This window comes from Bos mutus, chromosome 7, assembly GCF_027580195.1.
Source record: "Bos mutus isolate GX-2022 chromosome 7, NWIPB_WYAK_1.1, whole genome shotgun sequence".
NCBI lineage: Eukaryota > Metazoa > Chordata > Mammalia > Artiodactyla > Bovidae > Bos > Bos mutus.
This window is the reverse complement of record NC_091623.1, coordinates 68,852,726-68,996,904: the sequence shown is the minus strand read 5'-3', so window position 1 is coordinate 68,996,904 and position 144,179 is coordinate 68,852,726. Positions and strand designations below refer to the sequence as shown.

The 144,179-nt window shown below is 41.7% G+C and overlaps 1 protein-coding gene across 3 annotated transcripts; it reads right to left on the bottom strand.

The window, feature by feature from the left end:
• Positions 1-26,968: 26,968 nt before the first annotated feature.
• ZNF608 (zinc finger protein 608) lies at positions 26,969-135,704 on the bottom strand. Of its 3 annotated transcripts, none has more exons than XM_005900886.3 (10): positions 135,437-135,704; positions 130,969-132,071; positions 87,087-87,342; positions 37,716-37,803; positions 34,767-37,209; positions 32,714-33,131; positions 31,970-32,142; positions 30,458-30,611; positions 28,524-28,605; positions 26,969-27,965 (listed from the first exon to the last, which is right to left on the bottom strand). In XM_005900886.3, the coding sequence occupies exons 2-10, from the start codon at positions 131,878-131,880 to the stop codon at positions 27,959-27,961; spliced, it is 4,533 nt and encodes a 1,510-aa protein (XP_005900948.2). In that variant the 5' UTR covers positions 131,881-132,071; positions 135,437-135,704; the 3' UTR covers positions 26,969-27,958. The 3 variants fall into 3 exon arrangements, with proteins under 3 accessions (XP_005900948.2, XP_070230166.1, XP_070230167.1); XM_070374065.1 differs by lacking the exon at positions 135,437-135,704 and adding an exon at positions 133,077-133,669; XM_070374066.1 differs by lacking the exon at positions 130,969-132,071.
• Between the last annotated feature and the right edge of the window lie 8,475 nt (positions 135,705-144,179).

The window sequence follows — 144,179 nt, the reverse complement described above, 5'->3', positions numbered from 1 at the left end:
TGTTATATACATAGATGAAAGAAAATAAACAGAAACAATTTTTTTAAAAAAATAGGAAGAATCCTTACATGATAATGATGAAGACTGTAGGAACATCCAACAATGTTTCTGTGCCAAGTGTAAAACAATTAGACCCAACATACACATCATGTAAAAAAAAAAGTCATAAAAGAGATTGGATGACAATAGATTTTAAAAAGCTAGGATACCAAGTTGTGTTGGGATAATTTCTTGAAAGATGTTTTTTCCCCCCTCTATTTTGTCTTTCGAGGTGCTGTTATGTTGTTACAATTAACAAAGAGTAAAGGGGGAAAAAGAGGTTAAAAACAGAGCCATAAGAGAAAGCTAGCAGTGCCTTTAAGATCAGGTGTTAAACGAGTAGCAAGTGGCCCTAAATAGCTTCTTTCCTGACAGAGCCCAGGGGGGACTCAGAGTGCTGTGCACATTCCCGGGAGGCTGCCAAAGCCACATAGCATAGGGTGAAAGATGAGTTTCAGGAGGATTTTGTCCTCCTGTGTTCCTGCATGATAGAGCAATAAGAAGAAGAGCAAGAAAGGGAAGAAAGAGGGTGCGTGTGACATTTCACTGAGCAGTAGCTCTAATATACAGATCATCAGACAATGCCCTCCACGTTCTATTCTCAAATGCTTATATAGTATATAGTTTCCTTCTTCTTCATCCCTGGGGAATGAGAACTAGGAAGTTTAATAACAGAATACCCCTGATTTAGTACCATACATTTAGAAATAGACCTATTTCATTTATTAAGTAAATCAGCAAAAACAAAATGTTTTCTAATCACAACTGAGACGACGATAAAGACCTGCTTAAACATCTTGTGTGGCATCACAGAATGTGTATTTAATTGTTGGCTACAGATAGGCAATATTTTATCTCTACATGTCTCAGAATAATCTTATTTACAGAATTATTCATAATTCTACAAAATGTACAGCAACTGAAAGAACGAAAAAAAAAAAGAGCACCACCATATAAAACGAGGCAAATTAAATTCTTACTTCACAAAGATTTAAATATTATTCAATAATTAAGGGGCTGCTTGGATTAAAACAGTTTTAAAGGGAAAGGCTGACTCAAAGGCAATTAGTACTGTTAAATAAAAGTTTTGCTTTTGGGGACTTTCATTATTTACAAGATCTTTTTATCATTAATTTAAATTAGACATTTAACTAGCTTGCTACCATGTATGTTGTATAAGACAGAAACTAACATTTTTCTCTGCACCTATTTTCACGTGGAACCTATTCCCATTGGTGGGTGGCTGTTCTGATCTGGCCCTGGGTGCTGGAGTTATTTTGGGGATATACAAACATCTTTAACCCTGTTCCTCCTGACTATTGTGAGGAAGATATACAGGAAGAATACAGAGTCTTGGCAGTATTTCACACTCTGTTCCAAGGAGAATGGAAAGGTTAAGAATGAAGAAAATTAAGCAGACAACCATGTGTGGCCAGAAGAAAGGCTTGCTTTTCTGCAGAGGCGGATTCTCCGACACAAATAAGAGAAAGGCCCATGAATGAGACCATGTCAACTTCCTCTGCCTGCATAGGAATGCCGGCCTTCTTCCCTTTCGGAAAAACAAGTCATCCGTGCACCCGAGTTCAAGGCTGCTTTGTCAAATGTTTCCGAAGCTCCAGTGACAGCACAGTGACACAGGTCCAAGGGAAAGGGCCAAGCTGGTTTTTCGGGGCCTAGTCTGAGGGAATTCCTAGGGTTCACTCCGCATGTTAATGAAGTCTGAACCTCACATTATCTCCTAGTCAATAAACCTCTGGAAACGTGTGGCTTGATTTGGGAAGGGGAGCACTTTTTCAGGAGTCTCAAGATGGTGTTCGGCTGGCTCTGGGGCTTATGGATACATCTTTAAATGTTCAAGGGAAGTGATCCTGGGTTTTGGCAGTGCCAGTACTCACAGTGGTTGAGACTCAAGTCAAATTGTTTCACAGATGAAGTCTAAGTCAGAAAGTTTGCTAAATTATACTTTAATCCATGGATTAGTACACTCGATTTCTTTTATGATTTTTTTTTCTCATAAATTATTTTGCTCTCCAGAAGTGATTCCAGTTAGGGAATACGTCATCAATTCCCAGGGTAGGCATTAGCTCATGGCAGATGGAAAGGCTCAAGAACCTGATATTTTATAAATGAACGAGGCTCCTATAATCCAGATCTGAACATTATTCGGTTTTTATATGGGCAAATAGGCCTCAAAGTTACTGAACATTAAACAATGAGTAATATGTTGCTATAGAAATTCCATATTAAAATCAGATGTGTATAAAAGTCATTTTGATTTTTTTTGGGGGGGTTATTGTTGCACGTGTTAAGTTTTTTAAAGTCTCTTCAAAAAAAAAAAAACTTTAAAAGACTCTTAGCTGGTTGGCAGACTTGTAGCCATCTCTGTCAATGGCAGAAGTTATTCATAGGGTGATAGGGTGTTATTCCAACAAGACTCTCCCCCCCCTCAAAGGAAGGTTCTCATGAAGTCAGGTATCTTTACAGATTGTTAGCGGTATTCTTTAGGATTTCAGAACAAAGATATCTCACTCCAGGTAATCTGACAACACAGTAGATGTTCTGTTAGTGTGTGTAGTGTTGCTGCTAAGTCGCTTCAGTCGTGTCCGATTCTGTGCCACCCCCATGGACTGCAGCCTACCAGGTTTCTCCATCCATGGGATTCTCCAGGCAAGACCACTGGAGTGGGTTGCCATTTCCTTCTCCAATGCAGGAAAGTGGAAAGTGAAAGTGAAGTCACTCAGTCATGTCTGACTCTAAGCGACCCCATGGACCGCAGCCTACCAGGCTCCTCCATCCATGGGATTTTCTGGGCAACAGTACTGGAGTGGGGTGCCATTGCCTTCTCCGTGTGTAGTGTTAGTCGCTCTTTATGATCCTATGGACTATAAACCCACCAGGCTCCTCCATCCATGAGATCTCCCAGGCAAGAATACTAGAGTGGGTTGCCATGATCCCTAAACAGCCAAATTCCCAGACTAGTTGATCTTTCCCAGCCCTGATTCTTGACACTGCACACAGATGGCCAACACAGCTCATCACTAATAGGCTCTTCTCTAGATAAAATATCTGAGCACTTCTGCTCCAATCAGTTGTATAGTTATCAAGAGCATTTGGTCGTCAACCAGCGGACACAAATTGCCTTTGTTATTATGATTATGTCATTTATTTACTATTTAAAATACACTGATAAAAGTGCCCAAAGAAAGAGATCTGTACTTTCTCGTTTTTTTTTTTAATGTCATCATTTATTTAAGTAAAACAAGAAGGAATGAGAATTTGAACAAGAGTGATGGCAAAAGTGAGAGGTGTATAGAAGAGAAACTGCAGAGTAGAAGTAACAAATTCCTAAACATTTAGAAGCAGTTAACGAGACTCCAAAGTTTCAGTGTGGGTGGTAGGTAGCACTTGAAAAAGACACAGGGGAATCTGAAAAAGAAGCTGGTATAGTGGGAGGAAAGGGATTTAGGTTTCTTATTTCTTAAAGTTAGGACAGACAAAGACATCCAGGTCATTTTGTGAAGGTCATTAGAAGGTAGTTAGAAATATAGGCGAGGGGTCATTAATAAAAGTACGGTTTGGAAGCGGTAATGTCGACAGTAGCAGTTAAAGTCCTGAGGATGGAATAAACCTGAAAGACAAAAGAGAAGAGTGACCTGAGCGGGGAATAAATCTACGTTTTCAGGCAAAAGGAGAGAAGGGCCACACAGGAGATAGAGGAATTCAAAAATCAAGGATAAGAATTGTAAGGGGACAGGGCTTAGACTCCAAGGGAGGAGAAAGTTGGGGATGTACGAGACTGTCAAGGGCAGATGCTTCAGAGAAATGCCATTTAACCCGTCAGTCACCAGGCTCCGCTCAAGGAAGCACTCTCAGCGGAAAGGTGAGGGCTACAACTGGGATTTTTACACCAGGTTTCAAAATGTGAAGGACTGAGTATCTGGTGAGGAAGAAGGGGCAAGGCAGTAGGAAGCTCAAGAAGTCTGAACAGAAGAGGGGGGAGAAGCATTATGTCTTAGGGCATAAGATGGTTGAGTGGCTGAGATTCTTTTAGCTGATGGTGTTTATGGGAAAAAGGATGGTCGCATTAAAGACAATAAAGCTGGCAATATAAACCTGAGGGGAAGGTCCCCAAGGAGGCAGGAGAGAGAAGAGCAAGAGAGCAATAAAGGGCAAATTTGGCAAAAAGGAAAACGACCTTCTTTCTTGAAGGTAGGAGTAAGGTAAGAGAGAGGGTGAAGAGAGGAGGAAAATGAAAAATGAAACTGAGGATTCACCACGGAAAGAAATTAATACTACAAAATATTTTTGGTTATTTTTTTTTTTCAACCTGGAGAAACATTATACAATCATGCTGGGCCATGCTAAGTCACAGTCAGCCCACCAGGCTCCTCTGTCCAGGGCATTCTCCAGGCAAGAATACTGGAGTGGGTTGCCATTCCCTTCTGCAAGGAATCTTTCAGACCCAGGGATCAAACCCCCCTCTCTTAAGTCTCCTGCACTGGCAGGTGAGTTCTTAACCACTTAGCGCCACCTGGGAAGTCCACAGACAATCTGGCAGAACCAAGAAAAGACTGAATTAACAATCTGAGCTTCTCTTCATGCTCTCGAGTCATGACTGGGTACAACAGACGGCCTCAAGGCCTGTGTCAGGGTCTCGGCATAAGTAAGGCATAGTCTTTTTGGGAATCCACTAAATAGTTCCTCCCTCTATAATGCTCACAGCACCAGCCTGAATCCTTCAGCACACAGATTTTTCTATAGTGATGGTTGGTATTTCTAACTGAAGCCCCATCACATTATTTGAGTATTTGCTTCTCAAAAGCAAAGCGTTGTGATGACAGGGATGACAAGTCCCAGCCCATCAGAAGGGTTCTCCACAGGCCTTCCTTACCTGTTCACAGCCTCTTAAAAATGTGCCAGATTGAAACATGAAGCAGTTGCACTGGCTTTTTCTTTCTAGAAACCTTGAACAGCTGAGGCATTTATAATTTAACGTGATAGGAATCGGTCTTTACTGGGTTATTTCAATCTTAGGCCAAAACATTTCAACTGCCTTGAGTAATCATATGAATGGAGAGACTCTCTCCATTTCTGTTGAACATGAACGCTTGTCCCCACTAATTTTAGTGTGGTGGGGTAAAATGCCTTGTATGATTTGAAGGGGGGTCTCCCAATGGCTCGCTGTCCCATGATACATCCATCATGTGGTTGCTCAAGGCCCAGATCCTCCCATTTCATTCTGCTGACAGGGCCATTGCAGTTTTACAAGTCACCTTTAGGTTGAAAATAATCCTGAGAGGAGATACCCACTAACACTTTATAAACGGATTGTATCAAATCTGTCCGCCTGTCTAGAACAATGAAGGACAGAAAGGCAAATGGTCTAGCCTTAGATAGGCCAGTGGGGAGTGCAGGCCTGGGAAGAAGCATCTCTAGATGGAGGAGCCTGGGTAGCCAGCCTGGTCTCCTGGAGCAGGCATAGGAGAATAACTCCACGGGACAAGTGGAGCAAAGCTTCCTTAACTTACCAAGGGACCCCCAAAGACTTGTAGCTCAGGCCCATTCAGAAGAAATAACTTAAGGTCACCTGGGTTGTAACCCACCACAGTGCTCCACAGGTGAAACTCCAATCTGGTGACACCCTACCCCCGATCCCTGCTAGCGTTCTGTTCTCTGTGTAAGTTCAGACAGGACCAAGTCATAAGATAAAGGGGATTAGAATACTAGGTGGACAATCAGACCAGATGATGCTTTAAAAACTCTTCTAATATCAAGATTCTGTGAGTCTATAAAACACTGCTCAAAGTGTGTTGTCTGAAGCTTAGAATTTCAAGGGTGTTTGATTAGGTACTCTCTTTCAACAAAGATTTCCATTTTTTAAATAATGAAATTATTCCAGCTCAGTTTTCAAATTTATTTCTTGATGGATTATGAGTACAGAAAAGTCAGAAAGTTTGTAAATACATTTCATTTAGCAGTTGAGGAATCTTGGCTACATCATATACCTCTTGATGTTATTTTGGGATAAGAAAGGGGATGGGAAAGAAAAATAATGTTTAGTGTGTAACTATTAGGCACTTTGCAATTCATCACCTTATGTAATTCTCTTTAATACACATACTTATTTTTTTGTTATTCCCACCTTATATATGAGAGAATTGATACTCATTGAGGTTAAATAACTTGCCCAGGAACATAAAATCAAATGCAACAGATTCGGGGTCTAAGCAGTGTTTCTGATACCAAATCTCATGTTCCTTCTACTATGCCTATAGCCTATCTCATGGTGGTGGTGGTGGTTTACTTGCTAAGTCATGTCTGACTCTTGTGACCCCATGGATTATAGCCTGCCAGGCTCCTCCGTCCATGGGATTCTCCAAGCAAGAATACTGGAGTGGGTAGCCATTTCCTTCTCCAGGGGATCTCCCCAACCCAGGGATCAAACTTGGGTGCCCTGCATTGCAGGCAGACTCTTTACTGATTGAGCTACATAGTAGCCCTGGCTATCTCATATTCTGAGTTAAATATCAACACTTCTTGATTGATTCCACCAAGTCATTCACTTTCAGTAGTGAAAGTCATGAGCTATATAACACAAGGACATTCTAGCCCTTAGTAAACAATCTTTTATCAAATAAGGAAATTTTTATGCCCATTCTATTCATACAAGAATTTCAACTAAAATGTGATAAATTCTTAAAGCATTTAAAATACCAAATATTGAAATACAGTACTGTTTGTTTTATAATATATGTTAAAGCAGATTTAAAAGCAAAAATACAATGGGTTTTTAAAAAAAAAAGAATTTGATACTCTAAAATATGACCAATAGGATTAATCTTACATATTCAAATAGGATCCTTAAAAAAATATTAACTCTACAATAGTTAGAACTCCTATTCATGTCACCACTGCAGATCTTTTTTCACTCTGGTGTTTAAATGTTTATGAAATTAGAAAGATGGTAACAATAACCCTGTGTACAAGACAGCAAAAGAGACACTGATGTATAGAACAGTCTTTTGGACTCTGTGGGAGAGGGAGAGGGTGGGAAGATTTGGGAGAATGGCATTGAAACATGTAAAATATCATGTATGAAACGAGATGCCAGTCCAGGTTCGATGCACGATACTGGATGCTTGGGGGCTAGTGCACTGGGACGACCCAGAGGGATGGTATGGGGAGGGAGGAGGGAGGAGGGTTCAGGATGGGGAACACATGTATACCTGTGGCGGATTCATTTTGATATTTGGCAAAACTAATACAATTATGTAAAGTTTAAAAATAAAATAAAATTAAAAAAAATAAATGTTTATGAAAGTAAAATAGATTCCCATGAAATTTGGTGGTAGACTTGCTAGCAATTATATGATCATATATTTTTAAAAAATCGTATTCTCTGATTCAGAGCAAACTAAGTAGGTTGGCTGTTACCCTTTTCTTAGAGTAAGAGAAATAAAAGTAGATGTTTACTCCTACATAATTTGAAACTATTTATAAGAAATCTATAGAAAAAAAAACAAAACTGAACTTCATGAAACTATTTGGCTATTTTTCTCTATGAGGTTTGAGTCCCACAAGCATGCTTCTCCAATTGTATGAGTCTTCCTGCAAAAAGAGGCTAATTATGAGTTATGCGAGGTTTTAATGGCTCCTCTGTAGGAACTGCTAAGAATAACCAGGCTCTGCCCTTCCTTTAGTTCTTGGATCACATCCTACTCTGGAACCTCACAGACCATCAGTGCCTCAGGCTGTGGTTGTGGCGTTCAGACCGGACCACCTATATGGAGCACACTGGTGGTGTCCAGCTCTACCCAGCCTTTTATAAATAGGCTCAATATGCTGAGTTTTTAGATTAAGAAAGTGATAACACTTTTGACCTGTCATTACCTCTTCCAAAAGTTAAGGAAGTGTACTGCTTTGCCTGCTAAACCACACCATCTATTAGCAACACATATTATTATAAGCTGGGTCCATGGACTATATAAACATCTACACCAGAGAAGGAGGGGAGCTTAGTTCCTAAAGCTGTTCATTTCTTTCAGTTATTAACCAACCTTTTCTTCAAAGATAGGTTCCAGATGAATCCCAGAGTTGGGAAAATCATGCCAAACACTTTAAAATTCTGAACACACTTCAAAGTAACTACAGCTGTCCTGTGATATTTTTTGACTTAGTATCTTAGGAAATTCTTTTCCATGGACATACATTTGATTTTATAACAGACATCAACAGGGAAATGGAATTTGCTTTGCAGAATTCACTTTATAGGCAAATTTACCAGCATGCACCTACTTCATAAACTGAGATATGAAATTTATTTAATGTTCATATCTCTCATCTCTATATCTGCTCACCTCTTTGGGGCTTCCTTCATGTAGAATCTGACGAGAAAACTGAGTAGAGGAGAATCTGATTAATTCAACAAATATGACAGGCTTGCAGGAGAGAGCTCAACGTAACATTTATAACCATCTCGAAGAGCCTTCCAGAAAGACTGAATCACTTAGTTGCCGCCCCATTCCTAACCCTTTCCACCTAAAAAAATTAAACTACCTAATTAAGAAAGTACTATTCTCATCGAGCCATTCTCATCCCTATCTTACAGATTAGGAGACAATGGCTTTGCGATGCTACTTGATTTTCACAAAATCACAAAGTTAACAGGTGTGGTGATAATCTTAAAAGAAAGGTTCTTTCATGTCTTTTAATCCCAAATTTCACTTTTTGTCCCCCCACTAAACTGTACGGTCTTATTTGCTCAGTCTAACAATAGTGATCATTTTTCTTTCTTGTGCTTCTATTTTCCTTCTTACGGAATTTCTTTTCTCACTTCTTCACCCAACTGAACAAAAAATAGTTTAATGAATTCAAAATCTTCAAAATTGAGCTATCTTTTCTGTAACTGTCTCTAAATTCTCTGGTTAGAAATAAGATGCTGACCTAGCATTATTTCAGGTCAGAGCAGTCTTTAAGCCAAATTGCAAAACTCAGACTGTATGCGTGGTGGGGAGAAGAGAGAGAAATAATGAGGGAACTAACCAGACATCCAGGTGGGATCTTTAGGGAGAGGACTCGGCACAACATCTCCTCATGAGGGGCAGGGAGGAGACCATGAGCAACAGAGTCATTTATTTGAGCTTCAGATTATTCACTTTCCTAACTAATCAATAATTGTTATAATTAAAATTGATAGCTGCAAATAACATGACAGAGGGCTGCTGCCAGAATACTGATTGTGTCTTTGGCTTGGAAAGATAGGCAGCAGCGTGGAACACTTATTTTCCAATTTGCTTTTAGCTGTGTGCAAATTGCTTTCGCTGTATCCAGCTGATTTAGACCTTGCCTGGAGGTGCACTAGATTAATTGGGAGCCTCACATTCATTGCTTACAGAATGGACTCTGTAATTGGCGAAATTTGTTAGTGCCAGTTATAAAATAACTATATAGTTCTGCTTTTAGCTGTCCTCTCCTTACTCTTTCCGTGAGAGGGGAGGGAAAACAATTAGAACCCCTCTGACGATAAGGATGGGCATTTTTACATAAGGACTAAAAGGCATGGATCTACAGTCAATATTTTATACAAGCAAACATTAATGTGAATATGATATTGATTTTTTCAAACCCTGAAAAAGCACTTGAGCATATGAAAGAATTTTTTTAATCTTTGTTGCTTCTGAACCTTAGATAAGAGAACCCACTTTGTTCAAACTATGAGCAGATTTTTCAAATTGCCTCTTTGTTCTCTCTCCTCACTTCACTAAGTTAAAAAGAACCAGCACTTTTTCTTACTCATTGCCAAATGGAAGAAATAAGAAAAATCCAGGCCACAGCTGGGTGCCCTCCAGGTTATCTTGTTTCCTCTCCTCTCCTCTCCAGGTCCCAGGGTACCAAAAGGGCATCTCCACCGCCCACTGCAAATATCAGAAAAAACGCAATGCACATGAAAGTCATTTTGGGCAGGAAGGCATTTTTTCCCTTCTTTTTTTCCAGAGCAAAACTTGGTAGGCCAAGAACAAAGTAGAAACTATAATACCTGCTAGAAAAACAAATATTTTTTTAGCCCTTAAAAATATTTTAGGTCACCCAGACTTAAACATGCAAAACAGTTCCTCCCATTTCTTAAATGACACTCAGTTTATTGCTATACATGCCAAATTGTGGGCTTCCCCGGTGCCTCAGTGGTAAAGAATCTGCCTGCCAATGCAGGAGATTGGGTCAGGAAGATCCCCTGGAGGAGGAAATGGCAACCTACTCCAGAATTCTTGCCTTGGAAATCCCAGGGACAGAGGAGGCTGGTGGGCTACAGTCCATGGGGGTCGAAAAGAGTTGAACATGACTGAGCAAACACACACGCATGCACACAAAATTGTACAAAGTCCATTCCCACACACACTCAAAAACCATGCATATCCACAAAGCAGAGATGTCAGCCAGGACTCTGTCACCCAGGTGACAAAATCCCGACTTAAACAGATTTATGTAAACAAGCAAAGAGTGGGGGAGGGGTGTTTATTGTTTCAGATAAATGAAGAAGTACAGAAGAAGGCTGCTTTAGATACTGCTAGATTCAGGGTCTCAAAAAGGCATCATGACTGTTTACCTCCATCCCAAGGCTCAATTTTATTTCCTGTTGGCTGCACTTCCAGGAGAGCCCTCATCACACGGAAGACCCTGTCAGAGTCAGATTTATATTCTATCTATTCAGCAACTACAGAAAAGAAAGGGCCTCTTACCCAGTAGTTCTGGCACATTCTCAGACCTAAATTTCACTGGCCCATTGTTGAGTCACCTGCTCACTCCTGAACCAGTCACAATGGCCTGGCGGGCTGCAGTCCATGGGGTCACAAAGAGTCGGAGCCGACTGAGTGACTAACACACACATACACACACACTACGGCCAAGAGGGCAGAATATGCTGATTAGCCACACCTGAGCCTTGGGCTCTGCAGAGTGAGGTCCCCCCAAAGGGAAACTGAGGTAAAGGGCCCAAAGCAGGGGAAATGGATGCCAGGCAGAAACAACAAATGACGGCAACACTCAAGAAACAAAGTGGTCGTGAACTATGAGTGTTTCTACGAATGCATCTTAAACTTCATTCATTTATATCTTTGGGATTTAATTAAAACTAAAGATCTTTTCCTTCAGAGAAAGGTCTGAGGTGATCATGTTAAGCAAAATGTTGCCTACTACTTCAGGAGGGTTCATGCACCCCTAGAGCTTAGCTGATCGCGTGGAAATGAGAACATCTTTCTGAGGTTAACAGGCACTTTCAGAAGTAGATGCATTTCATAGATAAGTACCATTTAAGGCTTTCTTTTCCCTTCCAAGTCTGTTGTTGTTTTTTCTTTCCAAGCAATTCTGTTTGTGCAGAATTCCCCTTATGCAGCTATTCGTTATCTTTGTTGTGGATAAACTCTGAAAATCCAAACTGTGCCAAATGACTATTTTGTCCAGATGATAGATTGTCAAGGACCAAGCTTTCATTCAGATGACGCACACAGTGGCCACAAGAGTGACGGCAGCCCTTCTTAATTTGGCACAAGAAAATGAGTGTTCCAAGCAAAGGCTGTGCAGGGAGTCTAATTTAAGGACTCAGCATGAAGACATGGACTGCCAAAAATAAAAATGTTCTTTCATCTTCTTTTATCATGTAGGACTATATGTGACTACCAAGGAGGAAACATTACACATAATCAGGCAACTTTTTTCATGATTATGATTAGAGAGAGAAGTTGTCTAAACATTAAAGTGACCGCTCAAAACAAAATAATTCACAAAGTTCACCTCAGAAACGTGAATTTGAATATTTAAACTAAAATAATTCTCACAGTTTAAAATATTAGTTAACTTCACATTGGGTGGGGGGGAAGGCACTTTGAGCAAAGAAAAAAAAGATTTTCCAAGCAAATGCAAAATTTGAAAAATGCAAGTTTACCTCTATTGACATAGAAATATGTACTAGAATATGAGATGGAAATATGACAAGATTGTTTACTCTAAGAGCTATTCTAGGACTTTGCTGGTAGTATAATGGATAATGGATAAGAATCTGCCTGCTGATGCAGGGGACACAGGTTCGATCCCTGGTCTGGGAAGATTCCACATGCTGCGGAGCAACGAAGCCCATGCTCTAGGGCCCACAAGCTGCAGCCACTGAGCCCGTGTGCCATGACTACTGAAGCCCATGCACCCTAGAGCCCGTGTTCCGCAACAAGAGAAGCCGCTGCAATGAGAAGCCTGCCCACTGCATGGAAGAGGAGCCCCAGCTCGCCGCAACTAGGGAAAGCCAGCACACAGCAACAAAGACCCAGCACAGCCAAAAATAAATAACAAGAAACTGCTTATGGGATATAATTTAAAAAAAAAAAAAGAACTATTCTAAATCTGCTTGTAGTTTCTGGATCCATCACTTACTGCCTGTCCCTAGATGCTAAGCAGGGAAAAAAAAAAAGCCTTTGTATTACTCTGGGCATTGACTAAACTTAACTTCTCATTAAATTCATTTCTTGCTAAATATGTAAATCACTGTATGTCCTCTGTCTCTGAGGGTCCTGAGCTACTTTTCCACAATGGCAGCCATAATGCAGATGAGCCCATGGTTTACTCCCACATGACCATCACAACTGAGTTTCCTAAAATGATGAAACTATGATTGCAAAATGAAATAAAACCTCTATTGGAAGAGCTTTATATCACAATTGACATGTTCTATTTTTAACTCAGAAATATGAAGCACCGTGGGAGGGTACTTGGCCTATCATTAATAAAGACATGTGTTTGTATCCTACTCCATTTGAGCATTTTCCTCATTAAATATATAAGAAGATGCACATGATGTTATGCTAAAATAAAATATTAGACCCAAATAACTAAGGACAAACGTTGTATAATAAATCTGAAAGCCGTTAACATCACTGTGAAAACTCTATAGCTAATAAATATTCTCCCTTAATGTGCTATATATTAAATTAACTAGAGATGAATCAAGTAGAGATAGTGAAGCGAAGGCAAGAGAAGTAGAAATAGACAGATACCATGGCACAAATTCTTGGTGAGAGAAATGACAGCTTACTTTTAAAGTGATTCATGTCCATCACTTCAAAAAAGTCATGGTTCACAATTTATATCAATTAAAAATACAGTGCCTTCCTCCTCTAGGCCACTTCCCCCCACTTCCCGTTCATCACAAGTGACCACTGTTAACAATGTGAGAGGCCTGCTTTCCAGATGTTCTGTCCAAATACAAACACACTGCTCAAATATGCACACATACGTACGCACAAATACACAACACACACGTATAGGAACATGTACTCGCTTATTCACGGAAGAGCTTGTACTCCTACAATCCTATATATAACATCCAGCAAATGAATTTAACAAATGTGCTGTGGCCATCATAGCCGGTGGATACACACAGACTTCATTCTTTTCAGGGTACCATGTTGCGGTTCTACCGTTACTAAGCCACAGTGATGGATGTTTAAGTAGTTTCCAGTTGTTTAAAACGATACAGTGAATACATTCACATAGTGTCTTTGTGCAACTGAGAATGGCTATAGGCTAAATTCCCCCAAAGGGAGTTATTATGTGCATTTTCAGTTTTGACAAACAGTGCCAAACTGGGCCCCGATATTTCTCACTACCAGTGAAGGAACTCTGACCCACACACTCACCAGCATTTAACCTTTGCTGTATTAATTGTAAAAAATAATCTGTCTCCCTGTAATGTGCTATATGACCATATTTCAATATTTCTATTAGTCATCTTGTTCCTTTTCTGTCAACTGGTTGCTTATATCTTGTTGCTTTTAAAAATACACTGAGTAAAAAAATGGGCCCTCTTATATATAAAACAGATAAGGACTTATTATACAGTACAGGGAACTCAATATTCTGTAATAACTTATATGGGGAAGAATCTGAAAAGAATGAGCATATATAGATGTGCAACTTTATCACTTTACTGCATACCTGAAACTAACATAATATTGTAAACCAACTATACTCCAATATAAAATAAAAACTGAATTAAAAAATAAAATTAAATCAAGACAATTGCTATAGAATCTTAAAAAAATTGGCCCTTTGCCTGAGGTATATATTGCAAATATTTCCCCAGTCTCTTTTTTGTTATTTGACTTTATTTCTGATGTTATTCCCCAAATGGAACTTAAAATTTTAAATGTAATCAAATTATCAATCTTTCCCTTTATGGCTTCTGAATTTGATGTTAAATACAGAAGCATCACTCCCACTCCAAAAATATAAATAAATTATCCATGTTTTCTTTTAGTACCATGATGCTTTCACTAAATGTTTGACCCTTCCGGAATTTATTTTGTTATAAAAAGTTATACTGGATTTCTGGCTATTTTTCCATACAGCCAACCTGCTATTTTGAGGTATATTTAAGGCAGTAACATAGAACATTTGCTGGTCAAACAATGTTTGACTACAAATAAAGATGAAATTACTTTTATGTTTTCATGTATTAATCTTACTTTTAAAAATATTAATAGAATACTAATTTCATGTTTTATGTTTCTTTAAGAAACTGTAATTTACAAATAAACAACATCCAATTGTACATTTTGTGTTATAGAAACATGAAAAAGAAATAATCTCCAAATTCTTTTCAGCAAGAGACTCCTTACATAATACTCCACAAAAACATTTTTAAATGACTTTTTCAGTAGAGCTAAAATTGCCATTTTAGGGTTATATACCAGTTGAAACTGCTGTACTTTTTGCTTTACTAAGAAACACTACAATATTTTCATCCAAGTGGTAAAAATATGAGTATTCTGCCCCAGCTCTAATCCAGATCACAGAAATGGTACAATTAAAGTGCATTACATCATCCCACCCAAAATTCATTCAAACAGGCAGAAGGAAATAACATGAAGAATGATTGAGTAGGACATCTTTGGGAGTTAAGTCAAGCTTATGGCAAAGACTGAATGATGAGTCAAACGCAGCCTCTAAACAGCCCTAAAGGTACTACTTTATCTCCTCCTACCTTGCAAACTTTTCCCATTCAGCCACCAACTAGAGCTTGACTGTATCTGTTCTCTAAGAGGATTCTTGTCCATTCTGTGCCCAGCACCTCCCTTTGCATCCTGGGGTGGCTGTCTCACCCTGCATGTTCTTGTCCCCCTTGTAACCAGGATGAGATGGAAATAGCTGGTAGATGAACAAGTAAAATTAATATCTATGATCTACCTCACCCAATAACCCGGTTCTCAGCATTTTCATACTATACATATATACAAAGAATCTCATGGCCTCTGCTTCTATAATGTTTCCTATCTCCTTCCCTTCTTAAAATCTTCCACGCATATGATGAAGTTGTAAGCACATGTAAACAGACAGCTCCTCCTAGTCCAGAGTAAAAACCAAGCACCTACAATAGCTTACAAGACTGCTACAGTAAACCTCCTCCCCACCCAAACACACACACAGCCACCTCTTGGACTTAATGGGATGAGCATTTGCCTTACTGAGAATATTCAGTTCTGTGGTAGAAGACAAGAAAACAAATGAGGTGGATGCAAATCGTTAGGTGCGTTAAGCATAGATAATTAAATTATTATCTAACATACCTGGGAGATATGTTAGATAAAGCAAGTGGAGCATATATGTGTGAACCTAGATAGAAAGGAATGTAAGAACCAAGTAAATAATACATATTCATGATACACTAAATATACCTAAGGCCCAGGAAGCACTGAATATTCACGGTATCCTAAATACACATGAGGACACAAAGCACTCAGTATCTGGGAGGTCCGACCTTAGCCACTTGTTGGTGATGCCTGTGCCCTCTGTCCTGGACATGCAGATAAAGCCCTTAAGTGCTCCTCAGGCTAACGCTACAGATCTCAGCCAGGATCTCCAACAGAGCGAGCTGTGCCAACTGCAGGCATCCTCACCCCTCACCTGTGGTCCTCATAACAGCACAGTGGGGGAGATGGATGTCGTACAGAAACAGGACAAAGGAACATTATGTAACATGGAATTCAGGAGATGTGGCCCTTCCTCTGCCTGTACCCCAGCCTGTGTACAATCCACTCCATTTTCTTCTACTTACTATATGCTTTGGTTTAAATTGCTCTCATAAACTGTGTGATTTGTGCATCTTCAATCTGTTAGCTTTCAAGAGAAAGCTAGGGGATAGCTTGGCTGACCATGCACTAGGGGGCTGCCACTGCAAAGCTGTATCCATACAACGTGGTTGACCACTGTGCTCCTCATCTGAGCACTAGCCACACCGTTCTCCTTCCTTTCCCTTAAATACCCCAAGCACATTCGGACCCCAGGACCATTGCATGTGCTCCTCCCACTGCCTGAAACACTATTCTACAGACAACATGACTAGGTCCCTCATTTCCTTTATGTGTCTCTTCCCTGAAACTCCTATATAAAATCACATCATTTTCTGGCAACAGTTCACCAACACCAACTGGGTCCTACAATTTGATTTTGACACTACCTGGAGTTAGGGCAAACACAACAGGTTAAGGGTGCAGTCCCACAAAACTGCCCCCACATCTGATGCCAGCTGTACGTGGGGTCCCTAAGCTACCTGCATTTCTGCCCAGTCAACTATGAATTTGGCAGTTCCCATGAAACTTTTCCCCAACAAGCAGGTTCAGTGATTTCCTGGAATGACTCACAGAACTTGGGAAAGCATTATACATATGATTACAGTTTTATCATAAAGGATAGAAGGAACAGTCAAATTGGAGAGATGCATAGAAAAAGATATGGGAGGAGACAGATGGTCCAGAGCTCCCATCTTTCTCCAGGCACACCATCTCCTCAGACAGAGATGTGTTAACTAACCAGGTAGCTCTCTGGACCCTGTGTTGAAGAGTTTCTATTTAAGTTAATTACATGAAAGTGTTAGTCGCTCAGTTGTATCCGACTCCTTGTGACCCCATGGGCTGTATCCCACCAAGCTCCTCTGTCCATGGGATTCTCCAGGCAAGAATACTGGAGTGGGTTGCTATTCCCTTCTTAAGGGGATCTTCCTAACCCTGGGACTGAACCCAGGTCTCCTGCATTGCAGGCAATTCTTTACTGCCTAAGCCATCTGGGAAGCCCTAAGTTTATGACATATTCATGACTTACCAAGTCCTATCAAATCATTGGCCATTGTGATTGAACACAATCTCTGGTCCTTCTTCCCTCTAAAGGTTCCAAACCTCTAACCATGTAGTTGGGTCCTCTGCTGACCAACCCCAATGCCAAAGCTAACTCAGGGCCTGCCAAGAGTCACTTCATTAATGTAAATTCAGGTGTAGTCAAAATGGGCTCTTTATGAATAACAAAACACATTCCTAGCACAGGAAATTCCAAGGGTTTTAGGAGTTCTGTGCCAGGAACCAGGGCAAAAACAAAAACGTCTATTTTTCTTATACCACAAAATTAGAAATATCTTCTTCCTAGGTACTCCCTGTTCTCGTTGCCGTATTTATCATTAACTAGCACCCAACATGTGGGATATATTTGTTTGTGTATTTGTAGATGGTCATGTCCTCCCACTAGAATGTAAACTCCACGAGGGCAGGATTTGCTTTTTTCCTATTGTTCTATCTCCAGCATCCGGAACAGTTTTTAGGCTAAAACAAGCACATGTGTGAGTGGATGTCCTGTCAGGATAGAATAGAGATGCCACCACCTCATCTCCTTCCTTGAGAGTGTGCTTTTCCACAGGAAAGCTGGGAAGGACAGTCCTGGGTTCAGTATGACTCTGCCCTGCCTCTCCCAAGTCTTGCCAGCCACATTTGGCTGTGAAAAGAACAGAAATCCATTGCACCTGGCCTAGGAATCTGCAGTGGGAACTGGAAAGCTGGGTTCATTAAATGATGATGAAAAGTGGGCCACTGAGGTCCCCGCTAGTCACAAGTCACATTCCGTAACAGGAGCAGGGAAGCCGCAAGGAGGTGGAGACAGTCAGTCTGTCAACAGAGGCAGGAGAACAGGACAGCTGCGCCCAGAGAAGCAGGGGGAAGAGATTATGTGACACCGGAGAGAGATTTAGGGGTTTTCTAGACATCATCACTATGACCTGCCAATTCCCTTCCTATCCTTGGGCATTATGAGAGTTGTCAGCTTTCAATAAACCCTCTTTGTAACTAAGCTGGTTTGAATGGTTCTTGGCCACAAATGTTCCTTGGCCACAGGGTGAAGATGGCACAGGTGTAGGGCTGGCCCAGAGAAGCCAAACCCAGGAGCCAGCTTAGCCATCTGTTCCCATTCCCGTCCCATTAGCAGGGCAAGTCATCCTAACTGCAGTGCCTTCCTGACCCTACCCAAGTCGGACCACATGGATCCTCTCCGGGGACCTGGACTTAGAATGGAGATGCCAGACAGGACTGCCAGCAAGGCAAGCCATGTGTTTGGAGAATCGCAGATAGCCAGTGGGCAGCAGGAGAAAGAATGAGACGGAGGGAAAGAAAGAGCAGAGGGAGAATCGTGATGAGAGACAGAGACACCAGGGGGACAGGGGTGGGTGGGGTGTGGGGAGGGGAAGGGACAGTGGGGGAGGGGAGAGAAAGGGAGAAGTTGCCCAGGTGCCTGAAGATGGTCCACGCCCCAGCGCCAGCCCCCATGACACTGTATATCCCTTCCACCCTTCCCCCATAAGACCTCTCTGCCCTACATTACATTTGCCTATTTTGCTTAAGTTACCTCGAACAGGTTTGTGCCACTTACAGCTTACAAATCCTCGACTAAGGCAAGGTGGCATTAGCAGGCAGGGGTACGCAGGTGAACCTGCCAAGCATGGAGGGAGCCTCAGGCCCTCGGAGCCCTCACGAGGAGTGGGACAGAGATACGTGGCCTTCTGGGAGAATGTCGCATTTATATTCAGCGCAAGTTCATCAGCTTCCATCACTAGACGACAAGAGGGAAGTCCCTTCAGCTGGCCCTGGGGATGCTGCTTGGTCGCCTACATGACTTGAGCCTGCCTCACCCACCAGAGTCAGTCACAGGAACCCGGCTGGGGCTCGAGACTATCACACGGGGATTTCAGAAGTTGCGTGAGGCCCCTCGAGATAGGTACCATTACAGGTAGCGGGGCTCTCCTAGGCTGCAGGGCACTTTCCACCTCTGACCCTAGCGCTCAATGACTGGACAACCAAGACTCCAGGTGAGGGGCGGAAATGAGTCACCTCAACTCACCAACTCTGGGCACATCTGGTTGTGTGGTCCGAGGGCCTCTGGGAGCTCCTGGCTGGGGACTTCTCACCCCAGCCTGGGGCAGCACGGACCAGGAGACAGTCTGGTCTCCAGCTGCTGCCATCCTTTATTATTTGTCCCTGTATCTCATCACCGAGGGTACAGTGGGGGTTTTGGGGTGGGTGGCAGACACACAGGTACCTGGGGACTTCTGAGGCTGAGCACAACACACTGGAAAGTTTACGAGCTTTGGTCACAGAGTCCCCAAGCAAACACTCATCTGTGCACCAGATCTTCGCAGTTGGCCAAAGGTCCGTAGGGTCCTCTGTGCCCAGCTCTGTAGACTCCTGGCTGATGCATAGAAGAAAGGGCCGTGCCACGCTGCTGAGGGGCTGTGAGCCCAGCGTCTGAGCTTTCAACTGCCTGGGAAACACCAGGCCCTTAGGAGGAACGCAGAAGATGTTTCCCAAACAAATTCTGCCTTCTATGCGGTTCACCCACTTTCAAAATTCCTTCTCTGGAAGGAATTTGGTCACTAGATCTGCAAGTGCAGCTCTAGCCCATCCCCCATCAAGTCAGGGTGTCCATCCTCCAAGGGTAAGCAGGTTAGCTCATGCACACTGGGGCCCACGGAGGGTTGGTGGCAGGTCAGAACACTGGGTCAATTCCTTTGTCTTCTTCCTCACCAAGTGTTCTACTCTCTGCAATAGGAGAGGTGGGTGGAGGCAAAGCGGACCACGCCTCGTGCAGTACGGGACCAGCTGGGACCACTGGGCTGCCTAGGAGTTACCACCTACCCCTGCCCTTCCAGAAGGCACAGGACTCTCTTCAGAAGCAGACAGGCTTCTTCTCAACCGAAATTCTTCAGTAACCCTAAGTCAAAGACGCCAAGCTCCGGACTGATTTCTCTTTCCCAAAGAACCTTCCTTTTTCTTGGAAGGGTTAAGAGTCACCCTGTGTCAGGGGGCTCTTGAGCTTTCCCTTGGAACACCAGTGCCTGAGGCATGCCCTTTCTAACCCACCAGCCCCCTTATCATACCTCTCCCCACCCCCACTGTGTCTCTGTTCCAGTATGAATGGTCCTGAGCTCCTCATTTCTCTCTGGAGTGCAGTCAGCTTGCCTGGGGACAAGGTAGGTTCCTGTCAATCCTTATAAGCTATAAATTCCAAGGAACTTGGGCAAGATAAAAGGACAACATAACTTCGTGTGTGTGTGTGTGTTTTAGGGGAGGCAGTGAAGACAGGCATCTATTTTTGCCACCAGTAAAGCCCTACTTGGCAGGTTTCTAAGTCCTTTTTCTTGTTTGGAATGCTTAGTGTAGCCCATAACCCGAGTTCCTCAATTCTGTCCAGCCACCAGACTCTCTAGGGGAGATTCAGTTACTCCCAAGGGTACCTCTGAGTTTTGCTTAAGTACAAACAATCACCTGCCTCATCCTGCCCACCCACACCATCCTGTATGCAGACCTACACCTTGGAAGAGCCGGAGAGGATGCCAGGAGAATTTATCAAGTGCCACTGGGCCTCAGGAAACGTTCATTCTCACATTTACCTCCTCCTTCTTTCCCCTCACGGAACTCCGGTTCTAAACCATGTCACCCCACTGTGCCCGTGCATGATCCCAGGGCCCGTTCTCACCCTTCTTAGCTTCAGAAGGTCTTGACAATCTCATGTTCTTGTCCATGATGATTTAGGAGAATGTGACCCAGTTCTGGCCAAGGAGACATGAGAGGATGTCTGTCAGAGGCATCCAAGAAAAGTTTCTTCCCTCCTAAGAGAGAGACAGACTCAGTCCTGTCCCCTGGACATTGTTGCCTCTGGATGGGGCTCCTCGAATTCTCATGGCCATCAGAGGAGGGACAAAACAAGACAAAGCAACGAGTGGTGCAGAGAAGCAGAACCAGCAGTATGGAGGGCTCTGCTTGGAGCTCACCCTGCTCTCTGCTTCATGTTATGGAAAAAAACACTTTTCCTTGTGGTTTAAAGGCTGTCTGAGCCACGGTTTCTATCACATGAAGCTGAAAACATCCAACTTCACCACCATCCTACTAGAGATGCCCTCCTCTCCATGACTGTGCTAAGAGGTCACCCCTGCTAGGCTAGGGACTGTACCTCTCTTTCACTGGCTAATGATCAGTCTAGAAATAGATCCTGCAAAATTTGAGATCTGACCTAGAAGCAGGGGGTGGGTAGTTGGACTACCTTCTCTGGAGAGTGATGGGGAGATGGGACCACCTTCTGTGTCCAACCTGTAGCCCTTTAATGACTGCATGGTGCCCAGGGTGCCCTTGGGCCCCTGACCCTGCCACCCTTATTAGGAAGAATTTTTGAATCAAACAGCATGACCAGCCCCCAACAAGGCCTGCTGAGGCCAAGAAGAAGTCTAAGCAATTTTTTTAAAGGCTTCCACAACATTAAAATAAAGTAATTCCAATAAAGGATTATAGAAATTATAGTTAAAATGTTTACATTCTGCAAATGTAAATATGTTTCACATATCCCCACTCCCTAATAAAATGTACTAGAAAAGGATCTGGTTATGGGAAGTGAGTTTAGAGTTGTGGTTTTAAGGTCTTCCTTTTCTAATCTTTTCAGAAGCCCTCTGGGACAGTAAGCACATCATTTGGAGCTGATTAAAGGTCTGAATTGGAGATCCTTTGTGAGACTCTATGACGGTCTCTTCCAGAATCAAAAAATCATCCACTTGCCCCAGCAACCAGTCAGCCAAGCACCCATTGCCGCCAAGCCCAACTCTTTCATTCTGAGCTTCTAGTTATCAGATGTAGGTGGTAGAGGATTCACGGTGGCAAGGGCCATCATGACAGCCAGAAAAAAGGTTAAGATTTTTGACAATTTCTGCCAGCTGTATGCTGAGGCCCCTCCAGGCTTCCAGGATCTGGGTCTGGGTTGCCTCCCTGGCTCCAGAAGACTCCACAAGCATTTGTCTCATAGCAAACTAGAGATAAAGGCTATGCTTCTCTCACTGGCCCCTCTGAAAGTAATACATAGGCTAGCTTTTGTTAAGGGATTGGTAAAGAATCCACCTGTAATGCAGAAGACCCCAGTTCAATTCCTGGGTCAGAAAGGTCTGCTGGAGAAGGGACAGGCTACCCACCCCAGTATTCTTGGGCTTCCTTTGTGGCTCAGTTGGTAAAGAATCTGCCTGCAGTGTGGGAGACCTGGGTTTGACCCCTGGGTTGGGAAGATCCCCTGGAGAAGGGAAAGGCTACCCACTCCAGAATTCTGGCCTGGAGAATTCCAGAGACTCTATAGTTCATGGGGTCAAAAGAATCGGACACGACTGAGTGACTTTTCACAGCTTTTGTTAATTACCTAGGGACTTTAGGATCCCTTTTCTGAAGCAGCATATAGTAGTCATAAAGCCAGACCATCACTTACACAGTGATTCTATCACAAGTTTTATGTCTGTGCCTAAGTTTCCTCAACTCTAAATGGGGATAGTAATTGGTTGTCATGAGCATTAAGTGAATTGTTTTATGTGATGTGTTTAGGAACAGTGTCTAAGGCACACTAAATCCTATGTAAATGCTAGCTGTTATTATTCACTGTGTTGATTTCTACCCAGGTGTAAAGGAAATGTGTTGGGTGGATGGCAGGGAGAACAATGACCTCCCAGAGAAGTCTACTTCCTAATCCTTACAACCTGTGACTATGTTGAGTTGCATGGCAAAGGGAAAACTAAGACTGAAAATGGAATTAAGGTTGCTAATCCACTGACCTTGAAATGAGGAGATTATCCTGGATTATCTGGGTGGACCCAATTTAATCAGGGATCCTTTTAAGAGGGAGGCAGGAGAGGAAGCAAAGCTGTGATGACACAAAGTTAAAAAAAAAAAACAAAAAACTCCACAAATCAAAAGAAAGATGAGTCAATAAATAATGATTTTGGTTTCTCAACTTTTCTGACTAAAGGAATAATGGTTGCTTTAAAATACTGAAGGTAAATAAAATAACTTCTAAATTTTCTAATAATGGGAAGCACAGTTCCATGTTAAGTTTCCTGGCTTGAAAATGAGGGGTTTCTGATACCCTTGAAAGATACAAGGTCACGATTCCGTCACTCAAGATCTCAGTTTCTCAGAGGGATGCCAAACTTACTTTATTTTGTGTGTTAACTTTGATCCATTTTTAGCAGCTGCCTGGAGAGCTGGGCTGAGAACTCGGTGGGATCTCACCCATGTGAAGCTGGGGCGTTGGAATGATTAGTCATTTCTGCTATGGACCCAGGTAAGGGGTCTGGCCCCACGTGTACCCGCTACTCACTGTTCCATGAGAATGACCGCAGGTGGGGCAGGCCACCATACACCTGACCAGAAACCTGGACTGTGAACTGGACCACACTCGCGGGCATCGTCTGTGTCTTGTGTTCACGATGGCCCTGGAGAGCTTTATTTCCTCTCAATTTCCAGGTATGTCATGTTTCCTTTCATTTTATTTTCAAATGTCTGAGTTAAAAAAAAAAATCTTCACTGAAATGTATAGTGCATCTGGAAAGCTCCCTAAGTGTATTTCTGTACATGAATCAAATGGTACTCCTTGTAGGAAGGAAATCTGAGTTCAATCCCAGCAACCTCTTAAGAATGACTCCTTTCTCCAGGTTTTCTAACTGGAATGTCTTCATTCCAGGGAAAAATAATATGTATTTTAGAGAGCTGGTGTGAGGATTTTTAACAACATACATAAAGTGCATTTTCCAATTTGAGGTGCTGTGAGTCAAATTCAGCCCTCAGACATGGGTTTTAGATTGAATTCATTTTTAGTCTATAAAATCTACTAATTATTAGGTTAAAACCTAGATCATCCAACTCTGTTTTTAGAAGATCGGGCCCATGTTGGTCAAGTGAGCACCCCCACTACACTTTCATGAGATTACCAGGCATCACAGCTGGCTTTTATATCTTCTAAAGAAACAGAAAACAAGAAGGCACAGTAGTCTATCTGTGGGAGAGGAGGTGGGCAGGAGATCTGAATTTCACATGACCAGCTGGCTGTCACAGCCTGGGGTGGGGTGGTTCGAAGTTGCTACTGACATCGGGAGGGTAGAGCCTAGCTCAACACCCTACAATGTGCACAGTTCCGCCCCTAACAAAGAACATGTCCGCCAACTGTCCAAAATGTCCATAGTGCCAAGGCTGGGAACCCCTGCTTTGGAGAGTGATTCCGTTAAGAAAAATAAGAAACTATGATGGAGGCACTGCTAATAGTGGGTTTCACTCTGTTTTCTCTCCTAAAGTTAACTGAAAGCAAACAACATTTATGACTCAAGCTTCTGCAGGAAGCAGGGAATGGATGACTGTGGTTAGTGACAAAAACAGTAATAAATGGCTTTGCCTGTCTTGTCTCTTTCAGAGTCAGGGAGGGAATGAAATGGACCAGTAATTATCATTTAAACTGCTGTTTTATCCTGTATCAATCAGAGCTATTCATTCTGGTTACTCTCAGACCCTTGGGCTGAAACCACACTAAATCAGGGTCACAGTCAGGGTGAATACATAAGGCCAGCCTTTTTACTCAGTAAGTGCTAATGACCTGGGCTGAACATCAATGGCAAGTTTCCATGAAAAAGCCATCTGAGATCCTAATCTAGGAACAAATGGTTCTATATGGAGCCTATTACCTTGTTTTTAATATTCTGCATTCGCTGGGACCACAGCTGTAAACAACTCTTCAGTCTCATTTCTCCATGAAGTTAATTTGCACTGTGTTAGCACTGCAGGCGTTTTGCATATGTTCAGCACAAGTTGATATGAGCAGGCCTGGAATGAATAATGTTTAGTAAAATCAATAAACCCTATTATTAGTCACTAAGGGGAATGATTTTATGTCTATAAAAGTAAAACAATTAGAACCGTATTAATGGCAGATTCATCATAGTAATATAATAGAGCCAAGTAGGCTTGTCTTTTGGGAATCTTTAATTTACCATTCAGTCCTGACTATGTACTCAGCCAGAGAAATGGCACACATAATATAAACAAGCCCTGGCCTTTGGCGATTCATGTTGTCATCAGCAGGGACAGCACTGTAACAGTAAGAGGAAGAAACAAAACTTCATTCAGTGACTAATGGAAACCAGTCATGAATAATGTTCCAGTAAGAGCCTGCGGGGAGAGTCTATTCAAGTTGCAATGTGCCTTTGGTCATATACATCTTTGTATTTATCAGGACCCCTCGGCACTCCTGTTTATCACAGTAGAAGAGTTAAGCACGGTCTGATGTCCATGTTTATATCCTATCTATTTAGGCACCTAACTAAAAGTATAATTAAAAGCCTATGTGATAAGCATATATCTACTCCTGTATAGCTCAGGTGAGATGAGCTTCCATATGATTTTTATTATTACTAAAGGCAGGAGAATCACCAGGAATCCACAGTGTTCCCCAGCCACTACCAGGAACATGATAATGCAGCTGGTGAAGATGTAAGTTGACCTTAGTTCTGGTTCTGTGTCGACAGTGAATTGTTCAGTCAGTTCTAGAACTGAGGCAACATGTAGGCAACCAAAAGTCACACTTCAAATGATATTCTGAACAGAGAAATCACACTTGTTTAACCAAAATAAGACAAATTACATTAGGTCTTCAAGGGTACATCAAGATGTGGTCTAAGAACTGAAAAAATTTGATAAATTTAAAGAATGAGGAAAAATAGGTGAAATCCTCTGAAGCATAGGGATGAAACACCATAAAAAATGTTGGATGATATTCATAGCAAAAACCATTTTCAGGTGACTTCCAAAAATAAAGCAAGTATTTTTGATTGCAAATATCTATACATATGCGACGCAAAAGCCCCTCAGTAGAACTAACCGAAATACAACAAGACAAAATCTGTCAGCTTAGGAAACCAAGGGATAGAACCATCATTAGCAATTACAGTAAAATCATTAAAACTTACAGCTGGGATGAAGCATCAACCAGTCCAAACACATGATACACACCCCCACTTTTAGGGCTTTGGCTTCGTGTTTGCATCTCACTGCAGCGCTTTCCCCCAGAGATGCACATGGCTGCTTCCTCATCTCCTTGAGAGAGATTTTCCCGATCACTCTATTCGTAAACACCCACAAATCCCTCATGCCCACTTCCAGACTTTGTTTTTCTCCAGGGCATTTATCAACCATCTAACATACTCTGCATATAACTTACATACTTTATTATGCTTACCCAGACCTACTAGAAAATGCAAACAGGAATTTTGTTCATGGCTGTAACCCAGCACCTGTACAGTGCCTGGGATAAGGTAGGTGCTCAGACAGAATTTGCTGAGAAGGAAGAGAGAAAGGGAAGGAGGGAAGCAAAGAAAGGAAAAAAGAGGAAGCAGTTAATTCTGTATATTCAGCATAATGAATGCCAGTAAAACATTCTAATGACAAGTCAATCAAATGGCTAGCTGACTAACTTTTCATACATTTTACCTACTGTTCACATATCCACAAGACTAACATCTTTGGAATTATCATTCCATACCACATAAACCTGAAATCTGTAGTGATACTACATTTCATGTTTAGAGTAAATACCCAATAAAGATACATATATGCACTGAATTAAATCCACTATTTGGCTGTTAAACTTGGGTATCATATAAGAAAAGTTAATATCTCTGTACTATATCTTAACACACTGGACCTTCATAGATATTAAGGAACTGTTCTTTGAAAATAAGAATTATTATCAGCCAGCTAGAAATAATATGAGACAGACAAGAAGCCATTATATATATATAAAAAAAAACCTTTTTAATTCTGATTGCCAAATTATTTAAGGCAGGTATAAAAAAGGAAAGCATTCAATATACATTTTACATAAAATAAACTAGATTACAGCATAAAACAAGTAACCAGGCAATGGCGTTAAAGTCTCTCTCTTCTAAAACTGGATAATTGTAAACATTAAAAAAACAAAAAAACAAAAAACTGCAGGACTATTCAAGTAATAGAACAATCACAGATGTCTCTGGTATGCAGGCTATTGGGTTATTTGCCATTCAAGATTATCAAAAATGACACCTCATTATTCACAGATGCTCATTATTTCCCCACTTTAATCTTTACATTATATACAACACAGTTCTTGTGGTACTGGCAACCCCATGCCTTCCAAAAGTATTTTCTCCACAATACACAAGTACGAACAGTGACTACAGGAACATTTTACACTGATGCATCTTAACAGGAGCCACCATATAGACATCTAAATTGTACCAAAGTGTCATCATCACAGTTAGCCTTTCTGAGGGGTTCATGGGAATTATATGAAGGATATGCAAGGTTCAGGCACACTGATACATAACATTATTTATTTACAATTGAAAAGCAAAAGCAAAAAAAAAAAGAAAGTAAGCAGCCTTCTGAGGCTAACACTTTCCAACTTGACAAATACATTTTTTATCTCCTTTACTGAGTGGTTTGCGACTTGGCAGCAGACCCTGTGTGTCTGAGCCTGGTTACTGATACAAAAAGTAAAGAATATATATATATATATATATGTATATATACATATATGTATACGTATATATATATAAAACAGAAGTTTAATTACAGCAACATTTGTTACTCTGTGATAAAATCTGTAATTTACAAAAATGAAATGACTGGTTTTTGCCTGCCATTAAGGCATTTCAAATTAACACCATGGAACTGATGTCTGTATAAGCGCTTCCCCATGTGATCCAGTCACATGACAACGTACATTTCCAATCTTGTTATTCTCTGCAAAAGAAAAGAAAACCTTAGCAAATGTTCCATCCGCATTTGACACTGAGAATAAGAAAACTGTAAGACCAACAGACTTATTTTAATTCTGTTCAATTCAAGGAATTCAATCCCAGAGAAAGTGAATGAACACAAGGGTAATGATATACAACATGAAAAATAAATTATTTTCCTTTTTAAAACAACTTGAGCAGTAACTGAAAATATCAAAGAACAAACATCACTTTAGCACTATGACAGTAAACTCCTTCAGTTGCAACTTCATTTTTAAACAAAATAAAACAAAGGGAGTTAGAGTGAATTGTTTTAACAAGCATTGAAGACAATTTAAGAACTGTTAAAGAAACAGATCAGTTAATTACTAATGTACATTACAGCTATAAAAATGAGGTTCACAGTATAGAAGCTGCATCTGAAATACGGTGACATAGTAAGTACATTCACTACAACAATATCAAACCCTTAGGAGCTAAGGTTTTGGTCTAAAAAGCCTACACTTGTTTCCTCCCACCCATTACGACGTCTCTATCTAGAAAGCTGATTCCAAATACATACCTTCTTTGTGCAGGAAACATTCCCGATGCAGATGCCTGTGCAGCCACCTGCTGAGAGGCAACGAGGGCAGCAGAGGTCAGGCCTAATGGGGGAAAAATGCAGGGTTTCTGTGACTTTCAGAAAGGTTAAGAGTAGATGCAGGTCCAATGGTGAAAGGTTGCGGACCAGGGAGTAGCAATCTGGCCTTTTTACACACACACACACACACACACACACACGAAATGTTTCATGTAGCAAGGACAGAATACAAACTGCTCAGTCTAACCAGAGTCCATCTCTTCACTGAATACTCTGTGGTTTTCTTAATAGCTATTCAAAGAGAATACAGCATTCCATCTCTCTGGCTCTGCATGGTGCTAAATGGTTTGCACGCATTTCTGAATAGGAAGCCCAGGAGAAATAATAGGTACCAGGTAACAACAGGAATCAAAAGTCACAGTGAATTATAGGAGCGCCACGCTATTTGCTTAGAATACAATACTTTCATAATAACTTTTATCACTTTAACGTTTTCCCCAGTGACTGAACACAATGCATCCCATAAGGTACATGGAATCACTGAATTGAACTTAGAAACAGTCTTAACTTTCACCCTGCAAGAGCAGGGGAGCAGTAAGAGAATATAATAGATCCAAATGGCATGAAGTTGCCTAATAGGAAATTCTTTTAAATTCTATAGAAAACAATCATGGAAAAAAGATAGAGGAAATAAAAGTAAACCCTGAGGAAATGACTCCTTCTATGTTCTCTATGGTTTCTTTAACACCACTATTTGACACCAAGTAACATGGAATGAATAAATTAAAATGACCCTTTCACATTTGGACAGCATTTCCTACTTTTGGAAATACCTTCAAATGTATTATCTCGTATTCAGACAGCAGAGTAAGAAGGAACCTGGCAAACAGATACTTGTCCACAGTTCAATCTGTGCCCTTTCAAAATTCCTACGTGGAAGCCTTAACCCCCAAAGTGACTGTATTTGGACCTATACAGGAAGTAATTAAGGTTAAATGAGGTCCTAGGGGTAAGGCGCTGATCTTGAAGGATTAGTGTCCCTTAAGAAGAGATAGTAACTCTCTTCCCCCCACCTCTTGGTCCCCCAAGAAGTCACAGGAATACATAAGCAAGATGGTGACCATCTACAAGCCAAGAGGAGAGCTCTCTCACCAGAAATCAACCATGCTGGCACCCTGGTATCAGACTATCAGCCTCCAGAACTATGAGGAAATACATTTCTGTCGTTTAAAGCCATAAAGACTATGGTATTCTGTTACTGCAGTCAAAGCTAAGACAGCAAGGTCCTAGCAAGTGCTCTACTGGTAAAGATATTGCCCCTCCCTGCCCAGGCCATGAGCTGACAGAGCTAGGACAATCTGCTAAAACACCACGAACTGTCTGTGGTTCCTCATGTCAGTGCTATGGCTTTTAAAAATATTTCTCCTCTTTACTCCACGTTTCAATAGCAAAGGGCTGGAAGTCTCAGGATTAGGTTATAAAGAGTGTTGACCCTGACCGCATGACTCCCTTTACTTCCTCGGGAAAAGGAGCAACTTGGAGGCCTGAAGAGATCAAGGGAAGTCATTTCACCAAAGCCTCCCACCATCCCTCCCTGTCTTCTACACTTTTCCTGAAGCAGCTATCTGATCTTCTGATTGTTATATTTGGTGCCCCAGACACTGCCCACCACCAATAACATCAATAAGTGACAATTATTAAGTGGTAGCCACTTCACGTCTCATCAAAACACACAGAGATGTGGGAATACCCTTAGCTGTGTCCCAAGGATATACCAGGAAAGAAGTGTTAAAATTCCACCCCAGAGCTAATTAACTCAAAGCTCAACCTTTTCATTTGAAGACAAGAAAGGCAGTTTTGGAAACTGTTTTTCAAAGCAGGATGAATAAAGGCACAAGGAGAATGGAGCTGCTGACCTTGGAAAGGGTCGTACTGCCCAGGGATGAGTGGGTACCCCATGCCCACGTGGGTGTGGTGGTGAGTATGCAGGTGCCGCTGGCCAAAGGGGGAGTGGCGGTCCCGCTCCCTCTCGGCTTCCCGCTCCCGCTCAGCTGAGGCCTTTTCCACAGGCTGCAAAAGAAAAGACAGAGATTCCCCCCTTAATCCTTTGAGAAACAATTTGGAGGGGCGTAGTAAACCTCCCTGGTCCCTTCAGCAGTGGGTACTCCTAATATTAAACAAGTAAATACACAGACTCTTAGAAATTCTTTATTAATGGTAAATCATTTCAAAAGACATGCATTTCAACTGGAATTAAGCCAACACTATAGTCCTGCTCTGAGCCAAAGCAATATCAACATTTTCCTCAAATGAGTGAAATAAGAGGACTTCTCTATTCCCATTCATAATTGCAGGTTTAGAATTGACCCAATTTCTTTCTAAAAACAAGTTTCACATAGGGATGAAGGAGAAGAAGGTGTTGCAGAGACTTCTTTAAGGTCAAGTTTTCTGATGACTATTCTATTTTAACTACATTTTCTGAGGAGAATGTATCTCACAATTTTAAACCTATCTTTATATTGAGCTCCATTGAGAACATACATCCTAATATTATAGATTACATCAATATCAAGCGCATGAAACCATTGCCCTGTGCCTCTGGAAGAATTCCAAAATCTTTCCATCTTTGAACACTCAGAGAAGTTCCAGTCCTCTAAAATCATAATTTGACTGAGGATCCTGTGTTTCTGAGACATTTTTTACTCATTTGAACTTAATCAGCCTTTCACTAAAGCTCTTTTTCTTACTTGAAAAAAAAACTTTATACTAGGAGTGCTCACAGTTAAAAGATGCATAAATCATTTTCTTTTAAGCTTCTTTTGAGTTTCAGGACACACGCAGATACACATCACAAAGCCTATATTTAATCTTTCCAACCTTCTTTTTTCTAGACCCAAACTACCACATCCTTTGTATTTTCTCTCTTCCCAACAGTCTCTGGGACTTTCTTTGCAGGGGGTGGGGAAGCAGAGCCATCTTTCACAAAGACATATGTCTGAATCACCTTAGCAGAGTTACAGGGATGTGTGGAGGAGTCAATGTCGAAGCACAATGGATGCAGTCAACACTCTTTAGCCAAGCGGCTCAGCAGCACATGAGTGCATCAGAAGTATTCTGCACCAAAGGTTGGTTCCTATGAATTTCAATGTCTGGCTGACTAGCATCCTCCTGGGTAAGCAAGGTAACAGATTTTCCAACAGAAGAGGCTGCTACTACCATACATGCTTTAACATTTTTTCCCCTCGTGTGTGAAAGCATCTTATTTTAAACATGCCATTCTTTCCTTATTAGGAAACAACACAAAACAAAACAGCATTCTTAAATCACAGCTGGGTTCCAAAGCCATTTATATTTCAAGACTGTTCTCTCGCTTGTCCCCTTTCCCCTTAAAACACAGTGCTTTTAAGTGACAACAAAAGGAAGCTTACAGCAGGAGACTTGCTGCGGTATTGGTTGGCATGCTGCTGGAGCAAATCCAGTGCTTTCGATTCAGTGGCTGTTTTCGTGTTGATGCTAGGGCTGGTATTGACTTTCTCTGCCTCTTCTCTCCCTGACATCTTCCCATAAACAGGATAATGAAATCCTGGAGAGAGATAGGCCCCTGCAGACACACAACAAATGCCACATCAAGTTACGAACGACATCTTTAAACAAAAACAACAAACCATTTGGGTTACATGAATTTGGGATAAGAGTCGGAGATCTTAAAATAGGGAATATTCCATTAAGAATGGGCTATATCGTCTTTAAACTGTATCGAGGTTCTCCGATTCTCTTCTCCCAGTTAACCCATCCTGATGATCAGAGGTTCTAAAAGAGAACAAGCTTATAGCCATTTCATCTGTTTACATGTGCAATTAAGACAAAAGAACAATAACTGTAATGATTATGACAGTAAGTGTTCAGAATGTATTCCTAGGCAATAAAATATCTGTCAGTCTCATAGCTACAGCAGACCATCAGATCCTATGGAAACTACAGCTAGTTTGACATTTCATCTAAAAACAAATCTGCCATTAATTCCATTTCACCTTAGGGACGTCTTTAAATAGCATTAAAAACAAGCCACACAATGTCACTCTTGAAGCCTCTAATTTATCCAGAGTTTTAAAACAGCTAGTACTTGAACACAGCCTCTTCCCTCCAATACAGTGAGAACCCATGACACGTACCAGGGTAACTGTGCATTAGGACGGGAGAAACAGCCCGGTATGCAGGGTGGCTGGGGTCATACATCTGCGGGTAAGGATAAGCATGCAAGTACTGTATGTAGGACTGATGCTGACTCATGGGCGAGGAGACAGCCACTCTGGTTCCCCGAGAGTCCTTCCAGTTCACGGGAGTCTTCCGATCATCGTTTTTCAGTTTGCCCTCATCCAAGGACTGAGAATCAGGACGTTTGGCCTCTTTGGGCTCCTCTTTGATGCTTGTTAATGATACAGGAAGGCTGGGCACACCACTCTCTTTGTTGGGGGTTTTTCTGGGACTATCCTCTTTTAATTTCTTTTCTCTATCAAGTTCTTCTGACTTTTGTGGATCCAAGTATTTGGGTTGGTATACATAATGATGCCATGTCCTTGTATCTGGATCCTGGTTTTGGAAAAAAGACTTATTAAAATAAAATTAACATTTTTAAGAAAAACTCATTCATCACCATGAAAGCACTATTACTATTACTTCTAATACTGAGGTAACATTTATTTATACGCTTACACTGTGAGCTTTACTGCCTCCTCTTACGAAGGAATGATGTCTAAGGCTGGCATGATTAATAATATCTTTTACAGAAGACAAAAGCAAAGCTCTTAAAGCTCAAGTAATATCAGGGTCACAATGCTGCCCAGTTTGTGGAGCTGGGCTTCAAAACTTAGCTTGGCTGGAATTCAGAGCTGGGGTATTAATGTTAATTCTTAACATTAAATAACACCCTCAGACATACTCAATCTAACTCTCGTTTTTCCCTTACTATCTTACATAGGTAAAAAGAATATAAAAAACTCAAGCTGATAATATTAAGTTTTACCTACTGTTTAAGTTTTAATATAGCTTAAGTAATTGTATCAATTAACATCATTTAGAGGGGGGAACTCTTGGTTTCCTAATACACTTTCTTCATCCACTGTAGCCAAGGCTGAATAGAAACCAGATCGGTTCATTAATCCAAACAAAATTAAAAATGAACACCACACATTATGGCTTTACTATAGTAAACAAAGGCATCCATAACATGCACCCCCCGCCCCTCCAATTGCACAGTTCTAATGCAGCCCTGTGGTGTCACAGCCTGATTCGACTCCAGAAGTGGAGAAACTGAGGGCCTTTAAAATGACCTTTGTGGCTCCCCTGCAACCCATCCCATTCACGCTACAAACCCACTGGGTGCTTAGGGGCAGAAAAGCATGAAGAAAGGATTCTGTTGCTCTGGTTCACTGTGGACCTCTATATGCCCCCTCTAAGTGAGGGCTGGGGTGCTGGGAAATACCAGAATTAATACTTCTGGGACTACAGTTGAGTCAGGATGTCTGAATCGTGACAGAAAATGCTAGCACATGTGTGGTTTCACGGTGACCGATTTTCAGGTGTCGGCACATTTCACCTCAAGCTGGCTGACCGCGGGGCTCTGGGATGACTGCCCGAGGCCCATCCCCCTAGCTCCTCACTCCTCACAAGCGAGAGGCACTGAACCCTGCTTTGAGGCCCTTCATGTAGCGCAAAAAACAGAAGTCTAGACGCCTCAAGACACTCCCAAGTTTCATCAAAAAGATAAGTAGGAAATGTGAATTTAAGGACCCTGTCTTAATATCCCCAGAAGATGCCAAAATAAATTTGGAAATGTAAAAGAACAAATTATTTGAGTTCTCAGACTCAGAATCTTGGAGTTAGAGGGACCTCAGCCACCACAGGGTAGAATTCCCTCACTCTGGACTCAGTAAGACAATAAGGGACTTCATCAGAGTCAGTCAGTGGCAGGGAACATGAATCTGCAAAGCATGTAGCCAAGATTCTTTTTACTACACAACATGACAAGGAAATAGTGAGCAATGTACATTTCAGAGGTACACAAGAAATCCTGAGAGAATCACTTAAAACACTTCAAGAGAAGAGAAATCCAGCCTAAGGAACCCTTGGTTGATTTCCTGTGAAGAACTCTAACCAGATCAAGACCAGCCATGTACAAGTCTCAGGCTGCTCTCTCCCTGTGGGGGCCACGCTCCCCAATCTTACTTGTTTAAATCTCGAGGTTGGGTCTACACCTGTCTGCTTCATAGAGTCCATGACAGATTTCATTTCTACAGCCTCCTTAATAAGCTGGTGGTTTTCCATCTGCTTAGCTTTGAAGCTGTCGGCCTGAAGCTGCTGCTGGTGACTGGAGAGAAGCTGCGATTTACCTGTCTCCTCAGTTTTATTAGGCACTGACGGCCCTAGTTTAGAATGGTTTTTGTTAGGCTCTGGAGTAGAGGGAGCTTTTGAGACTGTGGCCGATGGCATGTTTTTCTGTTTACTGTCCTCCTTGCCCAGCTCTTTCAAAGGGAGTTCGTTTTTCCTTTCACAGTCTCCTCTCCCAGTTTGGGCCATTTTCTGCTCTGCCAGCCTCTGGTCCTCATAGTACTTCTCATACTGCTGTCTATAGGCAGGGCTGGTGGCCATCAGAGACTTCTGGTCCATATAGAGCCCGTAGGCATACTGGCCGTAAAACAGTGACTGAGCCAGGGCCGGGTGTCTCTGGGTGATCACCGACTGGTGCTGAGGCTGTAAGGATGCAGGGTTATGGTCCACTTTCTTAGCCTCGAGCTGCTCTGCTTTGTCTTTCTTATCCGCCTCTTCCTCAGACTCCTTCTTGATCTTCATTCCCTGTGTGCTCCCGCCATTCCCAGCTACAGAGGCGCCCATTTGCCCAGGGTGCATGTAACTGGGAGAATAATAAGGATCGTAGCCATGGTAATAGGGAGAGTGGGACTCTTTCATCTGAGATGACTGTGCTGTCGTTGAAGAATGTCCTTTCACAGAGCCATCCTTACTAGAGAGTATATCTGATGGGGAACTGGTCTTCGACCTCACGCCCTCTGACCTGCTGTCAGAACCACCGTCATCAGCAGCATCGGAGATGTCTGAGTAGGCGGGGCTGCTCGTCTTGGCTGCAGAACTCTCGGCCCCGTTCTGGGTCAGCACGTGCAGCGGGGCCATGGGCGCCTGTCCATTCACCAAAGTGCTGCACTCCATCCTTGAGGCACTCCCGATGGAAGGGCTGGGAGCGTTGTCTGTAAAAGTGTAAACCTTATCAGCCTCGGCTTTGATACTAGCCATCCGACTCTCTTGAGACTCGGACAGTCCATTTGCCAGCCCTTCATTCTTGCTGAGATGGTCCTTTAAAAAATGTCCGGATAAATCTTTCCCAGTCCCCTTGGCATCCTCGAGTTTGCCCAGCTTTGCATCCATTTTCGGGCTCCCCGTCTCTTTCCCTTCTTTGTCCTTCAGCTTTCGCTTCTCCTTTTTCTTTTTGTCCTTGAGTGACACGAGGGCTGGGTTCACGGTGATGGGCTCCCCCATAATTGTGGGCTTTGGCTGAATGGGTTTTAACGGAGGACTCTTTGGTGTGGCCTGAACAACTGTGGTCAGTCCGGGTATGGTCCCCGTAGTGGTGCTTGGAAAGGCTGCAGTGGGAATAGCGATTAGCTGCGGGGGTGTGGGAGCCGGGGCAGGAGCAATGGGCCGGGCAGTTTTAAGTTTAGAGAGGTTTTTGTCCATTTTGCAATTGTTGGCTTTTTTGCCCTTTTCTTTCTCTCCCAAGGTTTTCTTGTCAATTAATCCTTCTGCTTCCAGTTTGGGCATTTCCACAGTCAAACTGCCATCCACTGCTGAGCAGCTGTCTAAGGTGGCTGTCATGTTGGAGATGACTGGAAGATTATTGAGGTCATTGTTAAGACCCTTCTTTTTGCCAGAATTCTTCCCAGCCTTCGCTCCAATAACAGAACCTGGGCCATTGCTCAGGAGCTCTCTCTTTCCCTTGGGGGTGCCGGGGGGGTTCCCTGAGCCAGGGGACACTGGCGCCTTCACCTGCTCGTAAGTTGATACACTTGTGCTTGGCTCGCTGCATTCCAGCGCCACATTGCTCAAGGCCTCCTCGCAGTCTGAGATCTTGTCCTCACTATCTGGTTCGAACTCCAGCTTGTTCTCTGGGTCTAAGTGGGCATGAGCCTGGTGGTACCTGAGGCCGTTGATGTGCTTGTACTTTTTGTTGCAGTTTGGGTGGGGACAATCAATCAACACAGGAGAAGAACAGCCCTGGTCCAAAAAAGTCGTCTCTGGTTTCCCTTGAGGGGTGGTGGGAGTGCTTCTGGAATTTGTGCGGACACGCTTCCCGGGCTTACTGTCCTCGGAGCTGGAGTTCAGGTCTAGCTCCATCGGAGGCTTGTTTTTCCTTTTGTTGGTGGAGGAGGGGCTGGCTTTGATGTCCTCAGCAGCACAATTCGGGGGTGTCCTCCGCCCGCTGGCATTGAGGCTGCCCCGCCTCCCCTTCCCATTGGCCCCGCCTCTGTTCTTGTTCTGCAGCCCTCTGGACTCTGTGAAGCTGGCCTCCGAGCCCGGGGCAGCTGCGGTAGACCTCGCCCTTTTCCCTCGGCCTCGGCCCCCTCTCATCTCCAGGTCGCTGGTTGGTGACTCGCAGAACCTAGGGAAGCAAGTAACAGCCGTCAAAATGGGCACTTCCAAAGGAGCCAGGTGAAATCATGAGGCATGCAATGTGGTAAAGAGCAGTCAACACCCCAGCAGCTTGACAGCTGGGCCCAGATGAGGAAAAGACACCCAATTCTTCCACTGACAATTTCAATACCTAGGACAGATCAGGCTACCAATGGCTTATGTTCTTCCTCAGAAAACCAGCTCAGCTAGCTAAGCTTCCAACGCAGTTCAAATTCCCGTGTTGACAAAAAGAAAACAAAGGAGATAGAGGAGGGGCAGGAAGTAGCGATCACCCTAAAAACAAGCAATGTGGCATCTGCATTTTATTGTGTTCAACCCTGAATTGCTCATTGCTCTTTTGCTTGGTTTCAATTACAACCTGCCTTTCAAGTATTATTAGTCTCTCTCTGTAGTTTCCTTGCACAGAGAAGGAGAGGGGAAGACGAGGGAGGAGGAGAGAAAGACAGAGGCTGAAATCAAAGGCCCTGTGCCTACCTGGGAGGGGCCCAGTCGTGCTTGGTGCAGTCCAGTAAGGTCCCTACGTAAGTCTTGTTCCTCCACGTGACATTGACCACTAGGACACCTGCAGGAGTGGGGAGTGAAGAAGGACCAAGGTTAGCACAAATTACCCTATTTCCAGTTCATTTATTATTACTATTCTTTTTACCAGCAGAGCTCTATTCTCATTTGCTTTCAAAAGCTGTGGTTTGCATTCTTCCTCTTTCTGGTTTCAGTGACCTCAAGCAAAAACCCACAGGAAATTGTGTGTGTGTGTGTGTGCGCGTGTGTTCATGAGCATACTTGTGTGGTACAAAAGGGTAAGGCTGTGTGTGAGAGGGTAATCAAGATACTGCTGACAGAAGGAAATGGTTTTTGCCATGTCCTGCTGTAAAACAGCAACACTCACCTCTTAATTTTTCTATTATTACACATAATTGCTTTCGTTTGGCAAGCAGCCAACAAAAACTAAGCGCCAGTTACCAGTGCTTAAAACAGAAAGTGACTGAAAGGAATCGGTTTTGTTTCCAATTCAACAAAATAAAATAATGGTGATTTTTATTTAGGGAAAAAAATGATGTGCATGCAAGAGGGAGCTTGGAGTTCAGATAGGAGACAATCAGCTATGATTTATTTTTCCTAATCCTCTCCTCTCTGGCTTTGTGAGACAAGAATTAGCCTTAGTATGGTATCTATTTCACTGTTTGGTCTTGTTTCATATTAAGGACTCCTAAAATAGCCCTCTTAAGAAAATGTATGTACACAATAGGTTTGCTCTTGGGGTTATCTTTAGAATCAACTTTAGTAAGCATTTGCCACGGAGGATAAGGAAAAAAAAAAAACAAACCCTCAAAACCAACACACTTGTTTCCTGCAAGCCATTCTGCTTTTCCCAACTGCTCTGCAGACAATTTAATTTAGCACTGCATCTGTGAATTACTAACTTAAGTGCACTTAGTATACCAAATGTCAGAGGGAAACAAAATATAACATCCTCTTTATTTCTCCAGAGGACAAGTGCCTTAAAAAAAAAAAAAAAAAAAAAAACTTATTTCTTTAAAAGCACACATTAAAAGGAGGTAGATTTTGCTTTTGAGACATATATAAACTATTAGGGTAAAGAAATAAAGTAAGTGTGTCTTAGTTTCTATAAACCACCAGTCTTCCTTCTTCCTTGGAAACACCAAGAGACAATACTCAAAGTCTGTTTCTAGCTGGTTTACACACTTGCTCACTGCCATTTGAATTCTGCAGAGAACTTGTATTGAACTCCTTTGTGGTAAGGGACACCTCTCAAGGTAAGACTCATTTCCTTGGGAATGTCTTTAATAGCAGGTAAAATATTTGGATAGTTGGGACTCAAGTAGTGGGGAAGAAAGGATTTCTTTCAAAAGTCCCAAAAAGAGATTTAAAAATTGTTTCCCATATGGTCTGTGTTACTATTACTTAGGTGACAGCTGAATTTACTCACTATATCAATGGAGGTGGTGGGAGGCGGGGGAATTACATGAAGGAAAGTAAGCATTTCCTCAAATCATAGTTGATTCCATTCTAATTCCTTCACAGGAAAAAAAAAAAACCCACACTCAAGTCATTGAGTATAAAAATGCGTATTGAGATGAGAGTCAATGGTAATTAGGCATTTGGTAAAAATGTGCACAAGACAGAACAATTGGAGGAAAGGATTCTTTATGAGCACAACCCTTCAGGAAAAGGGAGGGGGTGGAGACAAGGCGAAGGGGAAGACGGAGCTGCTTTTCTCATCATCTGCTCTCTGGGGCACTGTGTGTGGTGTCAAAGACCTTTGCAGCTGCTTAAAATTCTTTAGCATGTCAGCTATATTTACAGTGCAGGAATATATCTGTATTGCCAGAAGGTTACTGCATTTTAGCTTTAGATGCAATAGGCTGAATCACTGCGTTCCTGAGTCCCTGATGTAGCACAAATGTATAATTAAAATTGCTTGAAAGGAAACATGAAAGAAACAACAAACCCTCCATTCTTACAGTAATAAAATTAAAAACAGGAAAAGTCTGCACAGACACTTAACATTTGTCTGCAGTGAAAGGCTTTTGTTATTGCTTTTCCCCTAAGGGTTTCGCGTTTCCAGCAAATGCTGGCCGTGGATTGGCCGGTGCCTGCTGGGAACGCCAGCGTCTGATTGGCTGAGCCAAGGGCGGCCGCCCGGAGCAAAGGCTGGGGATAAAGAAGTATCGCCAGGGGAAGAGGAGGCGGCCCGGCTGCCGCAGCGGTGGACCGTCCACGAGGCCCGGGCACGCTCCCCAAGCCGGGGTTCTCTTGGGGACAGCGGGCTGCCCAGCTCCATAAATCAATGCGGGCTGGTCCGTGTGATGAAAGGCTACTGTCCACGTGACCGCGCTGAGTTTCCCACCACGACCCACGCAGAGATGCTCCACGAAGCACACCAGCCTGCACACCACCCTCAGCATCGAATTCCTGGTCTTGGAACAGGACAAAGGGAAACCTGGGAGCCGGAGAGGACGGGACCCCAATATGCAGCAGTTAATCACTGAGTATGTGGGGTTATCGGGTGAAGCTATCAGAGGCGAAACAACTTCCACACTGCAAAACTATTCCCATCGCCTGATACTATTTCTAGACGCCACACTTATCTAAGTACAAGTAACAATCACCATTATTAGCACTTGGTGGGAATAAAATTCTTTTTAAAAAATGTCCATTTTCAACCTAAAAGGGCCTCAATAAGTTAGGCTAATTTTCCTAGAATCCCTCCATATTTTAAAAGATGCTCAAATAAATGCTCTAATCCCAAGAAGATCTGAATAGTTTCTCTAATTAAATGCGTGTGTTTGGTCTACTTTTCCCTTATATGCACAATCCACTTCACAATGTCATGGAATATTTATGTCAGCCTAGAATTCATGTGCGGAATACAGGCATGCACATGTTTATGCAGCCCAATCTGCTCTGCATGGGAATGAGGGCTTAAGGAACGCTTCTCATATAAACTACAAAGCGTACTGTTTCTTTGTCAGGAAGTCTATGTTCAGACAACATCCTATTGTGAGCGGCCAAGTACAAAGGTAGTGTTGAGCTCTAAAAAAGCATATAAAGGACTTATCTTTTTGAAGTCACCACATCTTGAACACTTTCTAACCCGTGGTGATACAAAACAGACTATACTTTTGTGAAAATGAGTCCTTTTAAAAGTTCAAATTTTAGAAATCTGGGTATGGTTATTTTTCTCACATAAACTAAAAATAAATGTACATTTATTCCAAAAGAATTAATTTTACTGCACATTTATTCTTTCAAACATCTTGCCAATTTGTCAGGTGCTGGGGACACTGTACAAGTCCTTTCCATCTTTATCATCTCAAGTATCCCACTAGATTGATCATCTTCCCTTCCTATCCACATAGGGCTTCTTTGGTGGCTCAGATGTAAACAATCTGCCTGCAATGCAGGAGACCTGGGTTCAATCCCTGGGTTGGGAAGATCCCCTGGAGAAGGGAATGGCTACAACTCCAGTATTCTTGCCTGGAGAATCCCATAGACAGAGGAACCTGGTTGGGCTACAGTCCACGGAGTCCCAAAGAGTTGGACACAACTGAGCAGCTAACACTTTCACTTTTCCCACCCACAGACTGGGCATGGATTTTCCTCAAAATGCTAATAATGCCTGCCCTGTAATACTTTATATTTGAAAAATATCTTAAGATTACTACCAGTGAAGAAAAAATAAAGCTGAAAAGAGCAGTTGGTGGTTTGGGTGTGCTTCCCACATAGAGTTTTCTTCCTTGTATTAAGGGTATGTCTTAGATCCTAATGCACAATCTAAGCTGCCGCCCCCACAAAGCATTACCACTACAAGACACTTTAATAAGAAGGTGATCTGCGTTCTATAACATGAGCCCCTTCCCTATCTCTACAAGCCAAAAGAGCCCTGAGGTCCCATAAGGATTCGACATTCATGGCGTTCTATTATCTCCTCTTGTCAACACTTAGCAGTTAAGTGATCCCAGAGAGATGGTCAGGCCCATTAAGCATTTATTGTACATCTACAGGGTATATACAACACTAGGAATATATTTCGGAGAAGGCAATGGCACCCCACTCCAGTACTCTTGCCTGGAAAATCCCATGGATGGAGGAGCCTGGTAGGCTGCAGTCCATGGGTCGCTAGGAGTTGGACACGACTGAGCAACTTCACTTTCACTTTTCACTTTCATGCATTGGAGAAGGCAATGGCAACCCACTCCAGTGTTCTTGCCTGGAGAATCCCAGGGATGGGGGAGGCTGGTGGGCTGCCGTCTACGGGGTCGCACAGAGTCGGACACGACTGAAGCGACTTAGCAGCAGCAGCAGCAGCAGGAATCTATTTAGTGCTATGGAATCAGCTATAGATTGCCTGTAACTCCATCCAGACTTTACACTTCTAAAAGTCTGCAAACAGAACATAAGCATACCTGCTATTCCAGAAGTGGAAGTATAGTTAGCATATTACCCATAGTAGAAAGTAAGTCCCTTAACCCATCTTATTCAACTAGACCCAGCATGAGACTTTCACAGTAACTGCCCTGCCTAAAAAGGCAACCAGGCTCCTAGACCAGTAATCCTAACCCTGGCCTCATCTGACTGCTCTAGGTAACCGAAGCAGAGATAACTAAACAAGACTTGCTTTGGGCATCTGAGCTAGTGATATGGAAAGGGAAGTTGATAAGAGTAGAAAACCTATAGGTCACAAGGTACTGAAGGGTGAAAGGTCAATGGGTGGAACAAGGCCTCATATTTGTGGGTCCCTTTTCCCTCGTGCTTCAACTCTAAAGGGGCAGGGGATAGGGGTTGGAGAAGCTCTCACTGGTATCTAGGACTGTTCCATTATTTTTTAGTCATCTTGTTAGAAAGACGCTCCTGATTCTGAACTAAAATCTGTCTTTGAACACCTAGGTTCTGGCTGTGCCTTCTGATACCCTAGAGACAGTCCCCTTGACAGCCTTTCACCCACACAAGGACAATGACCATGTCAACACTCCCTTCACCTCGTGTTGTCCTCTTTTTTTCCCTCCAGCATAAACGAGTTTCTTCAATCATTCTTGATACCACGTTTTTAACTGCCCTGGGGCGGGGGGTGGTGGACGTAAAAAATAAAACTTTCGATTGACTCACCCAAATTCCCAAAGCAAGTTAAGGCTTCTAATAAATTAGAACCAGAGACTGGGCTTCCCAGGTAGGGCTAGTGGTAAGGAACCCACTTGCCAATGCAAGAGACATAAGAGACACAGGTTCGATTCTTACGTTGAGAAGATCCCCTGGAAAAGGGCATGGCAATCCACTCTAGGAGAATCCCATGGACAGAGGAGCCTGGCTACAGTTCACAGGGTCGCAAAGAGTCAGACACTACTGATGTGACTTAACACACAGAGACCAAGTCTAACGTTCACTCTTTCATGAATTTTCTCCAGACACAAAGACCTTGTACATCATTAAAAAATGGCTACTTCCTCCTGGGTCCCCACTGCATTCCATCCAAACGCTCTCCCCAGTGGAGGCCCCCAGAATCCATGCTTTCCCTCTGTGTCCACAGCTAGCAGCTTTTTCAGCCTCCCTGTGGGTTAGATAGGGCCCTGTCCCTCAGTTCTGTAAAAGGCAAATGAACTGATAGGTGCCACTGCCAGGATTAGCCCAGAAGAATCTCCCATGCACATTCCTCTGATTTCTTCACCTTCCTGGCTGGCTGGGACAGAGACCACGGTGACTCTGAAAGTCACAAGAGGATGGTAGAGTCTGCTTTAGCCAGGAGCCTATGACAAAGAGAGCCCCCATCCAATAGGAACACTGAATTCAGTCCACGCTGGATGAGCAGCAAATAAACTCTTACTGTTTGAATACTGCTGAGTCTGTTTTAACTTAAACTACATGGTCCCTTTAACAACTTACTCCACTCATATACACAAGAGGCCTGTCTCTTCCAACCAGACTCCATTCCTTGAAAACAGGAGCAGTGTCCTGCACCTACCGTACCCATGGGCACAGTGCCCAGCACGTGGAGGGAGTTCATGCAACTCCCAGAGACTACTGCATGATGACTGAAGAAAATCCAGATCTGAATGCTGCTGCTGCTGAGTCGCTTCAGTCGTGTCCGACTCTGTGTGACCCCATAGACGGCAGCCCTCCAGGCTCCCCCGTCCCTGGGATTCTCCAGGCAAGGACACTGCCCAGTGTGTTCTTTTCAGGATTACATACTTTTTCAATAAGCATCACCTTCCACTAGTTTAAAGATGATGGGAACGCTCTGTGGAGAGATTTTGCTCTGAAGATGTTATAAATACGGTTTATGAATTACTGTTTCTGGTGATTTGTGAAGATGTTTCCTCAAGAACTGGGCAAATGCCTGATTTCCCAGTGGATCAGCCAAACTCTGTTTATATTACAATTTAAAGACTCTTGCAGAGTCTTTAAAGTGCCTCATCCCTGGGACAGAAGTCTTTGCCAAGCAGTGCAAATGCCAAATTTGGTCTCTGACATCGTTTCTTGGCCCTCTTATTCAGACTGCCACATCTGGACGACCAGGATGTGTGCTTGTGAAGTAAACGGAAACGTCACTGCAATAATACCAAAATGGAACCCGTTTATGGCACCATCTTTTTAAGTTTATACATTTCTTTGCTTCTGTGTGTGTATGTATATGTGTGTGTGTGCATATATATGTTTTTTTCTCCCCTAGGAGAAAACATGAGTGACAATAAATATGTCACAATATGCTGTTTCCTAAGTACAGAATAAAGTTCATATATTCAGGATATCATATAACTCTTTTTAGACAGCGTGACTACTGTACAAGGTAACATTTATCACCTCTCCTCTGTACTGAATGCCCTCCCTCTCGTATTTTGTTGTGCTGGTTTTATTGTATCCAACACGGGTACTATTTAAAAAGCCAAGTCTTGTCTAGTACACTTATTCATTTTTCCGGCTTCAGAGCTTCCAGCCTTATAGATAGGTCTTCTTCAAAGATCAAAGTGGAGTTTATCATTCTTGGAAAGAAAGAAAGATAGCACTAAGTCACGTCCGACTGTAGCCTGCCAGGCTCCTCTGTTCATGGGATTCTCCAGGCAAGACTACTGCCTGGAGTGGGTTGCCATTTCCTTTTTTCAAAGGAACTTCCCGACCCCAGGAATTGAACCCAGGTCTCCCGCACTGCAGGCAGATGCTTTACCAACTGAGCTACACAGGAAAGCAGACTTTGGGGGGGATTTTAAATTCACAATCGGATTGCCAATGAGGCACCTAACAAAGAGAAGAGGGACTATTTGCTATTACCTCTGCTAAGGATACAGAGAGCATCAGGACCAGAAAAGTAAGAGTCACGTGGCCAGAAAATTCCTTTTTTTTTTTTTTTTTTAAAGAGCTCTACTGCTGGGCTGAATGTTTGAAGAGCCACTTTAACCACATCCTGTAATCAAACCATCTGGAACACAGTGCTGCGATTAGTCACCCTGAACACTGGGCTTTATCTGAACAAATAGTGGAGGCAATGGAGTTGGGAGATAGGGCAGCACTAACAAGGGGAAGTGCAATGAAACACTTTATACCCTCGTGTGCTGCCACCCCCATCATAAACCCCAGAGACACACTGCTCTGGTGTTCACGTCCAGCTTTATGAAAGCACAGTGAGCTTAAAGATTAAAGGACTGAAGGGCTAAAGATTGCTGGTTTGGATAAATGTTCTCTGTCGAGGGCTGGAAAATGTTGCCACCACTCTATCTATGTTAATTATAACCTCTCCAATGACAGTTCAGCATTCCTCGCAGGGTTTGGTGTTATTTTCAGGACATTAAGAACAAGGTTCATTTATGGGAGGAGACTTATGATTCTTTATTTGCCACAGGTTAATCTGAACACTGAGACAGTTCTTTTTGGTTCATCTAAAGCCCGTCCATAAATAACAAGAAAAAAATCTAAGACCTTAATCCAAATAAATATGCTAAACCAATACCAAGAAGCAATTGCAAAATGCTGTTTCTAATCTACATTTTTAAAGACGGTATCTTTCTTACTTGACTAGCTTATCTCTTTAAAAAGTCCATTTTATCATCAGGATACAATCTATGGAAATCTTCAAAAAAAAAAAAAAAAAAAAAAACATGAAAGGATTCCCCACCCTCGCCACCCAAAATACATAGAATAAGCTCTAAAAAGAAGGAACAACAACAAAAAAACCACTGGCTAAAGAAACCTTGTTTCCCCATGGGTCTTATGGTTTAATACACAAAAGAACACAGAGCCACTTCCATCACTGTCGCCTCCCCTGCAGCCTTTGTTCTGAGGCCTGATGAGCTGTATTGATTTGGGAAAATCATTGAGCTTCTTGGAAAACTAGACTCTCGCTTATTCACTGCCATCTATTTCTTTCCCGTGAAGACAGGTGGTCGATATCCAGTTGACTGGTCAGCGCAAAGAAGCTCTCACTGCTTTTCTTTTCTCGCTTCCCTAGAAACATTATCCTTCTCCACTTCTAGAAAACACAATGGCCTGTGAATAAGTCTTGTGGGTACAAAGAGGGAGCAGGAATAAGGCTTGTGTCAGGCACCCCTGGGGAACACAGAAATACCACCCCACATATTTGCATGGAAGCTTGCACTGCCTACGGATGATGACGGTATTTTCACTACCAAGAATTACGCAAGTTTCAGCACTCATGAAAATTTTGAGAGCCCAAAATGTAATTAAAAAAAAAAAATCAAAACACTTTAGATCAGTAGATCATTAGAGCCCAAATAATATTTACATAAGAGGTGCTTTACTTCTTTTAATAATCAGTGCTTATGTTTTAACAAGTTTCATAGTTTATAGGTGTCATTTTAAATATGATCAGTAATAACTACAAAAAAAATTGCTTTTAAGTTAGGCAGACACATACATCCTAAAGCAACACTGTGCTTAATGGCTTGAGGCTAGTTTTAAATATGTATATACACACATACACACACACACACACAAACACACTTAGATCAAATACAGCAGCCATTAACACCACAATATATAGCCGGTGCTCCTTAGGCAGTTTCGCTACTAGTTTCTGTGCCAAGTCCCAGCTTGGGGACAGACAGCCGGACAGGTGATGATGCCACAGTTGGGACTGTGGGTTGCAGACAGGACAGGCCCCTTAGCTTGCTTCAACAAGGGCAGCAAGTCACAAACACTTATGTAGGCTGCATCAAAAATCACCCTTCGTGTCCCAAGAAGACGCTTTTCAGGCTGTGATCCATTAAGGCTCAGCCAAAACACAACAGGTAAGAGATAAAAGATGAAGGAGCGGGAGAGGCAGAAGGGAGAAAAAAGAGACGGAATAGAAAAAACAGTCTCTGAGACAGACATTTAGGGCAATTTAAATGCATTAACTGAACAGGTACACGTGCGGAGTATATGTACACACATACGCACACATGTACACATTTGTACAAAGAGGTTTCATTTCTCGTCTTTGATGGAATGTTTCAGTAAGGTATCCCTTGAGGCTTGATAACATGGAAGTAAGCAATAGCACCACTCTGAGTTTCTGGGGCAAAGTTCTTAACTTGGACTTCTGCTCCTTGGCAGGCAGGCACTGGTTTATGTGAAATCAAGATGCACTTAAATGAATGACTTCAAGTGCCAGCAGGTTTCTCTGCACCCTCTCCTTTTCTGAGGCACTATTTCCTCATTAGAATAGGAGAATGATGTCTCACCTCTCCCCAGGCCTCCGCTCTTGCCTCTCTTTCTCCCTGGGAAGACGAGGGTTCAATGCCAACAGTAACAGAATCGCCTCCCCTCCCCCAATCCAGGCTCACAAGCCTCAATTATTAGCTTGTTGGGAAATAATTTCTTTTCTTCCTTTAAATAAAAGCGTTTCAAAGTTTGAGGAAGGTATTTGGTAAGTATTTACTGAAGGAGGCCTTCAATGAGCCATGATAAGGATATGGTTGTTATTTTATTACCTCTTAACACATCATTCCTTTAAGAGGGTTATTTTTGGAGACAGCAATGCAGGAGGGGCCCTGGGCAGACAGCACACGGCCAGCATCCCCCCAGGAGGAGAAGGAAATAGCCTCTACATACTCCCACTTGCAGCCTCTCGGGCCACTGAAGATAAGCAACTGAAAGAATGCAGGCCTTTCAAATCATCAGGCCCAGTCGTTTCCTGTACTTAATATTAATTACAGGATCTTTTCAGCTAACAACTTCTACAGCCAGGATCTCCACAATGCTGTTTCTGCAACTTGAAAAGCAGGGAAATAGACCAGCAAAACCAGACCAAAGACAGACTATCCTGAAGGCAGGACATTCCCCTCAACACCACTGCCCCTAAAAGAGGGGTCTCTGGGGCTAAAGGGGAAGAAAAGCGCAGGAAGCCAGGAATTCAACAGACACCAGCCCGGTCCCCTGGCTCCTGATGCAGGCTGCCGACTGTCTCTTATCCAATGCCTCCCGTCTGTCTCTTACCCAGTGCTCCCCTGAGGCAGGAGCAGAAGAAGGAGGAGCAAGAGGGAAGGCAAAGTAATCATTGAGATGAATGAAACAGAAAGATGCAAAGGAAATAAAATCTAAGACAGAAAACGCTCACATATTTGGGGAAGGAGGTAGGCTGGCTCAGGAAAGGGTTATGGAGGCATCAGTTCTCAGAAACCTTTCATCATCTGTCTACTTCTTGCAGATCAATCTCGGTGGGTGATGAGCAGATTTAAATGCTAGTGGACTGCTCGGCAGAATCTGTATAACACAACTGCAGATTTGGGGACTGCGTTTTAAAATACTTTCTTACCATCCCCAGTCCTTGAGATACAAGGAGACGGTGGGAACCAATTGACAATTACCTCACATCAAAAAGCTGCTACTGATGCACGCATCTCCCTGGGACTGAAGAGCCAGGCTTCATATAAATTATGATGCTTTATTTAAAGCCAGAGCGCTTATTTGCTTTTGTGCCAGCTCTGGGCCCTTTTCATCTGCAGTTCTACGGGGCCCAGGAGAGCACACATTCCTACAGCTCTGCTGGCCACCAGCTGTGTCCCCGTAAATCATAAAACCTCTGAACAAGCCATTCTTTACAAAGGCCAACAGCATTTACTGGAAATGATCACTCTGCTATTATTCCACTTGCTGAAATTTAAAATAGCAATTTACAACAGCAGCTGAAAAACAGGGAACTGCCTTTCTCAACTGTGTGTGTGTGTGTGTGTGTGTGTGTGTGTGTGTATGTGTGTGTGTTTAAGTAAACGGGAAGGCTCTGTGTGTTGTAAGCAAATAGGAAGGCCCTGATTAATGTATATGGCACACAAAGGGGTATATTTTGTGTATTACCTAAAATGCATCATCTTTGCACAAATAAAAAGGAAACAAGGGATGCAGATGTCAGAGAAGGCAAAATCCGCACCCTAACAATGAAAGGCAATGGGTGAGTGAGGACTCTGTCACCAGTGACCCTCCCTGTTCTCACCTGGACCTGGCCATGCCCGGCAGGCAGCGTCGCAGGTAATTCACACCCTCTGCTAAGTAAAGCCGCATAATTACGGCTCCGGTTCAGAATGCAATTTTTGAAAAAAGAAAGAAACTGAAGGAATCAAGTCTAATCAAGCTCAGATTGCAGTCAGTTGTACTGCAAGGAAGGACTGGACAAGGGAAAAAGAAAGGGTAAGAGTCACTGGGGATCTAATAAAATAGCCTGAACTTCTGAAGAGACGGCTCTGGAGACAGACTCGCCGGGCTCAAAGCTGCTTCGCCTTGAACTATACCTCTCAGGGCCTCCATTTCCCCATCTACAGAGTAGGGATGAGTATCAAAGAACGTGTACGTTATGGAAAGCAATTAACATGCGCACTGACACAAAACAGTCAGACAGCAAATGAACTCGGGCTTTGTCACCTCTGGACTCTCCTGGAATCCAGGTGGAGGGAGATGTGACCATACTAAGAATCTCCTCAGAAATAAAGCCAGCATCAAGCAAGGCCTCCTGTGTCTCTTCCAGAGAAGCACTGTCAGACACGGGCACCTGCTCTACTTATCCTGTATTCCTGGTGACCAGGCTTATTGTACATGTGTTGTATCTGTCTCTCAGAATCTTAGGGGCTGCAAATTCCAATATTAAAGACTTGTATTATTTTTGATCAACAACAAGGCCCTACTGTATGGCACAGAGAACTATATTCAATGTCCTATGATATATCATAATGGAAAAGAATATTAAAAAAAAAAAGAACGCATATATACGTAAACCAATCACTTTGCTGTGTAGCAGAAATTAACACAGCATTGTAAACCAACTACACTTCATTTTTTTTAAAAAAAAGGAGTTTTGTTATTTCTAGACCTACCACCAGTTTCAACCAATATAAAGTCATCCTTCCTATCATATCCATTATTTAAAGCAAACATTTCCTCATTTCACCACCCAGCAATAACGCCACTACGAAATGCAATCTAAATCACTGAAGCCTCATCTCTGGACTGGGGGTAAGGAAACCTCATATCAAGTTTTCAAGAACAGTGAACTGAACCCCTGACATCTGTCTAAATTATCAAAATTAAAAATCCAAGGTCCCCACCACCTGACAACAGAAACCAGGCCCAGCAGCAAGGCTCTTGGGGATGCAGAGAGGTTAAATGCAAACTCATCTTTCCGACCCCAGCTGAAAAGACCAGTTTTCATGATAATGGTCAGAGGCTGTCTTCCCACCCTCCCCCACCTCAGATTCCAAAGTTCTTATCTCTCAGGGAAGAAAACAGCCCCACAGAGTTACAAGTATTTCAATAACGTGCTTAGAGACCAGCTCTTTTCTGTAAACAAGCCTAATGAAGCGTGACTAATAGTGCTCTCTGAGAGCTGAGCATGGGGAAAGTGCCTTTGTTAGCACTTACTGGAGCAAGTCATCGTTTTGCTGGAGCAGAACAAAACTTAGCTGGTTATTGATTGACCAGCCTCGCTGGTGTCACTGCTTGGCTGTACGCTTCTATGTATCGTGTGTTTAAATACATGTGTTTATGTGGACGCAGATGCTCTGTACATACACTCACGCGTACACAGTCACACGCAGCCATCTCAGCTAACTTTGGGTGATGTATCTTCTGCAAACCTGATGAAAGATTCAAGGCATCTATCTAACTGTAACCTAATTCCTGTATCCCTTCTAGCCCTTGATATTCCCTAACATTTTCTCTCCATGCAGTCAGTACCACAGACCTCAGTTTTATAGTCTGTAAACCAACACTGCCATGGACACTGTGCTGGTTTCCAAAGTCCTATGATTATATCCTAGAGGTGGTTTTCTTTTGCTTTTTAATAAATTCCAAATTGCCAGTGTTTCCTTCCCCAATTCACTTATAGATTCTGAAATTTAGCCTCACATGATAAACGCTAAAGAAATATCCCATGAAGATTTGAATTCTTTAGTTAAGTTTGCCATTGAGTGTTATTCATACACACAGCAGTGGGGTCAGCAGGAAGATTTGACGTTGACCTGGACTTCTTTTTAGGACCAATAAGAATTTGTGTCAAAACGTGCTTTCCTTGTGACTCCGAGCACAAATTTCCGTATAAATTATTGACTGCACTTTGGCCTCATCTGAAACATTAGCCCTGCAGGCTGATAAGTTCTGACCCCAGGTGGCACATCAAGCCTCAGAAGAGGTAGGAACGTTCCTGCTTTGCCCTGGGGACTAAGGCGTGAGAGCCAATCCATCAAATGCTCTGACAGCCTTTACGGCCTCCGAGCATTAAGCCCAAGTCAACCTCCAAGACTCCCATTGTTCACATTATTCTCCCCTACTCCGGTCTGATGAAGTTAGGGTTAAGTCCAAGGCTTCAGCAAGAGAGAAAGGCTATTGTTAGTAACTCAGTCTTTATTGACTCTGACCTGCAGGGCAGCCAGTTTGAAGTCTTTTCCAGAAAGTAATGCACTGTTAATTGCTGCTCATCATCAGGGTGTGTTTTATACACCTCCTTCCACGGAAAGAAGACCTGACTCAACATTTCAACATCTTTCCAGGTTTCCTTGTAATTCTCCTGAATGAAAACACACACTCTCTCTCTGTGTCTCTCCCTCCCTCCCCGTCTCCACCAAAATCTGATTTGTATCCACCTCATATCCTGAATCTCTAATAACCGACACAAACATAGAATGTTTGGTGGGACAATACTAACACTTGGGAGCTGCCATACGGAACATTAATTTTTTTTCCCCCACATCAAGTATCTGTGGGGATTAGTACACAGGGCAGGAAAATGCTTGATGGAGAAATGAGGTGGAAACATATTATTTCCTTCTAATGTCCTTTGCTTAAAGACCTTTTCCAGCTAAAATGGGAAGTTAGATTTGTTAGCAGCTAGCAACTGACTGGATGAGGGTGAGGGTACAGAACGCCACTCAGGTTCTGTGTGAGGAATGTCGCACTCTAAAAGCAGTTGCAGAATTACTGGTCCAAAGGCTTTCTCAGTTTTCTCTGAAAGAAAAACCAGGCAGATCAAAATAGCCCTCCCAGAAGAGAGGGGCCTGGTAAAAGGTCAGCACCAGGGTACCCAGGACTGTCCCTCAAGTGCAATGGGTGCCCAGACCAAGCCAGCCACACAGCAAAGTGCCCCCAGACCTGCTGAAACTGTTGACCGACAGCCTGAGTCTGACTCGTGCCAGGGAGAAAATTACATGTGGACACTGAAGAAATCAAACTTCTTGGATACAGGAAAAAAAAAAAAGGGCAGAAAATCCAAATGGCTGAGTGTTTTACTGAGCTTTTGATTTAGAGGTTTTGGGTCATGAAGTCCGACAACATTTAGCCACGAGACCGATTATGCTACTTTATTTCGTATATCCCAGTGTATGAATTAGTAACAGAAATTAGTGCGTTTTTCCAAATGAGTGAACAGAGAGCCATTTTTCATTTGATAGTGTACTGACTCCAAGGTATGTGAATGTAATACTAGATTTGATAAGGTTTCCCAAGGGGTGCTAGTTAAGAAAACAAAGTTTCTTGGTGCTGCGGATTACATTTTCTGATGCCATTCAAGTTTAATTTTAAAGAAAAAGAGAATTTTCTAATTCAACCAAGAATGCATGGTCAAAGCATTCGAGTATCAAATGATACTCGAAAGTATCATGGGCTACAAGGGCCAAACATTTTATTTTGTAATGTACTCAAGACAAAACTGCATGCGTACCCTGTTCTTATACAAAAGGTCTTTCTATGTCTCAATGTCCAGAAATTAAGAGAAAAGATTCAACTAAAATATTCAAGTAGCTGCTATATATAAAAACAGACTCTGTCTTAGAGTCAATAATATTAAAGCTGCAAAAGGGCCAAATTGATCACTAAAATGAATTCGAGATTTGTTCACTGAATCTTGGTATAGAGTAGCATTTGGGGTCTCCTCTGAAGCTGCAAAGATGGCAATCCAAAACTATTAAAATCAGCATTATCTTACACAACAGGCAGTTAACATTTGTGTTACTGTCCCCAGGGGGTAAAGACAGAACATAAATATAAGAACACTGATTGAGCGCTTTACTATGTGTAGGGCACAAGAAGAAATGTTTTTACATGGATTATCTCATTTATTTCTCAGCGCCTACATGCCAGGTTCTTTTATTATCACTATTTTACTGATGAACAAATGAGTAAGAAAGTTTAACTGACCGACTTGCCCCCAGTCAGAGATTTGAAGGCAGGCAGGCTGACCTTTGATAGCATGCTTCTAAATGCATTGTATAAGGTTAAATAAACATAAGTTTATGAACAACACAATTTCATGAAGGAACTACGCATGCATGGACGGGAATCCACAAGGTCACAGCACTGTAACAGATGATCAGTAGTGGGCTTGCAGGCCAGCTCATGCATCTTTTCCCAGCTCCACAGGAGACACCAGTCTTGGAAGCTTGAAAGTGACCATGGTGAGAATATATACCACAGCAAACAGCAGAGAATACACATGGGTGTTCTCTTCCTGCCAGTCCCCAACTCCCACCCCAGTAGTTAACTATCTGCACCTCCCCCTGTTTGTCACTCATTTGTGTCTGACTCTTTGAGACCCCACGGACTGTAGCCCACCAGGTTCCTCTGTCCATGGGATCCTCCAGGCAAGAATACTGGAGTGGATTGTCATTTCCTTCTCCAGGGGATCTTCCTGACCCAGGGATAGAACCTGGGTCTCCAGAATTGCAGGCATATTCTTTACTGTCTGAGCTACAGGGAAGTCCCATTTATCAGCACACCAATGCTTAAATGCTTAATTTGTTAAATTACTCATCTCTCTTATAAGTACCTTGTCAGAGAAAACACCGGTCTGGGAAAAGCACAGAATCTGGAAACACTTCTATATGCAACCTATGTTTAACCGCTTAGATGGTATTATCTATCCATAGTATAAAACCAAGGGATGAGACTACATTTCTAACTTCTTAGGATTTTAGACATGTTTAAAAGGAATTGCAATTCACACCCCCAGACGTCTACTTCTATTTAAGCACTCATATCTCATTGGTCATCAAGTCACACCTACTCTGACTCCCAACCAATCTCCACTCCCAACCAATCTCCACTCCCTCCCTTTCATCCATATCACAGTCCAGGCAGGCCTTGGTTACCGCCCCCACCCCGCCCCACTCACCACTTACTTCTCCCCTGCCTCACACCACAGAGTGCATTGAAACGTTCCTGGCACACAATAATAGATCACTTCATGCCTTGTTCCTATCTTTTGCCTAGGAAACCTGGACTTGCCTTAATCTTTGGAGTCCAAGTTCAGGTGCCTGAACTCAAGGAAGCCCTGAGGCTGCCTGACGCATCTGAGGATACTTCTATCACAGAACTTTCTGTCACATTTCACATGCCCGATTTTTACCTGCCAACCACTCAGAAAGGCTAAGCACTAGCTCTTTCAAAGTGCCTGGCAAAGAATAGGTACTCAATTAAGTGAGTTTTTGTTTTAAGGCAAGTGAAACAACAAAATGAATAAAAGCACAGAAGAACCCTCCTACACTGTAGGTGGGAATATAAGTTTGTGCAGCCACTATGGAAGTCCCCTAAAAAACTAAAATACAGTCGCCATATGATCCAGCAGTCCCACTCCTAGGCGTGTATCTGGACAAAACTCTAATTAAAAAAGATACAAGCAAGCCCTATGTTCATAATAGCATTATTCAAAATAGCCAAGACATGATAACAATCTTAATGTCCATTGACAGATGAACAGATAAAGAAGATGCGGTACATATACACGATGGAATACCTCTCAGCCATAAAAAAGAATGACACGGTGCCATTTGTAGCAACATGGATGCAACTAGAGATTACTGTACTAAGTGAAGTCAGAAAGACAAATACCGTATGATATTACTTACATGTGGAATCTAAAATGTGATGCAAATGAACCTATCCATGAAACAGAAACAGAATCATGTGCATAGAGAACAGATGAAAGGTTGTCCGGGGGGAGGGGGTTGGGGGAAGGATGAGTGGGAGGCTGAGGTGATCTAGGCTGTTACATATGGAATGGATAAACCACAAGGTCCTACTGTAGTGCAGGGAACTATATTCAGTATACTATGATAGACCATAACAAAAAAGAATATGAAAGAGAGTGTATGTATATACATAGACATGTATAACGGAACCATTTTGCTGTACAGCAGAAATTAACACAACATTGTAAATCAACTACACTGCAACAAAAAAATGAATAAAAGCATAGACCAACCACTACATTATAACTATATACACAAATCAAAATATAAAAGTGAAAAACCATGACACTGAGTATTCATCACCTGATTCTGATAATTATTAATTAAGAGAGCCCATCTCAGTTGATTCTTTCCATTTTTAAAATAACTTGATGATAATATAGATGTAAACAATTTGGCTTTATTTATCTATTTTTTATTAGAAAATTTTGTGAACTAAGTATTCTTGTAAGTTAAACCGGGAGCTTTCCTCTGTGATTTCAAAAGCCATTCACTTCTAATGAACTATTACAAAAGCAATTGACGAGGTACATTTGTTGCTCACATGATGCAGAAGCTCTCAACATGGACCATAACCCGCCCAGTCCTGGCAGATCCAGATCTTCTAAACCTCTCCCCTTGCTTCTTCAATTTAATGAACAGTCGGATCCAACAAATCTCCTCCCAGTAGCCTGCGACTGGTTCTTCTCCCAGACTCTGGGCCCCAAAGAGAGATCTGTCATTGCTTAAATAAATGTTACAGATGTAATAGATAAAGTAATAAAGAAAACACAGCTTTTATAAAACAAAGTTGACAGAGCAGAAAGCTCTGTCTCTATAATGGGACGGACGTTGGTGCGTTCTGGGCGGCTTGTGTGTACCAAAGGGAAACAGACAATGAAGCTTAGGAAGCATGAAATGACAGCCTTCTTTGCCTTTCAGGGAACATAAATTTTATTTGCTGAATGTAAATCTTAAAGCTGTGGTTTTCAATCTGCATGTGTGATCACTAGAAGCTGATTTCAAGGAAATATACAATTATTTAACTTACTGCTCAGCAATGCAAATCCAGGGTCACACATTCATGATTATTACCGGTGGAAGACTCGGGTAATGCTTTGAGTGATGTTTTTCCAGGTGTGATCCTTGTTGGCACAGATGACATCATCTGCCCCTTGGTTAACGTTACTGGAAGTGGTACAAGCATCATTCCTCAACAAGGAGCCTATGACTTCTAATAGGGACTTGCCCGGTGCCAACTGAAACACAGAATGATGGTTTTCTTTCCCGGTGAACATATCCCTGTTCCCCCAATAACACAAATAGTTTCTTTTAAAATGTTACATCTTTGGGCAATTTGGGAGATGTGCCTGCTTCTTCATACAAGGCAGATGGATACCAACCTCTTCCATATTCTTCACAATATAGTAAAGGCAGTTCCCTCTGCCCCAGAAGATTGGTAACTCACTTTGACTAGTCTCTACAACTCAAATGATCAACATATAAATTGGGTTTGCTCGTGTGTTTTAATGGGCTTATCAGATTGTGGCATTTAATACTGAATTCTAGTTAGTTAATTAAAGTAGCCTGATTTTATGTGAAGGCATATTTTTAATAGAAATCTTATAAGTATATGTAAATCATGGTATGCAGGCAAATATTCTACAAAGTAGAATTGTATTATAAATTATAAAAACAGCTATTCTAAAAAATGGACATAACACCAATACTAGAAATGCCAGTAATCAACACAGGAGTAAATACAGTCAAGGCAGATGCAGAGGGTATGATGAGGGGAGAGGATGATAGACACATAAACTTTTATTTACTTTAATATGAATCAGCAATTCAACTGAGAATGCATGTTATTTATAATCAATCCTCCAAGATCATTTTTACTTAGGCTCCACTCACAGTCTCCTCAGAAACTAAAAAAAAAAATTTACTGACGTGAGTTTGGGGGCTGGAAAGGGGGCAATCAACATTTACCCATGAAGAACTGTCCCCATGACACCGGTTCTATGCCTCTTCCCGTAGGTTACACTGCACACGACCCACAGGAAAGCTGTCTGACAAGCACTCAAAGTGGCCTCCTGGGAACGAGTGTTCATTCACTGCAGATCCCAAGAGCAGGCATTCCCTGACCATGGCATCTCTCTCTGCTCATGGTCACCCAAGCATGCTGGAAGGTCTTGCTGTCAAGACACCTGCTAGCCTGGCAGAACTGTCAGAAAGGACACTGATAACATTAACATTGCTCTTAGTAACTGTAAGAGAACCCACAGGAATGAGGGTCTTCCTATCCTCTAGGCAGAATCCCACATTTTAGAGAATATGCTGGCAGGCTCATGAAGAACACTACTGTCTTTGCCTACAACAAATATTACAACGCTCAGGATTGTGCTTTTGTTTGCCTGTACATTTAACAAGTGCATTTTGTACTGAATATGTTTTAGGCACTATTTAAAATGTCTTACAGAACCATATGACTCAGCAATCCCACCACTGGGCATATACCCTGAGAAAATCATAATTCAAAAGGACACATGTACCCTAATGTTCACTGCAGCACTATCTATAATAGCCAGGACATGGAAGCAACCATCAATCAACAGATGAATGGATAAAGAAGATGTGGTGTATGTACATCACAATAGAACAGTACCCAGCCATTAAAAAGGAACAACACTGAGTCATGTGTACAGATATGGGTGGACCTAGAGTCTGTCATACAGCGTGAAATAAGTCAAAAGGAAATACATACAGTATATTGATGCATATATATGGAATCTAGAAAAATGGTACAGATGAACCTATGTGCAGGGCAGAAATAGAGGTGCAGATGTAGAGAATGAACTTGTGGACGCAGGGGGAGGCAGGGTAGACAAACTGAAAGGGTACTGCTGACATATATACTCTACAACATGTAAGATAGTAATATAGTGGGATAGTAATATAGTAATATAGTGTAATACAGTGGGAAGCCGCTATATAGCAGAGGGAACTCAGCTCAATGCTCTGTGATAACCTAGACGGGTGGAATGGGGGAGGGGGGTTCAAGAGGGAGGGCCAGTAGATACATACTCATAGCTGATTCAATTTGTTGTACAGCAGAAACTAACACAACACTGTAAAGCAATTATACTACAATAAAAAAAAGAAAATGTCTTACGGATACTTAAGTCACTTAGTAGCCAGTAGCTAGTAGCTCAGTCGTGTCCGACTCTTTGCGACCCCATGGACTGTAGCCTCGCAGGCTCCTCTGTCCATGGGATTTTCCAGGCAAGAGTGTTGGAGTGGATTGCCATTTCCTTCTCCAGGGGGTCTTCCCGAGCCAGGAATCGAACCCGGGTCTCCTGCATTGCAGGCAGACGCTTTACCGTCTGAGCCACCATCCTCCTATAAAACACAGTATGTTGGGGCAGAGGGCACTAGGGGGTGAGGCACAGGATATTCATCTCCACTTTACAAAGGACAGACTGGGGCATAAAGCAGGCAGTGAGTTACTGCCCAACATCACACAGGCAGTAAGCTGTGAAACTGAGAATTGGAACCCAGGGGGTCTGGCTCAGTTTGTGACAATGACCCAATGTCCCCATATACACTGGGACAGAGGATGAACACGGAGCCTCGAATCAAGGGGTTTACCTTTTGCTCTAGTTTATTTTGGGCTTCCCTGCTGGTTCAAATGGTAAAGAGTCTGCCTGCAGTGCAGGAGACCCAGGTTCAATCCCTGGGTTGGGAATGTCCCCTGAAGAAGGGAATGGCAACCCACTCCAGTATTCTTGCCTGGAGAATCCCATGGACAGAGAAGTCTGGTGGCGATAGTTCATAGAATTGCAAAGGGTTGGACATGACTGAGCAACTGATACTTCCACTTCACTTATTTATTTTATATAATGAGTTTCATGATATCATATCCTGAATTTCTCATAATATAAGCAAATCAAAAAGTCATGCAATTTTCAAGCACAAAAGAATCTTGAAGATCACTTATTCCAAACTTGCTCTCTGTATGGAGAAGGAAACTAAGACTTAAGAGACATTACATGTCTGGTCCCAGCTTCCAGGACAAAGGAGAACAGAGCCAAAACCACAGCTGAGTCTCCAACATCCTTCCCTTCCAGTAATCCTCTGCATCCACACACAAGCACTCAAGGTGAGCAGCAACAGGACGCCAGTCAACAGGCTCTCAGTGCTTCTCCAGGGAGCAAAGGGTCCCTTCAGGGCCCATCACACAGCTGAGTGGTCTGACCACCAGCCAAGAGCCAATGACCACCCGCCAAGTCTCACTGGATTTTGCTCCAGTGAGACTAACACTCATCCAAGAGATTAGAAATTGCTTTGGAGGAGTGGGACGATCAAGAAAAGGACTCTGAAGTTTGGGCAAAGAAAACCTGGAGCATGAGCAATAACCAAAGTCTTGTGGTAAGTGACATGGGAACAAGAGACTCCTCTTCTCATTTAATGAAGCCTAAACACACATGCACACGTGCTACCTGCTGAGTGAATGATGTCAAAAATAACATTACAAAGTAGAGTTTATCTAAACTTGCACTAAGAACCTTTTGTTCTACTGGCTTTATTTTATTACGGGGTTCAAAAGTAGCCAATGAAGGCTGAAAGCCTGGGGCTGCATCCCAAGCATTTGCTGTCTTTGCTTTAGAAAAGGGGGTGTTCTCAGGATGGCTGGCAATCAGTCACTACACCTTCCTAGCCTGTGGAGATGGTATGTGGCCAAGATGTCTAGCAAGAATGGGTGGGCAACACACGATACCTAAACCAAGCAGAGTGTTAGCTACAGTAAACACCATGGAGCTGCACTATTCATAATAGCCAGGATACAGAAGCAACTCAAGCGCCGCTGATCAGCCAGCCATAAAAAAGAACAAAACTCTGCCATCTGCAGCAACAGGGATGGACCTAAAGAATATTATGCTTAGTGAAATAGGGCAGACAAAGACAAACTATTATATGATATCACTTAAATGAGTGTGAACAGTTAGAACTGGACATGGAACAACGGACTGGTTCCAAATAGGAAAAGGAGTACGTCAAGGCTGTATTTTGTCACCCTGCTTATTTACCTTATATGCAGAGTACATCATGAGAAACGCTGGACTGGAAGAAACACAAACTGGAATCAAGATTGCCGGGAGAAATATCAATAACCTCAGATATGCAGATGACACCACCCTTATGGCAGAACGTGAAGAGGAACTAAAAAGCCTCTTGATGAAAGTGAAAGTGGAGAGTGAAAAAGTTGGCTTAAAGCTCAACATTCAGAAAACGAAGATCATGGCATCCGGTCCCATCACTTTATGGCAGATAGATGGGGAAAAAGTGGAAACAGTGTCAGACTTTATTTTTTGGGGCTCCAAAATCACTGCAGATGGTGACTGCAGCCATGAAATTAAAAGACGCTTACTCCTTGGAAGGAATGTTATGACCAACCTAGATAGCATATTCAAAAGCAGAGACATTACTTTGCCAACAAAGGTCCATCTAGTCAAGGCTATGGTTTTTCCCGTGGTCATGTATGAATGTGAGAGTTGGACTGTGAAGAAGGCTGAGCACCGAAGAATTGACGCTTTTGAACTGTGGTGTTGGGGAAGACTCTTGAGAGTCCCTTGGACTGCAAGGAGAGCCAACCAGTCCATTCTGAAGGAGATCAGCCCTGGGATTTCTTTGGAAGGAAGGATGCTAGAGCTGAAACTCCAGTACTTTGGTCACCTCATGTGAAGAGTTGACTCATTGGAAAAGACTCTGATGCTGGGAGGGATTGGGGGCAGGAGGAGAAGGGGACGACAGAGGATGAGATGGCTGGATGGCATCACTGACTCGATGGACGTGAGTCTGAGTGAACTCCGGGAGTTGGTGATGAACAGGGAGGCCTGGCATGCTGCGATTCATGGGGTCGCAAAGAGTCGGACACGACTGAGTGACTGAACTGAACTGAACTGAAATGAGTGTATACGCAAAACAGAAACATACTCACGAAAACTAGTGGTTACCAAAGAGGAGGGATTAAGAGACACCAACTACTACATATAAAATACATAGGCAACAAAGATATGCTGTATAACACAGGGAATTATAGCTATTGTCTTTTTGTAATAACTTTTAATGAAGTATAATCTATAAAAACACTGAATCGCTATGCTGTATACCTGAAACTAATGTAATATTGTAAATCAACTACACTTCAGGTTTTGTTGTTTTTAAAAAAAAAAAAGTAAAAAAGGAATCAAGGTTCCAATTTTGGAGGAAATATAGGGCAGGTTTCTGATTGGACTACAGAGAAATCCGTCAATCTCTTCACACACACACACACACACACACACACACAAACACACCCCCCAGCAAGATGATAGATATGGGTTTCAAACTCAGGCTAATCACATTCTATATTTTTTCCCCCCAGACTCCAAGGATAATACAAATCCCCTTGAGTGCTTATTAAAAATACTGATTCTTAACCACTACTCACGCTCTAAGCATGTGAGGTGATTCTTACCAGAGAAACTAGGCCAACAGACTTTCAAGAAAAACGTTCATCAAACAAAAAAAGATATACATAAACCATGTTGAGTTTTACGAGGAAAGAAATGGGGCATAATGATTTTGATTAATTACTTTCTGACATTCTGAGGCAGGAGGTATTATGTTATTCCTTTGGGAAAAGTCACCAAGGAGCTTGGAATGAGGCTGAGAACTTTTTATCTGCCTGAGCCCTTTGACAGGAGTATTAATACAACAGCTTAACTCGGTTTAAAGCAAGAATTATTTCACCATCCACACTAATCTCTTCTGGCAAGAGGCAGAATTCTGCTATGGCTACTCACAAAGGATGATGGAGACCAGCAATCCTTTCTTCACTGAGGGGAATTTGGGGCTTTTCAAAATATTAATATAAGCTCACTTATTAAGATAAAACGATGTGCTAAAATCACTGGAAATTCTCACACTGGAACAGCTATTTTTTTTTCTTTTCTTCATAAAAACAATCTATAATTAAGGGTATCCATTTTTACATCCTAGCCTCAAGTATTAACATCATGATATGCTAATGCTACATACTGTATGCTCTTTAATCAGAGGTCAAAAAAGTGGACAGGTACTGTGCAGATCAAAAATAAAGTGCAGTTTAGAGGCAATGCCAACAGCCTTGTTATAGGCAGGATGCTTTTCTGCCAGAGATACAGTGTTGGTCGCTCAGTCGTGTATGACTCTGCAATCCCACGGGCTGTAGCCTGCCAGTCTGCTCCGTCCATGGGATTCTCCAGGTAAGAATATTGGAGTGGGTTGCCATTCCCTTCTCCAGAGGATCTTCCCAACCCAGGGGTCAAACCCAGAGATATAGGCTTACCTGAGCTAGGTTTGGCTGAGTGCTGCTTCTAACTCTCACCTACTCACCCAACCTCAGAATTAGAGTTAAGCAGTACCCTTTTCATTAAGTATATCAAAGTCCTTTTCTTTGAAACGGGTGAGAGAGAGAGAGGGAGGGAGGGAAGAAAAGAGAATAGAGTAAAAAGAAAGGAAAAAAGGTGGAGGTGGGGGATGAAAAAAGAGAAAAGAAGCAAACAAGCTTGCCTTTCTACACTGCTCCACCACAAAAACCTCTTGTGAGGTCTTCAAAAATAACAATTCAGCAAAAAGTGACAGCAGAGCAACCACTGAGGCAACCCTTCTAAGTCCTTTTCAAAAGGCTGCTTTCAGTGAATCAATTTTCAATGTTGTTTCAGTTATTCTCAGATAGAAAACTTTCTCCCCCCTCCTCTTCTCCTTTGGAAATTTGGTAACCATAGCTTCTGTATCCTGCTGAGACTTGATATGTAGAGCTGTATTCTACCTGCTATTAAGCTGCTGATAGCAGTGTTTCTGTTGCAATTTATGAGCAATGTCAGTTGAAGGCAGAGAGTATTGTACACACTATATTTTCCCAGCTGGAGATCTCCGTGAATGGAAAGCAAAAACATGAATACACATGCATTGTGAGCTTGAGGGAATAAAAAGGCAGGGGAAAAAAGTCAGCAGGCTAAAATCAGGTGGGTGGTCCTGATTATAAACCAAGTAGATAATAAAATATTCAAAGGAAGCTCTAACTGAATAGTCAGGAAATAGAGACATACAACATAGTGCTAAACCCAAAAAAGTCTTTTTTCTGCCTCTATGTCTCCCACTCAATTCTTAGAATTGGTGATTCGCCAAGACTCACCTGACCACCTGGGGTTTTCAAACAACTTGCCATAACCAAAAGGTCATTTGAAACCACGGAATCAAATCCCATTACACATTAAGTTTCTGAGAATGACTTTAGCCTGTAGTTTCTACAATGGATCCAATTCCCAACCTTCTCTTCTAAATGCCTCAACTCACATGGTACCTCAAGAGTCAAATTTATCTCTTTGCCCTTAACCAAAAGTATTTCAGAAGAAAAAAAAAATTGGGTTTTATTTTTGTGATTAAGCAACAGACACGTTGGGCTTCTTTATCATGGAGCACACACAAAAAATAACAGAGCTCCTGAAGGCTCAATTCTACAAAGAAAGAAAGGATCCAATAACAATTCCAGAAATTACCCAGGAAAATGATTTTAAAAAACAGGAAAATACCTTTTCCCCTAATACTCTAGAGAAACACAACATAAAATATTAATAATTAGCACCTTGTTAGATAAACTTGATTGGCTTGTATCAGTTGTTCCCATCAGAACTATGGGGTGAAAGTTTTTATAATAACCATACTGTGCTCTGACCCCTAAATATCGTGATTCAGTTCATCTGCGTTCCAGGACTAGCACTTTTAAAAAACACAATTCTAAGGACTTCCCTGATGGTCCAGTGACTAAGATTCCGCAATCCTAATTCAGGGGACCCAGGGTTCAATACTTGGTCAGGGAACTAGGTCCCACGTGCCGCAACCAAGAGTTCACATGCCAAAACTAAAGATCTTTCAGGCTGTAACTAAGACCCAACGCAGCCTAATTAATTAATTGAAAAAAAAAAAAAAAAAAAACCCAACCAAACACGATTCTAGTATCCTTCTTTATATGAAAACAATCTATCTCAGAGGAATAAATCAAACTATGCCCTCAGTAACATCAGCAGGCTAGAATGACTTGTAAAATGGGAAACTGTTTCCAGTACAAAAAGAAAAATGCATACAAAATAAATAACCATGAAAAACAAAAGGATCATTCACTTATTTTCACTGGAACATAGTTTAAGATTTTTCCTAAGCTAACACTGGAGCAGATCTTCAATCAAGGTGCTCAACTGTCTTCCTAATCAGAATTTAATGTTTTTGATTCAAACATCTCTCTGTACCAACAATATAAAACACAAATACCAAGTCTGCTGAATTTATCAAGCCCAGAGCTAAACCAGAAGAAAAGTAATTACCATTTAAATAGCAACATGAGGTTCTTTGAAGGAACAGCCTTTGATGTTAGCATCTTGAATACTAAATGGCAAAAAATTTCAGATCTTAACATTGTTTGGAGGAACCCCCCCAAAACTAAATATATCTCCTAGAAGTTCTTTCATCAGAAAAAAGCGAGAACCCAACTCATTTATCATAGGCTCGTTCATACTCAGTACACAGTGACAGCAGGAAAGTCCTACTAAATTAAGGTGACTTTAAGAAGAAAAAAAAAAGGAAGGGGAAGTTTAACAAGAGAGACTAGGCAGAAGCCGCTAATAAATTTCTGGAGCCCCAATACCCAACAAAGGGGAACTAACTGTAGTATCTATATCTACATGTCGTCTCACACCCCACCATCAATGTGAGTGAGCCCACCTGTGCATCTTTCAAATGGATTATGCACAAAGTTGAGAATACTTGTCGTTATTAAATTCTGTCTCTTAATTCACACAGGGAGGGATATCTTTTTCTACAAATGTATTGCAAATCTCTTACAAATGACTAGAAACACCAGGCAGTATGATGTACTATATACATCTCTCACTCTTAATTATCGTGCAATTGATTAACCAGTTGGTAGATAAAACAGGCTGCACATTATTCAGACACTGCAAAACATTCATATTTATCCTCCAACCACAAGAGATGTTCTTTTCATTTCTAGTGGCTCACACAATGCTAGGCAGGTAACAGATTTTGGGCAATTCTATTGAAGATTCTTGGCTTTTCATCTTTGCTTGTTTATTTGTTTTTAATATAATAGTATATTTGTGCTCGGTCACTCAGCCATGTCCAACTCTTTGCGACTCATGGACTGTAGCCAGCCAGGCTCCTCTGTCCATGGGATTCTCCAGGCAAGAATACTGGAGTGGGTTGTCATGCTCTCCCCCAGGGGATCTTCCCAACCCAGGGATCGAACCCAGGTCTCCTGAATTGCAGGTGGATTCTTTACTGTCTGAGCCACCAGGGAGGCCCAATAGATTATCTCCAAAAGACCAAATTATATAAGTGAAATAGACAAAACACAAATCAGACAACATCACCAAACTTCAAAAAGGTAGGGTGGGGTAGGGTGGAGAAGAGGGGAGAGGAGAAGGTCATCACCTACAACCAGATTTTTTCCTTGGCTTTGGCTTTATTTATCCATGACATTCCTACTCGTTATAATCAACACTTAAGAATCTGCCATATTCCTATGATCAAACATTCATTTCTGAATAGGTTTTTTATTTCAGACTTATGTAGCATCTAGTTTCTGGTTATTTATCTATAAAAGGAAAGCAACTGTTTAATTAAATTACAAAATTGACACTTTTTCCTGCTTATATACATTTTCCTAAATCTTACAAACCTTTGCTTTCATTGTTCATAAGATACTGAGTGCCTACAAAGTAGGTTTTATTGAGAGGCAAACCAAATCGATTATAAGCAAATCCACTCAGAACTATAATATGGTAATAGGACATGTTTCCCAAACTTGCCTGATCATAACACCACCTGGGGAGCTTGGGGTTCCCAACCATTCCTCTGGAGATTCTGGGTGGAGGGGGTCTGCATTTTCTTATGCAATCCGGGAACATCTTATTATCAGGCAAAGTTGCATAGATCTTTCTGGGTCTCCTGCTGTGTTCAAGCAGCCCACAGTTCAGTGCTGAAGGTTCCAAAATGCTGCACATTAGAATCTCCTGAGCGGTCTTTTAAACCATCCCCCACCCACAAAGCCCACCCCAATTTAAATGAGAACCTCTGGGAGTGGGCTTCAAGCACAAGCCTATTTGGATTTCCCCAGGTGACTCCAGTGGACAGCCGTTTTTGTGAACTAATGATCTAGTCTAGCTTACTGCTTCTCAGCACCCAGCGCTGATCAGAAAAACCTGTGGAAAGTTACAAATTAACAAAAAAAAAACAACAACGCGTAGACTCCATCTTCAACCAACCAAGTCAGAATCTCTGGACAGGAGACATGAGCCATGAGCCATGGCATTTTCCCAAAATTCCTAAGATGATTTTAATGTGGAGTCTAGGCTGAGAAAAACAGGTCTAGTAGATTCTAAAGTTAATAATAAAAAAAAAATTTTTAACGACTTATAAAAGTTTGTATCCAAACACCTTTTCTCTGCCAAGCACATGACTATGTTTGTCCAAGAGAACAACAAATTCCAAAGAAAACAGTCTCTCTTTTGAAGGAGAGCACAACTCAGCTGGTCAGATAAATAATACACTAAATGAACAAACAAGAGAATATTACGAACTATCAGTAAGGGTAGCATTTCTAAAACTCTGAATATATAAAACTGTTGGGAGAGGGAAATAAAAGTGTTTTTTGGAAATGTCAGGTCATGTCAGCTAGGTGCCCATGCCATTTAAAAGCAGGCAGACTCTTGATGAGAATTACTAAGGCTGATTTGGAGTTACGTGTTTGAGATAAACAAGTTTTATGGTGCCTTTCAACTCTACTGCTCTTTTTGTCTTTAAAGAGCATTTTTCTACAGGAAAACTCTAAAAACGTTCCCAATTCAAGTTCCCTTCAACAACCTTAAGGGCGAATATGACTATGGCAGATTATATAATGTCAGCAATACATACAATAATAACACATCTTTTCCATTTTAAAAAAAGCAATTTTAAACCTATTAATGTTTTTATACTTGCTACATCTATAATCCCATTTTATCAGATGAGAAAAATAAGTCCTAAGGAGTTTGCTGACTTGCTTAGAAGTCTCTTATCTCTACTAGAATATACTGCATGAGACTATAGCCATGCTTTACTCACAAATATCCTTAGTTGATCTGTTATTTAAGGAAAATTCATTCACTCAACCCAATTTTATGCTCCTTACGTGTGCTGGGCACTACAGGTGCTTGGAATACAGCAGTGAGCAAGATAGACTCCATCCACATACCAAGTGGGACAAAACACAGAATAACCAAACAAGCAGCTACAATTTTAGGTACTAAGTCCCTGAAGAAATAATGCAGTACGAGGGTTTAAGAAGTGACAGCAGAGAAGTTAAGTTTAGGGATGGGAGTCAAGGAACATTATTCTAGGGGAGTAAAATCTGAGCCCAAACCAGAAGGGCACTGAGAGCTGGCCATGCATAAGACCTGGGAAAAGAAGGCTTTGGGCAGAGAACAAAGGGAAGTAAGGCCCCTGGGAAGCAAGATGAGGCTACAGAAGACACCCAGAGTTCTTTCTATTTAACACAGCATCTCTGGGAATACATACTTGAAGAGCGGTGCATGTTTACGAAGGACCTAGTATGTTCTCAATTTTATGAGAAGTTGAAGAGAGGCCATCAGAGGCCTTTGGTGAGGTCACTAGAGACTCCTAACCAGAACACCTAGTGGCAAGTGCGAACAATAAATGCCCCATGAGTTCAGGAGAGGGAGGTGAAGAGAGCGCCCATAAATGAAGCAGGTATTTCTTGTTGGTTTTCTTTTCTTAACATTTGTCTTTCTGATCTTAAAATTCCATTTGACTCTTCAAGCTGCAGTTTTAACAAACATTAATGAAAGGCCTTTTGTAGCAACAAGGACTTTTATCTGGACCACTTTTAAGAGCACAGAAATAAAGCTACTGTTCTTTCATACTGTTGTGTAAATACAGGTCTTTCTTTGAAGTGTGTAATAAATGGTCATTTTATAATCTATAATACCTGGAATATTTTGTGGCATACCCTCTTAGCAAAACAAACCTTAAAAAAAAACACAAAACAGCATACTGTATAAAGTAGATTGGTTTGTTTTAAAACTGGTTTAGATACTAGGAGACATGTACAAGAAAGTTCACGTGGAGAACATTTGAAATAGCAAAAAACGAGCCACAATCCAAAAGTCCATGGGCACAGGAATGGATAAATAATAATGGTATATTCAAACAACTCGATACAGCAATGAAAATGAACTAGATCTTAACGTTGAATGAAAACAGTGCGCTGAAAAAGTGTACTGTACATGATCCCACTTATATCATGAAGAACAATGTATTAGCTAGAAATTCAGAGGATGAAGGAAGATGTAGGCATTAAAAACAAAATATTCAGAAAAGTGGTTTTTTACAGAGAAGCAGCAGCTGAATGGGATAAAGGAAGGGCCACCGGGGGTTTTCAAAAATTCCATGAGACCCTGATGCTGGGAAAGACTGAGGGCAGAAGGGGAAGGGGAGCAACAGAGAAAGACATGGCTGGACGGCATCACTGACTCAATGGACAGGAGTTCGAGCAAATTCCGGGAGATACTGAAGGACAGGGAAGCCTGGTGTGCTGCAGTCCATGGGGTTGCAAAGAGTCAGACATGTCTCAGCGACTGAACAACAATAAAACTACATTCTATTTCTTCATCTCAGTGGCAGGACATATGCTTTCATGTTGTTCTTTATACCTTACACATATATTTAAAACAGTATTTCCTATATATTTAACAAAACAAGTTTTTAAAACTGATTGAGCAAGGACTCAGATCATCTTTGCCCAAATGCAGCTCTGGCTTATTTCACATTTGTATATAAACGCCCTGTTGGAAGTGTTAAGTTTAATATCCTTTCCTGAGTTATTCAGTGTGTTGATGAGCATTGCCTGAAGAAAAGGAAAACACCAGAAAACGCACAGCAAATAGTGAGTGGAAGCAGTTTTCCCTGAAAAGCCGTGGGACACTGGGGCACCGTGACAACACAGGGCCGGTGTCCTGATCTACCCCAACCTGGCCCAGAGGCTGTGTGGTCCACCTCGGCGACAAGCGCTACCAAGGGGGCCTTCAACAGGAAACCAAGGATTAATCTCCCTGAGGCTCAGAGGCAAGAACTTCCAAAAAAGGGAAAAATCAAACTATTACATATCCATGCAAATCAAAATTCACAGGCTGGTGGCAGGCAGCCAACCCTACTATTTCAGGTCTGCTCGCCCATCTGCTTGGCCTGTTAACTGTCGGAAAATACAAGCAAATCGCTTCTTCTGCAACTAATTCTCAATAGGGCTCCTAAAAACCAGACTCCATGATGCAAGTTTAATAAGACAGAACAGCTTATTATGATCAATAAAGCACAGCCTTCCTGCAGTCCCGGAGCCAAAACTGGCTCCAATGCCTCTTCACTGGACACGGAGTATGAACGCCATCCCTCCCCAGCGTCGTGGAAGGCCTGGGGCCAGACAAGGCTCCCACACCAGGAAGCAGCTCTGTCCTGATTCTCCTCCACACAAGAACCCAAAGGCCTTCTCATCCTGCAGATTTTATTAGCCCCAATATAGGGTAATTAATTTACTGCAGCCTCTTAATTCATAAATGGATCAAATAAAGCCCCACATGGCTTTTGGCAGCTAACCCTTACTAAATTATGGTGACTAGAAGTTTGTTCAAATGCAGCCCATAAGTCCAACGCGTCCCCCTCAGCTTGTAAAGTTCAATTAGAGAGTTCTTAGCTCATTGTGTGCCTTCGAGCTTCAAAGAAGGCATTATTCACGCATTTTCCATGCCAAAAAAGGAAAGCTGGCAATGAAGCAATTCCTAGAATGTTGATCCCAGTGTTACCAGGAAATGTTAAAAACGTCAACTCTCAGTACCCAAATGCCTCCACTTTGGGACAAAATCTCAGTGAACTGTGAAAGACTAAAATTAATCAAATTAACTTCAGAAATCCACATAATAACGAAAGTTCTGACCAAGAGTGTACAAACATAACCACCCACTGGAGTTTCTTTTTCTATGGTCTCCTACTAAGTACCAGTGGTGTGTTCCTGTAAAAGCCTAAACAGGCTGAAGGCTTAACCAGGGGCCAGAAAGGACATCTTGAAAGTGCCACCCCTACCACAATGGGCTGTCACGTCAGTTCTAATGTTTGTATTTCCAACTGGGGGACAAAACCAGGGTGCAACCTGGTCAAGTTTGAATCTGACTCCGTTTGCTGATGCTGCACGGTGGTTGCCGGATGCGGGTGTTCTGGGACGCTGTCTACCTCAGGCAGGGCTGACAACAGCTCTACCCAGGAGAGCGGGCAACAACTTTCGCTCTGATGGTTCCCTTCCCAGCAGGTAAGTGACCGGACGCCAGCTGGCCTTCCCACGGGAGGTTCTGTGGTTGCCCTCAGATATGAAAACGGATTGGTGTGTTTTCCCAAGAGCACACCATTAACTCAGAAAAGTCCCAGGCAACAAATCTCCATGACTGTCTGCAAAAGAAGAATCTGGTGCTGCCAGCTCTGTAAACATCCAGCCTTTCCTATGGCCGAGCAGGAGACTTAGATGAAGGAGCAAGAAAACAATTCCACAGTGAGCTACTGCCATGGAGGCCAAGGCACTAAATCTTGAAGCTGAAAACAAATTTGCAGCTTTGTCTGCATCAAGCTGACCCTCTGAAAGGAGGCTTCTTTTCACTTCAGTATTACAAACTATGCTCCTCGAAGATAACACTTTTAAGGATATAAAAATGTGTCCTGCAGCTTACCTCCTGTCACCTTATTGACTGGACCAGCAGAACCGTGCAAAAACCCACACAAGATTTCTCTGAGAGTCAACATGGGCTTGAGCCACAGGGAGAGGGGACAAGGGACAAGGGGTGGTTTTAAAGTCATGGGCTACTCTTCTCAATACTCGGTAATGGCTTATATGGGAAAAGGATCTAAAAAAAGAGTAGATATATAGACATGTATAACTTATACACTTTGCTGTACACTCGAAACTAACACATCGTCATAAGTCAACTATACTCTAATAAAAATTATAAATACATTCTAAAAAATAAAAATAAAGCAATAGACTGACGTAACCTCCTTTCTTTTCACCATGCGTTCATTCAGATAACACTTATTTACTGGTTGCTTGCCCATGTGCTGGGAACTAGGGACATATGCACAAACCAGACAGACCGAAAACCTCCTCACAGTAAAATACTGAGGTAATATTTACAATCAACTTTTACAGTCTTTGTACTCAGTAACGAAGATAAGTATCCTTCATCACACAAAAGTAGGTGGACTAAAGGGAAAAGCTCCTTTCTAGGCTAAGAAGCGGAGAAGGCAATGGCAGCCCACTCCAGTACTCTTGCCTGGAAAATCCCATGGATGGAGGAGCCTGGTAGGCTGCAATCCATGGGGTCGCGAAGAGTTGAACACGACTGAGCGACTTCACTTTCACTTTTCACTTTCATGCACTGGAGAAGGAAATGGCAACCCACTCCAGTGTTCTTGCCTCGAGAATCCCAGGGACGGGGGAGCCTGTTGGGCTGCTGTCTATGGGGTTGCACGGAGTCGGACACAACTGAAGGGACTTAGCAGCAGCAGCAGCAGTCAAGTGAGCATAGTGCTTCCAGAGACCCCTGGGGCGTGGTTCTACCACAGGACATGGCCATGGGACCTTGACTTTCATGGGGTGTCTTCAACACAGCTGTTCTTTGTAGAAGGACACGCTTATGAGGCCTGTCTCAACTTCAGAGTCTTAGAGGTGCAGATGTTAAAGGGTTAGGCAAAACCAGGGGAATAATAGTTTTGCTACAAACACATGAAAGGAATTTCTGGTTTTTCAGAACAGAGTTCTGAAAGAACAGAGTTCAAGCCCAAAATAATGATCCAGCCAGGACCCACAGGGAAGCGGAAAGAGCTGGGGTTAGGGGAGAATCTGTTCATTCCAAAAGCTACTGAATTTCTTTTGTTTAGATAACAAACAGCAAAACAAAAAAGACGGTTTGTTGTTTCATTTATATGCCACTGTTTTAGTTTTTCAAACTTCGAATCTATCTGAAAACCAAGCATAATTAAAGCCCAGTTTGGGGGGAAAAAATAGGCCAAGTAAGCCATGACAATAACAAATTAAATGACGTGATCTCTCTATAAAAGTGATCATTATGATGGCAGAATACAAATCAATTGAAATTATCTCAGTTTCAGACCACAAAATAAATGGCAGCTGCCAAGAAACTCAATAAAGGAACTTAAGGCTCTTTAAGAGTTTTCTCATCTGTATAATGGAGCTGATATTGTAGTTACTATTTAAAACAACAAAAACAAAAACAGGAAGATGAGATTTTTTTTTATACAATGAAGAGTGAAACCGTCACCCATTTTCCCCTGAACTGGGCACCCCAAAAGCTGGTAGCCAAAAAAATCAGGGAAGGCTTTTTTTGGGGAAACTGATCAAATCAAGAGAAAAGGCAGCTGGGGAGTCCCGTAGAGAAACGATATACCCAGGTCTCCCCACACCATCACAAAGGTACCCCCGAGCACGTGAAACTTCAAACCAGCTTCTCAGTGTATCATTCAGACGCTGTCAGCCAAGAAACATCAGGCACCCGAGAAAAATCTCCAACACCAAAGAAAGAGGCCAAAACAAACACAAACAAAAAATGGAAATTAAATTAGAAACAACGCTAAGAGAAAAAGAGAAAAAAAAAAGAGAGGGAAAGGGTTATTACTATCTTTAAGGAAAATGAATAGACAGACACTGCATTCATGAAATTAGAATAAGAGACTTTAAAATAAACAATTCCAGTAACAAAAAGAGATTTTAGAAATGAAAATTATAAGAGAACAGATTTCTTCTTCAATGAAAAAACTGAAAGATAAAGTTGATAAAATCTCCCCAAATCAGAAAACATATAAAAGCCTATTAAGCCAGAGATCTGAAAAAGGAGAGAAAAGATCAGAAAAGTAGAAGATTGACATAGGAGGTTCAAACTGTAAATAAAGGAGCTCCAGAAACAGAGAGCATAGAAACAGATTTTACATCCTCTCCAAAGAAATAAATCTACAAAACTTTCAACCCTACAGGGCCTGAGTTTCCAATGACAGGATCAAGTCCAGCACAACACACAGAAGGGTGTCACGGAGAAATGTCAGAATGCTGGGGACAAGGAGAAGATGAAGGCTTGGAACATGGGAAAACAAACAGGTGTCACGCAGAAGGACTCAAATATGGATGACATGGAACATGTCAAAGACAACACTCAAAGTGATGGAGCCACATCTTAACAGTCTGGAGAGAAAATTATTCTAACCAATTCTTCATCGAACCACTATATCAATCAGGTGAGGGAGAAGGAAAACATGCCCAAACATCAAGATTGCAAAAATGTTAATTCCCACGAACCCTCTCTTAGGAAGCTATTGGGACATGCGCTTCTCCAAAATGAAGGGACAAAAACAAGAGAAAAGGGTACAAAGACCCAGGAAACAGACTGTTTAACACAAGAGGTAAATGGAATGAATCTGCAGGATGTACAAGAGAAAGCTCTGACTTTCATACCTCTGCATAAGGTGTGAGCTATCGATCCAGATTGGAGCACAGAAGACTCTATACAGAGACTACTCCGAAAGATAAAACATCTAGAAATGCTTGCTGTACGTCAACAAACTGAGAAGCAGTTCATAATTCTGGCATGATAGTTTGTGACGCATTAGTGAAGGGCACATAGAACATTAAACAAACAAAAAATAAGATAATTATTACCCCAGGGAGAAAACTGGATAAGCAAAGAGAGAGAGTCATAGTACATGGCTGTGTTCTGATTAACATATACATAGCCATGATAACATTAACCCTGCCTACTGACCTAACCCAAAATTACTGTGGAGGGCAACTCCAAAAACTCTTGAGCGCTCTACATCAATACATTTTCAAGAATCTGCTAAACAGATAGGTATTAGAGCCATTGCAGCTAAGAGAATAAAGGAGAATTTTTAATAAAAATATTACAAATGTTTCTTGATTTAGGCGACTGAGCCTTCCAGAAAATCTTAATAAGCACAGTATGTTGTACGAAGTATAAGATATTCCTTCTATTTAGTTATCTTGGGGGATTAAAAAGGCACACAGCATCTCAACACGCATTTTTTCAGTCAGGTACTCTCACTCAAAATACTTTTCACTATTCAAGTAACCAAAATACAAAAAGAAGTTCACGTGCATCAGAAAAGGTTTTGAAAACTGACCCTCTTTGGGGTTCTAACTAATCACATTATGCTTACCAATAGGCCTGGCACTTCTGCTATTCCTTGTCACTTTTCATTCATAATCAGAATGAAATAAACAGGGCAATGACATCAAACACGGAACCATAACAAGTTGAAGCCGCCATAATTTGCGGAGGGAATAAACAACACAAATTTCAGCTCCCGGACAACTCCCTAATATTCCTTTTTAAACACCAGGCTTCTCGTTCTACTTTCCAAATACCCAAAGGTTTACAGTGAGTAAATATACCCAAGATGAAGGTGGCCACCGCTTGGGTGAAAAAGCCTGATCACAAGTGGTCAGGGTGGCAGTCAAATGTGAAGAAAGCCGGGCTTATCAATGAGCCAGAACCCAGACCCCAAGATTTTGAATAAGCTAAATGACTCCTCGGAGGAGGAACCCATATGGTCCAGTCCACATCCTTCTGAAACCTTACATTCCTCCCACGCCATCACTGAAGCTACTGGAACTCTGGCCCTTTATTCTCCTTTTGACCCTGCCTTGATTTCCACCACAGTCGTAACTTTGCAGACTCCATCTTCCTCATTTTGAGAATATGAGGATAATGATGCTAATCATAGCTTCAACTACTTAATGGTCACATTCACTATAAGTCATGCTTTGTTTCCATCCTTGGAAACGTGCTACTACAAGAAAAATGCAAGGTAGGCTGCATGATATTTAAGCAAGTACTTAATTCAAAAGCCATATATAAAGTCGGAGAAGACTCTTAGGAGTCCCTTGGACTGCAAGGAGATCAAACCAGTCCATCCTAAAGGAAATCAGTCCTTAATACTCATTGGAAGGACTGATGCTGAAAATGAAACTCCAATACTTTGGCCACCTGATGCAAAGAACTGACTCCTTGGAAAAGAACCAGATGGGAAAGATTGAAGGCAGGAGGAAAAGGGAACGACAGAGGATGAGATGGTTGGATGGAATCACCGATTTGATGGACATGAGTTTGAATAAGCTCCAGGAGTTGGTGATGAACAGGGAAGCCTGGCGTGCTGCAGTCCATGGGGTCACAGAGTCGAACACGACTGAGCGACTGAACTGACTGATATATAAAGTAAGATGTCCTAAAGGGTATACACTTCAGAGATTCTCCAGTAACTGGCTGAGGGTCTGAGGTTAACAGTCGCCTTCTGAATCACTGAAGATAAATGTGCAGTCTATATAATTTCAACTGGCTCACTGCATTTTGCTTCTTTGAAAACTAATCGCCACCCCCGCCAACCAACTCCGTTCCTCTAATCCCCTAATTGGGTCATTTGTTCCACTACCAACTCAAAACATAACATTTTTTAGAACTCTCACTGCATGTATAATGCCTTTTAGTCACCCTACCAACCAGAGGTCTCAGCGAAGAAATGAGAACATGGCACGAATGCTTTTGCAAAGAAGACTGTCACAGCTCCGGGTTATGGCCTCCCAACCTGTCTGTCTGCCCTTGAGTATTCAAAGACTTCTTGAACTTTAAAGCACTTTTTGCATGCTTGTTTATTGCAGTCACCCTGGTTCCAGATTCAGAGAGAGCCCAGTTGATGCCACTGATCTCAATGCTGCTTCATCTGCTCTTACAGCATTCACCCTGTACAGGTTTGTCTTAACTAGAAAGCTTTTCATATTCTAAAGAACTACAGGGTCTTCTTCTGAAGCTGTAGAAAGTGGTGGAAAGCAGTCTTCCCTGGCTCTGTTCAAACAAGTCGGTCTCTGCTGCTACTCAGGAGAAATAAGACACATTCAGTGTTCTCCGCTGTCGGCTTGTGACTTCCTTCAAAAGTTGCCTGTCAATGTGGATATCAAGAAGACATCGACATGACAACATACAAACGGTGCAGATGTACAAGTGAGCCCCTGAAGGGCTGGCAGAACAGGCTGCCCACTGAGCCAGAAGAACATGTGGTACCGCCTCTGATGCACCGCAAGTGCTGGGCCTTTTTTTTTTTTTTCCTTGTTAAGAAATATGGAGTTGAAAATGACATTTGGGGGTATTTTTGTAAAAATATTTGGTGAATATTAAATTCTTTAAAAACATTTCCCGCTATAAGCCGAACTGAGTTCCCACATTTCAGTCAAAACCTCAAACTGACAAGCACATGTTTATTTTCCTTTTAGCATATTTTTAAAATAATTGGTTATATTCATACAGACACACATCAACAAACACAGACATAAAACTAGGCAAGGCTGATCATTTTAGGTAAGACTCTCTGGAAATCCAGAAAGAACCTACAGTCACTTTATTTAGACTGGACCCCAGGTTCTTTAGAAGTGTAATAGGACTAATTATAGGAGTTTTCCACATAAATGAGATGCTAATTACATGTTGGCAGAGCAGTGTAAAGTTCCCTGGGCAAAAGTGTTTAATTGTTCAGGCTTGCCAAACATGTCATGTGTCATGTAGAGGAAAGAGCCATACTTCTTACACCTGAGGACTGCAAATACTACGAAAGTGTCTCAAAAATATATCTGAGTCAGAAGGCATCATTAGGAAATGTATATATATGTATACACATATATAGGTATATATATATATATATATATATATAGGTGTGGTAAGTATGTAATTACTCAATTTACAACCCAGTTATAAGCAATTATCAAATAAGCAATAAGGGTCTTGCCTACCTCGCATCACTTTTTATCCTCCCTCGCCTTGGGTCTCCCCATTGTTACATCAGACTTTGCTGGATACTCTGTAATTGTGCCCATGAGCTTAATTCTCCCAACTCTGCTGAGAAAGGCTTTTTTTGCAACCTAATTCCTAATTCCTTCTCCCTACAGCTTATTTTGCTTTTGCCTGGGAAATATTAACCAAACTTATCTGAGAAAAGAAGGCCTGGGTACGTATGGGAATGCTTTGGTAGATATTACTTTTAAAAACTATCTCAATAGTTCTTCCTCCTGCAGCCTCGATACACAGAGGTGGCCAAGGGAAGAGGCCATGGGAGGAAATAGATGCCTGGAGATAGAGGGCAGGGCAGAGTCAGGGTGTGCCACAGAGAAATCCACAAACTGCTGGGATACAACATAAGACAAATGATAATATGTTACCAACAAACCATGCAGTGCAAAGCTTTCTCTATAAAGACCTTATCCTTTGTCGATCTTTATTCTGAAGGAGCAGAACCCAAAAGAAAGATGTTTGCAGAGACAGAAACACGAGTGATTTCAATTCCTCCCAGTTCAGAATGGATGCTTGACAGACTAATTTTCTCCCCTGGGTGTTTGAATTCCTCAGATCTAAAAGTCTCTTTAACTTCTTTCACTGGGGGGAAAAAAAGCTGTAAAATGTCATACTAGACATAAGCAGGAGTGAAATCTACACTACATCCAGAGCAAAGCCCGCCACCAGGCAGAGCCTCAGCTGCAAGCTCTCTTGGGAACACCACTTCACTTGCACACCTGCCTTCTCAGGCTGGACCATTTCAATATTTACTACATGAAGAAGGTCCTATTCCCTCTTCTGTCTAGGACAGGACCCTGGATATTGGCACTGCAAGCTACGCATTTTACTTAAAATCTCATGCCATCAAAATGTCACTGAGCCCAAAGTTGGGACAGGTAACCAAGGAGGGGATCCACTGGGCTGTGAACCAGTACCACCTGTTGGGAAAGTGGTTAAACAGTTACTATCTGCTAGTGTATCAAAAATGCCCGTGTGCTCTGACTCAGCAATTCTCCTTGAAAACTGCTGCTAGCCCAATAACTGCAAATCCACAAAACAATACAAAAACTTCATGCACAAAGATGACAATTATCTAAGGAGTTGAAGGCAGTGTAAATAGTTACCATGCGAGAAATTTAGACATTTCATGTTCATTCCAAATAATATTTGGAAAGAAATCAATAAACTGAAGTCTTGTCTGAACAATGAGATCATAGATGACTTTTTCGTCTGTATTTTTTCTCCCCCAAATGTCTCAAAATGTATTTCTTTTAAAATAATAAAAAAATCAACACCATATTGAAGATATAAATGACTGAAGGGAAGAAGCACGCCAAATAGTTTGTTTCTCCTTTTTTGTGGAGATTAGTCTAATAATAGCAAAGCTGGAAGCTGAAATATTGTCAGATTTTATAACAGCTTTAAAAAGTCAGTAACCAACTAGATTTCTAGAACTTTATTTTCCAGATTGTGTAGGCCAAACTTAATTTAAAAGTAACATATTCCTGAGTAGAAAGCGACACTATTCAAACTTAAACAGGTATCAAGACCAGATCACTTTGTTCTGTGAATTTATTCAACATTCAACAAATATGTATGGTGTATTACTCCGTGCCAGGCGCTGGGGACCCAACAGTGAACAAAACAGATGGGGTTTGTGCACGAAGGAAGCTTATGGCAGAGCGGGGCTGAAAGGGATGGTTTGTATACGGCAACCCAGCTAAGGCTGATTCAATGACTCCTGCCAAGATGAGATGCTAGACCTACAGAGAAATCTCCTACCCCTCCATGCTTAAAAATAAAAACTCCAGCTATTATTATCAAATTTAATCCTTCTCTCCAAAGAGAGGTTTGTAAGATACACAGGAACTTTGGGCAGTGACAGAAATCCAGAACACCTAGGAGGAGGTTTGAAGAGGCAAGGGCTCAAACTCCGACCGCTGTGGGTTCAAATTCCCTCGCCACGTGAATCCCTTTCTAAGTCTCCTCTTTTAAAATATAATGAGGGAAGTCACTTTGGATTTTGTCCTGAGCACTGAAGGCAATCACTGGGAAAGCATGCCCAGGATGATGTTTGGCACAGAAAAAGTGCTCAACAAAAAAGCCTTCCTCTTCTCCATGAAACAGACATATTTACACATTAAAGACAACAAAAAATCAGGTAAGGACAAAGAAGTAAAAGTCAGTAAAATGAGGGACTGGGGCAAGTGGGAGTGACTGCTAATGGGCATGGGGTTTCTTGGAGAGTAATGAATATATTCTAGAATTAATTGTGATAGCTGCACAACACTGCATACACTACAAAACCACTAAGTTGTACACTTTAAATGGATGGATTGTACATTATGTGAATTATATCTCAATGAAACTGTTTTAAATGTATTTTTTAAACGTCAATGGAACCTTTTAACACATATGCCCAGATGGGCCAACAGCTATTCTATGCAACCCATGAGACTGAGTGAATTTTGTAATTAGAAAATAATATCGTCAGTTCCAAGCCACTATAATATTAAGACTCACATTTTCTTACCATCTCCTCCACAGGGAAAAGACACACAAGCATACTGGATAATACCACACACACAACTCTTGAAAGACAACTTCTTAAATCTTTTACTGTATATACCTCAGTCCTAAGAAAAGTCCAGTTTAAAATATTTTACATTCTGTATTCACATATAAGACTAAATTTTACATTGTGTACATATACACAATGGAGTATTACTCAGCCATTAAAAAGAATACATTTGAATCAGTTCTAATGAGGTGGATGAACCTGGAGCCTATTATACAGAGTGAAGTAAGCCAGAAGGAAAAACACCAATACAGTATACTAACGCATATATATGGAATTTAGAAAGATGGTAACGATAAAAAAAAAATAAATTAAAAAAAATAAAATATTTTACATTCTGTATTCACATATAAGACTAAATTTAGATACAATATCAACCAATCAAAAGGGGAAACAAAATGCCTTCAATACACAGTGAGTTTGAAACTTACCACTTCATTACTTAACACCTAATGTCACCACCAAAATACATATTAAAATAACACAAAAGAACAAATGTTTGGTCCAAAGACATTATGTTAAATCTTATCGAATAGCCGCTTACTTTTCACATTGACAAGAGGTGAACCGACTGTGTTACGGTTTTCCAGCAACACACAATCACTCATCATATCCAAATTTTCTCATTCTATCATCAAGAAAGCATTAAACAGATCCAAGAGAGCATAAAGCAAAAAACCCAGGAAAATGCCCCAGACAAGGCTTCCCTGCTCCCATCCTTACTCCCTCCTTCTGTCAGCACGTCTTTACTGAGTACCTACCGTGAAGACCTCGTCTCCATCTTTACCTTCTGTATTTTTCTGAAAACATTAGTTTTAGTAATCTTTTAAAAAAAATGTGATATGAGCTTTGTAGTTGTTTATAATATACCCCATCGAACAATTTCACTTTATTAAAAATTCTTTCGCCACTGTAAACAGAATAATCAGAGAAAATAAAGATGGCATATGTTTCAGAAAGGGTTTCCCCAGGTGGCTCAGCAATAGAGTCTGCATGCCAAGCAGGAGATGCAGGTTTGATCCCTGGGTTGGGAAAATCCCCTGGAGAAGGAAATGGCAACCCACTCCAGGAATCTTGCCTGGGAAATCCCATGGTCATAACCTGGCAGGCTACAGTCCATGGCGTTGCAAAGAGTCAAACATGACTTAGCAACTAAACCACCACCATCATGATAAAGCAAACATACGGATCTGATTTTCTATTTGGGTTGCTTTTTGCATGTGAAAATGAGCAGCACTTGTACATTTTGGAAAGTGCATCCTTTGAGCTGCTCTACCACCAATGGTGATGTATCTTAAGAGACAATCCACATTGTAATCGGCAACCCCTACAGGGAGATGGCCCGGGAAGGTGAGGGTGTAAGTGGAAGCAACTAGTAGGCCTTTCAGCCCTCTGAGAAGTTTATGCTGAGGATCACATTTGAACCCTTTTTCTCATTTATGATTAAACAACTGTGCTCACCTACCAAACTCACACCCTGGGAGCTGTTTTATCTCCACTGAGTATGGTACTGACAGGGAGCATGGCCCATCAGCCATCTTAAAGTTCCCCCTCAGCTATAATCATTAACTGATATGGCAGGTAATGAAATGCAGAAGTGAAAGTGGGCATCTTACTCCGCTTGTGAGTCAAAACTGAATTTATAAAATCACTGGGAACTATCTCAAGAAATAGTAATGTTTCAATCATTAAAAGTACTAGACCAACTCTGTGTTCAATTACTAAAAATACAAAGCAAGCTTGGATTAATACTGAATCTCATGAGTCAAAATTTAAAAAGAAATGTTCTCTTTTCAAAAAGGTTGGTAAGTAAATACTGCAGAATACAAATAACAATAGCAAACATCAGTGCCATCGTCAATTATGTGGGGTCACCTGCTTTTTAATAAATTAGATGGGACGGGGAGGGAGGTGGGAGCGGGGGTTCAGGATGGGGAACACATGTACACCCATGGTGGATTCATGTCAATGTATGGCAAAACCAATACAATATTGTAAAGTAAAAAAAAATAATTAGTTAAAAAAAAAAAGAATTTCAAAGGAAAAAAAAATTAGCTTGAGATCCCCTCCCTTGCACATAAAAACACTATGTTTTTTGTGACTTGGGAGATGCAAAAAAAGCAGAAGAATTTAAGAACATCTCTGATGGTTTAAAAGAGAATCATTTACTTCTCTGATTAAAACATTAATTCCCAAGATCACTTTTCTTTCTTCAGAAAACACACCGAACATCAGGTGAAGGACCTGATATAAACAAGCATTCTTCCTCTCACACTGGGTGTTTTCTCATAAAAGAAGAAAAAGTGAAGTTGCTCAGCCGTGTCCGACTCTTTGCAACCCTATGGACTGTAGCCCACCAGGCTCCTCCGTCCACGGAATTTTCCAGGCAAGAGTACTGGAGTGGGTTGCCATTTCCTTCTCCAGGGGATCCTCCCAACCCAGGGACTGAACCCAGGTCTCCCGCAGACGCTTTACCATCTGAGCCACCAGGAAAGTCTCTTTTCTCATAAGTCATAATTTTTATTCCTATTATCCCTTCTGAAAACTCCCAATGTTTTCCGAGCACAATCTTTCATTTGCTACTTTTATCAACTTTCCTTAATACTCTGGGTTTCTGAACTATTTCAGAAATAACTCAGCAGACCACACAGAAATGAAGTCACAGTATCTGGCTTACTGGAGAAAGAAACTAAGGTCTGCCTCACTGTATTAATGACTTAGGATGAGTGATACACCAGCTAATTGTTCATTAAGCCCCTCAAAACCTCTGTGGGGTTCATGTTCAGGATCAAAGCTGGGCCCTCTTTCTCATTAGCACAGTCATTAAAAAGCTATGCTCACCGGTCACACTACAGCATTTTGATAGACATTATCCACCCTGTGAGGTACACGGGGCAGGTGTTTCTGTACATTTCGTACCTGAGAAAATGAGGCAATGAAACATGTGACTTCCTTAAAGGGAAAAAGTCAAGCAGCGTGCAAAGGACCAGGACATCCCCTCTTTCCCCTGAGATGATGGTTCTCATAATTGTTTACACATTAGAAACCCCTGGAGAGAGGTGGAAAAAAAAAACAGTGGCAGGTCACCAAATTGCCAGCCCAGACTAAGGAGACACCAGGGCATCAGTGTGGTTTAAAAGCTCTCCAGGTGATTCACAGGCACAAAGTTGAGAACCACTCATCTACAACCTACAGATGTTTAAAAGGCCTTCACTGACAAATAACCAGTTTGCTTTCTCTCACTTCCTTTTCTTCAGGACAGAATGGCAGAGCCATGGTAAACGACAGTCATAACAATGAACAGTGGATCCAGCTGAACCAAGTATGTTCTCAGAGAGGGGAAAAAAAAAACAATAAGAAACAGGATTCTATAAGAATCAAAAAGAAAATACAGTCTCGAAATCTAAAAAAACCAACCTCAACACACAAGTACTTATACAAAATGCTGTACACACCATGTTTTCTTTGCCCTCCCCCCCCCAAAAAGAGCAAATTTTCAAACAAATAACTATACATGGGCATGTGTGTCCCAAATGTCAGGAATGAAATGCTAAGGAAATTCTTCCTAACATCTGCGAGTGATTTTGTACAATACGTCATTGCTCCTATGCATTCACCTTAAAGAAGAAAGATCAGAGTAGAGTAACTATACATCCAAATGCAGTAATAATTTTTCTCTCCTATTAAGCATGATCTGAAACCCACTAATTATTTCCAGAGGGAACTCCTCTCCTAACACTTTATTCCTGAGTAGAGTTTTTGGCAGTAACACAAGCGGGAAAATCTATGATTAAAAGAACCCTCCTCAAATGAAGAATTCCAAGCATAAGAAACCATAAGGTACCTAGTGGGGACGTCATATTTCAGCTCTGCTGCTCCTACCATCTTCCAATGAAATCACAGGAACACTTGATATTCCCCCAAAGACTGCAAATGGGGCCTTTTAAAATGTCTAGGATCTTAGAACAAGCACATACAAACTTCACACATGGGTGAATGCACATAAATTGGGTTTGTGAAAAGCACTATCAGTGATACAATATCTTCAAAATGAAAACACCAAGGAAGAGATTTTATTCAACTCAATCTAGAGCATTAGTCAAAGGCAACTGACAGTTTTACAAGTGCCCGGCCTGAAGCTCTTTGTGAGTGAAACCTAGTACTAGAAAAAACGAGGCTCACTTTCCCTTCACTTCTCCCCAAATCCATCTCTTTTAGCTCTGTCAAATAACTGGCTCCAAATGTGTTTGTTCCGCTTCTCTCTTTGTTTTTCCCCAAAGGGAAAAGTTAATGGTCAAGTGGGTTTAATTTTTAAATTGGTACAAGAGTTTTAAACACACTGTACCAAAAAAAAAAAAAAAAAACCCAAAAAAAGTGCAAATGGAATGCTCTTGAAAATAGTTACACATTAAACACACATCTTATGACCCAGGCCTCGACTAAGGCAAGTTACGTTCTATGGAGGTCAGAAGTTTCGTTTATTCAGCAAGAATAACTCTATTAACAGCTCCATCTCCTCCTTGTCATCACAGTAAACATCCACACATTCCAAATCCTGGAAAATGTGAGGCAATTCAGAGGAACTGTGGAAGACTCCACTACTCTGCCATCTGAAGGAAGTCACCCACGGGGATTCAGGGATCACAGAGGATCAGGGAAGGCACACTGGACTCAGGAGACGGATTTTCAAAGAACAGCAAGGAACTGGGGAGGCTTTATTCCTATCACTTCTAAATAATAATGATGATGAAAGCCCTTTAAACGTATGCCCAGAGCATCAGAATTTCCAATCAACACATATACTATTATTTTCAAACACAGATCTTCTTTTTTCTAAATAATCCCATCTTTTACTAAAGTGAAAGTGAAGTCACTCAGTCATGTCTGACTCTTTGCTACCCCATGGACTGTAGCCACCAGGCTTCTCCGTCCATGGGATCTTCCAGGCAAGAACACCGGAGGCACTGGTGTGGGTTGCCATTTCCTTCCCCAGGGGATCTTCCCGACTCAGGGATCAAACCCAGCTCTCCTGCATTGCAGGCAGCCGCTTTACCCTCTGAGCCACCAGGGAAGCCCATCTTTTACTGAAGGCCAAGGTTCAAAGTAAAAAAATCAGCAGACTCCTAAGCAAAGTGAGAAAAAACAAAACAAAACCAAACCCTAAACTTAGAGCTGTTTTAGAACCACAAAAACCTTCTGGATTTTTTAATTTAATTTTACAGCATCTACCATGCAGGAAGGTCACATTGCAGGAACCTGTCCTATCCCACACTGAAATAAATAGAATCATGACGCAGTATAAACAGACAGGCGCTAAGTCACAGCTAGGAAAATGGAAGGCAGTGCTTCACCCTAAAGAGTTGGTTATCCAAGTACAAGACAATCTGACTTTCAACTTGATGTAAATTAATCCTTACTCTTTTTAAATCATCTTATACCTGAAAATCAGCACCTCCACTAATTAATCTTCATAATGTCTTGAAGTCTTTTCTACGTTTTCTCATGGAGATGCCAGTCTGAAGCCCTTATCCATCACTTCTGCTCTAGGAAAAAAAATCTAAAGGAAGATGAACCGTGCACAACCCAGAGGCAATGAAGGAGAAGCCAGCTCCCCACGTGGAGCCCCTGCACTGGGCGGGTTCTGAACGACAAGCAACACGACAGAGGTTTAATTCCAGCTCCTCTGACACCTTCCTCCCGGTGTGGTTGTGCAGTACTGATTTAAGTGGCTTTCCAGTTTAAGAGGGAGAAGGCGCAAAACCTCCCACGTTTCTAAAACCAAGAGTAAATGTTAACTGTCAGGTCTATTTGAGCAAATAAGAGAGTTCTCCGGATCTGCTGCTTTCATTCTTCTCATGGCTGCTTCCTATAGAATTCAATCTTAATTTTTCCTTACTGATGCTATCTACCAAATTTTCTATCTAATGATGAAATCCATCCTACAAGAAGAGTAAATTCAAGATAGTATGTAGAATTCAAAGATTTTCCTTAGAAGTTTTGTTTTTCCGTCTTGAAACAGCCTATTTTTTGCCTTCTCGCAGTTATGCTTACACCTGTCGCCTGATTTTCAGTCATTTTTACTCTCATTCCCTAGTTTGTCACCATTCTTAACTATTTTCTCCCAACCATTTCTTTCCCAACAATCACCCCCAATATATTGTCCTTTCCCATCCATTCAGCCTCTTCAGCACATATTTTATTTCTTCTCCTTTGAGTTTCAGCCCCCAGTTCTCCCCCTTGATACAGAGGAATCTATTGATTTTGCATCTCAGGTCCTTCTTGTTACCTTTATCCTTGCTCTGAACTCCTCTCCTAAAAGACAATGATACTGATAAGGGTCATCTCCTCACTCTTGACCAATCTAGCTCAGAGGAAAAACGCTTCCCCTCTGTTCTTCACTTTCCTTTGGTCCCCGGGTGTACCCTGGAGCGTGCTTCTTCCCCATGGCAGGAAGCACTCCGAAATGCAGCAGTGGAGCTCTCTCCTTCATATTTAGTTTGTATTAATTATCTACTGTGCTCTGTCAAGGACACTGGCCATATGAAACATGCTATACTTGATGATCTTGTACTATGAGATGTGGCCAACCATGTCTGGATCCACTGTCCGTTATGACACACATCTGATGTGCATTTCCAATAGGAATGAGAGATTCACCCAATCTATTTATTTCTCTTGCACCTTGGGTCTCATGACTAATAGACAGCACTTGCCAGACGGCCTGCTGAATTAGGGCACCAGGAAGGTGCTGCGTCTCCAGCCACAGAAAAGAACTGACTGACTCAACTGGAGCTTACACCTTGGACCTTGGCTTCATTAACTCTGAGCAACAACTGGCCACCGTCAAATCACAGCAATGGCCCTTGCTAAATGTAGGAACACTGGCTCAACTCAGAAGGTAAATATAAGCCTCAACAACACAGAAACAACCACCTCAAGACAGATCAGTTGGCAAACCAACAACAAAACGAACTTGAGATCTATTGCCCATTCTAATTTTCATGATACCTCCTAGGAGAAACGGTAACCTTCAGCCTGCTTCTCAGAGTCCTTCCACGTTAAAGCACTTAAAGTGGAGAAGCACGTAGATAGACACCAGACTGTTCCTGAATGAATGTAAAAGCAGCCATGAACAAAAAGAGAAACATAGCTCTTATTTCAACAAAAATCAAGAGCGCGTAGAAACCACTTTTCTTTCCTCTCTGAATACCACAAAGCAAATTCCCATTACAGGTAGACACAGAGACATCACAGGGAAGAGGACATGGGGGAATAGATCAAAATAAATTGTATTTACCTTCTTCTGTTTCATGCCACACGATCCCTTCCAAATTCACACTGGTTCCGGGTTCACAGGGCCCAAGACACTCTGGCTCTGTCACTACTCCAACTTCACACGTATTGACACCCACGGAACGAGTTCGAACCAAAAGCTGTTCAACCGGTGCTGCAATATTGGATGAAGATGGGGAAAAGTAGGAGGGCAGGAGCTGAGGCGTGAGACTGCTGGCAATCGGCGGCGGAGGCGCTGGTACTGTAAACAGGGGGTCAACCTGAAAGACAGACAGGCTTACTGCAGTGGTGCTGCGTGCTTGCAGCTCTTTTCAATGCAATCTGTTGACATCACTTCCAGAATACATCACCATTCCAAATTCTATTTGCAATTATAATATGCTTTGAGTGTTTTAATGGTGCCAAAATACAAAGTAGAAGAGAAATAAGCATTTTCGTTTTTCACGATACACAAAGTAAACATTGGAGCTCTAGCTTCTTGGGTTACAGACAGGCCTTTGGGGTCCTTACAAATTCACCAATTGACAATGTTTAGCCTCAAGAGATGTGCAGGAAATATGCTTTGAGAAATGAAGACTATTTCCCACTTGTCATGAAACTGTATTTTCAACATAACAACATTTTTCAAAGGAGAAACTCCAATAAATATCCATATAGGCATCACTGGACATTTAAGCATAAGAGATAGATTAAAATTGTTTTCAAAGTACTTTATAAACCATAATGAATTCAATCACTACTAAAACAGATTAATTTACTCTGCCAAACATACAAAATCATAAACTTGATTACACACACAGAAACACAGAAACTGGATATTATTAGCATGTATTAGGCATCAACTTTTAACTAAGTGTTCTACTGCAAAGTTTGACAGCGTTCATAGAAATGGAGAACTACCCATAAATGCATGTGCTCAACAGAATCTGAGCTCCTCCATGTACAAGTCCTTTAGTGCTTCAACTTGTGAAGATCCCTGATGAGTTTGATCGGGACTCAGCAACTCTATGTTCAGAAAAGAGAAATGTCAGCCAAAACGAGACCCTGTGGTGCAACCGCTCCCTTGCACCCCAATCCTGAGGACAACAGCAAAGGTGTCCTTTACCACAAAAAATGAGGGAGTCAGGCCATTAATGAAACCAAAAGCTAGGTATGTACTAAGTAGGTAGGTCACCAACAGACTGATCCACACCTTCCACCCACTGTAACAACTGTTATGACTGCTACAGAATAGCTCTGGCCCTGCTGACCGATTGTCACAGGCGAAAAAGCCAAACGCACAACATCTCTGCACAGGATTCCAGATCACCTGTGTCCTCAGGTTGCACAGAGACGTCACTGACATACAAGAGATGATGTTTATATGTCTTCTCAGTTGGGCTGACACAGGGGACGTGTAAAAAGGACAGAGAGAAAGCTCTTCTGGTAAAATTCCATCTTAGTGTGTTCATATATTCTCAGTTAAAATTTTTAAGAAATCAACATTTGATACAGACATAATAGTGTATAGTCTTTGTTCTTAAAACACACACACACACACACACACACAGAGCGTTTTTCAAGAGAAGTCATATGAGGAAGTGTGCTCCTCCTCCAACAGCTGAAGCAGTCATCTGTGTGGGCTTCTTGTTCATATGACTGGAGGAACTATTGCTACAGTTTGCATTTCACTAAAATGATACAGCGACGTTCACTTGCCTGAGTGATCCAAGATGCGACAGAACAGCCCTTCATCCAACTGCACGCTAAAGAAAGTTAATTTCCTGCTCTCCAAGCTGCCATAAAACTCCTTTTGCTCCATGCTTTTTATTGTTCTTCATTCTTGATCACAGAGCCCGAGAAAGGAAAGCATTTAACAGCCCCAAGCCCCAGATCTGGTGATTTATGCTTTTGTGTAAATGCAGCTTAATGTGGATCAAAGTTCACACTGATAGTTTCTATTTTAAAACTGAGCTGACAAATGAAGAAAGGGGTTCAGAGGAAGAAAATTTAAGGGAGGTGGGGGAAGCCAGTGCAGCCCTGTAGTCTTTATTACAACTAAAGGACTGCATGAGACTGAAGTCACTTTCTAGAATTTAAAAGAGGAAAAAAAAAAAAAAGACCAAAGAAAATTATAAACCAGCGACTGCACATTTTCTTGCATGATTCCCAACAAACTCTTAATTTGTATAGTTAGTTGTAAATTGACTGTAATTTGGTGCGACACATATAAACTGAAAAAACAAAATGGAACATTCTCAAAATAGTCTTCATATCCTTGATCGACAGCATGCTGCTGCTAAGTCACTTCATTCGTGTCCAACTCTGTGCGACCCCATAGACGGAAGCCCACCAGGCTCCCCTGTCCCTGGGATTCTCAAGGCAAGAACACTGGAGTGGGTTGCCATTTCCTTCTCCAATGCAGGAAAGTGAAAAGTGAAAGTGAAGTCGCTCAGTGTCGTGTCCGACTCTTAGCGACCTCATGGACTGCAGCCTTCCAGGCTCCTCCATCCATGGGATTTTCCAGGCAAGAGTACTGGAGTGGGGTGCCATTGCCTTCTCCGGATCGACAGCATACATTAATTCTAAAAGAACAAATACAGCTTCAGTTAGATAAACAAGAAGACTGAATAAAAGAAAAGAGGTGAGGTGTCTTGGAGAGTACCAACTCTCTAATTGTGAAGCTTAGGATGCCGTGGGAAAACATGTACAAAAGAAGCTGTAGGGATGGGGGGAGCAGACCACAGGACGTTGGCCACACCTCCCCACTAAGTAAGCCTGTGGCTTATGAGAGTCATTTAACCTCACTGAGGCCCATGTTCCTCAACTGGAAAATTTATTTTCTTGCCTTCTAATAGTGATGATGAATCCTATCACAACAGAATTTCTAGATTAAATCTCTATTTCGGTATAACTCTGTTTATGAATATATTTGCATGGAGATACATACATACTCACATACTCTTTGGGATATTTATGTAATTCCAAAGATGAAGCTTCTAAAGAATCTAGATGGCTTGATGGGAGAGGCCATGGTATCGTAGGCCTACCGGCAAGTTAACTGTTTATTTCCATTAACACAATTCAAAAGCAATGAAAAGAGTTCAGCTGATGATATATACAGAAGGGACCCTGGAGCCCTGTGCACACTTGTTTTAAAATGAGAAAACTAAGATTCAGAGAAGTTTGCCTATAAATATGAACAATAATCATAAACAGTCCCCCAATGTAATAACAGTCTAAAACTCTTAAACTTGATAGGAAAACTCAACAGGTTATATGGTTTTATAGGTTAAGCTCTTTGACTTGCACAGGTGAATTTCTCTTAAGTTTTTCCACTGAACTCGCTTCCTCAATGCAGCTCAAACCCCCATTCCTTTAGGTCTCGATTATCATTATGAGTAGAAAAGCAAACTTTTCTCCCTTGGGATTTCAGGATTTGGAGTGGAAAACAAAGACCATCCATGAGGTATACCAAGGGCCCTCCTCTCCCAGAGCTTACCAACTGGAAAGGTGGTAGGGAATTACAGCCACTCTCAGAGGAGTTTTTGTTGGCAGGTATGCCAGTTTTAAAAACATTTTCTTTCTTTTTTTGCCAATGCAAAAAATTAGGGACAAGTCTGAATTTCCTCTCTCTCGTAACATAATAATTGGATCATGCGCTATGCTGGGCCCACATTGTTCGTGGCCTCAACTGACAAGGCTGAGCTCCCTCAGCCTGCAGTGACCTGCCCAGGCAGAAGCCGCTGAGTTTGCATTTCCAGCTTTTTGAGACAACCACAGAATGTTCTAGCTAGGAGGTCATCTAACCCAGCTTACTCATTCTAGAGAAAGCCAGGGCCCGTATCTGTGTAAGGGCAATAATTTATCTGTAGTGGCAGCCCAGGTGACCACAGAAGAACAGCATCCTCTAAGAAGGACCTTTATAAAGGAGCTAAGCATACACTGGGAGGGAAAAGAGGGATGGGGGAAATAACTTAAGAGTTTGGTTATTTCTTTGTGTTAGTGAACACCCCCAGTGTGACATGACGTGGTCTTCCAAAATAGAAATCGGTCCTTGTGTATTTCATGGTGTCTAATACACAGCCGTGTGACGCGACACACAAGGCAGGGTTTTGAAAAGTTGTTTTTGCCTTATACAAAAGGTCAGCTTCCACTGTCCCCTGATTTCTCAGGTCATTCACTCCTACACTGAAACACAATTTCTTCACCCAGCGGGGCTCTTTAAGAGCAGCAACAGTTCCTACAAGAGTGTCTGGAAAGGAGGCAATGCACACTTGGACTTGCGTAGTGACAAACCTCAGGTTGTTCTGGTTCAAATCCTGACCCTGGAGGTACTTGCTTGTGTGGGATTCTGAGCAAATGACTGGCTATTCTAAGGCTCAGTGTCCGGATCTAAGAAATGGGAGTAAGAATAATGATTATCCACGGGTTGCAGTGAGGACTCAATGAGATAACTCATGCCCAGTGAAAGCTTGGCATAGTGCTTAGCTCAGTAAACAACGGCTTAGGAAAAAAAAAAAAAAAAAGTCCCTGGTCTGATATTACAGTTCTCTAACCCTGCATGCACTCTTACAAAGCTCCTTTTTATATCCTACTATGTTTAACATAAATCTATAATCCTCTCCAAATGCATGGTTAAGTGCGGTTAAAAAGTATGTTAAAAGTATAAGAAAAAGGGCTTAACCCTGAGAAGCTCAGCCTGAGGAAATACTGCTCCTTTCATACACTGGCATCTGGCAGTCGTCCACTGGCTTAATCCAGCCCCATTTTACAGCAGGCCCTGATGAGTCCTCCACTTCTGCAGAATCTCCTTCCACTCATCTCTTGCTGGACCTCTTTTTTTTGTGTGCTATGCTCCCCTCAAAGTTTCCTTTTATTCACCTCAAATTGATCACATGTCCACCCAATAAATAATTACTAACATACCTGCTTTGTGCCAGGTGCCACTAGCAAAAGAGTGAGCAAGACTGCAGCAATAATCAAATGGTCATACAAATCCAGCAAAATTGCAAGTGTCGCTGCAGCACTTCACGTAAGGGGCTATCCAGGGTGACCTGAGTGTGAAAACCAGCATGTAAAGGCAGTGCGGGGCAGAGATCAGCCTCTGTAGCTGAAGTCCACGTCAACCTTTAGCAACAGAACCCTGGGCAAGTTGCCTGATCTTTCTGGGACTCAGTAGCTTCATCTGTAAAATGGAAACAACACCTGACTACTAAGGTGACTACTACTCAAGATCACGCAAAACGACGTTACCCCAGGGCACCAGGGATGGAATGCTGCTAAGTTGCTTCAGTTGTGGCCGACTCTGTGTGACCCCAGAGACGGCAGCCCACCAGGCTCCCCCGTCCCTGGGATTCTCCAGGCAAGAACACCGGAGTGGGTTGCCATTTCCTTCTCCAATGCATGAAAGTGAAAAGTGAAGGTGTGAAAAGTGAAATTGCTCAGTTGTGTCCGACTCTTCACGACCCCATGGACTGCAGCCTACCAGGCTCCTCCGTCCATGGGATTTGCAGCCAAGAGTACTGGAGTGGGTTGCCATTGCCTTCTCCTAAGGTATGGAATAGCCCTCAATAAACAAATGCTACTGCCATCGTCAATATGATTATTATTATCACAAACATACCTGAGACCTGAACTGAAAAGAAAATGCTAGGTGGTTTAGCCCTTTAGAAGCCAAATGCTAGGATTTGCTACTAAGATTAGCAGTTATAAGTACCTTTCGGGAGGGACATACCCTAAAAGAGTATTCCTACCATCTTCCATTTAAAAATCGGTGGGGAATTATTAGTCAAATGATACCAATAACTGGAATAAAAGAGCAGGAGGGAGAACTGGCCAGTTTTAGCGATGGTTCCTTTGTCAAAGCTCTTTTCTGTTACCCTGACGGGACACTGATGTAATATACTAGAGCCTGAAAGAGGAAAGCAGCCATCTCCAGTGGAAAAAAAAAAAAAAGACCCATAAGTCTAACAGCTGGTGGTGGCAGCCTGTCAAACTGAGGAAAGTTAATGTCAAGAACAGACGCGCGGCAGTCTCTCACTGTTATTTTTGCATGATTATTCCCAGGTGTTGGTGCACACTGAGCAGTAGCCTGGCTATTTATTACTCGAGAGAGCCTGAGAGCATGGGAGTCGGGGAGCAGAGAGGGGACAGGGAGGCGGGGAAGAAAAGGTTATTTACACAGATAGCGGCACTTAGGGTGAGTAATCAGAGGACCAGGGGGAAAAATAGTCTGCAGAGAGATCCTGGCAATGTTTTCTCTGTTCACCTTATTTCAAGAGCTTCCTGAGTGCCGACGAGCAAGGAAGGCTCCAATGCTGAAGCATGGTGGGCAGCAGCTTTGCACCACTCGGGCACAGACTGTGGCCCCTGGTGATGGTTTCCAGCAGCTGGAAACTGACAAGTTAGGAGAGGTCGGCTGGGCAGGGCTGACCCGACAAAGGGACAGTCAGGTTGGCTCTATTGTGGGGATGGCTAGCACTGCCAGGCAGATGGGAAGTTCACCACCAGGGAACAGGCAAGCCTCAAGGAAAGATTCCTTCCTACACCTCGGGGCAGGTCTGAACCTTCACTGGGGAACTTGCCTGGGTTTCTTCCATCTGTTGCTACAAATCTGCATGCTCATCTTGCTCTTAACCCCTCAATCCTGGGATTCTCGGGTCGCCAACAACCAGAGCGGGAATGGTGTTTTATTTTGTTCAGAGTCAATATTTTTACATTCTGTGAGCACACCGGGGCACGATTACTTAATGCTCTCGTTTTCTCCATATCCTGGTATTTGGCTGTTTTATGAGATTGCCCACAGTCACCCCTTTAATTTAAAAAGCATTAGACAGAGACGGCACTCCATGTAAGGGAAATCACAGCTCTTTAAAGGTGACCACTGGCGCAGTCCATCACTTTGCATTTTAACTACCCTTTCTGCCAGACATCGTTGCTTCATTAGTAAAGCAAGGGAAGCTTAAAAAATGGTTTCCTTAAGCACCGATCTTTTCCCCAAAATGATTCGTCAAGGGTGAATTTTCATCCTTGTCGGACAAAATTGGAACAACTGCATTTCAGTATTCCTAATTCTGTCTTTCCTACATGTAGTGCAGGCTTTTCCTTCTAGAAACCGTGATCAGGGCAAAGCACGTGCTACAGCTTGCTGCCAAACAACAGGGGCAAACTCCTTCTAAGGGCCTACTGTACACCAGGCCCCAGATGTTTTCTATCTCCTCTGACACTCATAACATCCCCATTTTATAGAAACAGAAACTGAAGATCTCAGCGAATGAGCTACTTACCCAGAGAGCTGAAATTCAAAGCCAAACCTCTCTGACTTCAAAGTCTGTGGACTTTCTTGTAAAACTAGTAACAGTATCAGTCACTACTGTTTAACACTTATTACACAGGAGGGATGGTACTATGCATTCTCTCATTCAGTCTTCACAAGGTTGTGACTGAAAGTACTTAACAGATGAGGAATAAGGAACTTAAACGGAAAAGGTCACTTAGGGTCAGTGGCTGAGCCAGAATCTGAACTCACATTGATCAAACAGCAAAAGAAACTCTTCTCAATGTAGAAGAGAACACAAGAAAGAAACCTACCTCCCCGGGTAATTCCTGACCCTTTTCTGCATGTTAGAAGCCATGCATCTGATTATTCTCTCAACTCCTAGTTTAGGATGGTGCATCTTGGTGTGCCCAAGCAAATACCGCAATTCCTTCAGAAACCTCAACTACAGAACCTCGCAGAAACCATAGCTCAGGTTCTGTTTTGCTGTTGTTGCTGTTTTAAATCATCTGACTCCAAAAGCAACAGATATACACAATGACTGGAAATCATACTATCATTTTCACTTTCTCATTCCTAGGTATAAAGACAGAGACCAAATAAAAAGCCAAAGTTCTAGCTGCTCGCACGCTTTTAAAGGCTTAGCTGCTGAATAGGTAGGGCTCAGCCTCGGGATGGACCAGGGCTCCAGTTCCAAGGGCAGTGGGGTCAAGATGGATGCTTTCATTCCCAACCAGGACTCCAGCCCTGCTGAAGTCACAGAATGCTAGCCCAGGCTCTCGGGGACGCTGCGTTGGCGGTGGTGGTCAAGGGAAGGTCGCTGACTGTTCAGTGTGTTATTCAAGAAGCAACTCCATGTGCAGGTCACAAGTCAGAGGCACAGACAGGCCAGCCACAGGTGTAAACTACATTTTAAACAACAGTGACGATTTTTAACTTCATGCTCTAGCTGTGACAATTTTTCAAAGCAAAAGACAAGGTACTGAGTCCATATGGAAAGACAGAGTATAATTAAACTACCCTGGACTTGGTGTCTAAAGCTCTCTGGTTGTTTTGAAGCCAAACCAAAATCTCCCCTAGAAGGCCCTCCCCGCGCTGTGCCAGGTTCCATGGGAAAATGAAGCTGGTGGAGCTAGAGGGGACACAGGGACTCAGCCTTGGGTACTTTCCACCAACCACAGCAGTTGTTACACACTCAGCCTCATCTGCGTTCTCTGTCAGGGGAGGGAGGGAACCATTCCTATCTTATTCCTGAGCCACAGATTCTTCATCTGTTTTAAAAGTGTCGGTGACACTACTCAGCAACCTAAGCACACTTTAAACAGCAGTAAATGACCACTGTTTTCCTATCTTGTTCATAAGGCTTCTCTGATTTCCTCTCATCCTGCCTACTTCCAAAGACACCTTAAAAAACAAAATTAAGCCACAAAAAAAGGAGGAGGGAGTAAAAGTACTTAAAAAAAAAGTCTGTCTTCTTGGATTAATCCTTTTCCCTTTATTTTGGACAAAACTAAACCCCTGTGTATACCTCAGATATGCAAATGACACCACCCTTATGGCAGAAAGTGAAGAGGAACTAAAGAGCCTCTTGATGAAAGTGAAAGAGGAGAGTGAAAAAGTTGGCTTAAAACTCAACATTCAGAAAACAAAGATTATGGCATCCGGTCCCATCACTTCATGGGAAATAGATGGGGAAACAGTGGAAACAGTGTCAGACTTTAGTTTTTTGGGCTCCAGAAATCACTGCAAATGGTGACTGCAGCCATGAAATTAAAAGATGCTCGCTTCTTGGAAGAAAAGTTATGACCAACCTAGACAGCATATTAAAAAGCAGAGACATTACTTTGCCAACAAAGGTCCGTCTAGGCAAGGCTATGGTTTTTCCAGTGGTCATGTATGGATGTGAGAGTTGGACTGTGAAGAAAGCTGAGCACCGAAGAATTGATGCTTTTGAACGGTGGTGTTGGAGAAGACTCTTCAGAGTCCCTTGGACTGCAAGGACATCCAACCAGTCCATTCTAAGGGAGATCAGTCCTGGGTGTTCATTGGAAGGACTGATGCTGAAGCTGAAACTCCAATACTTTGGCCACCTCACGCGAAGAGTTGACTCAGTGGAAAAGACCCTGATGCTGGCAGGGATTGGGGGCAGGAGGAGAAGAGGACAACAAAGGATGAGATGGCTGGATGGCATCACCGACTCGATGGATATGAGTTTGAGTAAACTCCGGGAGTTGGTGATGGACAGGGAGGCCTGGCGTCCTGCGATTCACAGGGTCACAAAGAGTCAGACACGACTGAGCAACTGAACTGAATTGAACTGATGCTGGCAAAGACTGAAGGCGGGAGAAGGGGATGACAGAGTACGACATGGTTGGATGGCATTACCAACTCAATGGACATAAGTCTGTGTAAGACCCGGGGGTTGGTGATGGACAAGGAAGCTTGGCATGCTGCAGTCCATGGGGTCACAAAGAGTCGGACACAACTGAGTAACTGAACTGAACTGAACTGAAACCCCTGTAAAGTTCCACATCAATCCCATTTCTTGCAATTACATCTGGCCCTTGGTCCTGAAGAGTGAAATTTTTAAAAAAGCAGCCCAGAGGTAAAACTCTGGATTTTGCTTCACGTGGATGCACCTGCATCAGCGAGCAAATCAATTTCAAAACCCCTGGTTACTGAGTATCTCCGCAGATAACTGGCCATTAAAGCATTGCCTGTCTTCGCATGACCCCAATTTCTCCTCGAAATTAATAAAAGGTTGGAGGTCTCTAATCCTCAGCTATCTCAGGACACAGACATGATTCAATGAAGGGAGAAAGGAGGGGAAATGAAAGAAAGAAAAGCCCTGTTGGGAGTTGGGATAATCACCTTATTCCTAAAGCTCTAACCAACAGCACTTCTTTATAGTAGAAAATCTCACCTGCAACCACCTAAACATAGTCTTTTCAGGAATATTTTGGACATTTAAACTATAAACACAATACATGCTGGTCATAACAAGTTCAACGGCAAGGAGTCAAACCTTATGAGAACTAAGATGCTTCATGGAAAGAGTCAAAGCCCCTTTCCACAGCAGGGTGGGCCAGTTGTCACTTCTTGCCCCACATACTATTTTGGTACCACTTCCTCCCTGAAAAAACTAAAGACTACTCACATAAATTCCGGTCTAGGACACTCAGCATCAACCTCTTCTCTCTTATCCTTCCTTTTATAACTCCCAAACACTGATTCAAAGGAGCCATCACTCTCTTAACACAAGCTTTAAAACTTTCATTTCGTATCAAATCAAACAACTCAGTAAAGCTCTCCATAGCTCATCACAGATATGGACGGTTACAGACAGAAAGAAATCATGAAGCTCCCGAGCCATCTTCATGCCCATCTTTAAGGATACCTTGGAGACACTTTTTTTTTTTAACATTCATTCTTATCTTGGCTCTATGAAAAGGCAAGAGTGGGCTTTCTCATCTGATTCTATAAACTAAAGAAACTAAATTCTTAAGAGGTAAGTTACCTCTCAAGGTCAGGAGTGCTGGCTCAGTGGTAAAGGTTTTGCCCATCAGTGCAGGAGATGTGGGTTTGATCCCTGGGTCGGGAAGATCCCCTGAAGGAGGAAATGGTAACCTGCTCCAGTATTCTTGCCTGGAAAATTCCACGGACAGAGAAGTCTGGTGGGCCACAGTCCATGGGAGCCACAAAGATTCAGACACCACCGAGCACGACAGCACACAGCAAGGTCAGGAGCCAAACAAGAGGCCACAAGCCACCCCATGAGGGCTGCTGTGCCCTCCACCAAGCTCCGCACCGTAACTCAAACTTTCAAAGTTCTCTGCTCGCAGAACCTTCCCCATCCCCACAAAAGAGTTTCCCACAGGCCCAGAATTCTGTTTTCCCTCCTGAGAACAGAGCAGCCTTTAAAAGTCCAACTGGTCATTCTCCAGGGAGAGCCTCTCTTCTAACAGTTTCCTACGTATGCATCCTTCTAGAAATTTAATCCATATAAAAAATGCAGGGCGATGGGGAGGAGTCAGTTTTCATTTTATAGCCTCTGTGTTTGCATGAATTTTAGCATGAACATGTACTACTTTCACAATTTTTTTAAAAAATTTAATAAAAAGATGCTAAGCCTTTCCACTCAGAATAAAAGGAAACAAATGGAAACAAATGCTAACTCAGAAGGGAGAGAAATAGGATTGAGACTATGATTTCAACTCCTTGTGCGGAGGTCCTGAAATTAACAAGCCAAGGTGGCACTGGGACCAACTGCGTGTGAAGGGAGGTAGTGTATTGACCCTGTCCTCCGCTTTACAAGGGCTGCTGACTGAAGCCCCCTCACCATCGGGGAAGTCATTTCCTCATCTAAAAAGTTTTTGCCGGGTCCTACCATTTGCCAAGTGTTTCTCCATGAGCCCTGGAGGGCCCTTGAGGCTGCAGGGGAGACTAGCAGGGGCCACAGAGCAGCTTGGGGTCAGCTTGGGTGGTCAGTCAGGCTCAGGGCATCGTGCGAATGCCAAGGGGTGTGGTAGGGAGAGTGCAAGGTGGATCTGAAGGGACTGCAGGAGTAAGGCTGGGTAAGGGTGGGAAACATGGAAGAGATGAGCCACGCTGGACAGTACAGTGAGTCTAGGAGCTTAGGGGGTCAGGAGGAAGATAGAACATTAAGGCTGGAGAAACAGAGGGCTCATGAAGAGCGCAGGACAGACTAAGAATGTTGGGGAATGACTGCAAAGGTAGAAGACTGTGCTGAGGATATTAAAGCAGGGGCATGGGAGGATGGATAGTTTCTCTGGCAAAACTGAAGCCGTGGGAGAACAGATACGAGACGGCTGAAACTGCAGGAAGGAAGGAGGGAAGGAGGGCAGCTGAAGCCACTGGAGTCCTTCACAGAAGAGGCGGTAGATGTGGCAGGGGTTGGGGAAAAGAGGAGTCTCAAATCCCAGTCCCAGGCTTCCGTGTGAGCGCGCAAGGGCGTCCTTCCCTGGGATGGAGAGGACGGGTGGAGTGTGGTGGGGTGATGTCTATTGTGCAGATGGACAGAATGGTGTAGAGCTCAAGAGAATTATCTAGACTAGAGAGGAGTCACTGGCAGAGAGAAAGCGGTGAAGCCAGCAGAGTGGACAAGATGGCTCAGGGAACCTGTGAAAAGTACGAAGAGAAGGGGCAACAACATTTCTCGCTGACATAAGTGTGGAGTAAGAGAGCAGGAGGCGTGGCTGTTGAGGTTGCAGCAAATCAGGAGAGAGGTGAGTGACCACAACCAGGGGAGAGAGGCTCCGAGGCCACCGTGGTCCGGGAGGTCTGGTGGCTGACATCACAGGGCAGTCAAGGGAAGATATAATGTGGACCTCTGGGGAGCTGGTTGAGGGTCCCTTCCTTCTCTCTACCCACCAGAAGAGCAAGACTGCTGGCTTTTTAAAGGCAAGCCCTGAATTTCACCCTGACAGCTACTGGCAGCCCCAGAGAGTGGCCCCTACACCCTCTGGAACCTTCTGTTTAAATCCAAGTGAAGAAATACTGACTCGACACCATGGCTGCAGCCACCTTTCTTCCATCAGATGACTTGATCCGTGAGAACCCATACTCCCATGCCCCGCTGCCACCACCCCGCCCCCCGCCAAATGCCAGTTCCTGCAGCCCTTCCATGTCACCAGCAGCCAAGAAGGTAATAAGGCCTGTACTTGAGGAGACTATCACAAAACCGGTAGTCATCTTGAATATGCTTTTTCAGACTGCCTCCACCTGATGCTACCCTACCCAGAGTCATGTCCTACAGGGTCCAAGGCTCATTCCCTTGAGAATCGGTGCTGGACTCTAAATCGAGATAACCTCGCTCGTATTCCCTTCTATCTCCCTACACTGGTACCCTAAAATCATGTCCCCCTCATTCTCTATGTTCCTGCTCCCAGCCTGCAAATCCCGATTCCCCCCTTCCTCCCGTGTGAATGCCTTGTCTTTCCAGTCTCCAGGGAACGAGCCTCTACAAAGGGAAGAATATCGGCGGTTTACCCTGCTTGGGATGCCTCTGGTCCACAGTCTAGATTAAGGGTCAGCAAACAAAGGCCAGAGAGCCAAATCCGGCCCAACTGCCAATATCTTGTACACCCCCACAAGCTAAGCACGTTTTTTACAAATGATATTTTACAATCAGTTTAATGATAGCAACCACTGACTCTGAACCCACAGTAAGTGAAACGTTATCACCACCACCCATAAGAAGAGAATTCCATTCTTCTAATTAGTAGACCTGTATTACAAACAGAGTGCACTCAATTACTATCATTAGATTTTAATGTTTATCAACTGAAAAAAATCTGTAGAGACTGTTTCCTCTCCCTGGTCATATCAGGACCTACATACTACCCATGATACTGCATCTGGTTCCACAAAGTTAAAATATGTACTATGGACTCTTTACAGAAAACGTTTGCTGGTCCCTGCTCTAGTTTAATGGGAAATGCTGATCCGTTAAGTAGCTCATTTAGGTTCACCAGTGGACTCTAATCAATGTTACCAGGGAGAGGAAGAGAGGACGGGATGGGGGGTGAGGGGTGTTGAAAAAGAGCAGGAAGGAAGAGAAAAGAGGAAGCAGGAAAAAGTATAGGAATACAATGAAGTAAGCATACAGATTCATTTATGAATGAGGCAAAAAGAAAAAAAAAATTTAATGCACCACTATGCTTAGCTCTCCCACCAAAAATCAAGAATCACAGCCCACAAAAGAGACAGGAGGTATACTTCAATTCTAACTTAAGCAGTCATGACTTTAAAAACTCAATAAATATTTATTGAGTATCTCTCTATTATGACAGCTTGGCACTAATATAAGGATAACCAAGACAGCTAAGATTCCTACCTAGACAGAGCTTACACACAAGTCAAGTTTTTTTGAAATAACAACATTGTTGATAAATTGTACCTCTCTATTCCTATAAGAATGGAGAAATGTTAAAAATCCCACATAACTGTAATGTGTTTTTGGTCACATTTTTAATCTTAAAAGCTAGGATATTTTAGCTTAACTTCCTCTTGAATGAATGAATGAGATGAAATTATCATTCTCAAACACATTTGGTTGGGAGCTAGAAATGAATCAAGCAATTCCAGAAATCTGAGTTCTCTATGCAGAAGCCTAGTAATGAATGGTTCAACTAAGACTGTCAGTTCCAGAAGCTTCTTCTCACAGAGTATCGCAACAGACATGCCAAGCATCCCACTAACACTTCTGAACTCGGGAAGAGCTTGCATATAACAGATAAGTCTCTGTGTTTAACTCTCAGATCATTTACAAACTAGAAGGCAATGGCACCCCACTCCAGTACTCTTGCCTGGAAAATCCTATGGATGGAGAAGCCTGGTAGGCTGCAGTCCATGGGGTCGCTATGAGTCGGACACGACAGCAACTTCACTTTCACCTTTCACTTTCACGCACTGGAGAAGGAAATGGCAACCCACTTCAGTGTTCTTGCCTGGAGAATCCCAGGGATGGTGGAGCCTGGCGGGCTGCCATCTATGGGGTCGCACAGAGTCGGACATGACTGAAGCGACTTAGCAGCAGCAGCATCTTACAATTTCACTGAACTCTGCTAAACCTCAGTTTCCTTACCTATAAAGCATGAGTCATAGTATATAATGTTACCAACTTGTATTTAATATAATGGACACATGGAATGAGGTCACTCAAACCAAGCCCTTATCATCCCCATCTTGTACTAAGCCTGCACACAGTGGGAGTGGTCCCTGTCATCCTCACACAGAGTTTCCATCAAAACCTCAAAAGCAATGTTTTCAGGACTTGTTCAATGTGTCACATGCCTAAACCAACACATTAAAAACCTGCTCCTATGGTTTCTGGAAACCAAAGGATGGTTTTTCAAATAAAATGAAAAACTTCAAAACATCTGGAGATAAATCTATAGTTGAACATTTATAGTTACGTAAAATCAGGTATATGATTTGATTTTACTGGGGAGGAACAATGATTTTTCCTCTTCCAGAAACTGGTGTCCTGGGAGGAATCTAAAGTCTAATAATGAAATCAGGATCAGTATTCACAAAATGGCATTAAGAATGCTTGCCTTAGTTATTTCACAGAGGGACTTCAAGAATCAAAATAAACTGAAAATGATCTCAAAAGAAAGCACACACATAAATAAGCATGGTCATCTATGTATACTCACTAATCCAGTTACTCTCTAGCGTCAAAACGGGAATGAAGGCTACTGGGTCAGGAGAGATAGGGTCACATTATGTTAGCATCCAACATCCGCATTTTCAGAACATTTAATTTTACTATGTGTTTCATTTTTTCCTGTCAGACCCCGTTCTTCCCATTTAGAAACAGTACGGAGTGCATCTTTCCGCGTCCTGCTAGTGCGAAGGATACTCCTGCACAGCCCACTCGCATTGCCCACCAGCCCTGCTCTAGGACATGACTTCTCCTGGTTCTGTTCTTCACTTGCTTTATATCCTGTGCTTGATCAGAGTATGTGAAATGCTTCTCCGAAACTACTCAATTAGCATTTGTCTTTATACTGGTGCCCTTGCTTACTGCATATGTCATGTACAGCAGCAGTTTAAAGGGCTCTGCGGGACTGGAGAAACCACGCATTCAGGAGGCCTGTGTGCGGTAACAGACCAGTTCCATGCCTCATGAAGGTAGTCAGGAGACAGATCTGTAGGTCTGCTTCCCCACACTCTGACACCATGAGCTAATGGGAATACAGTTTAGGGGGTCTTACTGTGCTAGTGTGCTTCCCAGGCAGCTCAGTGGGTAAAGCAACTGCCTACAACACAGGAGAGAGACACCAGAGATACGGGTTGGATTCCTGGGTTGGGAAGATCCCCTGGAGGAGGGCATGGCAACCCACTCCAGTCTTCTTGCCTGGAGAATCCCATGGACAGAGGAGCCTGGCGGGCTATAGTCCATAAGTCACAGAGAGTCGCCCACGACTGAAGCAACTAGGCATATGGTTTTATTTCAGGATAGATTTCAGATGACTACAAGAAATTACTAAGACTAATTTTCAGAGACAATTCATTCAATCTCATACCTATCAAATAATACCTGCTTTAAATCTTGTTCACAGAGAACTGTAAGGAATCAGTTTCAAAAAAAAAAAAAAAAAGGCACATTTTTAGTGGATATGAAGCCAGTGAATTCTTGTATGATGTATCCCCAAACAAATGATGGAGGACATGTACTGTAACACAAGTATCAAACTATAAGCACCCTGTGGGCGATGGAGCTTTCCGTATTTATATTAAAATGTATATTTCTAGTATGCTATGCTATCCCTTCATAGTACAGTAAATTTCAGTCAGTTGCTAAACACCTGCAAAGAGAGTTAGCATTAGACTAAGCTAAATTTAAATCTAGTTGATTTGAATTATGATTTAAATCATCAGTCAAGAAGAACTGGTATCTTTTTAAAATTAAAAAATGCATACTTATTTTTGCCATAATGGTAACAAGCATCATAAAACTCACAGATAACATACATATACTACTTTTTTTTAAAGTTATTTAAATATGATATTTAAAAATCTTTTAAAATATTCTAATTATTTTAATTTTTAATATTACCATCCAGCTCTTACATATGCATACATATTTTATATGCTCACAGACAGACCCAATACCTCTTAATAGACTGTTTCCCATTTTACAGCTACATTAGAAACTCAAATACTATTCCTTTACATATCAAAACTAAATGGAAGCATCCGTTTACATTACTGAATGACTATCTTCTCTAACTTAATCATGAATTTTTCCCCACAGTGCATTAAAATCTAATAATCATAGGGAATTCTCTAGCAGCCCAGTGGTTAGGACTCTGCACTTCCACTGCAGGGGGCACAGGTTCACTCCCTGATCAGGGAACTAAGAGCCTGTATGCCACGCAAAATGCATCACTCCCGAAAAGAATTAGAAAATCTAATAATCATAACCAAAACAACTTAAATTGCTTTGTTTAACTTTTTTAAAAGGGCATTTTCCGTAAAACAGATATTCAACAAGAACGTGCTGTAGAGCACAGGAAATTCTATTCAATACTCTGTAATAACCTATACATGAAAAGAATCTGAAAAAGAATAGATAAATGTATAACAGGATCACTTCGCTATATACCTGAAATGCAACATAGTAAATCAAGTATACTTCAGGATAAAATTTAAAAAAGAAAAAGGGTATTTCCTTCAACCACAAATCATTTTAAGATAAGCAGCCTTGGCTCTCTTTAAGTACGTTTGTTTTTCAATGCTGTGCCAATGTGCTAAGTCACTTCAGTCGTGTCTGACTCTTTGAGACCCCATGGACTATGTAGCCTGCCAGGCTCCTCTGTCCATGGGGCTTCTCCAGACAAGAATACTGGAGTGGGTTGCCATGCCCTTCTCCAGGGGATCTTTCCAACCCAGGGGTTGAACCCAAGTCTCCTGTGGCTCCTGCAAGGAAGGCAGATTCTTTACTACTGACAAAAGTGAGGACTCAAGTGAGAAACTAGACAAAAGTCCTATGTATATAAAATATCAAATAGTATGTAAAAAACACATCTATCAAGCAGTTGCTTTAACCAACAACTTTAAATATCTTTTTAATAATAACTCTGAAGCACTCTGATATCTTATGTGACTTCTGTTTTGTTTTGTTCTAATGGGATGGCGCTGGGGGAATGTGTTTTGGGTAGGCCTGGTACTGTGTGTTCTTCAGCCTTATGTTCTAGAATTCTGGTTACTCTTTAAACTCTTAACAATTTATTAACAAAATCTCTACTCCCAGTTTTTGCCATGTAATTTTATTCTGAATACAAATGGTATAATTTGAAAAAAATATTTAACCTCCTGATACACCGTAACTGATATAAATGTCTCTCAAAAGCAATGTGGTTTTTAAAACCAGTTTTTAAAAATCCAGTTCTTAAAATCACAATTATAAATACTCCTTTGAAATCTAATCATTGTTCTCAAAATTTAAGTGAAGATTAATTAACTAATGTTTTAGCAAAAAGACTTTAAGGGGCTCTGGAATAACTCAGCCCCCCAAGGATATGCAAAACAATGGTAGAAATTAGTTTTTCTTTCTTTTTTTTTTTAGTTTCACAGATGAGCAAAGTTAGCTCAAGGACACAGGAGTTTATAGCGAAATAAGGGTCCAAGTCTAAGCAGAGGTTCCCAATCTAAGCACCGTGAGCGTGCAACGTGCAACCCGGTTTCATCTCTGCAGAGCCCAGAGTTCTGGGCTGAAAGGGGGCTTTGGGAGTGTGTGTGGCCAGTGAATGTCTCCATACCGGCAGTGAAGGACAACAGATGGGACTCCTGTGGATGCTACGTCTTCCTCTCGTAAACCTTCTTGCTTTCTTGTGCCCTTGTGCAGAGCGGAGTCACACTGCAAGGCGTGGGGTTAACACACGTAGCGACAGTGAAGCCTCGTAGTTCTAGAGAGTCAACCCCAGCCATGTCACAATTTGAGACAGGCCCATAAGCTGAAGACTTCCTCCCCAGCACCCCTTCCCTTCTTTTAGAGTGCTCCGAGTGGCATGGCCCCAATCCATGCACCTAAGCGTGAGTATCCAAGGCAAAAACACAACCTGGGACCCCCAACCAGTACCTCTTCCCACTGAGAGCAAGTAATCCTTCTCTGCCTATCGTTCTCCAAGTGCCTGGTTAGAGGAACAAACACGTTCTCTTTCAAGTGCGTTAGGAAGTCTAATATTTTGTCAAACAGAAATGAAAAATAAACCTAATCTAAGCTGTCACAGAAATTGTGAGATGCCTCTGGCAGTTCTATCAAAGTATGGAGACACGTTGGGACTCTTTGAAGAAATGAAACTGCAGTTTATCAAGTGTGATTTATAAGCAACACTGATGTAGCTGGTAGATAACACTGCTGTCTAATCATTAGTAGTCAGACAACAGCCATGTGAACACATCAATTATGGGCCACGGCCAAAAGCCCTTGAGATCTTGGAGATTAACAGCCAATCCTCTGTTTTACAAGCTCACATCAAAAAGAATATTAATAAGAGGAGGGGCGATGTGAAAGCTTGTCAGAGTAATTCAGCCACTAAAACAAGGCATTTTTCCCCCCTTCTCCTCTCTGTTGAATTGGCCCAAGGAAGTAGCTGGCATCAGCTACAAAGTGCAATGCTGCCAATTTCTTGGGAAATGTTTTTCACTAACATATGGGAACTTGTAAGGGTCTGCAAAACTGCTATTTGGTGAAGAAAGACAAGCAAGCCTTCATGTTCCTTTTTTAAATACTGGTTTAAAACAAACAGGGTCATTATGGTATTAGTGAATTATTTTTAAATTAATATGCATGGAGAAGTAGCCATTGACTTTGACTCTACCCAAACTATCAGAAATTTTGTAAAACCTCACATCATTCTTTGACTTCCACCAGTCAACAGAATTTAATTGAGTAACGACTAGTAACTACTCTGCACATTAATGAGTTTCTTCAAATGAACATGGCTCTTTCCAAAGTAGGACAAAAATAAAATAATGTGTGGTCTCTTAAGTACTTAAATTCCTTCTTTCCAACTATCTCAGGAAGACAGATACAAACCCCACTGGTATTTCCACAGTTAGAATTAAGCCAGCTCTCACAACCCACACATAGAAAGCATTTGCCAAAATATATGCCACAGGCACAGCATATTTTTCACTTATATTGTTGTTAACATACGCACCAGTGAGGGCTGCTACTTTCTTGCAAGTGATCAGGTTAAACCAAATAGCTGGCAACTAAGGGTTTAGTGGGGTTTTGCAACACAAGCCACGCTACAGAATACATGGCCTGGGTTTCCCCTGCTACTGAGCGATCTGTTTGCATTTTTATTTATAAAACACTCTATATTTACAGAGAGTGTTCCTAATATTTCATTTGCTGCTCATCATTTCAAACTCAGCATAGGGTGGTAGGAAAAATCATCAAGGGAGAAAAAAGCAGCATGGGGTTCCTGTCACTTGTCAGCAGTCAAGCTGTTTGGCCCCCAAGTAAGTTACTGAACTCAAGGCTTGCTGACAAGCAATTGTTAAATCAAAGATTCTTTACCTTGGGTTCAAAGACTTAATGGAGTCTGGGAAAGCCTGTAATTACAGAAGCAAAGGTTTATGTTTGCACATAGATGCACTTTCTCCTTCTTTTCTTTTGCCTGGGGAGAGAGTCCATAGATGTTCAATAAAATCATGACCCAGAATAGACTTGAGCAGCAAGAACCAAGTGGTAAAGTCCAGGGCAAGAGCCAAGCTTCTTTTTCATTACAACGCATCCTCAATACACGTTTGCGCAAGTAAAGGCACAGCATGAGTTCTAAACCTTGGTTTCTTCACCTATAAAACCAAAACAGTAACACTAACACGTTCTCTGATGACCTTTGAAGGTTATCACAAAAACCTACCGTACTTCAGAAGTACTTAAACACAAGGGAAAGTGTTAATGAATGAAACATTCCTTGGGCAGCCAGTTGCTAGGCCCTGTACAAAATCTAATAATTATTGATTGCATTTTTGATATTAGAAAGGAAATAGCCCTCTGAGTAAACAACGTACCTAGGAAACTTACTGGGGCCCAGGAAGGGTAGGGGCAGATAGGGGGGCCTCAGAAAAAAAAGAAAAACAACTGTTCTCTGGCTTTGCTGATGCTATATTAGAAACTTACTATAAAAGATATTTCAGTTTCAGTTATGGGCATCATCATCATCATCTTCCCTTTAGCGTGTAATTATGAGATTTCTTTTCTTTACCACTTTTCCAGTCAAAGCTCTCATCAGAAATTAGAATTAATAGCAACTTAGCAGAAACTCTAGAAGAACCACAACTGTGCCCTGGCCACTCAACACAGCAAGAAAAGAAGAAAAGGTCTTTCACAAGAAACACAGAGAGTTTCAATCTATTAAATGTATATTTGCAAGTGTCTTTAAAAAAAAAACAAACATATTTTAATAATAAGTTGAGTTTAATGGGCAACTTCAAGGTAAAAAAACCAAACCACTGTTCTATTTAACAAGTTATGACTATGAATGACATATGATTATAGTCAATGATTATCCACCAAAGCTGTCAGAATGGGCTGCGCTCCAAGTTCTTAGACAAACTTCATCAAAGATAAAGGGGTCAAATGCAGGCCTGAAATCCTAAGATCTTATTACACTTCAAACTCCTGAACTGGCTTTTTTCCCCCCAAATTAGATTAACTTGGTTTAAATACTTTTCCCAAGGTCACGCCTAAACTGTAAGTTATAATAGACACTCTCTCACTTGAATAATGACTTTTTTTTGTAGGAGTAGTCTTCTATTTTAGCCCTGAGGGTTTCGTGGGTGACAAAGAAATCATCAGACAAAAATCTGCCAGCAAACAGGATGCCATTGCAATCTGTTATTCTGACACAGCATAACCCTTCTGGGTAAAGCATCTTTATCTTTGTTCTTTAAAATTCAACAGACACGCTCTAGCAGACCCAGGCAAGCAGGTGCAATATAGCCGATTACATACAGATGACGGTGCTTTAGAAAATTAAAAATGCTGCATAAATACAAGATACATCAAAATCCAGATAATTCCCAGCAACACTTTTGCTTGTGATCTCTGCATGGAAGAAAGACAGAAGACGTGGACTCTCCATGGAGCTGGCTCAAGGCCCTCCTCTCTCTGAAACTCTACTAAGAGAGAAGCTAGTTCAGCATGTAGTTATGAGCATTTCCTAGAATCAGGCACACTGCCAGTTGCTGGGTGGCATCCATGCTCTGCAAGGTCTCATGCTGCAGGAGAAACAGAAGGGGTGCAAGTCAAATACACGTGTCTCAATGCGGCAGTTAGGAGTGGGGGGAATTACACCTCTTTTGAATCTAAAAGGACACTCAGAAAACACAGTCCAAGAAGAAACCACGGATTCATGTTGATATATGGCAAAACCAATACAATACTGTAAAGTAATTAACCTCCAATTAAAATAAATTTATATTTAAAGAAAAAAAAAAAGACACAGCGGTCCCAGAAGAAACTATGCCCAGGGTCATAAAAGAAGTTAGTGTCAAAGCATCGAGTGGGACCCAGTCTCTCAATCCCCGTTCCTAAACTTCTCCCCTGGATCACGATCCTCTGATCCCAGGCAGTAATCAGAGTCGAAGACCTGCCCCAGGGAACAGTCTACCTGAAGGCTGCATGGGGCCAACATCAGCAGGACCCAATGGCTATACTCTGCTGACTAAGAGGGCACGAGAGCAAACTGGCAATTTTCTGAAGACCACCTGACCAGGAGAGACGACCTCCACAGATCAGTCCCATGGCAGTAATACTCAAACTGCACGCTTCAGACACTCCTCAAAACCTATGAGGCAGTTTCCTCCTACACGTTGCTAAACCAAATGGTTAACTAAGGAAAGCCGTGGCCATCTTTACTACTTAGGCATAGACTGTGCATGCTGCTGCTGCTGCTGCTGCTAAGTCGCTTCAGTAGTGTCCGACTCTGTGCGACCCCATAGACAGCAGCCCATTAGGCTCCTCTGTCCCTGGGATTCTCCAGGCAAGAGCACTGGAGTGGGTTGCCATTTCCTTCTCCAATGCATGAAAGTGAAAAGTGAAAGTGAATTCGCTCAGTCGTGCCCAACTCTTAGCGACCCCAAGGACTGGAGCCTACGAGGCTCCTCCGTCCATGGGATTTTCCAGGCAAGAGTACTGGAGTGGGGTGCCACTGCCTTCTCCGAGACTGTGCATAGACTTAGGCATAGACTAGGCATAGACTTCGCTCTAGGATTCTAAGAAACACAGCAAGGGTGTTTACCAGGCTCTAAATATTACGAGGGCTGGAGCTGCAAACCATGAGTCCTTCTTGTTCCACCTGCCACGTGATCAAGTATAGTATTTAACCACCTATAATGTAAAACACTTCATGAAGCCTTATTTAAAGCAATATTGTGGTGATTTTTCTATAAAAAACCTCAAAACAGTAAGCAAAAACAGAAAATTTTAATAACCATTCCTAACGTCTGCCTTTGAGAGAGAGAGATAAAGAAAGACATCTTCAAATAAGCTATCTGAAGCTTTTCCTAAACGCACACAAAGGAGTCCCCTACGTGGGAAGGGGATCTGGGACAGGGTGTTTTGGGAAAGGAATAAAATTAAGTACTCTTCAGGTGATCCAGATGTAAAGCTCTGATTAAGAAACAATGCTTTTGGTTAAAGGGTTCAGGAATTTTGGATACTGGATCAAATATTATTTATATTCCAATATAAACCCAAGAGCCAGTAAAATGAAAATCATGTTCACCTTTCAGTTGGAAACTATAAACACTGCCAACTACCATCAAAATGGAACAAGAAAAACATTTTTAATAATCTTGGAGAAATATTTTTCTACACCAGTACAAAACCCAGAGTCCACAAAAGGAAATGATTTTAAATACAAACCTAACTACACAATTTAAGACATTTACACAGGAAGTAAAAAAAAAAAAAGCATAAACAGTATCAGAAGACAAATGAAGAAATGAGGGAAAAATTATAAGCACATGAAAAAATATTTGTAAAACACAAAGTATATTTAACTAATAAACACTGAAATACTTGAAAGTTAGTCAGAGGTTATAAACTGCTAACATGTAGGAGATACAATCTGCCCTTTTCATACATGAAAAGGGCAAATTTTAAAAAAGGCCTTCTCTCTGATTATCATAGATCAGAGCCAAAGAATTAGAATTCAGAGCATTAAACTGTAGAAATATATGTATTTCATGTTCCATTGTTGATGGGAATGTATGGGACAATCCTGAAACACATTCAAAGTAAGATTCACCAGAGCCTTTTGTAACTGAAAAAAGATTAGAAAACACCAATGCTATTAGCAGAGGATCAGTTAAATAAATTATGGAATCAAAGGGAGCAAGGGAACATATGATACCTAACACGTAGAGTGATGTGAAAAGAGCAAGGTACAGAGCTGTTTCTTTACTATGCTCTGATCTTTTAAGGAGATGAGATATATAAATATACATGCCTGAACATACGGAGACTATTTCAAGAAAGACATACAAAACTGTTCCAAGTAGTTGACTCTGGGGAGTAGGTTTAAGGGGGAAGTAAAACTTACTTTCCATTATATAACATTTGCATACAGCTTAACAATTTATATACTGCTTTTCAAATTTTGAGTCAAATTTTAAAAGTATTTTAATAAATACAACTAGTTTGTCAGGGTCCTAGATCAGTCTCCAGAGTAGCAGGACAGTTAAGCGCCCAGGGAGCATACAACAAGGCCCATGTGATGCACGGGAAAAAAATTAGAATTTCTAATTATACTATGACCATTTTAAATTTCTGTTGTAATTTGAGTAACGATAAACTACTTAATCACCAATTTAGTGGATAAGAGCGTGGGCAAACTCTTGGAGATGGTGAGGGACAGGGAAGCCTGGTGTGCTGCAGTCCACGGGGTGGAGGAGTCGGACGTGACTTGGTGATTGAACAGCAAACTACTTAATACAATAGGGTACATGCACGCGTGCGTGCGTGCGTGTGTGTATACACACACAATTAGAGACATCCATTAAATATCTGCTCTTTTCAATATGGTTTGAGGAAAGTACCATTTTGTTTGCTCTCTGGGAAAAAACTTTTTATGATCTTGCGCCTGAAATCAATTGATAAAAATCACACAAGATAACCCCCTCCATCTCCCTTAACCATTCAGAAACTACAATGAACTTAAACAAACAAACAAACAAACAAAAAAAACCTACTTGAGGAATAGAGAAGGAAGTTAAGCTTAGGGTAGGTCCCCAGACAATGAGACCCTAGCCTAAGTCACAGCCTGCCCCGTCCCTATTCAAACTTCTAATCCCCTCCCCATCTCTGAATCTTACTTGAATTCTTCATGGCTCCCTGGAGCCTGGCCTGACCCTTCCACTTCAATTTCACCTCCTTGCCCTCTCCCCTTTCCCTCACTCAGCTCCAACAACCTTGGTGTCTCCTGGAACACACAAAACACACCCTCTCCTCCAGGGCTTGTACACCCGCTGTCCCCCTATGGCCTCCTAAGCTCTCTCCCCAGGGAGTCAAATGGCTCTTCCTCGCTGGCTGCTGGGTCCCTATTCAAATGTAAACAAATACTAACTCTCCTTTCCCCACAGCTCTCTACCACCTCTTGCTTGATTTTCACTTACAGCACTTAACACCAAGCAAAATATCTTTATTTGTCCCAAAGAAACTTAGAATACAAGTATCATGAGAGCAGAGACTTTGCAGCCGATCGTATCTCCAGGACTCAGGCTGTGTTTGGCATGTAATCTGTGTTCAGAAACTACGTGCTGCATGAAGGAATGGATAAAGGGATGGATGAAAGAATAAACTGAGACCTACAGGGACACCCTCCCCTTTCTAATATTTCTACTGTCAGAACACAAAACAGTCAAAGCTCTCTAAACTGTAGGAGGAGGCAGAGAATGGCTATCCACAGTATCTGTATCAAAAATCCCTTGACAGAGCAATAATATCCTGCACACATGACAAACAATGAAAATTTGCTCTCATTTTTCTGCCACAAAACCTACCAACCACCCTCCCTCCAACATCTGTTCTCATTTTCTGACTTTCCTTCTATTACTACGGAGGACCTGTCCCACTCCAGAGGCCCACAGATGCACCCATGCAATAGAGCTTCCCCACCTCAACCCCGTGCCTCCTCCAGGACACCTTAACCCCTCTCTCTGGAATGATCAGCTTTTCTCCCTCTCCTGTATCAGTCCCATCAGCATACAAACAAGTGTCCAACTTCAAAAACGGACACACATTCCCTGACCTCAGATGCCCCTTATATAAAAGCTAAACTCATCAGCTTCTGTTTTTCTCTCACGAAATCCAAGGACTCCAGACTGTTACTCTTCTCATTCCCATCCCTCACCCAGGACTACTTGTCTCAAGATTGATCACCAACAGCTGTCATCCTTCCAGGGACAGAAGTCAATTCTGAGTCTCATCTTAACCCGACTTTTTGGCCTCCTTTAACGTACCTTGTTGCATCACGACTATACACTCTTCTTGCTAAAATTTCTTCACTTGCTTTTCAGAAACATGAAACTGGCTTGGTCATCTTCCTCCTCCGTGGACGGCAGTGCTGGCTCCCTTCAATGTTCCGAGGCTCAGCACTGAGCCCCCATATTCTCCAACTATAAATAGGTCTAGCTGACCTATTCCGGCCCCATGACTCTAAAGCCCCCCTGTATTTCCACTGGTTCCGATCAAGGCCTCTACCACTCACCATCCAATTTGAGTATCATCCCTTGGCAGCCATGGGGTATATCAAAAGTCCCAAATCCTGACTGCACCCACCCCAAAATCCTAGTTGTTACCCTTAATTCTCATCCTCTCACCACTCCTCATTACTTTAGACAATGTGAACACTTATCAGCAATGCCACAAATAAATCTACGCTCTCCTGCTGGGGCCAATGAAAAAGTCTTGTTAACTCATTTCCTTATTTCTCTCTACAGTCATCTCTTCACACAGCAGTCAAGGGCAAGTTTTTAAAAACAAACCAAACCTCTCTGCATAAAGGTTTCTCATCTCATTCAAACTAAAATCCAAACTCTTTACAATGTCCTACGAGGCCCTGCATGATCTGACCTGTGCCTAACTCCCAACCCAATATGACATGGTCTGCCCAGAATATAGTTCATGTGTACTATCTGGGTGGATGTAACAGCATGTACAGTCAACCAAGAGACTAGGAAACACATCTAGAAAAAAAAAGTGCAAATATCCAATCAATCAGAAGAACAGGCTTTGCTAGCCCTCCAGTTAGCCCAATTCTCTCTCTCCCGTCTCAGGTTCATACTTGACACAGCTCCCTACCCTGTAACTAGGCTTCAAAATCATACCTACACTGCACTTCACATTCATCTCTTACACCCAGTTCCTCGTGTCAAAGTCTTAAAGAAATGTCAAGAGAAGAGGTCCTTCAACAAGTAGGCAAATCTTCTATTTTTTTTTTTTCCAGTGAATCTCTTCTCCACTGTGTCCTAAGATATGCCAGGGTTCCAACAGAAAAAATATACAACCGTGGGCTTTGTCAGTTCTAAAACCATCTTCTTTTCCTAAGTCAAGCCTTCAGAGGAAATTAGAGACGAATCTGCTTGCACAGGGCTTCTCTGGTGGCCCAGATGGTAAAGAATCTGCCTGCAATGCAGGAGACCCAGGTTTGATCCCTGGGTCGGGGAAGATTCCCTGGAGAAGGGAATGGCAACCCATTCCAGTATTCTTGCCTGAGAATTCCAAGGACAGAGGAGCCTGGTGGGCTACAGTCCATGGGGTCACAAAGAGTCCGACATGACTGAGCGACTAACACTGCTTGCAGAAACTCTGGGAACTCTGGCTGGTGGTGAGTTGACAGGTACAACTGGTGAGTTTATTACCCATTATCTTTCTGACCTGTGTCCTTAGAATTCTAGTAGCCTTGACCCTGTGCAGCTGCATTCATTGATCTTTTTCAGTAACAGATTACTTCTATTATTTTTATTTTTCAAATCAAATTCATCAGGTAGAGTAGAAATGTGCCAAGAAAACACAACCTATATAAATGAACACATATATAAAAATATATTAACACAAATGAGAAACAAAAAAGTATGACCTTTATGCTACTATCAAGTCTGACTCACCCCATAACCTAATGGCAGTATCAGTCCTTATCAGGTTCCAACTTGAAGCTCACTCCTTACATTAGTTAGAAAAGTCCCTTACAATACCCACTATGAAATCAAGACAAGGCGGGGAAAAAAGCCATGTCTGACTCTGCTTCAAACTCATCACTTACACACCTTGTTGTCAACCTCAAATGTTAAGAAACACTTACAGAAGAGGTTCCCTCCAAAATCAACTTCACAAAAAGTCAGCTTTGAAAGCCCCCCGGCCTCTCCTCCTACCAGAAAGTCCCCACACTTGAGCTCCATTCTTGGGCCTTTAAAAGTCTACTTACAGTGGTGACCATCTTAAAATCACCGTAATCACTTATTCAATAGGTTGCTGTAGGGCAAAGCTCTTGATAAATGGAGGAAAATTAGGCTCTAAGCAGACGAGGAGATATCAAAAGAAAGATATATTTAAAATGAACATAGGCAAAGGAATCAAAGCAAAGACCATCTCTGCTTTAGGGTGGCTGGCCTTCTGTTTATCTTGCTCTCCCATGCTACGATAATAGTCTCAAAGATCTACGCTTAACGTCTCCTCAGGAAGTGCCTTCTTTTGGCCTGTATTACACAGGTTTTCCATGATCTGAAAATCACTAGCCCACATAGCTGGCCTTCTGCTTATCTTCCTTACCAGAAAAGAGAAGCTCAAGCTTGTTCTTTGTACCATTTTTAAATGCTGAGGGCTCAATAATCAAATATCAAAGCACCAGACGTGTGGTAAATCTGACACGTACAAATTTAACCCATCTGTCTACATTTTCTGAATATTGTGAAATCAGTTTGTATAGACACACCCACATGTATGCATGTATATTTTGGCATGTTTGCACTTCCTTGCCTAGTAGATCACTTTTCCACGAACCCCAGCCATTCTACTTGAACCAAGCAGATCTTATCAATAGCCCCATGGTCTAACATTCTCCTGCCCCATGATACTTTTCTCTTCTTCCCTCTATCTCTTCTTACAATTCTGGGTAATACAAATCAAGTCCACTCTAAAGCCCTACTAGCCTACGAATTTCAAAGCTAATTTACTGGACCAAGACTTCAGCTCAGTGGTGTCCCAACCACAACAGAAGAAGGGGACCTCTCTATCCTTCTGTCCTTTAAGCTCTGATCTGTACAGGAAGCAGCCAGAAGAAGATCCTGAGCAGCTTTGAAAGCATCTGCTTAGATGATTGTACTCATGTCGGAGCAAGAGCTATTTAGAATAAATGATGCTGAAAAAGAGGCTGGTTCTTCCATAGCACTAATCATTACCTAACCACCCGTTTCTGCAAGCTTACTCCCTCTTTGAGCTTCACAGCTTCAGTGATAGAAGAACGGGCTGGCCCAGGCCTCAGAGAACACCACAGTGAGGGAGCACCCGCCAAGGTCTGAGCAAGACTGTTTATTTCCCGAATGCTTGATGAGGTCACTGGCAACACTCTTTAACCAACAGAGGATGACAGGAAAGTGATATCTTCTTAACACACTTGAGAAGAAACCTATTTTGAGCCCAGGAAAGGCCAAACACACACATGGTAGGAAACACTTGAAAGATAACATAGTAAATCACTAAACATTAAAAATTACTTCTCTTCTTGATCCCAACTGTTCTTGCTGACTGGTATAATAACTTCTTCAGATTTTTCCTTGACTGTATATACAGACATACATGTGTGTGTAGGTGCGTGCGTATTTATAAATGTGTAATATACAAATACGCTGTATTTAGTGACTGACTCTTCCTTCTCTTTTGTTGCTTAGTTGTTGTTTCCCGCACTCCCCCAAAGGGTACTTTGAAATCCTTCCAGTTTTTACAATTAAACCTAACCATCTGGACTAAAATCTTCACATTCACTAAATTAGTCACAGATTTTGTGGGTAAGCTGAGAAAGTAAATGCTATGCTCAGTGCTAGGATTTAAACCACATCTACCACAGCAAAACACTCTCTCTCCAATAATCTCTCCAATTATGCACGCACATCCAGGCTCAGATAACATGGAGACAACTAGAGTTCGTCGCACAGAATACTCGTACAATGAGTATTACTCTTCAGATTCCTGACTTTTACAAACAGGCCAAAATGAAATTCTTCAAAAACCCTGCAGATATATTTTACAGACAAAAGACAAATAGGTGTATTTTTACTCCACCATTTAACTTCCTGCTACTACTAGTGTGTGCTGACAGCTTTTCACCCAATTCAGAGGCAATTTGCGGAGATTCGTATCTATGTGCTGAACACCAGTGAAAATGTGATTTGAAAACACTGGACATTTTCTAGACTTTTTTCAAGTACGAAAGTCTACAATCCCTTCAGATTTCACTATCTGTGTCAAAAAGGAAAATTTAATGTGTTTAAGTTTTCAGCTGAAATGCAACAATGGCAAGTGATTTTCGTGTCATCAGCCTGTCACAGGTAAAGGATGGTAGATGGTACAGAACTTCATCCACCTAAAGCTGAACAGGAATATCTACAGCTGTGCTAAGGCCAGGTAAGTAGAAAACACTGGTTTTTACAAGGAAATAAGGTACATGAATTTATAGGAGGCTTATGGATTCATATGCTAGCCTTTCAAAGGCGACATTAAGCCTTTAATGTGAGCTATAATAGAAAGTACTAGACTTCTGTGTAAGCAGGTTTATAAAAATCATTTCCAGAGCATCTTAAAAAGGTTAGCATGTTTCCTTTCGCATTTTATATGGGCAACAAAAAGCATCCAGTTAAAACAGTATGCAGAACAGGTTAAAGAGAAGGAAACAGACACAAGCGGACCTTGCTGGCAGGAAGCTGAGCACCACTTCCCTGCGCTGCATGTACATGTGAACACAAACTAAACTCACCGAAATACATGGTATGTTTAGATTAAGTGCTTTTTAAAATCCTCAGAAACATCCACATTGTGGAGGCACTAACAATCTGGGGTAGAGGAAGGGTGGGGGAGACTTTCCTTCCAGGGGGGATTAAAACAGCAAAGAGATTTCAATCTTGCAAAGCCTCTAAGCACTGATAAATATTAACATGAGCTATGCTTTTTTATCTTTGCGCTTTTGTTTTGGTTTCCTAAGTAAACCTAGGTTGAGCACAAATATCAGTCAAATGACACCTAAAGAAATCAAATTTAGGTGGGCATTTGCAGGGATTTACCACCTCTTCAGTAAAACATGACTTTTGGGGGCTTGATTTTTTTTTTAAATTTACACAAGTTTAGCCTACTTCGTGACTATGACAGTGCTAATTTTATAAGATTTAAAAATTTGAAGTTTTACAGCACAGGAACTATATTCAACATCCCAAGATAAACCATAATAAAAAAGATCATGGAAAAGTGTGTGTGTGTGTGTGTGTGTGTATGCATAACTGAGCCACTTGGCTATACAGCAGAAATTAACATTATAAATAAACTATATGTGAATAAAATAAATTTTTTTAAAAGTTTGAAAAATTATGTTGGATGCTCACAGAAATAAAATCCAGTCTCTTTCTTCACGAACATAGAAAATGTTAATAGAAAAACATAAGGGATGAACAACAGCAATATTTAAAAGTCACTAGCTTGACAAGGATGAAAATACTTACACCTAAATCTTTATACCCTCTCTGCTTCCCTATTTCTATAACCCTCCTGCTGCTCACCAACCCCCTCAAAAGAAAATTTGTAAAATGAAGCTATCAGCTATGGATTTAGACTCAAAAATCAAGCCATTTCAAAAGGATCATACCAAAATAAAGGTACTATAACTTAGAAAGGATAAAAACAAAACAAGATCATGGTAAGCCAATTTAACATACTTAAGACTAATTTATCAAATGTGCATCAAGTAACAAGTAATTTTAATGTTACAGAGGGAATGAGTTTTTTCATGGCCAGACAGCATACAAAGATATCATGTAGAAACAATACTTGTAAGTAACCAGAGTTATCATTAGGGTGACAGTTTATACACAAAAGAACACTTTGAGATAAAGGGTTTCACTTCCAAGATTAATGTTAAAATAAGAAACAGTGAACTGGGGAGTGTTGAAAATGATACTTCTAGAAAATAGCACTTTACCAGTGATTTCCTTAAGCCCACTGTCCACAATTGGATTAGAAGGAATACAACTACAACAGGATAAATGCCATGATTTCTGGTCTTTACTGTTCAATATAATCTGTTGTTGTTGTTTGCTGTTCAGTGCTAAGTTTTTGCAACCCCAAGGACTGTAGCCTGCCAGGCTCCTCTGTCCATAGGATTTCCCAGGCAAAAATATCTAGTCCTAAAAAAATTAAAGAATACAGAAAGAACGGAAAAGACAACCTGAAATTCTGGTTGCCAGGCAAGCCCTGTGCTATACCACTTCCCTGCCCTGGCTGGAAAGTTTCTCTCTATTCAGTACCATGTGCTGTGCTGTGCTTAGTCCCTCAGTCATATCCGACTCTTTGGGACCCCATGGATTGTAGGCTGCCAGGCTTCTCTGTTCATAAGGATTTTCCAGGCAAGAATACTGGAGTGGGTTGCCATGCCCTCCTCCAGGGGATCTTCCCAACCCAGGGATGGAAACCAGGTCTCCCGCATTTCAGGTGGATTCTTTATCGTCTGAGCCACCAGGGAAGCACTCAGTACCATGGTCACTAATGAAATAGTAGGAAATTTCTGTAGAGCCCCCATTATTCAAGAGAATGCACTGCTGATGGCCATTTTAACAAAGGCTCTCCACCAACCACCACCTTCCCCGGCCACCTTCTTCCCACTTTTTACTCCCTTCCTCTACCACCACTATCATCAGTCCATCTCATCTGAAGAGAAAATTCAGCAACAGCCAGGGTACCCCTCCCAGGGGAAAGAACTTTAAGTTTTAGTTTCCTGATCAGGCAGCAAAAAAGTGACAACCTGCCTCGGCCTTCCTCCCCTCTGTCTTTATATCTTAAAAAGTACACTTGGCTGAGCAGTTCTCACCATTCACTGATTCAGTCTTTTGTGAAAAACAAGGGTAAGAACAGCTAAACATGATCACAAAACAGTACACTGGGCACTCAATTCCTATATCTTACAGCCTCATTCTTTTACCTCCTGGTCCATAGGATTTGGTGACTGAATAAAACTTAATCTGTAAACAAATGGTTTGCTCTACAATTAAACCATTCATTCCTTTTTTTGTTAAACTGCTTGGCTGCTACCCAACCCAGAGACTTCTAGGCTCTTCCATCATTTAGTGATCCCAATGGTTAAAAGGCAATAAGCTCGTTCGGAGTTTATAAAACTATGCACTGTCAACAAAAACATGTAATGTTTCCAAGACGTACAGTGGCTTCTACACACACAATGGGGAGCTGTGTGTAGTCTCCCCCCAAACAAAAATGCCCAGCCCCAATTAAGCACCCTGGGGGCCTTCAAAGCAGTTATGCTAAGTTGCAAATACAGCAACATCCACTTGAACTCCAATGGTCTTGTATGCTTTTCCTCCCAAGGTAGGGAAAAGGCTGGGGCAGACCAACCTCATTAAAGGGTAATTAGTGAACCCCAGGACTTGAGGGGCTAGCACAATCGTGCCCATTGTAAGCATTTCACCATGGGGCCACTCTTTTCTCTTGTTTTTTTTTTTAAACCCAGGAGGTCTCTACAATCTGAAAGGACCACATTTTAAATTTTTAAGGATTTAATCTGGCTCTTTTTTTCTACTACCAATCTTAGAGTAAAAAGAAAGGAAGCAAAACAAAGAGCGTTGTAGAATTCCAGCACAGCTCAAAGTTTTTCAATAAAATAACTTGAATAATTCATATTCTACATACAATAAATAATTTAAGTTTACTTTTAAACAGTGAAATAAATGCTCTATCTCCTGGCTATAGAGATTGAAAATAACACATTAAAAAAAAGGACATTATAAATCAATCAATACAAGGCTTTTATAATTACATGTGACAGTGTAGTGGAAAAAAATTGATCTATTTACATGTGAAGGTGTTATTTAGAAACTAATACAGAGTAATGTGATCAACATAACCACTTTACCATCAATAAAATTCTTCACACCTCTTTAAAACCATCATTACCGTTGATATCAATCTGCCAAGATGCTGAGGACTGAACACTACTATAAAATACACCAGTAAATGTGGCTGTTTACACTCTTTAAGACTACCTCCTTTCTGCAAATACTAAACCTGAGATCCCACTGCCTTGCTACTAAAATTCACAGTACAAGAGAAAGTAGTCTTTTAGGCAAGTAATAAAGCTAAATTTGAACTTCTCAGCAAACAAGATGTAAACAATTCTGATATTTACATATTATATGTAATATAATGGGTGGATCAGTATCTTTGTTTAAAAACAACAACAACAAAAAACACTAAAAAGGAGGAAAAGAGTTTGGAGTAAGTGACTTCCCTCAGAGTAGAGCCACCCCCAAACCCAGAGTTGGAAACACTTCCTTGCAGTGGATTATGTAGGATAAGGGGAACTACAGTCACAAGAAGCCGTGGACTACGCCCACCGCAGCCCACCAGGTCCAACAGCTTCCAGAAGGTGTGCTCAGGATCTGGGTACAAACTTGGGGGAGAATTGTTAGTGCCCATCGTGATGTCTTTAACCCCTGCCCTTGTATTTGTTAAGCCCAATTAATCACCTAATTCATTTATTTTTTGAGTATCAAATTAAAGAATTTTAAAGTGTTTAACAAATCTTTTGTGTTTTTACTGAATATTACATTATAGAGATGATATACTTAGAAGCAAATCTGTGTGTATTTGTGTTGTTAAAACATTGCATCAGGAGGTACCCTCCATTAAAACCTGGGCAAACATCCTTTTTATGTTTATTTTAGAAATACAAAATTGATTTGTGTTAACTTAAACATACACAGTACATTTTGAGAAATCTTCAAAAAGGTGGAAAAAGCTTATTATGAGATGGTGGAGGGACCCCACCGTGGTTATTGTGCTTCTTTAAAAAAAAAAAAAACAAAACAATCTTGTGCATAGAAGGCTTCAAGGGGGAAAAAATGCAAATCCTGGAAGTCATTCCCAACAGTTGGAAACTCTGCCTCTTCAAGTAAATCCAAGGGCTCAAAAAATAAATATTCAAGAGCATTAATTTGTTTCTAGATGTGTGCGTGCAAGTAAAACAGCAGTCATAATGTGGAAATTTCAGTCACATTTTGCAACTAATTGGAAGCAGATTAGAATTCCGCCCCAGGGGAACGTTGTCAAACTAGAAGCAAATGAAGAAAGAGGTGAAGGCGTCGTGAAGAGCTGACAGATTTACAGCGCTCAGGGCTATAAACGGGTCCATGCTGGGAAGGAGGGCGCGGCCCGGCGGCGCGCCCCCGACACGGCCCCCACCACTCCCACCGTCGGGAGCGCGCGGCCCGGCCACGCCCCCAAGGGCCCTGGGACCTCCATCTGCTCCCCCAGAGAAACAATAAACCAGGCCTTCCTGAGAAATCCGTGGCCCTGATAAGATAGAAAACCTGCAGGCTGATAAACTCAGGAAAGAAGGGCAAACGTCAGAGGGAGAGAAGGTTTTTGTTTTTGTTTTTTACCAGTGGGGGAGGGGAGCGAAAAAGCAAGCAGATTGTGGAGGATAATACAGCTATAGAGTAATGGAAACAGCTGCTCGCTTTCTACTTCAGTGTCTGGCATCTGCTGCGGCATCATGGGAAAGGCTGGTGAAGGATTTGGGCAAGGAATGTAAATGGAGACAATTGGCCAAATGGAGTTTGATGCGGAAAAGCTCAATTGCTCTGTCTTCAAATCATGTTGTTCCCTTCGGGGAGCAGAAACCAACAATATGACTGAACTCACATTCCACTTTCAAACCAGTTGAAAGGTTTGGGAATGTGAACCGCTCTTCAACCAGTTACTTCAGATGTGAAACAATATAAAGGCATAAAGCCTCGTTGTTGGAACAGCCTCCATTTATCAAAGTGCGCGGTGGCTAGTCCTCTGATCTTCATGGAAAAGTTAAATCGGAGTCCTTTTTTCCCTATGGACTCCACTTTGAGAAAAATGTTTCTTAAGTCACCGCTGCTTGCTTACTTCTGAACTGGCTCAAGAGACAATTTCTACTTGTGGTGCCTTATTTTCCCCTTGGCTGCAAAGATTCGGTTCAAATTTCATTTCCATCACAAAAGAATTTGCAAAGAAGGAAAATGAAGAAACATAACTGAAGTGCGGCTGTGCTAGTCATAAGATTATAATAAAGCACAGATTTGATAGCATTATCCATGTACTGTGGTGAACCACACACAAATAAACAGTTCTCCATGAAGAATGAAAACCCGAGGCTTCTGCCCTTCCAATTCAAACATTATTGTTGCTTTTAACATGAGCCGTCTGTAAATCAGCTGAGGAGGTGACAGGAAATCCAAAAGTAATCTGGTCTGGCTAGGCACACTTTGTTAAAAAAAAAAATAACAATAAGAGATGCTTTCCAATTCATCCTGATGATGTTCTCAGTGAATGGATAAAACTATAAAATCCAGGCATGGAAACAAATAGTACTTTTATGCAAATTGAATTCAAACACATAGCAGGTATAGCAACCAAGAAAGTACAGCCTTTCAGTAAGGGGAAAGCATATAATCTACCAGGGAAGGACTTAAGGACCTTTGAACCTTCAGTGACTAATGCAAAAGACAAAAAGGATGGATCTAAAGCGGCCAGAGGACCATATGTGCTTTCCTGAGAAACCAAACCAGAAGTTTTCCTTAATCAAAAGGACACACAGTGACTTCTAGGAGTTCCTGAAAGTGTGACCAATTGGAATTTGGTCTGTTGCTAATTGAAGCATATAAAAGAGTCCATTTCTTAAAACACACTACACTTTTTTTTTTTTAATTCACTGCCACATGACAAAAACCAGAATCAAGTTGACTGGTAGAAGATCAGTGCAACCAAAGACCAAGCTATTATTTCAAACTGTCAGGGGAAGGCAGTAAAATTGCTACCAGGTCTCCTTAAGTTACCCTTCAATAAAAAGAAGCCATCAGGGAAATAAGAGAAAAAGAAAACACATCAAAACCTTAAAAGTCCCTTTAAGTAAAATTATATGTCTGTGGCACCATGCCATCTGTTCTCTGGTTAACATAATAAGCCAATTCCACGACCTAAATATCTGCTTTCTAAAATCATTATGTATAACACAAAATATAATCAATATATTTTTAAACTGCAAAAGCTGCCTTTTATGGCATTACTGAAATATGCTTAAATGTCCCCATAGGCACGTTTTTCTTAAGATGCTAGTGAGAATAAGGATTCCCAGGAGTTGCAGAAAGCCAGTGGTTGAGCTAGAACAGTCACAGTGAATAATAAAAAAACTAGGCTGGGAGGTAGGGATGATAAAGAAGAAAGAGTAGCTTTGAAAAATCAACAGCAGTGTCTATTCATCACTTCCAACCCATTTGTTTGAGCACCCTTCCCTTTGAGTTCCCTATTAAAACCAAAATATATATTATTAAATTTTCATTTAGCGTCACAGGATGGAATGGGGTGGGGGGCGGGGGTGGTTCTTTCTAAATACCAGATGAGATCCACGTGGTTTAGGGGTCACTAACCTATCAAAATATAAGAAGTATTTGCTTTGTAATCTCTTCAGTTCTTCAGGCAAAAGCCATAATCTATTTCAATACTTTTTCAAAGGTTATGTCTAACCAAAATTTAGCAGGTATGCAGAACTCAATTCTAGGAACAAGGTGCCAATCTCCCTGTCTTGAGTATCCTTTATATATCCCAAAACAACATTACAAACAGCCCAACTGATGATTAACCTCCTATGAATTATTTAACAACCCTTCATTCAGTTGCAAAGGCTTTGTTCCCACTGCAAACCTTTAAGGTTGAATTAAAAAGAACTTGCAACAGAGAGCAAAAAGTCACTAAAGAAACATCATCTGGAAGAGAGACATGGATAGATATAGAGGGGCCAATTACTTTGTAGCAGAGTAGAACAGAAAAATCAACTGTGACTTTTTAAAAAAAGAATAAAGCCCACAGTAACTAAAAACTCCCAATCCACTCCCAATCCAACAGCTGTGTATGAAATTATAACATTTCTATACACATGTCTATGAAATAAATACCAGTCACAGGGTACCAGTCTGATCCCTCTAAGAGCCTGTAATGATGACCGAAGTCATTCCTGAGACAGAGATTTCACCTGTTCTCTTTCCCTGTAACTTTAAATGTACAGATTAAGAGGATATTATTATTAACAATAGTACTAGTGAAGAGGGGTTATTTCTACTCTGCTGTTGCTAAGGATCTCTCAGTATTTGCTTAGTTCTGTGTTCTACAAGAATGCAATACAAGTAACTTAGGAATCAACTGTTTAGTATTCAAGCAAAACCCTTGATGTTCAGATCACCGGCAAGTTCAGAGTGCTGGCAATCAAAACTATGTTGTGCTACAGTAATTACTATGAAAAACTTCCAGTGCTTAATATTAAAGAATAGAATAACATGATCATTCCACCTCTTCTGCACATCTAGAGTGTGTTCAACATGGCAATTATCTCTGTTCAAGAAGCAGAGAGTTTAAACCGCATTGAAACTCAATTATAGCCATGACTTTTTAAACATACACTTCAAAAGGCAGGTTTCATCACATTCAAATCACTGAGCAAAATCTCCCCAGCTTTAAAAAAAAAAAACTAGTTTTTATCCCTCTCCCACGAGACCTCTTCAAGAATAAAAATGATTTCTTTTTAGTTTTTGGACCCACTTCCTTCTTCCTTTATTTAAGTAGGGGGATGACTGAGCCATGGTGAAAGACAAACAGAGATCCCATCTGATAAAAGCATGGGATGTGCAGCCCTCCCAAATGTCATTACCACACCACCTAGAACTGCCACCATTCTTAAAAACCAGATCACACACTTGTTAACAAAAAACACATTACTTTGCTACTTTGAAGAATGCAAAGCAACAAGGAGTGGTAGATTTATGATTTAAGTGTTCGTGGCTAAAATAGCTTTCCAATTATCAAGAGCCTCTTAGGAAGAGCAGGAATGCATGTGTTAATGACTGCAACCAGGGGTTCCTTCTCCACTTTTTTGTCAGAACCCAGGCACATCCTCCCTGCAGCTTCACCATTAACATGTCTGTTTCCTGTCAGCCCACTGAGAGATAATGTCATTTATCTCAGGGAGGCACAAGCCCAGTCATTAGCTTCTATAAAAGACCTCAAACAAAGGCCGGATAATGTTTTACCCAGGGCTCTTACTAAAACCAGAACCCAGAACCTTGGCAGTCTAAAAGTCAAGGACTCCAAAGTTATCGTCGTTAAAAGAATATTTTCCTCATGATCAACAATCCCAGACTAATAGCTCTAAACCAGAGTAAGGCCTATGGAGAGCAAATACCGGTTCAGGACACTACCACATACAATTAGATTAACCGATAAACGCTGACCAGAGCTAGCCTGGGACAGCCTTTGCCCCTCTTGCCTCCAGGGGGAAAATTGACAGAATAATTCAGATACTGACTAAATAGTTAGATCTTTGAAGAACTGACCCCTCATTGTGATTGCCTGCAGGAACTGAATAACCATTATAAAGTGTTCAATGGCTGGGCTTCTGGAAATCTTTTAAATAAAAGTGGAACTGGTTAAAATAAATGTAGGAACATATGTTTTCACAGTGTTGCTCATATTACTGCAATTCTGAGTTTCTATGAAGTACCAGGTGAACTTTTTTTAAATTAAAAAAAAAAAAAACAGGCACACACAGGCACAGTCAAAATTGGAGCAAATCTCAGCCATTCAACCCATGTTTTTCATGCTGAAAATGAAGAACAGATGGTTCTTTCCATGTTGTTTGAATCTGGTTATTGAACACCTCTGTGGTTAGGGAGATTTCTGCTTAGCACTTTCGGCATACATTTCATTTACTAACTATAAAATGCTGCTTAGGAAAAATAAGTCTTTATAACACTCTAATTAAAACCATCTTGCAGCCAAGCAATTTTACTTGAAGAGCATTCTTAACCTCATGACATTTTGACAATCAATCCCTCTAGCCCACCCTCCCCTTCTTTTTACAGACTATTTGCAAAGTTATTAAAAGTTGGTAAACATTATTTATCTCTTTTAGCACAATCAGTTGTTGAGTTTTCTTTTTTTTACATCTCTCCAGCAAACCCAGCAGATTTCAGATACTATGCTCAGAACCCAGTGATGTGCCTGGCCATGCAAATATTCCAAGCTTCCATGGGTTCTCACAGAAGACTTCCTTGGGGAAAGGGCAGCCCATCTCAAAAGCCCTGTCACCCTGTGAAGAAGCCAATAAAAAGAAAGGAGCTGAATCAATGCTGATTGGGAGCTGCCCTTAGTTACCAACCTTTTTAACAGCTAAGTCCCTTATGTAGCTTTCCAAACAGTTTGCTGTCCAACAACAATGGACTTTGTTCTTTAATTATAGCAAGTGACCTTTCTGCCCTTTTATTTCACAGTAGATAAACTGTGCTCTCTAACTAGAATTTGTAGGGGGCACTGTATTTGGGGGGAACCCTATCATTCACAAAACTCATTAATCAAAATATGTTCTTCAACTACTCACGCTCACTTAGACAACGTGCCAGAATTCCCTAGTGAAGTGTAAAAAGGCTTCTACAAGAGAAGAAAATGAATGATATCCTTTATAGACAGGTCCATTTGTAGATACCACATGTAGGCTGTTAAGGACCAGCTTAATGAAAGCAGCACAATATTACTAAAACCATTCTCTTTGCTAAATAAATGTGCACTGAATAGTTAGAACCCCAGACCCAAACATAAGATTCCCTGTGCTTTTAATGTGTATCTGAAGTCTCAGCTGTTTTTAAGAATTCATCTATGTATTTTTTAACTTCTCAGTGATCAAATAAACCCATATACCATACTGAACTTTAGCCCAGCTGATTGCCTGTGTCTGATAAGTCAAAACTATAAGACAGTTAAGGAGGACACATGCAGAAGAGCCTCAATGCAGGCTATTATGCTTCAAAAGAAAAGGAGGGGGCAGGTGGAGAAGCAGGTTTTAACAACCAAAAGCCAACCTGTCAAATCTACTTATTCAGACACGTCACTGGTGGCTTAACCACAAAATGGGCTATAGAAATACAGCTCAAACATCTTAGAATTATGGCATGTTTTGATTTTGTTCACGTATTAAGGGAGTGGCGACTTTTACAACATACTTGTGGTTTCCACATAAAGGAGTAGAATGCTCATTGATTTAATTAGGTTTCATAAGGTCCAATTTATCATGTTTTACATGACTTTCTGTAGTGAAGAAACAGAATAAACAGACCAAAAATAGACATTTAAGCATGCTGTGAAAATTAACCAGTGACAGCAAGTCTTATGAATCTCCTGTGAACCATCCAACCAGGGAGGAAAAAAAAAAAGCACAGACACCACACTGCACCCCCCTCTGGTTTTCACATTTGGCCCCTTCATGAGCCACATCCGACTGCTGAAAATTAATCATCTTCACTTTTGAGACACTTACTCTTCACAACCCAGACAATCAAACAAGGCTTTGAAATTAAACCATTGTACAAAAACGTCAAAAAGCCTTTCTCAAAGGATGCCTCAGTGTCCGAATTATCTGGTCAGGTAAAGCTTGTCCTACTAAATCTTTCCCTCAAGAGGTCTCCTCCCATCATTAGAAATTATTTTCTAAACTGAAGTCAAGTTTTACACAACCAAGAGTTAGTGGCACTGGAGTTACTTCCCTGGGAGGCATCTGTACAAGGCAGTGCCATTCCTGTGTGCCAAGGAGGAAACATTCTTAAGAAGAGTCCTCCTGGGGTGGGGTAGAGGTAGACAGGAAAGCTGGAACAAGCTTCCAGACCCTGGGCCACCACTACAGGATTCAAGGCCCTGAGCGCCACCCCTGAAGGGTCGCTGTGCCCACACCAGCAGCTGTGGCTGGCAGTGGTATGAATCGAAATACACTATGCTTGCTCCCCTCCTCCACCCCAGACCTGCCATGACTTGTTTGCTCTTCATTTAGGCCATTCATATTATCACATTTATACTGCTCTGACTGAAGATGAGTTGCATGTATATGAATAATTTAATTCTTTCATTTTTCATCCAGTTTCCTCTGTGACTGGAAAGTGAAAAGAACACAAAAAACTGGAGAACCAACACCATGCTCTAATCTCAGTTGCCATGACAGCAGCCTTTGAGATACTGAAATGTCCCGATTGCCAGCTAAACAAAATTGTTGAATGTGAACATTTGGCTGGAAGATTAAAAGGCTAAGGGGAATGCAAAAGGGCAGTACCTCCCACATTCCAGGCAGCAGTGAATCCAATCAAATGGCTCTGACTCCTTAACCACAGCCATTGTGAGCACTGGATTAGGGCAATTCATCTAGATAGTTAGAGCAGATTAGAACTGCAATTTGAAGACTATTGGCAACAAAAGTAAATGCACTACTGTACTAATAAGATTTCAGAATGCCCTTTAGTAGAAATTGTGAGAAACTCTACATTTCAGCATAAGAAACAAAACCTGGATTTTTAAAAAAATGTATTTAAATTCATCAGTTCAAAATGCTGTCTGACCAAGGGCTTATGGATTAAAGAAGCAGGCATGCAGAAGGTTTTTTTTTTTATTTTGGCATCATCTACACCTTAATGTACCTTCATCAACTTCTTAAATTTTAAAACCAAAACTTCATTCCTGTACTCCCATTTAAATCTTTAACAGAGGAAAACAAAAAGATTTAACAGACAGCGGTGAGTAATTGGACACAGAAATTGTCACCCTAAAACATTTCACATTTCTGATATGAGAAATAGCAAAAATTAAATTATTGAATAAGCATATATATCCAAACAATCATGCCACAAACCACATGATGTGCATTCTGCTTCCACAAGGCACAATCTACAGTATTAAGAGTTAACTTTATAGAGTCAGCACTTCTCCCCCAGCTCACTCTCAACCTGTTCAGTGGACTGAGTGCCTTCAGCTCTGGGACATTACTTAATGCACAGTAATTGCCAGCGCATTAAGTCCTAGGCCTCCAGCACTAAGCAGCACAACAGTGGGGGCAATTTTTCAAAGGCAGTATCTCACCAGACTTTCAGACAATGACAAAAGATGGGTAGAAGGGTCCAAATTACCTGCATCAACCCTCCCACTGCTCAGATGCAACACATATTTAGAGTATCTTTCGGCTCTGTTTTCACATTTCAGCACGCCAATCCACCAAGTCTATTTCACTTTTCTTACCAACCTTTCAGCTCCCTGGTCAAGCTAGAAACCCAAGCGATAACACTCTTTAAATCTCTAGCTAAGAACTGGGCAAGGGAACAAGGAAAGAGCCCTGGCAGCCACCAAAACCATTCCATTCTTGCTACACAGTTATGAAACCAGTGACCCTAGGATACCAAGGTTTCATTGAAGAACAATAACAGGATGATATCCTTTAACAGGATTATTTTGGAGAACATCATGAGAAAAATGTGTGGAGGGTGGAGTGTAAGTTAAAATCCTAGACATACTTCTATGGGGAGGGAACGTGAACCCTGCACCTAAGGACACATTACCAAAAATACTAGGACATGCACATTAAAACAGAAGACAGTTCTCCTTAGGGGAGAAACCAGGACAAGAGGTACATGGGTCCAGGAGCAGGTTTTCTATTAAAAGCACATTGCAACTGGCTGACTGGCCAAGAGCCCTTGGGTAAGGCAAAAGGTACTTAGAGCACTCAGACCCTCCCACCTGAGGACCCAAACACTAGCACCAGAAGCAGCAGTAGCAGCAGAAGCAAGAGCTAAACACTGCACCCAAGTAAGCTACCCTAGACCAAACGTTTACAGAAAAGATGCACAGAAGAGAAATCTCACAACGAACCAGAAAGCACGAAGAAGTGCAAGGCACATAGAGGCACACACCCCCACCCCCGACTCCCACACAAATGCACACAAAGAGAAAAGTAGGAGATCTAAGAAGGCGACTTTATCCTACCTTCTCAGTTTTCAGTTTCTTGATTCGCCTGTGGCTCTCCTCCTCCTCCTCTTCCTTCTTTACCAACATAGAGTTTCCCATGAGCCCTGAATCCGGGGCACTTTTGCTAACTTCCCCAGCAGCCGTGACGCTGCCACTCCCAGTGCCCCCGCAGTGGAAGGGGCTCGCGCCACCTCCATTGCTCTTGGCCCCAAAGCCATAGAGGTGCCCCCCGGAAGGGGCCTGGCTGCCACTGCCATTCTGGTGGCCCTGAAGCAGGTCGTGCTTGTCCTTCCTGGATTTCCCCGCATCCTTATCCCGCTTGGCTCCTCGGCTGCTCTGGCTTTTACCTGGCTTCTCCTCTTTGCTTTTCCCGCAGGAGGCTGCCCCCGCGGTAGCAGCGGAGGTGCCGGTGCTGGTACTATTGCTGTTCGGGTTGCCGCCGCCGCCGCCGCCGCCGCTCACACTTTGACCCAGCGCTGAATTCATGCCAGTTGCCTCTCCAGGGCGCCCTTGGACTTCCTGCCTCTTGCCAGTGCCGCTGATCTCGGGAATCCCATACAAGGCAGCAGAAGGCAGAGATTTATTAGCATCCTTAGAAGTTTTACTCCTTTTCACTTTTGATTTGCTGGTCTCTTTGTGCGAATTCCCCTGGGGAGCAGAGGGCTGAACAGAAGCAAATTTTAGGCCATCAGCTAAGGCTGCGGGAGCGCCGGCCCCACTGGAGGCCAGACCTCCACAATCCTTAGAGTTGCCGCTGCTAGTAGTGTTGGTGGAATTATTCATTTCAAATTTCTGTCTGTCCTTCTCCAAATCAGCGTCCAAATCAATTATTAAATTTCCAACCCCGATTTCCCAATCATCGCCACTGTCATAAGTATCAACTGTATTTGGATCCACACCTTTTCCTGCCGTAGAAATGTTCACTGACATCCTGAAGATGAGATCTCTAGAATAAAAATCCGATGAACTTTCCTTTGGAGATGAGGGGACATTCGTTTACCTCCGCTGGGCTTTCTCTTAAAAAAAAAAAAAAAAAAAAGTCTTCTAATCTTCCTCTTCTTTTTCCTGCCCCAGGAATGGGTCCAGGGATTTTACACCCTTCAGTCCAGGTCCACCTTTTCCTGTGAAGGGGGAAAAGTCGAATATTTCTTGTCTGGGTGTTACCAGAATAAAAAACGATTAATACTGGGGAGTCAGTAAGGGGTACAGGGAAGGATGGTGAGGAAGGTGGCTCATGTATTGTCTCCACAGTCCAATATCAGGTTTAAAGAAAAATAACCAAACCCAAAAAACATACCCATGACAGTAAGCATCTTACAGTAGCTAAAAAAGAAAAGCCCTTTATCAACGACACAAAGATAATCACTTTTAAAAGGCATTAAAATATCTTAAGGATCTGAGTGAAGTCCAGAAAGGTTTAAGGAAAAAAAGAGTTTAGCTTTTTTTTCCCCTAGCACATACACATGATAACAATCCCAGAAACACAGGCTGAACACTCAGACAAGAGGAAGGAACACGTTTTAAACACCCTTAAGCATGTCCTAGATCTTACAATTTAAAAGACCAGATCCTGGAAGTTCTCTGAGGCTAGTTTCAGAATGATGTTGCTAAATTTTCCTCATTTCTAATTTTATTACTTCTTTTTACAAATTGTCTGGGCAATCTGTTTTTTGTTCCCAGTAAGGAACAGAAAAAAACAACCAATAACCCCCCACACCCCATACATATGCCCCCATCTCCTATCCTCTCTTCCCCAACAGTTTATACAATTTTATACACACACGTCTTTAAGATCATTTCTCTATTTTAAAAAAAGACAGTGCTAAATAAAAGGCTAAATATCTGCCTTTTGAGGAAAAAAAATTACATCTAAACAATTCTACCATACTCCTAGGTCACAGACTGGCTCAATCTGTTAAATATGGTGCTACTGACTGTACGGGAAACTGATTAAGACATACACTTTAAGTGATCTGCGCCAAGGTGGCCTCAATGACCGCAAATGAGTGTGTGTTTGACAAAGATCAGTTAAAACGGTTTTTAAAGGGATCAGCCCCTTTTTAACAGTTGATTGTCAAGGAAAAAAAAAATAAATATACATACACACACACACAGACATTGCTTACCTTTAATCCTTTATCATTTTTTAATTAGGCCAGCAAATCAAAATGCCTTTCCCACTCCACTCGGCAAACAAGCCTGTGCCTCATTTTACTTAAACACCAAATGATCAAGAAGGAACGAACCAAATAACACATCTCAGCCAGAATAATCACTCGATAACATTATTCCACCTCCCCACCCCCTTTTGGCAAACGGATCAGTCCTTTTCTCCTTAAAAAAATGTGTCACTGTACAGCTGGAAGATAATGTTTCACATTCACAACAGAAGCACCAAAGGGTTTTTTTTCCTCTTAACAAGCATCGAGAATAATAGTTTTAAAAAAGAGAGCGCTTAGAGAAAAAAGTTTTCCCAACTTCTCATTCCGCCTTCAGTTCCAGACTTCAGAGTCACCGTGATCAGTAAGTAATGATCCCATGTAGCAAACCTACAGGCGTCCGCTAGTACAAGACAGAATGTGCTAACATCGGGATAAATTAGTGAAAGGGAAGAAAGAATAAGAAGAAAGGACTGAAAATCTGGGCTGGATTCCGCCTGTTAGTCGGGAAGTGGCATTTTTCCGCCCGTCCTGACAGATTTGATTTCTTGAACTAACTTAAGAGGAAAGGAGGGGGGAAGGGGTGGGGGAGAGAGAAGGGACCGAGGGGAAGGAGGAAGAGGAGGAGGAAAGGGTGGGATGAGAAGCTGAACAAGAGGAGAAAAAGAAAGGTGTGGAGGGGGAGGGGAGCAGATGATTCAGTGAGCTGATAAACCAGTTAGAACAGCATTCGCTCGGGGCGGGGGGCTGGGGGCGGCGGGCGGCAGGGTGGGGAAAATAACGGCGTTTAAAATTGGTTCAGTCTTCGAAACCTGAAAGGATGTGATGTTTTCCTGTTTTATGTTGTTTTAAGAAAAAGGAACCGAGTTCCTAGTATAGTCCCCGAGGTGGGGGGAAAAATCCGCTGTCGCTCAAGCCAATCAGTCATGTGGTAATTCGATAATTAGAGTGAAAAAAAAATTTTTTTAAGGCGACCTTTTTCAGGACAGTTTTTCCCATTTATAGTCGCAGCAAACGGTGCGTCTCCTTTTTATTTTTCTCTCCTCCTCCTCCCTCACCCACCACCTCCTGTGTTTAGTCAGATGGCCCCGGAGCTTGGCTTAGTATTTTTAATTAGCTGGCGTTTGGAAGCTAAAAGCAGTAATGAATTGTTGATGGATTGGAAGTGGAGAGTCGCTTTGCTGGAAATGTCGGGGCTGGGAGAGGGGGATGGGCGAGTTAGCAACAACCAACCATCTGAAAGGAGCGATTTTGTTACAGTGCAAGCCTTTCACATCACGTGAGGATCAAGGGCTCAATTGGTTGTCGTGAGAACAAAAATGGTGACAAGCGTATCAAGAAAATACTGATCTGGTCTTTAAAAAAAACCTGAAGGTCTCTCCCCTCCCCCTACATACACTCGCCGCCCCCGCCCCGCAGCCTCCCCCCCCACCCCCGCCCTTGCAGTGGGAGCAGCTACAAGTTATGAATGTGAAACATTTCTCGCAGATCTAGGCTCTCGGAAGTTCGGAAGGAGTGAAATGTAATGAGCACAAGAGCAAAGCAGATGTTTTAAAGAAACACCTTATAAACCTTTCCTCAACTTATCTCCAATTTGTCGGCTTTGCCAAGGGGCCAGGGATGCAGAAGACTAGTCGAGGGGGTAGGGCACCTCCACGCTACTTGGATTTTAGGGAACCCCCCCCCACTCATGTCTTAAACAAAGAAAAACATTTTACTAGCTCCAAGCCAGGTCCTGTAATAAACACACCATTGTTACTATTTGTGGGTTTGTTTGGGTTGGGTGGGGCATTTTTTCCCCCTTAATGGTGTTTTCGCAGCTTGCTTTTTTTAAGGAGGTGGAAAATGGTAATTATAACCATTACATGTAGTGGGTGACTATTCCCTTGTTTAATATTAAATTATTGGGCACTGGATGTGACAAGAGACAGAAATCGGCTTGTTCTGCCCTTGCCCCCATTTTCCTGGCTCGGTTTTGAAGAGGGTCCTGCCCAGCTAGGACAGGAGAGGGAGAGGTGAGGTGCGCTAGAGAATGGACACTGCACATCAGGATTTGTAACTGTGTCACTTTTATTCTCCTTGGGTCGCCCCAAAGGTAATTTACTCTTAAGTTACCCCGAGTGCCCAGTCAAGCTTAATTTGTGTGAAGAAGTTACAAATGCTTCACCCTCCACTGAATAAAATTCACCCTTCTTGGGTTGTTGTTCTCAATGCAAAAGCCAAACCCTGTAACTAGTTCCTCATTTCAATGCATAAAACTCGCACATTCCCCTGCATGAAGTCCCCGCTAAGTGCTATAGAGAGACACACCACGCAACCGTACTTACGGTCTGTATTGGATCGAGTTGACCTTTTCCTTCTAACTGCATTGAATGTGTTTGGTTGCAGCCGCTTTATTTTGGAAATTATAATCTCTTCAACAAATTTATTATTAAAGAAGATGGACCATCAAATGTCACAGACTGTCCTGTGTTTTTTTTTATATAAAAGCAAAAATTAAAAGAAAAAAAAAGGAAAAGAAAAATCCCCCTGGTGCACACACACAAGCTTGTTCTGCAACACTGAAATCAGGACTGAAACACAACACACACACAGGGGGAGTGGAGCAAAAGGAGCTCTCAGCCTCTATACCTGAAAGGGACTTTTCTTTGTTCCCATTGCCCTTTCTCATCGGGCCAATCAGAGAGCAGCTTTTATGAAACTAGGCTCTCTCATTGGTTAGCTGCTTTCTCTTGGCTACTGTAGGGGGTTGAGATATACACACGTATAAAACACACACAGAGAACGGGTGGGGGTGCGGTGGGGGGTGGTTGTGGAGACAAAGCGTTTTATTTTCCAACCAGATTGGGGTTGAGGAACCTCCTGCAGTAAGATGAAGAAAAAAAAAAAAATGGTACGCCCGTTTCAATTACTACATCATTCACATAAAACACTTATTTATTAAAACAAATCTCAAACAGGCTGCGAGGAGAGGATGTCGGTAAATACAAGTTTGATTGTGTTATCTTGGGGGAAATAATGTATGTGATCGCTCGGTGGCACAGGGAAGCCAAATGAGCCACTAGCGCCTAGCGAGGAGAAAAGGGAGGCTGGCTGTGTGGAAATGATTGCGAGCGTTTTGCTGGCTTCCCTTCCGTGTTGCGAGGACTCGGCAGCGCGAACTCCCAAGACTGATTTTCTGTATTGCAGCTTCTGGCTTTCAACTCTCCCCCACCACTTTGCCCTTCTTCCAATTTTTTTTTTTTTTTCTTTCCCTGAGTCTCTCATTTTACTCGCTGATTAAATAAGAAAAATCGATCTGGGGGTGAAGGCGGTGGTGGGGAAACAAGTAACCCTTTTGTTCCCAGGCTTCTGGTCCACAAGCAATGAAGTGTGAACGCTAGCAACCATTTAACCACCACTACGTGAATGGGTCTTCCCTGGAATAGTAACAAAGCTTTCCCACCTGGTCCTAGGCAGCTCCAAAAAAATTAAAAATAAATAAGGTCCCAGCCAACCATATTAACACCTCGGGCCAGCCTCATTTTTTAAAAAAATCGATTTGTGGGAGATAAATATACTAGGAAGATTAACCCCTTTAAACAGTCCCTGTGCCATTTTTAAGCCGAGGGATTGTCAGAGTTCCCCTTACTTCAAATATTTAACCCCCTCTTGGGGAGAGCCGGTGTCAAAGTCCTCAGAAGGCAACACCATGCGATTCACTGAGAACACGAAAATATTTTAGAATGTATTGTAGGACAAATGCCAACAACCAAGTTAATGGAACTCTGAGGTCACAGGACAAAAGAGGTTAATATGAAATAACAAGTTCAGTATTGTACTCTAACAGTGAATATACTTAAACGAATGTATTTATATATATTAAGCTTTTAAAGCACTTTTAGTTTTAATTTTTCATTGTTATTTTCTATCACTTTTAGGAGCTGTAATATGGAAATTTTAAAGTCAAGGGTGACTTTTCAAATTTAATTGAAAGCGTCATGATCCTAGTTTTAAAGATCCAGCACTACTGGGTTTTTAATTTCTGCATGACAGTTACAATTTAAGAATGTGTCTTAACTGAGTCAAACTGGACACATAAAGTGAATTAGAGCTAGCAGAAGATTGCTTATGATGTAAATATTCAGTGATGACCTTGTGGATCAATAAAAATATGTCACATGTTTTAGGTAATGTCTATGACTCGTGTTTGAACTTTTAATATCTTTAGTTCATTCTTTTTAAATGCCAATTAGTTGTTTCACTACCCAAGATGAACTTTATTCAAAGCTGCAAATAGTAATAAACAGCAGTTTCCATCCCTTGCTGAGGTACATAAACCAGAGGAATGAATCTATAATAATCCTTAGATCTGCCTAAAAAGATTCACTTTCAAAGCAAAGCTATACATTGAGTAGGGCAAATGAGATAATCTGATACCCACTTAACCCCTATTTTAACTTTGATATTTGTCATATATTTTTGAATGGACAGGTTTACAATTTGTGTGTGTCCCATTGCTAATAGAGCATACATACTGATTTTGAACTTTTCTTCTTTTAGAAGAGTGGTTCCTCAAAGGACCAGATCACTCAGGAAGTGCCTGAGTATCCCTTTATCCCTGAAGGATCATCTACATTTCAGCCTTTAAAAGTCCATGGCTACCCTGTATATTGTATCAGCTTGGAAAAAATCAATAATTAGCTTTTAAAACAACAAGACTCAAAAAGGCACAGAATTAAGACCTGATGAAGTTCAAAAAGGGTAGAAGCACTCCTCCAACACACTTGGTTGGTAAAAGCAAATCATAGGGTCTGCAGTGTAGAATTAGTGTAACTAAAACCAAAGTTTAGGCTTCCTAATACACAAATGATCTGATCTAACCCTAACTTCAAACAATACCTAACCCTTATTCTTAAATCGTCTCTAATAAACCCCACTTGGTTAAAGATAAAGGCTCATGCCAAATTCAATCACATACTTAACCCAAACCATTTTCTATAAACTCAAGCATTTTCCTTCCATTCCAACATTTCCACACTCCATTCACACCCCACCCCCACCTCCTGCCCTCCAAGTTCTGCCAAGAGGCTTGAATCAACCAGAGTTGTTCTGCTGGCTTTGTGCATGTTTGTTTTGTTTTGTTTGACAAAGGGGCCAATCTAGAGACATCAGAGGGCTATCAGCTAATTGATGAATGAAACTAAGATAATTAACTACTGCTTAGAAAATAAGAGCTACTCCTCACACAAATTGGGAAGTTCTACCATATTCTGGAAAAGAAAATTTTATCTTCATCTCTTATCAAGATAACAGGGAACACACCAGTTTGTATACTGATAGCCATACACTTAATAATACCAGTACACTGTTGTATAACATGTACACTTTGTAATTTTACACTTTAGTGCCTGCCTGGTAGAGGGGAGGAGCTGTCTGGAAAGGAGTCCAGGAGAAATGACGACATGGGAAGAGCAGAAGGATAGTGTAAAAGGAGAAGTTAAAGAGTGCTATCCCATCTCCAGCAACCCCCATCACCAACTCTGCCCCTGCAAAGTTCCTACTTCCATTCCTAGGTGATCAGAAGATCCTGGCAAAAGACTTTTCCTCCTTTTTAAGAACAGAGAGCTCAATGCTGAGGAGGCCAGGGGCTTCAGGCAGGAACACAAGAAAACACAGTGATCTTTCTTTGGTGCCCATTTCCTCAGATTTATGCTATATCACTAAGGATCAGAAATAATTCCTTGGATTTTTATTTATTTAGAAGGGAATCTAAATATGAGTCTAACTTTTCTCAATGTATGCTAACCTCGACACTACGAAGGTACTCCAGACCAAGGGGGGAAGATAGAAAGCAAAGCTATTTAAAAGAAAAAAGAAAAAACACTACCTGGAAATTGACTTGTATTATGAGAAAAGAAACTTAATTTAGACATAATGAGAAACTCTGGCTGCCCAGGAAGATTATTGGGGGTAGAGTCTTATCTGTCTGGGCTTATATATGAACAGACCTGCCTCAAGGCTGTGGGGAGTCGACCTGGTTTCTAGGGAGTATGTGATTCATTGAGACACCCACACAAACACTAAGCATTCTTCACTATACATATGGGTGACATCCTAATTTCCTACCTGAAAGGGAAAGTGCAAGTCACTCAGTCTATCCGACCCTTTGCGACCCCATGGCCTATACAATCCATGGAATTCTCCAGTCCAGAATACTGGAGTGGGTAGCCTTTCCCTTCATCTTCCCAACCCAGGGATCAAACCAAGGTGTCCTGCATTGCATGTGGATTCTCTATCAGCTGAGCCACAAAGGAAGCCCAAGAATACTGGAGTGGGTAGCCTATCCCTTCTCCAGCGGATCTTCCCAACCCAGGAATCGAACTGGGGTCCCCTGCATTGCAGGTGGATTCTTTACCAACTGAGTTATCAGGGGCCTAGGAAAGATTTTTTTAGAGAAAATTCTGTCTTTTCACACATGCTTCCTAAATCTAATTCAAGTTTCTGTATTTTCAACAATAACCAGCTCTAGACAACTATTCCCCAAAAGAGATGAGCACTGTTGTTGATCAAACATTTAATGTTTTTGCAATATCCTGAAACACCACTGGACCAGGAGAAAGTGCCAAGCAGCAAATGTCTAGGGGAGAGAGAGGGTCTGGCATAGAAGTATTTCCCATCCTTCCCTATGGGGGATGGGAGTATGGAAGGAAGAAAGACACGGATGGTTTTCACATTGCCATGGGATACTCCTCATGAGAGACTCGTGGACGTATTGATAGACATTTGGTGAATATAGACATTTACATACACTGTATAACACAGCTGTGTTAACTTTTCAAGTCATTTCTATGTCCTATTAGTTCACCTTCAATTTAAGCTCTTTAGAATAAAACAAAGGGACTCTACTTCCAAGGGAAGGAAAATAATGTCTACCTTCCAAAATCTTTATACCATGGTTCTGTTTAAACATACTGAAATGATATAAAGGAAAATTTCCATGCTCTGATTTACAACTACAATGAATTTTAACAGTAAAGAAATGTCAAGTTAAAGGAGGAATTTCTCTCTATATGGGTAGGTATTTCCCCATTCCTTCTCCCAATTCTCAACCTGAAAAGAATTAAGCAGCAAATCTTGTCCCTTTAATGCCACAGAGTCCTGGGGAACCCAGCAAAATATTGCAAAGCAGCACATTCTTCTAAAGGAAACCATTTGTATACTGCTCACATTCAGAGAACTGCGATGTAGGTCAGTGTTAAGTATCTGAAATCTTACCTCTGTTTGGCTGGCCTTTCTGGTGTGGTGTGTGCTACTATATCTGAACGGGTGCCCAAGTAAGGTCTACAGATCGGTTAGCAAAGGAAGGCAATTTACATCTCATGTAATGAAACCATTTCTGGAAAAGGTTTTTCTTTTATGCCAGTGGAGACTGGGTGCATAAAGAAGATCAAAACACAGGCTACATTTTTTAAACTACTTATTGGAGATTGCTGTTGCTGGTTTTATTACAATATGTATTTTACAGATTTAGGTAATAACCCTGATTTTTCAAATCGACCTCTGTTTAGACACGTTTCACTTTGGGCTGTTTCTTGTCTGCAAAATTACAGTCATTTGCACGTTATTACAGTGAGTAGGAGACAGATTGTATTTAGCGTTGGGTGGGGGAAGGGTTATTATGGGAAGTGATCTGCTACGGTCAGCACATAATTTCAGCCTGAAGAAAATTGCTTCTGAATGGCTGGTCTGTTAGCTAGCCAAGGAATGGTCACTGGGAGAGACTGAAAAATGCTTCTGCTTAATCTGCATTATAGAATTATTCTCATTTCCAGAAAGATGGTTTGTGGAAAAAATGATTGTAAAATCAAGTTTAAAAACATGGAGGTGAAATGTCACTGCTCTATTTGAATCTAAAACAACTACAACAAAATACAAACCCACCAAGCAGGAGAGGGCCAAAAGGCAGCAGGATACAGCCATGTTCTACTCCATCTTTCCTCCTAGCTTCCCTTTTTCTGACCCCCACTCCACCGCCGCTTTGGTTGTTTTCAAAAATCTTTATGATTTAATGACAGTGGATTTTTACATATGTGTAAACATTTGAGAGAGTAACACCAAATGCACTGATAAAGGTATAATATCACTTGCTTTCATACATACAGGACTACAAGAAAAAGATTTCCTAATATAGCTTCTTTTTGAAGAGTAGCAAAATTCCCTTAATTGTGAGAGTGTTTCATATCCTTTTGGAGCTAGAACTTAGGGATTTTCCCACACTTTACAAACTACATTGTATTTGTCCGTATTTCACAAAGCTGACAGATTAATAAAGCAAGGATGACTGCCTATCAGAAATGATAGCCCCTGTCTAATTTATAATTTAAATTGAACCCATATGAATCACCTAGGAAGTCTTAATACTTGGTTAGAAAAAAATCAGGAGCCTTAGGTTTATTTTAAAGAAAAATAAGAGTATGATTATACTCAGCTCCTTGGCTGCCGAGTATCACTTTTGTTGTGAACAACTGTGCCTCTTTTGTTTTCAAAACAAGCTTTCCTAAAGGATGAATCACTACAATCATTTGGAGAATATGCAATAAACAACAGAAAGCCAGAAAGTTGTTTTGCTATTTTCTCAGCAGAGCATTTCTGTCCCATCCTCAGCTCAGCTGAGCCTCCAGTCCACCAGCCAATCATCATTATGGAAATATGGTTCTCAGCCTGCTGATTGGCTGATTCCTGGGCCAGTATGTTAAGGTTTCTTCAGCTCAATGTGCACTGCATGCCAGCCTGCTCTGTGGACCCTGTTCTTCCAAAAATATTTTAATCGCCTTTTTTTCTTTCCTTCTGTCTTTTTTCAAGATTCTTAAAATTATCCAGGGAAGAACTTTGTGTTTTTTTAAAACATAATGACCATACTGGGGATCTGCTAAGAATAGAATTTAATGGCCAGGGACATTTCTTCTAACCATATTTTAATGTTTTCTGTTTACTTGGGTTCTCATGGTGTTTCCTTGGATTTTAGAGGAATTCCCACACAAGTTAAAAGGACGAATCATTCTAATGTATGCCTTAATTTTTTTATCTTAAACATTATCTGTCCCAACTAAAATTTTTTTCTCTAAGGTTTTTAAAATTTAAAACATGAAATTAAAACCCTTTTAAATTAATACTGAAAAGTAATCATATCAAACCATTTTTAGGGGGCTTCCCTGGTGGCTCATTGGTAGAGAATCTGCCTGCCAATGCAGGAGACACAGGTTCAATCCCTGACCTGGGAAGATCTCACATGCCGTAGAACAACTAAGCCCCTGCTCCACAACTACTGAGTCCATGTGTGACAGCTACTGAAGCCCACGTGCTTGGAGTCCATGCTCGGCAATGAGAAGCCTGCGCCCCAACTACAGAGTAGCCCTTGCTTACTGCAACTAGAGAAAAGCCCGAGCAGCAATGAAGACCCAGCACAGACAAAAATAAGTAAATCAAATAAAATACATAAAAAATTATTAAAAAATATTTTTAGGAGCAAAAAGACAATGTATTTTTCTTCATAATTAAGGTATCTTATCTATAATTTTTTAAAGGTTTAAAATTTTGCCTCATTATCCCTCCAAACCCACAATGTCTTAAGGATGCACAACTTTTTCAAATTTAAAACAGGTTTGTAATTCATGATAGTGAATAATAATAATGGGAAATATACATGTGACCTACCATGTTCCAGAAATTCTTCTTAAAATCTTCATAGGTATTGATTCATCTAATCTGCATAGCAGCCTCATGAGACATAATCATCAGATGAGGAAACTGAGACAGAGAAAAGATAAGGAACTTTTTCAAATACCGAAGCTAAATCTTGGTGGAAACAAGATTTAATGTAGGAAGCCTAGCCTGGATCTGAGTGCTTAACCACTGCACTCAACTGCCACCAAAACATGGTTCCGGACAACGGTTCCACCCATTTTGTGGAATATAATAGAAACATTAGCAAGTGACTGGCAACTTCTCTTCCTGAAAGAATAATGGATTCAACCTCTTTTCAATCAAAGAAAAGTCATTGTGTCATTTTTCCAAGACTGTGCCAAGCAGAAGTCATGGCACCTAAAACTCGGGATTAAAAAAAAGAAAATCGGTTTCTTGTTATTACACAACTGAAATGTTCTAAACATTAAAAAGAAAAATTACAATGGGTAGCAGAGTGAGGTTAAAAATGACATAAGACTGGTTATTTTTGAGACTGGTGATGTAAACATTGGGATCATAATATTATTCTTAATGTAATACACACACATATATATATATTTGGAAATTTTTATATTAAAAGTGAAAGAAAAAAGCTACTACATCTGCAAGGAGGAAGAGCTATCAGAAACACAATTTATTCCTTGGCTATGGAACATTTTTGGCATTAACCTAAATAGGGTAAAATTGTCTCAAATGACAATGCTGTGTATACAAACAAGCAGTAACAGATTATACTTGCTTCCTACCATTTGTTTACTCCAGTTTTTGTTTGTTTGTTTTAGGTCAAACTCACGTGCTGGGCTATATACACTAAAAATCTGTAATGTTCTATTTATATTTTCAACATGTGCTATGTGAATACTTAATGACTTTCTATATAAACTATATTTTAATCAAGAAGGAAAAAAATCAATCCCACATAGAAATTTACTCAATAGAAATTAAGAAATGAAGATTCAATACTTTATTACAGGTATACTATACACTGGGAGAAAGAAAAATCTTATTTGGTGTTTAGATTTCTTCAGTGCATGTTTTCTGTCTCATTCAAAGAAATAGAGTTGTAGAAATGAAATCAACAGTTCAGACACAGAATTAAATTCTTTAAACAAAATAATAACATACAGTGAAAGCCACTATATAAGAAACACTGAACAGAATTAGACTAAATGAAGAGAAAAATGTTTAATCTTTGCACAAAGAAAACTATGACATTGAGATTAAAAAGAGCATTGAAGAAGATGAAATCATGGTAACAGCTACTATTCTTAACAAATACGATATAATTTTGTGAAACAATGAGATTATAACACAAGGAGTCACTGATAAAACTGTTACAGCAGG

Coding starts and splice junctions, on each gene's coding strand:
- ZNF608 (XM_005900886.3), bottom strand. CDS start 131,880: ATGTCAGTGAACATTTCTACGGCAGGAAAAGGTGTGGATCCAAATACA. Junction 37,210..37,715: donor CACGACTGGGCCCCTCCCAG/GTAGGCACAGGG, acceptor TTGCTTCCCTAG/GTTCTGCGAGTCACCAACCA. Junction 32,143..32,713: donor CCTAATGCACAGTTACCCTG/GTACGTGTCATG, acceptor GTGTGTCTGCAG/GGGCCTATCTCTCTCCAGGA.